Genomic DNA, 123,365 nt, shown 5'->3' on the forward strand with positions numbered 1-123,365 from the left:
ATCACATTTTCTTTATTGACCACAGTTTGCCATTCTGTGTATCAGTCAATGTACCCTTAGGCCACCTCCATCCACTACAAATTGTGAATACTGACACATAAACCCCACTGTACAAATGTCCATCTGTGTCCCTCTTTTCAGTTCTTTCAAGTATATACCCAGTAACTGAGTTGCAGGAACATATGGAAACCCCATACTTAGCTTACTATGGAACAACCAAGCTGCCCTCCAAATGAGCTTCACCATTCTACTTCCTTACCAACACTGATAATTTACATCCCTTCTACAAGTTCTCTAAAGCACTTGTATCCCTCAGTTTATTTTTTAGACAATTTTATTCACTCACCATACATTCCATCCTGAGTAAACGATCAATGAATGGTTCCCTGTACAATCACATAATTATGCATTCACCATCAATCTCCATATGAGGAAATTTCCTTTTCTTCAACAAAGAAAGAGGAAGAGGAGAAAAAAGAAAAAAAAATGAAAGGGAAAAAATGATAAATAAAAGCAACAAAAGAAAAAATAAAATTAAAATAATATGCAATTAAAAAGTCAGACAACAACATCAATGTCAAGTATCCATTCCCCACCCTTAAATCCCCCACTTATATACATTTAACTTTGGTATATTGCCTTTGTTAAAATTGATGGAAGCATATTAAAAAGTTACTGTTCACTACAGACCCTAGTGTGCAATGATTGCATTGTTCCCCAATACCACCCCAATTTTAACACCTTGCAAAGTTGACATTAGTTTGTTCTCCCTTATGTAAAAACATTCTTATATCTGTACATTTAATGACAATCATTGCCCACCCTACGTTTCACTAAATTATACAGTCCCAGTCTTTATCTTCTGTCTTTCTTTCTTGTGTCCTACATGCCCCTAACCTTCCACTTTCAACCATACCCACAGTCATTTTTGTTCAGTGTACTTACAATATTGTGCTACCATTACCCAGTATTATGCTTAACCTCTCTCATCTATCTTTTCCTCTCTGCCTGTAGTGCTCTCTTTAATATTTCCAATAGAGCAGGTATCTTGTTTACAAACTCTCACAGTTTCTGAGAATATTTTAAACTCTCCCTCATTTTTTAAGGGCATTTTTGCCAGATATAGTATTCTTGGTTGATAGTTTTTCTCTTCCAATTTCTTAAATGTATCATACCACTTCCTTTTTGCTCCATGGTTTCTACTTAGAAATACACACATGGTCTTATTGAGCTTCCCTTGTATATGATGTATCATTTTTTTCTTGATGCTTTCAGAATTCTCTCTTTGTCTTTGACATTTGATAAACTGATTTTTAAGTATTGTGGTGTAGGTCTACTCATATCTATTGTGTTTGGGGTATGCTGTGCTTCTTGAATCTATGATTTTATGTCTTTTTTAAAAAATGGGAAGTTTTCAGTGTTTACTTCCTCTGTTATTGTTTCTATACCTTTTCCCTTTTCTTCTCCTTCTGAGTAACCTATGACTTGTATATGCATTTGCTTCATGTTGTCAATCAATTCCCTGATATGCTTCTCATATTTTTCCATTCTTTTCCCTATCTGTTATTTTGTGTGTACGATTTCAGATATCCTGTACCCCGGTTCACGAATCCTTTATTCTGCCTCTTTAGATCTGATGATGTATTTCTCCACTGTGTTTTTATCTCTTGTATTGTGTCTTTCATTCTCATAAGTTCTGCCAATTATTTTTCAAACTCTCGTGTTATTCCATATGTTTGCCCAGTGTCTTCTTTATATTGTTCATCTTTTTTGCCATGTCTTCCCTCACTTCTTGATTTGATTTTTGAATTGATTTGAATTTTGAATTGATTTAGCATATTTGTTTGAAGATTGTTACTTAGTTGTTTCAACCCCTGTATATCATTTCAAGTATAAGTTTGATCCTTTGAAAAAGTTTCCCTGAGGGTGAGACACAGAAAGTTGTCAGACTATCCTGTGAGGCCTCTAAACTCAGTGCTTTTCCTGTTCTGTCCAGCGAGTGGTGTGTATCAGACCTCAGCTCCCCACTGGTGTAAAGACATGTGGTTCCTTTAATCTCAGTGGACCCTTTCCTGTCCAGGGGCTGAAGGTGTCAGAAGCCAAGCTTAAGTTGTTTCTGTTTTTTTTTTTTCCCCACCCCAGATTCTGTGGTCTTAATTCTCTGAAGGAGAGGAGCCACTTGAGCTGGACCAGCCCCACCCAGTTCTTAGGGAAGGAACACCCTTTAGGAATTATCTCCAAAACTTGAATTCCTCCTTTGTCTTTCTGACTTTCTTAACTCTTTCCTTGCCCGGATTAATTTTGACAATTGAAAATGTCTGCAGTTTTTTCAAATGAGCCATTTAGAATGGGAAGAGGTAAAAGGAAAAAGAAAGAAAACCTTTACAGAGCCAGTCCCAGCCACTCAGTTTTGCAGGTTGACCGGTGTTGGTACATGGTTCTCTGTGCCCATTTCCTGTGGACACAGCTGGGTCCAAGTATTCTCAGCTCAGCCATCTCCAAAAGTCTCATACTTTATTTATTTATTATTTGTTTTCAGTAAGCCCTGCCTGCTCTATGCCCAGAGAGACCTCAGGGTTCCTTTCTTGCTTGCTCCAGGTTTATCAGTGCTTGTAGTTTGTATCCAGTAGTCCACATTTATTAATTTATACTGCAGTTGGGTCTTCGTTGAGTTACTTTCCTTCTGTCCAAGAATCCTGCTACTTTTTTCCACAGGGAAATGTTAGAGCTTACACTGCCATGCTGGTGGGGGTGAGCTCCAGTTCCACAGTTTGGGAAATTTTACTTACAGTTCAATGCTGTAATCTCAGCCATTCCCCCATTCCAGGCTCTATATGCTGTGTGTCCAGTCATGGATGTCCCCTGACAGTTGTTCTAGACTATTTACTAGTTGTTCCTAGCTTTTTACTAGTTGCTCTACAGGACTAACTAAATTCCACACCTCTCTATGCTACCATTTTTTCCACCTCTAGAAGTACATTGCTAAACTGGCTGTTCATTTCTCCCTCCATTCTTTTCATTGAAAGCTCTGCTCAGAATCTGGGGAATTAGATTAGAATTAAGGATTATAGTTAGCTAGACAAAGAGGAAGAGACAGAAGCAGGTTGAAACTCTGATCAAAAGAGATTATAAGGTACTGAAAACAAAGAATGCTAATCTGATTTTAGTTCTAAGAGGTGAATTATGTGAAGATGGTAAGGATTGCTTCCAAATTTATTTGGAAGGGCAGGGTGCCCCGAATAGCCAAAAATATCTTGAGAAAGAAAAGTGAAGTGGGAGGCCTCATACTAACTGATTTTGAAATATATTACCAAGCTACAGTGTTCAAAACAGCATGGTACTGGCATAAGGCTATATATACTGACCAATGGAATCGAATTGAGTGTTTATTTGGTGTAGGATCTATATTTTCTAAACAATATAACTTCTATAGTCAGTTTGTTCACACACCACAATTACATGGAACTTTGAATAGGAAGTGAACTACGGTATATCTTTATAGGTTAGAGTGAAATAGCAACACATCCGAAAGTAATTTGGGTGGAGAATAAAAATATATAGTCAGGGCCTCCCTGAAGATCTGGGGGAGAATGTGGTGGTGTTATACTTCCTCACCTGGATTGTTGCTGATCTCACAAACATTAGGGACTGATGGCTTAATATGCTGAGCCCTCTGTCTTGGGGCTTGCCCCTATGAAGCTCATTAATGCATAGGAGAAGCTAAACAGACTTATAATTGTACCTGAGTTTCCCTGTAAGTGCCACTTGGTTGCTCAGATGTGGCCCTCTCTCTCTAAGCCACCTTGGTGGGTGATGTCACTGCACTTCCCCTTACATGAGACCTGACTCTCAGGGGTGTAAATCTCCCTGGTAATGCAGGGTATGACTCCCAGGGATGAATCTGGACCCAACATCATGGGATTGAAAACATCTTCTTGACCAAAAGGGGAATGTGAAGTGAAATGAAATAAAGCTTCATTGGCTGAGAGATTTCAAATGGAGTCGAGAGGTCACTCTGGTGGACATTCTTATGCACTAAAAAGATAACACTTTTTAGGTTTTAATATATTGGAAGAGCTAGAAGTAAATACCTGAAACTAATAAACTACAACCCAGTAGCCTTGACTCTTGCAGACATATATATAACAATGTAGCTTACAAAGGGTGATTGTGTGATTGTGGAAACCTTGTGGATCACACCCTCTTTATCCAGTGTATGGATGGATGAGTAGAAAAATGGGGACAAAAACTGAATGAAAAATAGGGTTGGATAGGGGGGATGATTTTGGTTTCTTTACTTTTAGTTTTTTATTTTTATTCTGTTCCTTTCTGGTGTAAGGAAAATGTTCAAAAATAGATTGGGGTGATGAATGCACAACTATATGATGGTACTGTGACTATTTGATTGTACACCATAGATGATTGCATGGAATGTGACTATATCTCAATAAAACTCAATTTATAAAATGAAAAAAAAGAACCTTGAAATGCCATGCAGCGTGTATAATGAACAACTGAGAATGGGCCATGGACCAAAATATTCCATCTGAATTTATAAATTTTAGAGTAAATCATAGGAAAAAAATCTTTGTGAGTTTGGTTAGGCAAAAATTCTCAGAACACCTAAAGCATGATGCATAAAAGAAAAATTATGTTAAAAAGGAACTTCACAATACTTAACAAAAATTTTCCTCTTTGCAAGTCACCATTAAGAGAATGAAAAGACAAGCAACAGGCTGGGTTTCAAATTTTTAAATGCCATAAATAACTTGTTTACAGAATATATAAGGACTCACAAATCTTAATAATATGAAGGAAACAACCCAACAGCAAAAGGCAAAATACTTGGACTCACCCTTCACTTAAGAAGATAACTGGTTGCTCCACAGACACATGAAAATATGCTCAACATCATTATTCATATGGGAAGTGCAGATAAAAATTGCTGCTATACACCTATGAGAATGATTAAAATTTTAAAACCTGAGCATACGCAGTAATGGAAAAGGCTGTGGAGCAATTGGAGCTTTGAAACACTTCTGTGGGAGTATATGGTCAACTATTTTGAAAAACAGTTTTGCAGGCCAAACTGGAACAATTTGAAAAATAAAATAAATAAGATAGTAAATATCCATGTGTCCACACTACTTTAAATAAATGGTTGAATATTTATTTACAATAGATAATAAATTGGGGAGAATTGATAAATAAATCAGGCAAAAGAATTCCAAATAACTTATGTAGATACCTCACCCTCAAGTAGAACAAGTACAATTCCTGACTTTTGGGCTGTGCATGTTCATACATTGTTTAATATTTACTTATTCAGTATATATTCCTTCCATAGAATGCAGTATAGAAAGGGGGAGAAAGAGTTCATTTACATTGGAAAACCTAAAAACCCTACCTCAGCCAGGTGATCAAAGTTAACATCAGCAGTGATAAGTTATGCTGATAGGATGTCTCACTGATATGCTGCAATGAAAAAGCAGCTTCTCTAGTTTGCTTCCCCCAAAATAAAATACAACCAGTCTATTAATGAGAAAAACATCAGATAAATCATGATATAGGGTCTTTCTGCAAAATACTTGACCAGTAAACTTAGAAACTCTCAAGCCCTTCAAATGAAGGGAAAATCTAAGAAACTGCACAGTCATGAAAAGCCTAAGGTCAATGACCAATAAATGTAATGTGACCTGATGGGATACTGGAACAGAATAAGGACATTAAGTAAAATCTAAGGAAATTGAATAATATTTGGACTTAATTTACTAATATTGTTTCAAAATTCATTCATTAATCAAGAAAAATTTACCATAGTAATGTAAGATGTTAATAAAAGGGGAAATGGTTATGGAATATTGTGGTGGCATGGAGCTATGTACCCCAGGAAAACATGTTTTTCATCTTAATCTCTTCCTGTGGATATGAACCCATTGTACACAGTACCTTTTGATGAGGTTACCTCAGTTAAGGTGTGGCCCAACTGAATCAAGATGGGTCTTAATCCTATTACTGGAGTCCTTTATAAGCAGACGGAAATTCAGACAGAGAGACTAGAAAGACTTGCAAAGGGGCTGGAAGTCAGTGGAACCCACAGAAGCCAGGAGAGGCAATCATATACATTGCCATGTGAAAGAACAGCCAAGGACCAAGGATTGCTGGCTTCCAACCTGAGTCAGAATGCCACAGTCTTCTGAGAGGAAGCATCACCTCAACGATACCTTGATTTTGAACTTCTGGCTTCGAATATGTGAGCTAGTAAATCCATTTAAGTTAATCCATTGCATGATATTTGTCTTGGCAATCAGGAAAATAAAGGAAGTATATGATACTCTGAATTATCCTTGCATGTGTTCTGCAAGTATAAAACTAAATCTAAAATAAAATACAAATTGCATTTTTAAAAAATGCTAAACATTTACCTGTGATATAATCCAAACATTGCACTCATAGGTAATTCACCCAAGATAAATGAAGGCTTATGTTCATACAAAAAAATTGTACATTTTGCAATTTTTTAATTGAAAAAATTGTAATTGTGATATTTATAATTTAGCAATTTGTAAATTGTCAAAAATATTTAGCAACTTTGTTTGAAATAGGCCCAAATTGAAAACTATGCAAACATCCATCAACAGGTGAATGGACAAATTGAGGTCTCTCCATACAATGCACTATGACTTAGCCACACAAGGAAATAAACTACGTGACAAATGAATGAAACAAATAATTCTATGAGTGAGAGAAATCCAACAATATGTATTACATACTGTGTGATTCTAATTTTGCAAAATTCTAGAAAACACAAACTTATCTGTAGTGAGAGAAAGCAGATAGGTATTTGGACCAACATGTTGATTAAAATGATATAAAAAGGAATGAATTTACCCAAACCTATTTTTGAAATAATTGACAGTAAGTATTTCCCATTCAACAAACATAATCGTATCTTTCCCAGGGAACTTCAGCCAAAGAATATTAATATTCATGGTCTATCTGAAATCATCACAGTATTTATTTCTCCTCCAAAGACCCTTTATCTTCCTATTACATTGGAAATAGATTATCTGGGAGGATGGGCACACTGATTCATTAGTCCCCATCAGAGATGTAGCCAATGAGCTTTTTTGTCTCATACTAACAAAAAAATTAGGCCCAGTAGATGGTTATCAGAGGGGACTGACAATCAGGACAAGAAACAATTGACTTGGAAAAATAAGCTTACCTGAAGCATCATGGTAAACTGCCAGATGGGAGGCATCTGAGAATCTGATCACTCAAGTCATGACAAAGGACAAGGAAGCAGCCATAATCCTAATTAAAATCTTCACAAACTAACTCTCATTGCCCTTGGTTTTTAAATCACTTTTGATGTTTGAAGATATTTAGAAAATCAGGCAATTCCTGTTTAATCCTTTAAAATTTATACAGTTTTTTAACTATAGAATTTTTCAGCATCTGAAAGCATAGTTATCCCTTCAAATCTGTAAAGCCTACAGTGGAAATTCTTTGTTGGTCCTCTTACCTATGAATGTAAATTTAATCCTTGCCAGGCTGTAGACCTGGACTGCTCTAGCATTTTACATTGTGAAGCTAACAAAATCCTCTCATGACATTTTGGATTTGAGGCCATGTCATCATTCATTCTTTCAATCCATTTATGGGATTCCTATTGTGCTCCAGGACCAGAGGATGGGTGGGGCAATGAATTTAAACCTCAACTAAAGATATCTTCTCAACCATTTTTTTTTTTTTTTTTAATTCGGGGATGTATAATTTAGGAGCTGAAATGAAATGTCAGAACTTGGCTCACAAAACAACATTAAAAATATAGTTGCATTGACATCTCATGTTGATATATTCTATTGCCTTTTATTGTATAAACCAATACAGTATTTGATAAACTAAAATATAGTCTGTGACAACAGGATTTGCAAGAATGGACAGAACCAGTGATGAATAAATCCTCTAACAATGGAAATGTGATTCCTAAAGGTAAAGATAATTAGATAATTGGACCTAGTTCCATTTGTTTCAGTCATCTTTCACTATTGCTACTGAATGGAGAATTCCCTTGCAAAGCTTACAATAGCTTGTGTGAAGTAATTGCTATACAATTAATGAATAGCATGGGACATTTACTGCCATTTATGGGTACATTTACAGTGAAATACAGAAAATGAGCAACCTGGGACATGGCGGATAATTCCATGGCATCTGTCTTGTTTCTGGGCCCCACAAGCTGCAAAAAAGGGTCCACCGTAGGAACACCGCCCAACTCACCATCACTCAATGCCCAACCCACTTGATGACCAGATGACATTGGCTACTTGTTTCTGTTCCTGCTTCACAACTTTGGGTGAAGGTCCATGGGAAGATGTGGCCCCATCAAAAGGACACATATCTTATTCCTAGCTTTGAAGTAGGTTCCCACTGCAGTGGCAGGAATGTGAGCTGCATACATTTATATATATTGAGATTCCTTCTTCAAAGCTTCGTGTAGGGTATGCACCTTCCCCTCTCACTTTTGCAAATAAGACCTTTCTCTTTTACCGTTTCTTTCTGCCTTCTTCTTATTAGGGAGAGGAAGAGGAGAGTATCCAGGCCAGAATTCTGGAGTCCAGGAGCTGGCTGGTCAGTTACTGCACACATAGGCACTTACCTTTGTCACTCACACCAATCTTCTCTGGGGCTGGAGGTGTTCAGGGGCTTTAAGGAGGCCATTGAACCAGAGACACATTTCCATTGAGCCAAGGGGTTGAGGAGTGTCCCCTGGAGCCTCCCTGCCTCCTCCATGCTGACACACCACAGGACTGGATATTTCTCTGTTCCCTCTTGTTCTGGGGCATATGAGGGTGGTGAAAAAGAACCTGATTGGAGAAGGAAGAAGATGGCAGCATAGGAAGGCATGCAAGGTAGTTAGTCCCCCTGGAACAACTAATAAACAACCAGGAACAACTAGTAACTAATCTGTAATAACTGCTGGGGGGAAACGTGACTGTCCACACATCATACGCCAACCTGGATTGGGAGGAATGCCCAAGATTGCAGCATAAAATCTGTAAATAAAATCTAAATGTGGTGGGAGTACAACACAACTATCTCCCACATCCCCACATCTGGTAGCTTTTGAGAAGCTAACGCAGCTCTCAGTAAAACTGTAAGATGTCCAATTTCATTCTGTAAGCCAAAAGTTCTGGGATCCTCTACATATGTACTCACAGAGCACTGTGAGAAGACAGCACACGACTGTTCAAAGAAGTACATCTATTAGGGAATGAAGAAGATCCATACCCATGATAAAATAAAAAGGCCATCTTTTTCAAAGGATTATGGGCCTTAGTGTTATTATATGATGTCTAAGTGTTCAGATTCTCAGGAGATTTTTCTCTTCGGAGGGGATGGAGTATGAATTTCATGCTGAGAAGAAAAACTACCCCCAAACAATGCCTGACCCTTCGGGAAAGTGGCCTGAGGTATCTGATTACCCAGATTCAAGCTTGGGAGGATCTTGGCTGTGAGCGTAAGCTGCTTGGGGGAGGGGCAGTAAGGGAATAAATCAGATTGCAATTTTTATAATCAATTGCAATTATTAATATTTTATCAATAATCATTAATGATACAAGTATACTCTCTATATATAATATTGGGATTGTAGCCCAAAATAAATAATAAACATTTTTTATTCCATAGTGGTATTAATACATTGTTAAATATTTAAATAAATACAAGAGAAAAAGCAAATTTTTCTTATAGAAAAAGCCAAATGGTTTACATAGATAACTCACCCTCCAGGAAATGAAGCTTAATTCCATCTCCTCCTTTGCTTAGTGCAAAGCTTAGTGACTTGCTTTTAACAAATGGCATGTAATAAAATAATACCTTTATAGTGGCAGAAACCGGCAAACCTTTCTTGGCCAGGGGAACGTGGCTAACCTCCTCACTGATAAATCTTATTGATGACGTGTACCCCTGACCTAATATTGTTAAAAGGGTATTGTACCTGTGTTATTTCCAAAAGGAATGCTTGAGACATTACATATAATTATATATAGGAGAACTTGGATGAAGTATATACGTAGGAACTCCATGAAGTTGAAAAGTATGTGTATTTTGCTGTTGATGGGCAGGGTGGTCTATAAATATTAGGCCAATTTAGTTGATAGTGTTCAGAGCTCTGTATCCTGATTGATTTTCTGTCTACTTACTATATGAAGTACTGAATGCTGATTGTTGATGTCTCAAATTATAACTACATGTGTTATGGTTCTCTTTTTGGTTCTATCAGACATACCTGATATAGTTTGAAGCTCTATTCATACACACATTAAACAATAAGAATGTTATGTCTCCTTGGTGAATTGGGAGATTTACCATCAACATCCCTCCTCATCTCTCATAATTCTTCTTGATATAAGCTTACATTGACTGATATAGCTCTCCAGCTTTCTTTTCATTATTTTTTTCAGCTTTTTTCTCTCGTTTTGCTTCTAGCTTATTCACCTTCATATTAAAATATGATTCTTGCAGAAATCAAAGAATCTTGCTTTTAAAGCCACCTGCAAATCACTGTCTTTTAATTAGGAAGCTGACTATTTACATGTAATGTAATTATTGATACATTTGAGTATAAACCATTATCTTGCTGTTTCCATTTATTCCATATTTGATGTTTTTCCCCATTTCCTCTTTTTCCATCTGAATTTAAATTAAATGCCTTTTTATGATTTGATTTTATTTCCATTTTAATCTTATCAGTGTAGCTCTTTGTGTTAATATTTCTGCTTGCTCTAAGTTTTACATATCACAGTTTATACCTACAAAAGTCATAGTTTCCTGTATTAAATGAATCTTATTACAGCGTAGTTCTGATACTCTCTTCCATATCTTTTGCTCTTGCTCCTATCTAATTGAATTTACATGTTAAATGTCAATAATTGTGATTATTTTTACCATAGACTGTCAGTTATCTTTAAGAGTGCTTGAAAATTAGAAAAAATGCCTTTTAATTTACTGATGTCTTTCTCATTTCTGGAACTATCCAATTCTTAGTGTAGATCCACATTCCTCTCTGGTAACATATTACTTGAAAATTTCTATGCCATTCCTTGTATTGCATGTCTGCAGGCAAATAATTTTCTAAGCTCTGTTTGTCTGAAAAAGTCTTTATGTTTTTATTGTGAAAGACATTAATGCTAGATACAAAGTTAATGCTTGCCAAATTTTTTCCCAATACTTCAGATCACTTAATTTTATTATGGTTTGCTTGCTTTCTCAGTCCTTACACATCATTCAGGTACTATCAGGAAACACACATCAAAACTATCTATTAGTTTTCCATCACTGCAGTAACAAATTAGAAAAATTTAGAGGCTTAAAACAACACCCATGCATTGGCTCACACTTTGGAAAGTCAGACATCTGGACAGGCTTGACTGGGTTCTTTGAGTTCTCACATGTCTAAAAAAAAAAAATCTTCTGTTTTTGTTATTTTGCATTTTCTGTATTAACTATACCTTATATCTGGCTGCCTTCAAAATTTTCCACTTATCTTTGCTTTTCAGCTGTCTGAATATCATGTCATGATGCTTATACATGTGTGGATGTGTGTCTGATATTTACCTTGCTTTGATTTCTCCACTTTTGGGATCTGTGGCGTGACTTCTTTCATTTTATTTGGTAGATTCTTGGCAATTATAAACTAAACACAACCTCTGCTCACTTTTCTCTCTTAATTTCCATTTCCACATATATTAGACCGTTTGACCACCTGATCCTCCATTCTTTTTTTTACTGTTCTTTACTCTTCTTATTTCAGGTTTGTAATTTGTATTGACCTTTTTTCAACTTATTCTTTCTTCAACCCTCAGCTCTGTTACTGTTTTTTTATTGGTAGTGTTTCCTTTTGACTCTCTTTTTTAGTTGTCTCCAGTTATTTTCTTCAATTCTGTTTTTGTTTAAGCTTGTTGACTGCACTTTCCAAAGAACTTTTAACATTTTACACATAGTTACTTAAAGTAAATGCTGGATCTGATATGTTGGTCATCTCTCAGTCTGTTTTTCTAGATAGGTTTATGTCTTGAAATTTTTATTTTTGTGTTTTGAGAACCTCAAAAATTTTAACACAATGCCAGACATCTAATGTATGACAGTAGATAATGAGGTGAATAGTGATTACATCTGAAAATGCACAGGCCTCTTTTCAGGCAGTTTCTGTGGGAGATTGAAAGTATCTCATCATCAGTCAACAGGATTTGTGTTGCTATGACTCCTTTCAATATACTAGTGGAAAATGCTCCCCAGTGTTCAAGTTTTATCCTAAGTTTTCAGCTGTTTCAGTAGGTGTGCACAACAGGATGAGCTCTCCCTGCATGCTCTTCCCCTTCCTGAATGGTGGCCTGCCTTTGCTGGTTACTTGGCATTTGCCAGGCTAGTGTTTGGGTGTGTGTCTTTGGGGATGTTCTCCATTCACATCCCACCATGTGATTATTGTTCTGAAATGAGGTTTCTTAAGTTATTTCCTTGTTTAGGCTGTCATTTTATGTTTCTGTTTAAATGACCTAGTATGTAAAACTTTTACTAAAGTCAATCCATCCTTGTATTCATTTCCCATAAAAAAAAAAAAAAAATGGGAATTCTGCCCTAGAACTCAAGCGCATGTCATAATGCATTAAAAAAAAAGTCTTCAGATGTTTGTAAGATTTTTTCTAATTCCTATAACCCCAGTTGTTATGCCAACTTGAATGTGACATTTGAACCATGCCATTTATTTTCCTGAATTCACATCATGTTTCAATCAATCTTAAATGCAACTTACTATTGCAGCTGAGTCTCTTCCACCAACTAGACCTGCTTCTCCAATCTATCAGTACTATTCTAAGAATTGTAGTCCTTCTTTCTCTCCCTGTCTTGCCTTAAGCTAACTTTCTAAGACCATTCCTTGTTTCTCAGGGTAAGCTACCTAAACTTATGAAGACTATTCCTCTTTAAGTTGCTAATAAATAAAATTATTTCTAACCACTATACAACTAAGGCAATTAGACTCTACATTTACTAATTTCTAGTATTTAATTCTTACATTATTACATTGCAGATGATTTGATTTCCTATCAATTCAATTTCTCAAGGTAAAAATTGAATTTCACCCAAGTGGGGGTTATACTCAGTCCTTACACATCATTCAGGTACTATCAGGAAACACACATCAATATAAGTACCTATTAGTTTTCCATCACTGCAGTAACAAATTAGAAAAATTTAGAGGCTTAAAACAACACCCATGCATTGGCTCACACCTTGGAAAGTCAGACATCTGGACAGGCTTGACTGGGTTCTTTGAGTTCTCACATGTCTAAAATTAAGCTGTGGTTTGGGCTTGGCTCTTAGCTGTGGGATCTGAGGAAGAATCCACTTCCATATCCATTGAGATTGTTTGCAGAAGCCAGTTCTTTGCTGTTTTTCATTCCTTAGGTTTGAGGGTCACTTTTCTGCGGTCGCAGTTGATTCTTCTGGGGGAGGGTGGCGGCCGGTTGCTAAATCCTAGGCTCCCAGGATTGCTCCGAGGGTACCGGCGGCGGGGGCTCTTTCCCGGAGGCGAGGGCGAGGCGGGGGACTTGGCCAGGTCCCCGGCGGGAGGTGTGCAAGTATGGAGGGCGGCGAGAAAGGAACAGGCGGGACACGTTTCTTTTTGGATGATGAAAACCAAGAGAGAGAGCTTTATTAGGGGAGAGTACAAGTTTATATCGGGCGGTTTAGAGGGCGGGGTAGCTGTAGGGGTTAAAGGCTTGGATTGGTTCTGAGAGGGCGCGGAGGTTGATTGAAAAGGGGCGAGAGTTGCTCCCGTAACGGTGTCCGGCAACAATGTATGCGCACCGGTGGTGATGGGAGTTGCGCTGGCAACGGGGAGTGTCCGGGCAAGATAAGGGGGTGGGGAAAAGGCGGTTCCCTCCGGCAAGCCTCTCCTAACATTTGGTATATTTTGGGTGAGGAAATGGGGCCTGCCTCCGGCCTCACTTTCCCAGGCCCGGGGGGCTGTAGAGGGTGCACTCACCCGTACCCACTACCCTCCCCAGGGGTGGATCCGGTCCCCCAGCCCAGGCCCGCCAAGTTAAGGCACGTAATCAGTGTCCCGCATTTCCCCCTTCTTTTCTAATTAAAGGAAGAAGCTTACCGGAGAGGTCCGCTAAGGGATGAGGGAAGGGGGGAGGTCGGGGAGGGGAAAAGGGGTTGACGGTGGCTCAGCGAGGCTGGAGCTCGGCGTTGGCGTGGCGCCCGGGCGCTCGACAGGGGCCTTGCTGCTTGCGGGATGGACGAGGGTGGGGGGTTTAAAGTTGGAGGTTCAGAGAAGTTGGAGCTCGAGGTTGGTGCGATGTTCAGGCGATCGAGAAGGGCCTCGTGGTCGGCGGGTTGACCAGTGGCGGTGAGGTCGCGGAGGGTTGGTTGTCATCTCTGAGTAGGGAGCGTCAGAGGTGGCGAGTCGTTGGTACTGGACTTGCATGAACGAGGAAAAAATAGCATCCGTTTGTTTCCTTACAAGTTGGACAATTCTGCGGATAATGTAGGGTCCTAAGGTGAGAGCTAGAATAATCATTAGTAGGGGGCCGAGGAGAGGGAGGAGGTATGGGAGGAGGGGGGTAAAGATGTGGGACCAATAGCTGGTGGCTTCACGGTCTTTTTTGCGTTGTTCCAGTCCCTCTCGGACCTTTTTTAGGCTGTCCTCGGCGAGACCTGTGGAATTGGCATATACACAGCACTCTTCTCCTAGGGCGGCGCAGAGGCCTCCTTCTTTGAGGAGGAGAAGGTCAAGACCTCGGCGGTTTTGGAGCACGACCTCAGAGAGGGAATTGACAGAATTTTTAAGATGAGAAATAGCGTCTTGTAGGTGACGAATGTCCTCGTCAACAGCCGCCCGGAGGTGAGTTAGGGCGGAGCCTTGACTGGCTAATGCAGCGATTCCGGTGCCAGCGCCTGCAAGACCTAGGAGGGAGGCAATCGTGAGGACGGTGATGGGCTCTCGCTTTTGCAGTGGGGCAGAAGCTGCAGTTGTTTCCAGGCGGAGGAAGAAGTCTTCCTCGCTGTGGTATAGGACCCTAGGGATGAGGACAACTAGGAGGCAAGTTTCATTAGTTGTATTGAGGGTTTGCACGTTAAGGCAGGGGGTAAGCCCTGTAGAGGAGCAGAGCCATTGGGAGGAGTTATGAGGAATGAGAAATTTGGTAGAGCTGCTGGGAGATGAGTAGCTGGCACAGGCAGTGAGGCTGGGAGAGTTACTTGAGCGAGGGCGGATGCACTTTCCTGTAAAGGAGACTGAATGAAAGGTTAGGGGGACGGCAGAGGTATTCCAATTGCATTCCGAGGGGCTGTCCTCTGTGTTTTCTGAAAAGGAGAGGTTGGAGGCAACTGGCTCATACAGGGGGGAGGAAATGGAGAGGCAAAGCCAACAAGAGGAGGTAAGATTGGGGTTGGAGGAATTCACTGAGGTGAAGGCTGCTTGGATAAGGCTGAGGAGGGGAGAGGAGTAACGGGCGGGGGGTGGACGAGGTTGGGGTGGTGGTGTTGGCAACGCGCCGTTTGCAGCTGAGGTGCGGCTGGTTGGAGCTGAGGTGCGGCTGGAGAGCTGTGGAAAAAGGGGGTTAATGACTTTATTGGGACCAATGGCAGAGGGGTTTTTTTATGAATAACAAACACTGGCGAATTATAGGGACTAGTAGAAGGCTCTATGTGGCCAGCGTCCAGTTGTTCTTGGACAAGGGCTTGGAGTGTTACTAATTTATGCGTGGGAAGGGGCCACTGCTCCACCCATATAGGTTCCTCAGTATCCCACTGCAGAGGAACGGGCGCTGGAGGTGTTAAACGAGCAGTGGCGCACATTATTGGGGGGGCTGCGTGGTAAGCACTGCCCCAGAGGCGGCGAGGATGTCACGGCCCCATAAAATTTGGTCTATGGTGTGTAGAAATAACGGGCGGAAGGTGCCTGAGTGGCCCTCTTCATCCTCCCACTTAATGGGCCTTATGGCCTGAAGAGAGGTGGAGGTACCAGTGGCTCCCACTACCGAGGGACCATCGAGAACCATACACATGGTGGCATACTGAGCGGGCATGCAAGAGACCTCTGCCCCTGAATCGAGCGTGCCCGTGTACCATTGCCCCTCTATTCTTAACTTACGAGTAGGCTTTTCTGGGGTGATAGGGACTGTCCAGAGAAGCGTTTTACTGCCGGTGAAGTGATTAGCTTTATTAGAACTGGCCGGCACGCTGCCTCTTAGGGGCGGGGCTGAGGCTTGCCCCGCTTGGAGTTTAAAGCTTGCTCAGTGCCCTGGCGCTGACTGCCGTCAGGGCACCAAGGATAGCAGAGGTTTTTTAAGCTATTCTTGCTAAGATCTCTGGGGCTGCTCTTGCAATCGCGCGCCCAGTGATAGCCACGCTGGCAGCGTGGGCAGGGAGTGGGAGGGGGGCGCCCATTGCGCTGCATGAAAGGCGGGCGGTTGATTTCTGCATTGGGGCACTCCCGTGCAAAATGACCGCTCTGCCCGCACTTAAAACAACCGGTGGTGGCGGCTAAGGCGGCAGTGACAGCGCCAGAGACAGCCTGGGCTAGGGACGCGGCAGCTGGGTCAAAGGCGCTGCAGGCGAGAACCCAGTCATCTAGACTTTTTTCCCTCAAGGGGAGAATGGCTTGCTTACAGGGGGGGTTAGCCCCTTCTAGAATGAGTTCTCGGGTGAGAGCTAGCTGGGCTTGGGGGTTGCTAACTTTTCTAGCGCAGGTTTCTTCGACTCTGGATACGAAGGTGGCGAAAGGTTCGTTTGGCTCCTGGAGGAGCTTGGTAAAGCTGTCAGGTCGACGGGCAGAGCAGTTGGCAAACGCGCGTAAGGCGATGCCTCTGAGGATAGTCCAGAAGGTGGCAGGGACATTAATATAAGCAGACGCATTTAGAAACGCTCCCGTGCCTAAATAGGCTTCGGGGGGATGATAGACTCCAGTGGCTGCGTCTTGCTCACTTTGCTTAGCTGCTTCCACCTGGAAGTGAGCACGCCAATCAATAAACTGGCCGGGGTTAAGAATGGAACGGGCAAGCGAGGCCCAGTCTTGGGGGATGCAAAAGTCCATGCCGAGATCCTGCAGTATTTGGGAAGCGTATGGGCTACCCAACCCGTCCTCCTTGACGGCCCTGCGAAGCTGCTTAATAGTATTAGAGTCAATGGGATACCAGTCATACGGTTTCTGTGGTGTGGGGGTAAGGTTAAGAGGAAAGCAGTGAAAGGCACGAGAGAAAGGAGGATGCGCTTGCAGAGGGCTTGGCGCGGGAGTGGGGGTAGGGGGAGCGTTGCCCCAAGGGTTGCCTTGAGGTGTAGAAGGCAGCCAGGGGTTGTTAGTCGGCAGGGTGGGAGGAGCGGCGGCAGCTGCCGGTAGCGGCTCCGAGGGGGAGCTCGCCGGAGGGGGAGGCGGAAGTGGGAGGCCCCAAGCGTCGCAAGACGGCGGTGCGGCGGGAGTGGCTAAGGCACAGGATGGTGGACTAGCTCCGCCCTGTGAAAGGGTGGGGCCTAAGGCATAAGATGGCGGACTAACTCCGCCCTGTGAAAGGGCGGGGTAAAGCGCATGCGGTTTCCGGCCCAGCTTAGGGCTGACGTCATCGCCGGAGCACTTCCTCCCCTCGATGGAAGAAGAAGGAGGAAGTTCGCCATCTTGGCGAGGCTTAGTATTGCTTTGTTTTTGGGGGGCGACTTCGAGCGCGTTGTTAATTTGCTCGACTAAGGATTCTGTGTCCGAATCGTGGTCTACATTAGTATCGCTGTCTGAATCTGTTGGCTGGGTTGATAGGGCCTCCTTGGATTTAATGGGGCCTCGATCAGGGGGAAGGGAGCCTTGAAGGCAGGAGCGGACGGTTATTAAGGTGGGGAGCAAGCCGGGAGGGAAGCGTTTGCTCTCTTGTTCCATGGCGTTGGTGACCCGATCAATAAGGCGATCATAAGTAACAGGGTCCCAAAGATGGCAAGTGGTGAGCCATGGGTTAAAGGGCAGCAGGAGGTCCCAGTATACCTGCAGCTGCCGGACAGACACTTTACAGCGATGTGTGTCTAGGAGACCCGCCAGAGCGCGAACTTGGGGTGCTTGGCGTGCAGATAGACGATTACCCATAGCGGAGTGAGAAAAGAGAAAAAAGGGGGGTTGATTATTGAGTAAAGAAAATGAGGTAAACTGTGGCAGCGAGGCCGAAGGAGATGGTGAGAATGGAAGGCAGGAGCCTCTAGTAGCGAGAGCAGTTTGGGGGGGGGGGCGGTTGCAAAGAGGCACACCGCGCGAAACAAAGAAACAAAGACACAGAGGACCACAGCAAAGTAATGGAGGGGAAGAGGGAAAGCTACTGGAGGAAGAGTGTTAGGAGGAATGTGGGGATATAGGAAGAGAAGACGAAAGGTAGTCGGGGGTAAGAGTTAGGTTAACGCGGGAAAGGAAGAGCGGCCCGGGCGCGGAGCGGCGTGGGAGGGGCGGCTCCGCGGGGCGGCGAGGGAGAGGCGGCCCTTACTTTGCAGGCGAGGAGAAGGGGAGCTGGAGAGGCGTCCGGGCGAGCGGGTGGTTTTACTGGACCGCTGCGTAGAGAGGACTTTTAATTCCAGGGGCCCCACGTTGGGCGCCAGTTGCGGTCGCAGTTGATTCTTCTGGGGGAGGGTGGCGGCCGGTTGCTAAATCCTAGGCTCCCAGGATTGCTCCGAGGGTACCGGCGGCGGGGGCTCTTTCCCGGAGGCGAGGGCGAGGCGGGGGACTTGGCCAGGTCCCCGGCGGGAGGCGTGCAAGTATGGAGGGCGGCGAGAAAGGAACAGGCGGGACACGTTTCTTTTTGGATGATGAAAACCAAGAGAGAGAGCTTTATTAGGGGAGAGTACAAGTTTATATCGGGCGGTTTAGAGGGCGGGGTAGCTGTAGGGGTTAAAGGCTTGGATTGGTTCTGAGAGGGCGCGGAGGTTGATTGAAAAGGGGCGAGAGTTGCTCCCGTAACGGTGTCCGGCAACAATGTATGCGCACCGGTGGTGATGGGAGTTGCGCTGGCAACGGGGAGTGTCCGGGCAAGATAAGGGGGTGGGGAAAAGGCGGTTCCCTCCGGCAAGCCTCTCCTAACATTTGGTATATTTTGGGTGAGGAAATGGGGCCTGCCTCCGGCCTCACTTTCCCAGGCCCGGGGGGCTGTAGAGGGCGCACTCACCCGTACCCACTACCCTCCCCAGGGGTGGATCCGGTCCCCCAGCCCAGGCCCGCCAAGTTAAGGCACGTAATCAGTGTCCCGCACTTTTCCTCACTGGCTGTCAGCCTGGAATCAGATCTCCAGTAAGTTGCCCATGTCCTTAAACATGTGGCCTCCCATCTTCAAACAGCAATGTCACATTGGTACCTTCTCACCCTTGCAGTCTCTCTGACTTCTTGTCTACTAACCGGTGGAGTCAATGCCCTGGTTTTAAAGGGTTCATGGAGTGTGAAATTTGGGACATTCTGGTACCTATTATTTTTGAGGATGTTGCCCTTTATTTCACAGAGCAGGAATGGCAGAATCTAGAGGCATGGCAGAAGAAGCTTTACCAGCATGTAATGAGAACCAATTATGAGACTCTTGTTTCTCTAGATGATAGAATTCCCAAACCGGAACTAATATCCTGGATTGAACAAGGGGGATGGCCCTTCAGAAATTGAGAAGAATCACAGACATCAGAAAACAAAATTTGTTCTTCTGCTAACTGGTCTTTGCATTTTGACCCAGTTATTGAGGGGCAGCTGTTTGAGAGAAGCCAAAAAGCTGTACATTCAGAAGAAATTAAATGCCATTTCCAATTAGTCCCTCAGCAGGATATCCATTTTGGACCGAGGCCCTTCCAATATACTGATGGTGAAAAGAGATTTCATCTGAAGAACAAGCCAAAAGCCTAACCACACAGATATATCAGAAAGGAGTGATTTTCTTGCAGTGAATGTGGCCAAGCCTTCATCTACCCTTGTGCTCTCCATGATCACATGAGAGTGCACAGAGGGGAGAAGCCCTTCCAGTGCCCCAAGTGTAACAAGTGCTTCAGCCTAAAGGGCACTCTGAAGAATCACCAGTACATCCACCACAAGGAGAAAGGGTTCTATTGTGAGGAGTGTGGCAAGCATTTCATTTTTAAGTGTCAACTTGATGACCACATCACAGTGCACAGAAAGTCCCCTAGTGTTCCAAATGAGCCTCATATTAAGAAAAGGCTTAGCCAACCATATGTAATGGTAGAGAATGATTGGAGTTGAGGTAGAGTACAACATCCAAAGATGGAATAGAACTTACATTGCCTGAGAATTCACAACAGTACCCAAACCCATGGCAGACAGATTTTAGAAACAGGGGCCGTTTTCAAGCAAGAATGAAAAACTAATTAGGAACATGAGAAACCACAAAGAATTTTCTCTTTTAAACAATGAATTATATTTCCTACCCATTGATAAAAAGAGATTTATGCTCTTTCTACCCTCTTAAGTGGTAATTTTCCCACAAATGCTAAGCCAGCTATGAAATTCCAGCTTGCATTAAGACAGAAGGAAATCCCTCCAGTACCACTGTCAAAATTGAGGAGATGAGTATGGCTGTTAAAGGTTGTTTCTACTTCCTCCCCTCCCCCCATACTGTGATGCTAAACTGTGGGTAAAAATCCATTCATTTTCATTGCAGGTGCTGATGTAATAGTGGCTGTGGTTTTGATTGGTTTGTTTTGAAAGTGATGGTAATAAAATAATTTTTCTGAAAAAAAAAGGTCTCATGGGATTAGATTTGTCCATCTAATAATGATGTCCCTTCTGTTTAACTCAAAGTTCATTGAGTAATTACCTTAATCACTTTGGCAAAAACATCTTTATTCTATGTAAAATTATAATGATGGGCATGATATCTCATTCAAGGTCCTGGAGATTATAGTATGTAATCTTTCTTTCATATTCAAAATTTCTTTCAACATAGATATCCTTGAACTACATTAATAGTTTCTACATAATGGTATTATTCAGTGAAAGCAAGAGCTCATATGCCATTGTTGCAAGCAGAAAATATTGATGTTTCTACATTAAGCCTGAACATTAGATAACAGTAAATATCCTGTTGGATATTAGGATGTGAAAAGGAATTCCATGAATTTGACTTCCATAATTGTGCTTTGAATCCTGGACCCACTTATTTTGCATTTCTTTAAAACATCCAAAATTACTAAAATGCAGTTATAGTCATGTTAAGAAGCACTTAATAAAGGCTTTGAATGGGGGAAAATATTTCAAGCCATGAATTATTCCATTGCCCATGAGCTGGAAAACTGGCAGTGTATAAACTGATAATGCCCTTGCTAATAAGGAAGTAACTAGACCCAGGAGCAGAAGGTTATCCACCCTCCTCCTCCAAAGAAAGGGGTGAAGGTGTTTAGAAAGGGTTATGGAAATATACACTTTGACCTGGTCATGATTTGTTAAATTTTTTTATTACTTATGTATTTTTGTGTTTTCTCATACTTCACATAATGTGATAATGTGAATCACAGGTATCTTGAAGTCTAAATGTCAGGATTAGCTGAAAATCCTGAAGAACATCTCCCAACAAGTCAGGAATAAATATCCCTGAAGCCCATTGTCCAACTGTCCTTTCATTAAAAAAAAAAAAAAAAAAAAGCCTAAAACAGCAATAATCCATTTGGAAACAAATTGAAAAATGAAAAATTTCATAGATATTATTTAAAAATGAGTAACCTTTCAAAACTTTGAAAAATTACTTCTAAATATGATTGTCAGTAGACACATTTGAAGGGAATGCCTGAAGTTCACCTCATTAGGCACTCACAAAGTAAAATTTTAGAATTATATAAGAAAATTCAAATTCTCTGTTCATTAACAAAATGGAAGTAGGAGAATTGTGACTAGGAGAGGGATGGAGTATTGGTTTCTTGTTTATTTCATTGTTTGAGTTAATTATTTGATGAATATCAAGTTACCAGAAAAGACAGCAGCTTTAAAGAAGAAACACATCTTTATTTTCTGGGAGATGGGAAGGTGGATTTTCTCAAGGCCTGCACCCCCCACAGCATTGAATGAACCAATTTAAAAATGTGCCTGAGGCTTCTGGACACAGCTTGCTGGGGGATACAGCAGGAGAATAAAACACGCATCTAGGCTTGTCTTCAAATTGTACCCACTTGTGTTTCCTTACAACCGCAACTCTGCTGGGACCACCCTGGGCCTCTTCTTGTCTCTTCATGGGTGAGGAGACAGGTTTCAGGGAGCCCAGGAGGTCTGCGTGTAGTTCCTCAAGATCTGGGGATACCCCAGGGACAGGGCCTCCTGCAGCTCATTTCTGGGGTCCTTGCTGCCCCTTCAGTTGCCTGTTTTTAAGGATCTACCTAAGGGCCCTCCTTAGGGCATTGCCTCCCTTGTTTTTTGAGGCAGGGGATGCTCTCTTCGAGGCCTGATGGGTTCATGAAACAAAGAGTGTCATGAAAATCTCTGGCCTGTGCAGGGTGCTCTTCCCTTGGTCTTGGGGGTCCCTCAGCCCTTTCTCTTCATGGACATGTTCTGAGGTGGAGTGAAGAGTGCCCTAGTCTTTCAGAAGTGTATAGAATGTGGTCTTATTAAGTGCTTCCTCATAGGGAGAATCTTAGGAAGCCCCAGCTGCTAAGGTCTGCTTCTAGCCTCCCTCTAATCTCCCACCTGCTGAGAGACTGCAAAGTCCCCACAGATCCCACTCTGGGCCTGGTTTCAGGGGTCCCTCCTGCCGTTTAATATTTCTACTTTTCCAGAGCCAATAAAGAGCCCACTTTAGTAGGTTAAGCCTCTTCTGTTTACAGAGGACCTGGGTTTTCTCCTTGAGGACTGGTGGGATCGTGGATCAGGGGTATTGGGAGAAAACCTAGCCTGGGAAGGGGGCTCCTCCCTTGGTCTTTAAGGCCCTCAGTCATCTTTCTCTGTGAATGTTTTCTGGATGGGATTCAAAGTGCCCTCCTCTTTGAGAGATTTATGGAACATGGTCTCCTTAGAGTGCTGCTACAAGAAGAAACTGAGTGAGTTCCTGCAGACACAGGCCACCCCTTCTGCCTTCCTTTAGGCCTCCACAAGCTGGGAAGCTGACAGGTCCCTCAGGACACATCTTGAGATTGGCAGTGAGAGGCCTCAGAGGTAAACCTACCTGCAGATGGAATAGCACAGGCCTGGGGCTGGAGCTCTGTGTCCATTTCTGTTGGAGCCTCATCAGAGGAGTCCAGCTGGTAGGGGTGGATTTTGCAGGCCATCTCATGGGGTGGGGATGGCTTGATTGCCACCTCAGTGGAGGGAGCAGCAGCTGCTGTTGATGGTCCAGGGGTGAGTGGTGGGAGAGGGTGGCAGCCAGGCACACCCCTGGGAATTTTGGCCTGGGCCATGATGACCTGACCCAGTATAGAGGCAAGATGAAGAGTGGGGTCCACAGAGAAGGGAAGATCAGAGAGGGGGAGGGGTCAATGATAAGTGATGGAAAGGTGGTGAGAGCAGGTTGTTGGGGTGGAGGAATGCCCCTTGCCCTTGACCTCCGTAGGTGCACTGAGGGCATAGAGGTGGGCAGAGGGGAGAGCAAAGGCAAGGAAGGAGAGGGGGTGGGCAGGTCCAGAGGCTCAGGTGATAAAGGGCAGGATAGAGTCAAGGGTGAGAAAAGAGGAAAAAGGAGGGATTCCGGGTAGAATGGGACAATATTCATCTGTAGCAGAGATGGTAGAGCCATTGGCATGGGGAATTGGAAGAGAAGGCGAACACACTGAGGGACACACTGAGGCAGAGGTCTGAAGGCTGTCAGGGAGAGGTGGAAAAACTGGGATGGGAAGTTGAGAGCTAAGTTGGAATGTGACTCAGGAATCAGGGATAAGGCCAGTGGTGGAGGTGGCAGCAGTGACAGGGAGGGATAAGAGGGGAAGGAGTAAAAGGGAGGAAAGGAGGGAGGATGGGACAGAAACAGGATGGTGCCCACTAGGGGATGATGGGCTTCCCCAGGCATGATGTAGTGGGAAGTTATTAACTGCAGCAGTGCTCCAGGGGCCTCCCAGGGAGGGGCAGGTAGTTCGGCCCCTGGAGGGAAGAGTGAGCCGGCAGAGAAAAGAAGCAGAGACTCAGCCCCAGATGTTGCCAGCTGGTCTCTGTGAGAGTTTGGAGGAAACCGGGAGGCCAGATACCGATATGCTGAAGGGGCCACCGAAGGAGCAGCATCCTCCACATGGGACCCCTCTAGCAGATGGTCATCCCAGGTAGATGGGAAGACCCAGGGATGACAGATGACTTCATGGTATCTGGCTGTTCCAGGCTGCTTGCACAGGGGACTGTGGGAGACAGAAGCTAGGAGCTTCAGTCAGAGAAGGAAGGAGAACAGGATGCCCTGGCAGGCCTGGCTGGGGGAAGGTCTCTGAATGCTTCACATCCCATCTGATTCCCTTCAACCCTGACTTTCCAGTAGACATTTCCCCCAACCCCATGGCTTCATCATTGTTTTCCTACATGGTCCCCTCTCTCACCCACCCTAGACAGCTCTGGAAACTTGGAACAGCATGGCCCATGTTCAGAAAGGTGAGCAGGAAAGGAGATGAGAAAAGTCACCTTTTCTGAGGAGGACTCATGTCCAGTGTCCCCATGGTGCCTCCCTGGCAAGCCCTCCAAGCTGGGAAATCAGGAGACTGGGTTACATGTGGTGAAGGCAGGAGTGAAACACATTCTATAGGGCTGCATGTCACAACCCTTCAAGGGAGACTCATGGAGGAATAGACTCTAAGAGCTCCAAGTACAAGGACATAGTGTCAAATGGACAAGGGAAGCAATGGAGAGCCTCACACATGTTTAATGTTTAATTGTTTATGAATGCCTTTCACAGTAATCTCCCTTAATTCCACAATACCATGTGAGGTAAGCTGAACACATTTCTTTTCACAAGAGGAATGTCAGCTTTAGGCCCCAGTAGGCCCCAGTAGGCCCCAGAATTCCTGTCTCCCAAAGCAACCAAGTCCATGCCACCATTTTTAACCTGCTCCTCTCCCCAACTCCTTCCTTCTTGCATTCCAAGTACTGATGGAGCAGGGATGTGATAGTGTCCCAAGTTTGCCAGCCTTTCTTTGAGTTTCTGCTCCCTATAGTCTTTGCTATCTGAAGGAAATTACTCAAACATTGGGCATCCTCAGAGACTGTTCATGTGGTGTGGGTTTTTAGGGATCATGAGATGTAAGTTCACCTTGGAGCAAGCATGTTGGGAGTGCAGAACCTTACCTGTCAATGCACTCATCTTCACTCACTTCTTGTCTCTGCACAGGCACTGAAAAACAAGAAAATAAGGAAGATGTGGGACCTAATTCTTGAAATCCCATTTCATAGCAACCTGCAGAACTGCATTTTTGTGACTAATCCACTGTTGTTTGCCTGTTATTCACATTTAAATGGGTAGTCATTTCTAATTTTTCTTTGAATAAGGCAAAATGTGGGTTCTGGAGGGGTTCCCCAATTACCTTTTTTTGAAATTATATGGCTGTAACATGTAAGTAGCATAAAATTTGCCTGTAAATCATTTTTAAGTGTTCATTACAATTATATTTTTGATTCCAACACCAACATCTATAACAAAACTTTTCTTGTCATCCCAATTTCATTTAATATTTAATCAGCAGGTGCCTTTTGAATAGAGCACAATGTCACCTTCCTACAGGGACATGTATGATTCTTCCTGTAGGATGTTGCTCCCTGAGGCCAGAGCTTGGAAAAAAACATCCTTAGTATCTTTTAGCGGCTGCTATTGTTCTGCATAATAGCACTAACAGAAGAAAATGCTTCCCCAGGGACACCTGATATGGGATGGACCTAGTGGACTAGTGTTGAGGGACTCTCTTCTCTGGGTGTCTTGAATTTTCTCAGTATTATTCCTAGCCAATAAATTGCTCTGTTTAGGAATTTAGTTTTTAGCCCTCTGCCACCACAGATGGATGCTCTTGAGCTGGGGTCTCATCTCATCATATTTGACCTGCCCAAACTGTCTCTCTGATTACCGTCTTTTATTTCCTACACTAAGTTGTCCCTCTGGACCCTTTTAATGGGTTTTGAAAGGTGGGAAATGGAACAGAACAAAGCAGTGATCTCTACTGTGGGGTGGTCCCAGGGAACATTACCTCACTGAAGTCCAGATGTTTCTTGACTCTCTGAAATATACATTTCCTCTGCCTGTAGTGGAGGAAGATGATGACTAGCCCCACTACAGACAAGAGAAAGAAGAACACAATCCAGTCCCACATGGGTGAGTTTGGGCTCAGCCATGGGGTACTGAAGCAACTTAGGTTGAAGAGAAGGATCTCCATCAACCACAGCCAAGTGCTGCCTCAGGCAACAAGTTCTGAAAAAGCACAGGCCAACCCAGGGTTCCGGTGTGACATCACAGGGCTTAGAACAGTCACAAATGGTTAGTGGGTGGGGGTGGGATGCCCAGAGGAAGGCATCTACACGGCCCCTCCCCCATTCACCTCTTCTGTCAGATTCCCCAACTGAAACTGGTCCCTTCAGCCTCTTATGCTCTCCCCATATTTCTGCACCTACCTATTTTCTGTACCCATCCTTTATTTATATCATAGATGTAATTTCAGTGTAATTTTCTGCTTATTTAACTGTAGTGCAGAAATACCTGGTAACCAGCTCACTGCTAAATCAATACACAGTCCTCAAAAATGTGCATTTCTCCTGGGAATTTTTGCTAAAATGATTGATTTATACTTGGAATCTCCTCTACTCAGCTTTAACTTCCATAGATAAGGTTTTTGTGCTGTTTAGTTTGTGTTTTGAAATACCTCAACTTAGTAAAGAGGTTCTCAGTACTGTCGGTATTGAGAGTTTGTTTTGGATATTTCTTTTTTGTGCAGGGCTGTTTTGTGGAATGTATGTTTAGCATCATCTCTGTTCTTTAACCATTAGAGTATCCAGACACTGTAAAATGTTATCTGGCCAACAAAGCCATGATGTTTGAGCACCACTGACCTCTACAAACACATATGGACATTGACTACAGGGGTTAAGACTCCTTATTCCTTGAGCTCTCATGAGGCCAAGATTTGTTGCAAAGATCTTGGTGGTTCAATCTGGAGGAGAAGTGCAACTGTGTACCTTAAGGACCCTGGTAATGTTTCACCTGGTTGGCTACCGTGTTCTCAATGTCCTTAGTGTCTTGCTTTTGCTGTACCTTTTAGGCTAGATAAAGTCTTGGGAGTCCTTTCAAATATCCCAACTTGAGAAATCTTTGCATTTGATTCTTTGGGGTTAAATTTGCTCCCCCTCTTCTCTTTTCATTTCTCATTATCTTCATATTTTTAGCTTCTTAAATAATTGTTTTTCTTCTTTCTTGTGTCAGCCTTCAAACTATGAATTCCCTTCTTAGTTTTAAGGGTGTCTCACAAATTTTGATACATGTGGTTTTATGATCACCATGTCAAAATATTTTTTTCAGTTTTCCTAGTTATGTCCTCTTTCATCTGTGAGTTTTGTTAATGTATATTCATTTATATTCAATATTGGTGGATTATTTTAGAAATGATTTTATAATTTATCATTCATTTGTAATTTGAGTCTGTTGTAAACAAAGATATTCTCTCTGGGGTTTCACTTCTTTGAAATTTGTTGATATTTGTGTTAGGCCTTGCAATTGGCATATATCTTTGTAAATATTCCATGTGTTCTTGCAAAGTATGCATGTCCTGCATTTGTTGTATATATTATTATAGATAGAGAAAATTTGTTGATAACTTTCAAACCTTCTGTTTCCATTTTTCTTTCCATGTACTTTGATTTTTAGTACAGTTTTGGGTTTATAGAGAAACTGAGTAGTAATAATGGGGAATTCCCATATAGTTCCTCTCATCTTTCTTCTATCTTAGCACCAAATGGTTTCCCTTGTTATTTCCCTCTTGTCTTAGTTTGGTACATTTCTTAAAATTGATATAATGAACCAGTATTGATATTTTATTATTATCTAAAGTCCATATCTTACACTAGGGTTTATCCTTCATGTTATACAGTTATATGTGTTTTATCAAAGGTGTACTTTCATATATCTGCCATTACAGTATCATACACAATATTTTCAGTATCCAAATCCCATTGCTCTACTTCTTCATCCCATCCCTCCCATCCCTGAGTCCTTAACAAATACTGATTTTCATTGTCTCTATAGTTTTGCCTTTTCAAGAATGTCATGTATTTGGAATCATAATATGTAGACTATTCAGAATAGATTGATTTCACATAGCAATAGTCATTTGTTTCCTCCTTTTCTTTTCATGGTTTGATAGCTTATTTTTCTATCTGTGCATAATATTCTATTGCATGATTTTGCCACAGTTTATTCATTCTTATATTGGAGGGCATCATGATTGTTTCCAAATTTTAGCAATTACATTGTTTTTCAATTCATATTTAATGCCGTTTTCATAAGGTTGGGTTTAAACATGCTTTCTTGTTAATTGTTTTCTACTTTTCTACTGTTCTTTACCCTTCAGTCTTCCTTGTCTACTATTAAATTAGAAATATTAAAATTTTCCAATTTCACTTTTGACTTTCATAGTTTTACAATTTTTAAACTACCTGCTGTCATTTTATGATGACTATTCTTGGAGGATGCCTTTATCCGATATTTCTAAAAAAAACTAAATGAAAAGTAGGATGGGAGGAGGGGATGATTTAGGTATTCCTTTTCACTTTAATTTTTTATTCTTAATTTCACTTTTTCTGGTACAGGAAAACATTCCAAAAATAGATTCTGGTGATAAATGCACAACTATTTGATGGTACTGTGAACAATTGATTGTGTACTTTGGATGATTATATGGTATGTGAATATATTTCAATAAAATTGAATTCTAAAAATGCATATATTTCTGAGAATTCTATGTGCTGATTTGAGATCAAGAGCTATAAACTTCTTTTTAGGATACCCAGGACCTTGAGTTCCTGAGAAAAGATATTGATTTTACTTGTCCTTGTGCTCAAAGTTCCAGTTAACCAATTTGTGTCATGTCCCTTAAACACAATTATCTTCCTGAGTCATCAAATGTCATTACATATACTTTGAATCTTTTTTAAACAGGATTTTTGAAATAGCAGAATTAAGTAGTCATATGCATTGAGATATAATATCTGATAAATGTATAATGGCAAATATCAGAAATTTCCAGATATCCAACAATACAGCAATATGTAGTTAAGAAATTCTACCCAATGCAAAAATTGTTAAAATTAATGACCCTTAAAAATAAAAGTGAACATGTCAAAGATTTTATTCCACTCATTAATTAATAAGGGAAATAGTATAATGTTAAAAATAGATTCAAATGTAAATCAGGGGAATAGACAGGCAATCACAAATGCTGAATTTGTGAAGAGGTACTAATGAGGCTTCTATGATCTGGGGGATGCAGGGGAATCAATTGTACATGAGAAAAAATGTGCAAATCTATGGTTAGAATAATTTCATTATTATCAGTATTCTACAGCTGACAGAGTTGTAAAATAACTTAAAAACAGTGGAAGGCTCAGACGAATATGGAATCATATATCTTGAAGGGGTTCTCTAGAGAATGCTAGCATTTTGTAGGATTTGCAGTCATCTAATGTGCATTACATTCCAGTCTTTCATAATATTTCCTGAAAATTGTAAATTATTTTTCTGAACACTGTATTTGAAAAGAAAAAAAAACCTTGAAATGTCATGATAAATGACATACAAGATTCAAAATTGTATACTATATATGTACATGGATACTTGGATAATGATTGCATTCGTGTGACAGGAATAAAAAAATTAAATAAGCAGAGGAAATTAGGCAAAATACTGAATTATGTCAGTTTGAAAACTATGTATGAATTTTTGTCAATGTTACAAAGTATCTGTCTTGTAGTTAAATTGTTTCTGTAATCGAGATACTTATTATGATCTGGTTAAATCATTAAATTATGTTAAATTGTTCTACTCTCTTCAGTTTATCCAAACATTGTAACTGCATGGTATAACCATTTTAATAAACCTTATCCTCTCAATATTTTGTAGTCTTAGAGTGAGAAGAACTCAGTCGAAATAAAAGTTCCAAATTAGAAGTATATGTTTATTTTTAATTCATACTTATTCACATATAGTCACATACTCTACAGTCATCCACAGTGTACATTCAACTGTTCACAGTACCATTATTTAGTTGTGCTTTCATCACCACAATCTATTTTTGAACATTTTCATTACCAAACACAAAAAAGAATAAGAATAAATGTTAAAGTATAAAAGAACACCCCAAACAGCCCATACCCCCATCCCTTCCTATCATTCATTTACTTTTTTTAATTAAATTCAGTTTTATTGAAATGTATTCACATACCATACAATAATCCATGGTGTACGATCAACTGTTTACAATACTATCATATATGCATGCATTCATCACCCCAATCTATTTTTGAACTTTACTTCAGAAAGAATCAGGATAAGAAAAAAAAATAAAAGTAAAAAGAACACCCAAATCATCCCCCCATCCCACCTTATTTTTTTTTTTTCATTTTTATTGAGATTGTTCAGATACCATACAATTATCCAAAGATCCAAAGTGTACAATCACTTGCCCCTGGGTACGCTCATACAGCTGTGCATCCATCACACTTAATTTTTGTTCAATTTTTAGAAACTTTTCATTACTCCAGACAAGAAATAAAGTGAAAGATGAAAAAAGAAAAAAAGAAAAGGAAACTCTAAACCTCCCCTATCCCTAACCAACCCCCTCAATTGTTGACTCCTAGTATTGATTTAGTACATTTGTTACTGTTTATGAAAAAATGTTGAAATACTACTAACTGTAGTATATAGTTTGTAATAGGTATATAGTTCTTCCCTATATGCCCCTCTATTATTAACTTCTAATTGTATTGTCATACATTTGTTCTGGTTCATGAAGTGATTTCTAGTATTTGTACAGATGATCATGGACATTGCCCACCATAGGATTCAGTTTTATACATTCCCATCTTTTGACCTCCAACTTCCTTCTGGTGACATATATGACTCTGAGCTTCCCATTTCCACCTCATTCACACACCATTCGGTGCTGTTAGTTATTCTCACATCTTGCTACCAACACCCCTGTTCATTTCCAAACATTTAAGTTCATCCTAATTGAACATTCTGCTCATACTAAGCAAGAGCATCTACATTTCTTCCACAAGGCAGGAGGGAGAGTCGAAGGTAGAGAGGCAAAAGAAAGAGGAAACAAAAAAAATGACAGCTAGGAAGCAGCAAAAGGAAAAATAACCTTAAATCAAAGTAGAATAAAGAATCAGACAATACCACCAATGTCAAGTGTCTAACATGCCTCCCCTATCCCCCCCTCTTATCTGCATTCACCTTGGTATATCACCTTTGTTACATTAAAGGAAGCATAATACAATGATTCTATTAGTTACAGTCTCTAGTTTATGCTGATTGCATCCCTCCCCCAATGCCTCCCCATTTTTAACACCTTGCAGTTTGACATTTGCTTGTTCTCCCTCGTAAAAGAACATATTTGTACATTTTATCACAATTGTTGAATACTCTAGATTTCACCAAGTTACACAGTCCCAGTCTTTATCTTTCCTCCTTTCTTGTGGTGTCTCACATGCTCCCCATCTTTCTCTCTCAACCATATTCATAGTTACCTTTGTTCAGTGTACTTACATTGTTGTGCTACCATCTCCCAAAATTGTGTTCCAAACCACACACTCCTGTCTTCTATCACTCTGTAGTGCTCCCTTTAGTATTTCCTGTAGGGCAGGTGTCTTGTTCACAAAGTCTCTCATTGTCTGTTTGTCAGAAAATATTTTGAGCTCTCCCTCATATTTGAAGGACAGCTTTGCTGGATACAGGATTCTTGGTTGGTGGTTTTTCTCTTTCAGTATCTTAAATATATCACACCACTTCCTTCTTGCCTCCATGGTTTCTGCTGAGAGATCTGCACATAGTCTTATTAAGCTTCCTTTGTATGTAATGGATTGCTTTTCTCTTGCTGCTTTCAGGATTCTCTCTTTGTCTTTGACATTTGATAATCTGATTATTAAGTGTCTTGGCGTAGGCCTATTCATATCTCTTCTATTTGGCGTACGCTGTGCTTCTTGGATCTGTAATTTTATGTCTTTCATAAGAGATGGGAAATTTTCATTAATTATTTCCTCTATTATTGCTTCTGCCCCCTTTCCCTTCTCTTCTCCTTCTGGGACACCAATGATACGTACATTATTGTACTTTGTTTCATCCTTGAGTTCCTGGAGACATTGCTCATATTTTTTCATTCTTTTCTCCATCTGCTCCTTTGCGTGTAGGCTTTCGGGTGTTTTGTTCTCCAGTTCCTGACTGTTTTCTTCTGCCTCTTGAGATCTGCTGTTGTACGTTTCCATTGTGTCTTTCATCTCTTGTGTTGTGCCTTTCATTTCCATAGATTCTACTAGTAGGTTTTTTGAACTTTTGATTTCTGCCGTATACATGTCCAGTTCTTCCTTTACAGCCTCTATCTCTTTTGCAATATCTTCTCTAAACTTTTTGAATTGATTTAGCATTAGTTGTTTAAATTCCTGTATCTCAGTTGAAGTGTACGTTTGTTCCTTTGACTGGGCCATAGCTTTGTTTTTCTTCATGTAGGTTGTAATTTTCTGTTGTCTAGGCATGGTTTCCTTGGTTATCCAAATCGGGTTTTCTCAGACCAGAACAGGCTCAGGTCCCAGAGGGAAGAAATATTCAGTATCTGGTTTCCCTGCAGGTGTGTCTTAGAAAATTGCTCCACCCTTTGATGCCTTGGGTCACTGTGCTTTTCTGCCCAGCAGGTGACGCCTGTTAGCCTGTAATTCTTGACTGGTGTGAGGAGGTATGGCCGAGTCCCCCAGGCTCTGGGGTCTGGTTGTGAATGGAAAGGGCCCCACCCCTTTCCTCCTAGAGAAGACAGAGCCCCCAGGTGGAGATCATTAGCATTTCAATGGTCTCACTCTCTGCTTGTGCTGTCTCCACCCTTCTCCGTTTCACAGCCCTGGAAACTGAAAATGACTGGGGCTTTCTCCACTGAGCCGAAAAAGAATCAGATAGTCCCCTTCAGACCCAGTCCAAGGCTCTCCAAGGTCAGTCCTCACCCAAAGCCTCTGTCTGTTTTTGGGGGCTGCGTACCTGTAGTGAGCAGTTCACACTCGCTACTTAAAACCCAGCTGGAGCTCAGCTGAGCTGTATTCGCTTGCTGGGAGAGAGCTTCTCTCTGGCACCACGAGGCTTTGCAGCTCCGGCTATGGGGGAGGGGGTCTCCCGTCCTGGTTCCGCAGGTTTTACTTACAGATTTTATGCTGTGTTCTCAGGCATTCCTCCCAATTCAGGTTGGTGTATGATGAATGGATGGTCTCGTTTGTCTCCCCGCAGTTATTCTGGATTATTTACTAGTTGTTTCTGGTTTTTTTTAGTTGTTCCGGGGGACTACTTAGCTTCCACTCCTCTCTATTCCGCCATCTTGCCTGACTCCCCACCTTATTTTACACTCAGTTTTTGTCCCCATTTTTCTACTCATCCATCTATATGCTAGATAAAGGGAGTACGATCCAGAAGGTTTTCACAATTACACTGTCACCCCTTTAAGCTACATTGTTATACAGTCGTCTTCAAGAGTCCAGACTACTGGGTTGGAGTTTTATAGTTTCAGGAATTTACTTCTAGCTATTCCAATACCTTAAAAACTAAAAAAGGAAATCTATGTAGTGCGCAAGAAGGTCCACCACAGTGACCTCTCAACTCCATGTGAAATCTCTCAGCCACTGAAACTTCATTTTGTTTCATTTTGCATCCCCTTTTTGGTCAAGAAGATATTCTCAACCCCACGATGCCAGGTCCAGATTCATCCCTGGGAGTCATATCCTGCATTGTCAGGTAGATTTACACCCTTGGGAGTCAGGTCCCATGTGGGGGGAGAGCAGTGAGTTCACCTGCTGAGGTGGCTTAGCTAGAGAGAGAGGCCACATCTGAGCAACAAAGAGGTACTCAGGAGAAGACTCTTAGGCACAATTATCAGCAGGTTTAGCCTTTCCTTTGCAGCAATGAGCTTCATAAGGGCAAGTCCCATGATAGATAACCATCAAACCCTCAGTCCTCAATGTTTGTGAGAACATCAGCAACAATCCAGGTGAGGAAGTCCAACACATCCACATTTTCTCCCAGTTCCTCAGGGGGACCTGCAAATATATTTTTATTCTCTGCCCAAATTACTTTGGGATGTGTGACTGTTTCACTCTAACCAATAGCAACCTACCATATCTCACTTCCTATTCAAAATTCCATGTAATTGTGGTGTTTGAACAAAATGTACAATTATACTGTTTAGAAAATATAGATCCTGCACCAAATAGACTTCTCTTCCCTTGGTCTCACAGGGAAGTTGAAATTTTCAAACACAGTCAGTTTTGACCTTTACCTTTTGGCCTGGTTTGCCCTAGTCTTAACCAGATCTGCTTCATTCATATCACTAATTGAAATCTGGGATCTTTTTCAGCTTTTTTTTTTTTAACAGTTACTATATGCACTAATACTGACATTCATATCTGCCAAGCTTTAGCTACAAGTTTCAGGTGTCAGGGAGATACCCAGTGTTCCAGACACCAATCAGGTTTTATACTAAGGGTTCAGCAACTCAAAGTTTGGAGATAGCCATTGCAATTCAGGAATAGATTTGACTGCTATAAGAGCTTAAAATCTAGGGACCATTGCAATAATTGTTCCCATCTTAGGCTGTATTCTAAGATTCAGTTCTGAGTTTACACATTGCAGTTAGTCCATAATGGTGAGGCATTCTAGTGTTTGCCTTTATTTCTGACATACTTCACTCAAAATGCTGTGCACAGGATCCATTCACCTCACTGAGTGTCTCACAGCTTCACTCCTCATAGTTGCTCAATGTTCCATTGTATGCATATACCACAGTCCACCATTCTGTTCCTCAGTCTGTGTACCCTTAGGCCACCTCCACCCACTGCAAATCATGAATATTGCCTCCATGAACACCAGTATGCAAATGTCCATTCATGTCTCTGCTCTCAGATCTTCCCACTGCATATCCCATAATGAGGTTGCAGGACCTTATGGCCCCCACATGCATAGCTTTTTGTGGAACCACCACATTGACCTCCAGAAAGGCTACAACATTCTGCCTGCTCATCAACAGTAGATAGGTACATCCCTCTCTCAATGTTTTCTCCAACACTTTTACTCCCATTTATATTTTTCCTAAAATTTTATAGTTATATTCATATACAATATATTTATCCACAGTGTACAGTGAGTTGCTGACAGTATCATTATAAAGTTGTACATATTTCACCACAATCAGCATTTGAACATATTGATTACTACAAAAAGTGTTTTGTTTTGTTTTGTTAGCAAATAATAAAAAAGATGATAAAAAGAAAACATGTCATACAATACAATAATAAGGCCAGAAAACAGCACCACTACCAAGAATCTCATATCCCTTCCTTATATCCCCTGCTCATACACATGTAGCTTTGGTATATTGCCTTTGTTACATTTAATGGCAGCATATTACAATGTATCTGTTGACTGTAGACTCCATGTTGCTTTGATTATGTTTTTTGCCAAATACCATCCCTTTTTCAACACTCTGCATGATTGACATTCATTTGTTCTACCACATGTAAATACATTTTTACATTTGTATATTTGGTAACATTCTTTGGCCACTCCAGTTTTTGCCAAGTTATACAGTCCCAGTCTTTATCATCTACCTTTACCTCTGTTGTCATGCATTCTCCTATCCCACCTCTTTCAGCTTTACTCATAGACATCTTTGTTCAGTGTACTTACAATATTGTGCTACCATCACACATTATTATGCTGTCTATTTCTGGATCTATACAATCAATCCTGCTAAACATTCTGTAGTCCTTCAACATCAAATGCCTGATCTCTACCTTCTTTCTATCTCCTGATAGCTTGTGTTCTCAGCTTTTAACTCTCAAAGTTTGTTCATTACTGTTTGTTCATATTAGTGGCACCATGCAGTATCTGTCCTTTTGTTCCTGGCTAACTTCACCAACATAATGCCGTCAAGGTTCATCCACCTTATTATATGTTCCATGTTTTTGTTCTGTATTCCAGCTGCATAATATTCCATCATGTGTATATACCACAGTTGTTTATCTAGCCCTCCGCTATGGAAATTTGGGCTGTTTCCATCTCTTGGCAATCATGAATAATGCTGCAATAACCATTGATTTACAAATGTCCATTTGTTTCTTAAGTTTCAGTTCCTCTGAGTATATACCTAGTAATGGAATGGCTGGGTCACATGGCAAATCTATACTTAGCTTCCTGAGGAACCTCCACACTGTGTTCCAGACTGATTGCACCATTCTGCATTCCTACCAACAGTGAATAAGTGTGCCTCTTTATCCACATCCTCCCCAGCACTTGTAATTTTCTGGTTTTTTTTTTGGATAGTGGCCATTCTGGTAGCTGTGAGAGGATATCTCATTGTGGTTTTGATTTGCATTTCCCTAATAGCCAGTGAAGTTGAGCATTTTGTCATATGTTTTTGAGCCATTTGTATTTCCTCTCCAGAAAAGTGTCTGTTCATGTCTTTGCCCATTTTTTTTTTTTTTGGACTGATTGTCTTTCTGTTGTTGAATTGTATGATTGCTTTATATATTTGGGATATTAAACCCTTACCTGATATGTGGTTTCCAAATATTGTCTCACATTGCAAAGGTTGCCTTTTTACATTTCTGACAGTCCTTTGATGTACAAAAGTGTTTAATTTTGAGGAGATCCCATTTATATATTTGTTCTTTGTTTGCTCATGCCTTGGATGTGAGGTCTAGGAAAACACCCCCTATTGCAAGATCTTTAAGATATTACCCAAAATTTTGTTCTTAGAGTCTTATGTTCTTGGTGCTCATGTTTAGGTCTTTGATCCATTTCGAGTTAATTTTGTATAAGTGTGAGATAGGATTCCTCTTTCATTCTTTTGGAAATGAATATTCAGTTCTCCAAACACCATTTATTGAAGAGGCTGCTCTGTCCCCGTTGCTTTGGCTTGACTGTCTTATCAAAGATCAATTGTCCATAGATGCAAGAGTCTACTTCTGAACACTCAATTCAATTCCTTTGATTGGTATATGTATCCTTATGCCAGTACCATGCTGTTTTGACCACTGTAGCTTTATGGTATGTTTCAAAGTCAGGTAGTGTGAGACCTTCTACTTCGTTCCTCTTTCTCAATATACTTTTCAGTATTCGGGGTAATTTGCCCTTCCAAATAAATTTGTTTATTGGTTTTTCTATTTCTTTAAAATAAGTTGTTGGGATTTTAATTGGTGTTGTATTGAATCTATAAATCAGTTTAGATAAACTTGCCATCTTATCTATATTTAGTCTTCCTATCCATGAACATGGTATGTTCTTCCATTTTTTAAAAGTCCTGTTCAATTTCTTTTAGCAGTTTCTTATACTTTTCTGTGTAAAGTTCTTTTGTGTCCTTGATTAAGTTCATTCCTAAATTCTTGATTCTTTTGTTTGCTATTGTAAATATAATTTTTTTTCTTGATTTCCTCCTGTTGTTGCACATTCCTTGTGTATAGAGCCACTACAGATTTTTGTGTGTTCATCTTGTAGCCTGCCACTTTGCTGCATTCATTGACTAGTTCTAGTAGCTTTGCTGTAGATTTTTCTGGGTTTTCTACATATAGAATCACGTAATCTGCAAATAGTGAAAGTTTTACTTCTTCCTCTCCAATTTGGATGCCTTTTATTTCTTTTTCTTGCCTAATTGCTCTACCTAGCACTTCCAGCACAGTGCTGAATAACAGTGGTTACAGCAGGCATCTTGTCTTATTTCTGATCTTAGAGGGAAAGCTTTCAGTCTCTCCCCATTGAGTATGATGTTAGCTGTGAGTTTTTCATATATTGTTTTTATCATATTGAAAAAGTTCCCTTATATTCCTATCATTTGAAGTGTTTTCACCAGGAAAGGATGTTGAATTTTGTCAAATGCCTTTTCTGCATTGATTGAGGTGATAATCTAGTTCTTCTGCTTTCATTTATTGATGTGGTGTATTACAATCATTGATTTTCTTGTGTTGAATCAGCCTTGCATACCTGGAATAAATCCCACCTGGTCATGGTGCATAATTCTTTTAATGTGCTGTTTGATTTGATTTGCAAGTTTTTTGTTGAGGATTTTTGCATCCATGTACATTAAAGAGATTGGTCTATAAATTTCTTTTTTGTAGAACCTTCATCTGATTTTGGTATTAGGGTGATATTGGCTTCATAGAATGAGTTAGGTAGCTTTCCTTCTTCAATTTTTTTTTTTTGAAGAGTTTGAGCAAGTTTGGTACTAATTCTTTCTTGAATGCTTGGTAGAATTCACATGTGTATCCATCTGGTTCTGGGCTTTTCCTTTTTGGGAGCTTTTTGATGACTGACTCAATCTCTTTACTTGTGATTGGTTTGGTGAGGTCATCTATTTCTTCTTGAGTCAATGTTGGTTGTTTATGCTTTTCTAGGAAGTTGTCCATTTGGTCTAAGTTGTCCAGTTTATAAGCATATAGTTTCTCTTAGTATCTTCTCATTATGCCCTTAATTTCTGCAGGGTCATTATTATGTTTCCTTTCCCATTTCTGATTGCATTTATTTGCATCTGCTCTCTCTCTCTCTCTCTCTTTTTTTTCTTTTGTTAGCCTAGCTAGGGGTCCATCAATTTTGTTGATTTTCTCATAGAACCAGCTTCTGGTTTTGTTGATTCACTCTATTGTTTTCCTTCTCTCAGTTGCATTTATTTCTGCTCTGATCTTTGTTATTACTTTCCTTCTCTTTGCTTTCAGGTTTATTTATTGTTCTTTCTCTAGTTCCTCCAGGTGGACAATTAATTCCTCAATTTTTGCTCCTTCTTCTCTTTCAATATAGGCATTTAAGGCAATAAATTTCTCTCTCAGCACTGCCTTTACTCATCCCATAAGTTTTGTTATGTTGTGTTTTCATTGACATTTACCTCGAGGTATTTACTAATTTCTCTTGTAATTTCTCCCTTTACCCACTTGTTTTCTAAGAATGTGTTGTTTACTCTCCATATATTTGTGCATTTTACAATCTTATACCTGTTATTTATTTCCAACTTCATTTCATTATGATCTGGGTAGTTTTTTATATCAATATTTTTTAATTTGTTGAGGCTTGCTTTGTGACCCAGCATGTGGTCTATCCTAGAAAATGTACCATGAGCACTCAAAAAGAATGTGTATCCTGCTGCTGAGGGTTTAGTGTTCCATAAACATCTGTCAAGTCTAGTTCATTTTTCATACAATTCAACATCTCCAGTTCCTTGTTGATACTCTGTCTAGATGTTCTATCCATTGATGAGAGCAGTGTATTGAAGTCTCCAAGTATTGTGGAGTTATCTACTTCTCCTTTCAGTGTTCTCAGTGTCTGCCTCATGAATTTTGGGGCACTCTGGCTTGGTACATAAGTATTTATGATTGTTTTGTTTTCTTGATGAATTGACCCTTTTATTAGTATATAATGTCCTTCTTTGTCTCTTTTAATTGTTTTACTTTTGAAGTCTACTTTGTCTGATATTAATGTAGCTACTCACACTTTTTTTCTGTTTGCTGTTTGCATGAAATATCTTTTTCCAATCTTTCATTTTCAGCCTGTTTTTTCCTTGTATCTAAGGTGAGTTTCTTGTAGACAGTGTAGAGATGGAACCTGCTTTTTAATCCATTCTGCCAGTCTGTGTCTTTTTATTGGGAATTTAATCTATTAACCTTTAGTGTTATTACTGTAAGAGCAATATTTTCTTCTATCATTTTGTCTCTTGGATTTCATATGTCAGGTCTTATTTTTTCCTTTCTCTCTTTTTACCCTTCCTGATAATCTTCATTTCTACACTCTTCTCCAAATCTCTTTCTCCTGGCTTTTCCTGTCAGCCTGTAGCACTCCCTTTAGTATTTCCTGTAGTGCTAGTCTTGTATTCATGAACTCTCTCAGTGTCTGTTTGTCTGAAAATATTTTTATCTCTCCATCATTTTTGAAGGACAGTTTTGCTGGATAGAGAATTCTCTGTTGGCAGTTCTTCTCTTTCAGTTTGTTAAATATATCATACCACTGTCTTCTTGCCTCCATGCTTTCTGCAGAGAAATCTGTACATAGTCTTATTGAGCTTCCCTTATATGTGAGGAATTGCTTTTCTCTTGCTGCTTTCAGAATTGTCTCTTTGTCTTTGACATTGAACAATCTGATCAGTAAGTGTCTTGGAGTAAGTCTAATGGGGTCTACTCTGTTTGGGGTGTTCTGTACTTCTTGAATCTCTAATTTTCTGTCTTTCATAAGAGTTGGGAAATTTTCAGTGATTATTTCTTCTATTATTCTTTCTCTCCCTTTTCCCCTCTCTTCTCCCTCTGGGACACCCATAACATGTATGTTTGTGCATTTTGTGTTGTCACTCAGCTCCCTAAGACCCTGCTCATATTTTTCCATTATTTTCACCATCTGTTCTTTCATGTCTGTGATTCATATGTCTGGTCTTCCAATTGATGGATCTTTTCTTCTGCCTGTTCAAATCTACTGCTGTATCTCTCCATTGTCTTTTTTCATCTCCTCTGTTATGCCCTTCATTCCCACAAGTTCTGTCATTTGCTTTTTCAAGTTTATGAATTCTTCCTTTTGGTCATCCAGTGTCCTTCTTATATCCTTCATCTCTTTTGCTATGTCTTCCCTCAGTTCATTGACTTGATTTTTGAATTGATTTAGATTTGTTTGAACATCTCCAATTACTTCTTCCTTCAGCTTATTGAATTGACTTAGCAATAATTGCTTCTACTCCTGTATCTCAGTTGAACTGTTAGTTTGTTCCTTTGGCTGGTCCATATTTTCATGATTCCAAGTACAGCTCACTATCTTAAGCTATCTAGGCATTTGACTTCCTTGATTAGTTTATTCTAGAGCTTGTTTTCACTCTTTTACCTGGGATTTTCTTGTTGACTGGCTTTGTTCTCTAACCTTTGGTGCTTAGTTCAGTTTATTCTAGATCTTTAACTTAGATTCTGTTTAGTTGATCAGAGTTTTTCACCTCTTGTTTTTCTGTTTCTTGCCCTGCCTCTATATAGCCTTTTTGTGTGGTGATCTCCTCAGACATGGTCAGCCTGAGTCAGGTTTTCCTAGTCCAGAAAGGCCCAGATCTGGGGAAGAGAGTATGGAGTTTCCTTGAAAATAAGATAGTCCTGTGAGTCCTTTAGACTCTGTGCTTCTCCTATGCTGTCCAGCAAGTGACACTTTCCAGCCCGCAGTTCCCCCACCAGGGTAAGGAGATGGGAAACCTTTAGTTGTCCAGGTGACCTTGACCCTGTCAGGGGTGTTGCTTACTGAAGCTAGTTAATGAATTCCAACCCCTGGGATCTGAATTCCCAAAAGGTCTGTGAAGCTGTGGTGTTTAGAAAATTTTATCTGCCACTAGACTTATTGCTTTGTCCTCAGAGCTATCTTAGTTCTGCTCTTGCCTGGGTCCAAATTGCAAATCCTTGAGGCTTTCTGTAGTTGGCTTCTTGGAATAATTGTTATAGAAAGAGAGGAAAAAAAAAATAAAAAAAAAAGGAAAGGCCCAGTGTGGACTATTTACAGTCTTTGCAGATATAATGGGCTACTGAAATGCTAAAAGACCAGGAGTTGAGGGCAATTAAGGAGCAATCAAGAAAGCAGAGAAGCTGGCCTTTAAGACAAGGGCTCTCCCTCACCAGATTTGCATATGTGTCTGATTCTGTTTGAGCCCTGCCCTTCTCTGTGTTATGTTCACCTGACTCCAAAAAGTATCTGTTTTTATTTTGTCTTCTATTTTTTTGCTGTTTTGCTAGCCCTATCTCCTCTCTGCTGGTCTGACTGCTCCCAGATTTTCCAGTGTCTGTTCTCAGTTTATCTACAGTTGCAGCTTTCATTCTTCCTCCTGGTTCCCAGCACCAATGGCCCCTTTTCCCTTGGGATTGTACCTGGGAGGGAGTATCAAGGGCTTCCTGGCCATAAGAACTTACAGATTTTGCTGATCCCAGCTGTTCCACATGTTCATGAGTGTTGTATGAAGTTTGTCGCATCTCAAATTCCTCTGCGGTGTCCTTTCCATGCAGTTCCCAGCTTTCCAATAAACTGCCCAAGAGGAGTAACTACAACCTAGACCTCACCACCCCACCATCTTACCCTGCCTCTTCTGAAGGTTTTTTAAATGCATTATATGGATATTCCTTTGTAGTTTTAGTGTATTGAGTAGCTAGAAGGAAATACCTGAAGCTGTTGAACTGTAATCCAGTAGCCCTGATTCTTGAAGATGATTGTATAATTATATGGCCCTTAAGATGTGGCTGTGTAATTGTGAAATCCTTGTGACTGACATTACCTTTATCCAATGTATGGGCATGAATAAGAAAACAAAGAAAAATATAAATAACTATGGGGGGGATAAGGGATATGGGATGTTTGGGGTGTTCTTTTTTAATTTTATTTTTATTCTTATTTTTTTATTTAGAGTAATGAAAATGTTCAAAAATGGATTGTGGTAATGAATGCACAACTATATGATGATACTGTGAACCACTGATTGTACACTTTGGATGATTATCTTGTATGTGAATATATCTCAATAAAATTGCATTTAAAAAATGAACAAACAAACAAACACCTCCCAAGGAAGCAAACCCAGGACTAGATGCCTTCAGAAGTGAATTCTATCAATCATTCCAAGATGAATTAATACCAATCCTGCTCAAATGCTTCCAAAAAACTGAAGAGGAGGTACACTACCTAACTCTTTCTATGAAGCCAACATCCCGCTAATACCAAAGCCAGGTAAAAATACTACAAGGAAAAAAAAAGGGGGACAGACCAATTTCTCTTATGAATATAGACACAAAATTGTCAACAAAATATTTAAAAATCAAATCCAACAGCACATTAAAAGAATTATAAACCATGATAGAGTGGGTTTTATCCCAGGTAAGCAAGGGTGGTTCAACACAAGAAATTAATTTACATAATACATCACTTTAACAAAACAAAGGGGGAAAGCTACATGATCATCTCAATTGACACAGAACAGGCATTTGACAAAATCCAGCATCCTTCCTTGATAAAAGTAATTTGAAAAATAATAGAAGAAAATTTCCTCAATATGATTAAGGGCATATATGAAAAATCAACAGCTAACATTATGCTCAATGTGAAAGACTAAAAACTTTCTCTTGAAATATCTGAAACAAAGCAATGATTCCTGCTGTCACCACTGTTATTCAACATTGTGCTAGAAGTTCTAGCCAGAGTAGTTAGGCAAGAAAAAGAAACAAAGGCATCCAAGTTGAAATGAAGTAATAAAATGTTCAGTATTTGCAGATGACATGATCTTATATATATAGAAAATCCCAAGAAATCTACAACAAAGTTATTAGAGCTAATAAACAAGTTAAGCAATGTGGTGGGATGCAAGAACAATATGCAAAATCAGTGGTATTTCTATACACGAGTAATGAGCAATCTGAGGATGAAATATCAAGCAAAATACTCCATTTCCAAAAGTAACTAAAAGAATCAAATATCTAGGAATAAATTTAACCAAGGATGTAAAAGATTTATACACAGGAAACTATAAAACATTGCTAAAACAAATCAAAGAAAACCTAAATAAATGGGAGATTGTTCTGTGTTCATAGATTGGAAGACTAAATACCACTAAGATCTCAATTCTACCCTAACTGATTTACAGATTCAACACTATCTCAATAAAAATTGCAACAGCTTTATTTGAAGAAATGGAAAAGCCAATTATGAAATTTATCTGGAAAGGTAAGGGACCCTGAATAGCCAATACCATCTTGAAAAAGGTATGACAAATTTGGAAGACTGATGCTTCCTCACCCTAAAGCATATTACAAAGCTATAGTGATAAAACAAAACAAAACAAAAAACACCATAGTACTGGCATAAAGGTAGATATATTGACCAATGGAATCAAATTGAGAATTGAGAAATAGACCCTCACATCTATGGCCAATTAATATTTGGCAAGACCACCATGTCCACGCAACTGGGACAAAACAGCATCTTCAACAAATGGTGCTAAGAGAACTGGATGTCCATATGCAAAATAATGAAGGAAGATCCTTATCTCACATAATATACAATATTAAGTCAGAATGGATTAAAGACCTAAATATAAGAACCAGGACTATGAGACTCCTAGGAGAAATTGTAGGAAAGCATCTTAAAGATCTTGTGGTAGGAAAGGATTTCTCAGACTTTACACCCAAAGCACACACAACAAAAGAAATAATACATGGGACCTCCTCAAAATTATAAACTTTTGTGCATCAAAGGACTTTGTCAAGGAAGTGAAAAGACAACCTACTCAATGGGAGAAAATATTTGGAAACCACATATCAGATAAGGGTTTAATATCCACTATATATGAAGAAATCCTACAACTCAACAATAAAAAGGCATACAACCCAATTTAAAAATGGGCAAAACACCTGACAAGACATTTTTTCCTAAGAGGGAACACAAATAGCTATAAAGCAAGTGAAAAGATGCTTAACATCACTAGCTTCAGGAAAATGTGAATCCAAACCACAATGAGATACCATTTCACACCTACTAGAATGGCCACTATTGAAAACGCAGACAGCGACAAGTGTTGGAGAGGATGTGAAGAAATAGGAACATTCATTCATTGCTGGTGGAATGTAAAATGGTGCAGCCTCTGTGAAAGACAGTCTGGCAGTTCCTCAGGAAGCTTAGTACAGATTTACCATATGATTTGGCAATCTTGCTAGTTATATATCTGGAAGAGCTGAAAGCAGGGACTCAAGCAGATACTTGCACACCAGTGTTCATAGCTGCATTATTCACAATTGCCAAAAAATGGAAGCAACCCATGTCTGTCAACTGATGAATGGATAAATAAAAGGTAGTATATACATACAATGGAGTATAATTCAGTCATAAAAAGTAATGAAGCCCTGATGCATGTGACAGCACAGATGAACCTTGAGAATATTTTGCTGATTGAAATAAGCCAGACACAGTGGGACAAATATTGCATGATCCCACTTTATGAACTAATTATAATAAGCAAACTTATAGAGTTAGAATCTAGAATATAGGCTACCAGAAGAGAGACTGGAATTAGAGAATGTGGAGTTGATGCTTAATTTGTGCAGAATTTCTGTTTAGTCTGACAGTAAAGGTTTGGAAATGGATGGTGGTGATGCTGACACATTATTGTGAAAGTAATCAACAGCACTGAAATATACAGGTGAATATGGTTAAAAGGGGAAACTTTAGGTTGTATACATTACTAGAATAAAAATTAAAAGATAAAACATGGACTGTACAAAACAGGGAATCCTATTGTAGACAATAACTATATTTAATAGTACAAGTGTAAGAATGTACTTTCACGAATTATATCAAATGTGTGATACTAATACAAGGTGGTAATAATAGGGTGGTATATGGGAAAAATACACCTAATGTAAATAATGGATGATACAGAGAACTATTTTAATATTTTTTCATCAATTGTATTTTTTAAATACTGTTAAAAAATAGAACAATTATAAAAAAGTACTATCATCAAATGTAAGAAATATTCCACACCAATGCAAGGTGTTAGTGGTGGAGTGGTATATGGGAATCCTATATTTTATGCATGATTGTTCTGTAAACTCACAACTTCCATAATAAAAAAAGAAAAAATGTAGAAAAAAATGTAAAAAGAAAAGAAAAGAAAGCCAGGGTGACTCTAGCTGGTTTGGGATGTGGACAGTGGGGGACACAGCAGAGGATCAGCAGAGAACACTACATTCTTACTTAGTCCTTTTATCAATACTATGCATTTTCATGTTAAAAGAATTCTTCTGGACAGAAATTGAACTTGGGTGAACTCTGTTTGACAATTGCCACTAAGACTTTGCTTCCCAGCACAGATAGAACTACTTGTTCCTATTTTGATGTATTATATATTGCCTATATAATCTGCCTTATGGTCTGACTTTTAGGTTTCTGAGTTTGTGGTGTGGATGGGATAAAGTTAACATCTTGTTATTCAGTTTCCCTAGGCCTAGATACAATGTAAAGAAGTGCAGACCTAGGCACAAATGAGCTTTAGGCAATATTCTGTAAGGGAGGCTCCTTACTTGGCTTTCTCACTCTAGTTATCAGGATCTTAACCACTAAAGTTAAGGAAGGTAGGTGCACATAGATATCTACACACAATTGCATTTCTTAACTAGGGGATGAGCACATAAAAATCATCTATAGAGTTTCTGTTACAGAATTGACATACTCAAGACCAATCTTACATCTGCTGAATTAGAATCTCCAGGGTCAGGGTTCATGCATGTATAATTTGAAAAAAAGGGGCCCACTGATTTTGATATGCCCTCCTAATTGAGAACCAATGATCTATAGCAATACTTGAAGGACAGGGAGGGAGGGGGGTGTTTGTTTTTTTGTAAATTTAAAGGAGATAGTGAAAGGATTAGCTGAGAAAAACCAACCTACACATCAAAGCAAGAAATATAAATATGGTTTTAGATATAATATGTTCAATAAACTGAAAATGTTATTTAACCAGCTATTTAAAATAGAAATCTATCAAGTTTCAATTCCTTCTCATGAGATAAATTCATCTTAATAATCTTTGCTTTGTTCTAGGCTGCATTTCTTTTTTATGTCTTGGCTATCCTTTTTTTTCACATTTCCTATGTTCTTTCACATGGGGACATTGTTTTTTTATCAAGCACTTTAGTGTTTCCATGTGCATTTGTTCATAACATGTTAATATAATCTTTATCAGTCATATTGCTGTGAAAGACATTCTTCCCTTTAATTGTGTTGCAAACATAATTGTAAACCACCTATTACAAAAGAAATTGTTACAAAGTTAAAGTCACTCACTTTCACTGTGGAGAGAATACCATTTCAAATTATTCATTTAATGCCCCAACTAGAAGCTTATATATCTAAGCAGTGTGTCATATTTTTGGTCAGAATAGGTGAAAGATATGCTTTATATTTGAAGTGGGATAAAAGTAATTGAGAAAGAGGATATGTGAGTTAAGAACCATTTGAAGCTTCAACCACAGGTCTGTTCTTAGTGTTGGGAAAATGAACATATATAAGTTGAGGATCTGAAAATTGAAACTATTCATTCGGTTTACCTCTTGGAAAGTCTTCACATATTCCCACATGTGTACAAAACCCACACTGAATGCATCAAAATTCATATTAAATTAACATTTATTACAATAATCATCTCCCTGTTAGGCTGTGCTCTAAGATTCAATTCTGAGTTTAGTGATGCATTTTATACTAGATTTCAGAAGTGTAATCCTCAACTTGGGCCAAGTCCCCTTGACCTAAATACATTAGAAATTCATTCATGTAATAATAGGACTGATGCAGTATCTTCACAGTGCCACTATATTAAACATTTTGTTTGCCAACTTGAGCTGCAGCAAATATTAAAATGAAGCAAAAATATTTAAATAGTTTATAAGCAAATAAACCATTTTTTTCTTGGGTTAGTGGTTCAATATGGTGATTCTGAAAATAAACCTCCTTCTTCCCTTGCCACAACCTGGAGTAAACTGTGGAAGCTGTGGGAATGGCCTGAATATTTTCTAACTAGTTATTTATCAAGTAGCCTACAATATAGTTTTACAAAGAATCATTTAGGTTACACTTGTACTTTCTCTGCCTAACAGTCCTCTCCAGTTCTTCCCAGTTACTGGCCAAGCAATCCCCTCTGGGTTCTGATGCTGCATAAAGATTGCAGATGGTTTCTGCCTCTTAGCAACCAGGAACAGAGAAAGCAGCTCTGGCCACTTCTTTAGGCTGTGGGAGAGGAAATGAGGCAGATATATAAGAGAAGCACCACTATGTAGAAGATCTCAACCTGTTAGTGTGAATATCTGGTTATAGATTACATTTCTATCTCAGAAGGTTTTATTGATCTAAGAACATCTCATGTTATCCAAATCTGTGTCATGGGAGCACACTCCAGAAGACTGTCAAAGTAAGTTTCCCATGTGGAATGTCACTTGAATAGCTGGGGAAAGAGGCAAGGCAATTTTCACTGATTCAAATCATATTCAAGGATAAGGATATTCAAATTATTTATCCATTTAACAATATTTGTTCTAATAATTAAGTATTTCAAGAAATATTTTATAAGTGTTTCCGTTTTTTTTTTTTTTTCCAATTTGAATTCAGTCCCAGCTTTACCACAGTGAAACCTAGATAATTCACTTTCCTCTTGTGCCTCATTTGTTTCACCAGTGGTTTAAATGAGTGGAATAAAATCAAGTGTCTCTAAGATCTTTTTTTTAGCTATATAGATATAGGATTTTATATAAGGTATGGTATAGTATAAGGGAAATATGAGAAGTTCCTTTAAAGGTATCATTCTAACATGAATGGCTTTTGCCAGAATTGGATTTTATTCATCTATTTATATTCACAACACAATGCCAGACACAGAGCTTATGCTCAATAAACATTAAATGAAAGGATAAATAAATATCAGTGCTGTGAAATATAGAAGATAAGATAGTCTCCACATTGTTTTAAATTAACTCATTTGCAGATTTTTTTCAAGACTTTAACTTGCTCAGATTGTTATTCCTTTTCTTTCAGACCCACAAATGATTAGTAATTTGCTTCCTCAATTGTTGACAATTAGAGAAACAGGATGGATTGGCAGTTTATATCTTTCTATGGGTAAAAGTTTAAAGGACTGCTAACAAAATGATATCAACTGACTAGAGATACGAAAACATGTACACGTCGTAATGTCTCTATGAGGGATTTTGAAGTTAACTATTGCATAAAGGGTTTGCCATAGGATGGAGCTCATGTTAGGACAGAGATGCAGATTTTTTGCTCTCTGCTTTTTGCAAATCACTTATAGGAGAAACTAAAACTAAATCTTTTTTCCAGAGGGTTTCAGGAGCTGCATCCTTTGCTATTTGTTCCATCAGAAGTAATTTAGGTGGGTTCATGGAGTTAAAGAAGTGACCTTGCTTCTTTAACAGCACAGATTCTGTTAAAACTGGTATGTATTATTTGGCATCATGCTAGAGAGACTAAATTTGATCTAAGAATCTGGACAAATTAATGGAAATAAACCCAGTTCCATAGAGGCTCTGGTCCACAGAGTTCAGATGTCTGCTACTGATGCTCCTGAAAGTCCATTGCTAAAATGATCAGAATTTAGCTTGTTTAATTCTTTTACATCCATTACCAAATTTTACTCTGACCATGGTGTCAATATTATCTTTCTTATAGGGGAATACTCTGAGAAGCTTAGAAGTTAGGAAACTCAAGCCCAGTTCTATCTTGCTTTTTCTATCTATGCTTTTCTTCCCACTGAAGAAAGTAAAAAGATCGTGGATCTAAGACTTCTATTAATTTTAGGAGCTCCTGAGGAGGATCCCCAATAAAGGAAAGTTGTCACCACTGAGGAAGAATAGAGTAGCTGTTTGATCTTATTTGAGTATCCTTGCTTGAAAGTAGGTGATAATATGGACTATATTCTGTTACTGCTCCAGAGTAATATATTAGAAAGAGCAGGTGTCAGCAGTAGATGCACTTCCTGAGATTTCATTAAGAATGCAAATACATTTAAAAGGGCACTAGGAGATCAGCATGTTAAGATTAGTGTCCAGAGATCTGTCCTATCAAGCTTCTGTCCTTCCTTCTAGTCAGCATGTTCTCTAAGATGACTAATGATAATTATAAATACATTTAATGTGAGTCTTGTACAAAGGTGCTTTGTATGTAAACATATTTAATCCTTGTAATACCTTATGAGGTAGGTACTGTTCTTGTTAACATTTTACAGTTGAGAGAACTGAGTCACAGGAAAGTTATGTAATTCTCCTAAAGTCATACTGTTAATAAGTGGTAGAGCTGGAATTTGAACCTAGGCAAGTTGTCTTCCAGGCTTTGTCTTAACAACTACTCTCCATCACCTCCTGTTCCAGCTGCACTTCTGCTGCAGGAGTGAATTTTGTTCAGGGTCCCACACATCATTCAGGATAAATCCTAACTCCTCAGCTTAACACACAAGACTTTATGATTGGAACTGTCTTGTTTGCCAGTCTCATCTCTTTGCACTCACATATGTGGATTCTGTGCTTAATCCTACCAAACTTGTTGGCCTTTACCGTTGAGGAAAGCATACTGATTTACAACTTTTAACCTTCATATATGCTATCCATTCAGCCTGGCAAGTCCTTTCTGCCCTTACCCCATGATTTTTTTCCTTATCAAGTTAACTCTGATTCAACTTTCAAATTGTTACTCAGTGCTGAGCTTCCCTGGAAAGGCTTCCTTAGCCCTTATCAGAGAGAACTATGATTGTTTGTTTACATGTGGACCTCCTGCATTCGTTGTTAATGTGTCAATTGAAATAATGTCTGGGTTAATGATCAGCATCACATCACTCATTACTGCATTCCATTGTAAGTTTAATTTGAACAAAGTAGGGCACAGACTGTATATTATGGTCTTGCGATTGCAATTGCAGTCTTTGTAAATACTGGATATGCTTTAAAATAAAATTTTAAAAAACCTTTTCTTCATGATTAGCAGAAAAGGTGCCTTTTGACATTGCAGAAGGTTTATGACTTTCAAATGAGAAAGACAAACTGGTTACTGATGTCATCAGCCCTAGCAGCTGTTAGGAAAATAAACTTGGAAGCCCCTTTGCCTAGATTCAAATGCCAGTTCTGCCACTCACTATAACCTTGGGCAAGTTATTTACTCTTTGTGTTTCAGTTTCCTCCTTTCTGATGTGAGGATGATAATGAAGATCTGATAATAGCCTATTTCATAAGATTGTTGTTAGAATTAAATGAATTAGTATATGTAAAACACATAGAATATCTGGCACAAAGGAAGGATAATATAAGCATTTTCTATTATCATCTAAACTTTTTTTCAACCCTTATGCTTTTGCCAATTGGTGATGACAGGGCAGAATTTGGCTTTGCTAGTATATTGTCATAGAATATTCAAAGATTTTAGGAATATGGAGCATATCTTCCAATCACAGGACTATGTACCATAAGAGAGCAATTGATTTTTAAAATGCAGTTCTTTTTTATGAGAAGTTTGTTTATCATCTAACTCTAGCTATCATCTATCTATCTATCTATCTATCTATCTATCTATCTTATCATCTATCATCATTTTATTTTAAGGGGATGTATTGGTATGGTAATGTGGGTTCTGGAATCAGAATACCACAATTCAAATTCTAGTTATCTCTTTACTGACTGTGTTATACTGGGCAATTTACCTAACCTCTTAAAACATTGGTGTTCTGCTCTGTAAAACAGAGATAATAAAACTTATGATATTGCCGTGACAATATAATGCAGTAACACTTGTAAAGAGTTTATCACACAGTCCTGCACATAGTAAAATGTTTTATAAATGTTAATGACTATTAATGGTATCGCTACAATGGAACTGGGAAGATATCTCAGGAATAAAATGATATATGAATGTTAATATTCCTATTAGTTGCATTATGTAACTTTTACACAATAGCTGAATAGATCAAATTACAAATCCTACTTACTAGAGAGATCACACTTCACCGATTCAAATTATAAAGTAAAGCACTTTATAAATACAAAAAGTCATAAATTCAGCTCACTTTGGTCCTCAAGGTTAAGTGCCAAATGTAGTGTTAAAACCTCAAAAGATCATTTAAAGTTCAGCATATGTATCTTGGAATATGTATCTTGGTTACTGTTAACTTTTCCTTTTGCACCTCCATTCCCAGTCGCTGTGCACATACTGTGGTTCTGTTACCGCAAACTGATTTTCATTGCTCAGTGTTCCCACAATGCACCAAACTGAGTGTATAAGTGCTTTGTACTCTAAATATTTTGCCATCACTCTCTCACTGCTAAGTGGAAACAGATACACATAGATAGATGATCTTATTCTTAGCTATTACACTTGATCATGAGAACTTAAAGAGGTATATAGGAAAATTTTTAGAGATGGTACTTCTGGCATACGGCTATTTAGGTCCCTTCTTCTCATTGAAAAAACTCCCATAGTCTTTAAGTTGTTCTTTCTTCTTCCTCACAAGGGAAAGTTTCTTCCTACATGTCTCCAGTGATTGATTATATAGCTGTCATCTTTTCTTAGAAAAGATTTGATTTTAAAGAGGAAAGGACAATTCATAGTTAGCTATATGTTCATGAGTCACAGCCATATATTTATTTCACAAACCTACTTGTCATTTTTCCTAGTTGCTCTCCCCAAGGCGTCCTATCCTTACAGAAGGTAAAAGTAGAGGCTGGCCTGAGGGACTGGCCTGACCATAGGACTCCTTGGGATGAGAAGTCACCTTTTCAAAAAAAAAGAAAAAAAAAAATACAGGGAACAAATATCTTGAAATGTTGACCAAGGATAAATAGAGAGTAAGAGTCTTCTCCAGTATATGTTCCATTTCAGATTAGACTTTTCATCTTAGATTAGACTTAGGTGGTGTTTGAATCCTTCCTGCTAAATTAAAAATTGGAGACTTCCCAAAGTCTCATCTTGCTTCATCCAGACATGTCCCCTGATGAAACTTGGCAGTCACTGCAAAATTAATTGTTCAAAGGAGGGTTTGTTTCTCTGTAAAGGTACTGAGAATTCATACTCATGAGACAGATGCTGAAAAGTAAGGACACCCTGATTTCTTTGTGCTATTCCAGGTATAGCTCTCAGGAATACTAGAGAAATGACATTGTGCCCTCCCATCCTTTCTTTCTAGAAATATATTCCTAGTCTTTTGTTGCAGTTGTTCTTGGTATCAATAAAAAACTGGAAGGACAAAATCCAAAAAGCTTCAATTCCTAGACAAAACTGTGGCTTTTGTCATTAATTAAGGTAAGTACTGAGGAACCCATTTTCTAAAATATTGATGTCTCCAGCTTTTTCACATTTCTAAGTAAGTGACGGTAAGTGTTCTTTTGAAATAAGAACAGAGTTCAGTTATGATCAGTAACCCATAGAAGCCCAAGTTAGTTAAGGTCAAAGATTTGTTTCCCTGGGTCCGCTTTAGGGGCTCTTTCTTCAAGTACCTACAGTCTGGCAAAGAGATACAGAACTGCAGAAAAAAGCTAACTATAGTTTCCATCCACTAGAAAGTTCTCCTAAGTTAAGGGATGAGGAAAAGCAAATTCACTTTCTGGTGTCCATAATGTATTTTAAAACTTAAGGAATGTTATCTTTGTTTTGTCTTATTTTTTCAATTACATGATATAAAATTGTCTAACTGGAGGGTGGCCAAAGCTGGGGAAATCACAATGATGGTTTTACGTGGTAAAAATAGGCTCCATCATTTCACTGCAAGCTGGGAGAAGCAGACCTAGGCAGAAAATTTGGCCAAAGCTAGTAATGACCGGTAGGGAGAAGTTCAGAGTTCTTCTGAAAGAAGGGTCTGGCATAAATAAATATACTTAATACCAATACCCAAATGTTCCTTCACAAAATGAACTATTTCCTTACCTTAAGTGAGAAAACCAAATTAAACCATTTTAGATCTTTCTTTTCCCTGTGTTGCAACACATTTTCTTCCTTAGATTGAGCATCAGAGAACAGATCATTAAATGCTTTGGAAAATCATCAACATGATATAAACCAGAATATCAATTCTTTTCAAATACGAAGTCAATCTGTCTCACTGGCTGCTTTCTCCAATTATAGTTTCTCTATAGTTTTTAAGAGATTTATAGAGTCTTTTTCAAATAATAATACCTTCAGAGAAAATGGAATTAAAATAGCAATTGCCTGAAGGGACCACAAGAACAGAGTTAAGCAGAGCTTCTCAAAGGAAACCTTTTAGGTCCAAAAGTGCTGAAACTATTGAATAAATCAGTGCTGAGGAAAAGAAAAATAAAATTCATCTATTGATGAAGGTAACATGACAGTGGTTTCAGGGCACAAGCTTATGAATCAAACAGACTTGAGTTCCAATCCCAGATTTACCTCTTGAACACTGTCACTTGAGCAAAGTATTTAACCTCTCTCAGTTTTAATTTGCTCATTTGTAAACAGAGGGAAGGGGAAAAAAATCCTGTCTTGGATATCTTATGAAAATTAAATAAGATTATGCATACAGAGCACACATTAAGTTTCAGTTTTTTGCTTGTTTGTTTGTTTTTTAAAAAAAACCACCTTCCCACGCTAGGACCTAGGTCATTTATTTCCACATAGCTCCTGAGTCTGGCGTCAAGAGTGTGGACCCAGTTGATGATTAGAGTAGCAAGCTGCACAGGACACTAAGCAACTCATAGAAAACAATTTAAGCAGCCTCTTGCTATTCTTCCCAAACTATCCTGCCATTATTCTCATGAATCTTATTGAGGTTGTTTCCTTTTTCTCTGTGGTCAGTTGAGAGAATGAAAGGACCTCAGTAGGACCCATGGGGACCAATCCTTCAGGACCAGAGCATGTTCATTTTTAAGATAGGCTGACTTAGCCTTGAGATTTCCTGTAGAGTAATCAACCATCCCAGTTTCCACAGGCCTGAGGGATATCCTGGGACATAAGACTTGCAGTACTAAAATTGGGACAGTCCCAGGAAAACAGGTAGATTTGTTTTCTCTAATCCCATACCACCCAGGTTTCCTCTTTTTGGCACACATTTTCTCTCATCTGCCTTCACCACTTCTCAGCCTCAAGGTCCAATTGAATGGCTCTTTCCTCATATACGGGAAATGATCGAGGCTTCTTGGTAGAAAGATAAATGAATTAAGATTTAATTGGTGGCAGAAATATTAAGCTTTATTCATATAACACAGAATTATAAAATACATATTGCCTACAATATAATGCATTAGATATTGAAAAAGAATCAATGATTAATACTTGGCCCCTGTTCTCAGAAGTTTATAGTCTAGTAAGTAAATTAAGGTATGCAAAGAAATATCCATGATACACAGTACAAAGCAGTACATTGCCTGGTTCATAAAAATCCTGTAGCTTTTAGAATGTTATTTCTCATTTCTTCTAGCTTACAAATAATGATTCATTTGGTTAACATTAATTCAACAAATATGTTGTCACACCTTATACTGTGCAAGGCACTTGTAATAAAGAGATGAAAAAGACAACCACTGCCTTCAAGAAGCTTACAGACTGCTGAAGACATATAAGAGTGACCAATTACAATAAAGTATTACAAATTTAGGCACACATACATTGGATGCTATGGAAGCACATAGAATTACAGGATTGTGGAATCCAGCAATACTTACTTCTGGGACGAAGCAACTGGGGAACAGTGTTGTAAACAGCAAGTACAAGTTACACAGGCAAAGAAGAAAGTAAATAAATGTATAACTAAAGAGGGGGTGATGAAAGGGAGGGATCAAAAGAGAGGAAGAGATGGAGAGAGAGACAGAGAAACAGAGAAAGAACAAAGAAGCAATGGGAGATTTAGTTAGAAAGAAAAGCATGTCATTTGGGGAAAGTGCAATTATTCTTTTATTACCAGTACAGAGAGTTCAAGGGGCCACAGGGAAAGAGATGAGGCTAAAGAAGTACATTAAAGGAGGGCCTTGTATGTTATGCTCACTTGTTTGGATTTGGCTTCATGATAATAATGTCTCATTGCTGCACAGCTGACAGACTAAATGAACATCTCTGCATCAAGATTCCATGCAGAGTCAGTAAATGAATTTATCCTTCTGGGCTTTCCCTCCAGCCAGGAGATTCAGGTCATCCTATTTATGCTTTTCTCTGGCATCTACCTCCTTATCTGATGGGAAATGGAGCCATTATCTGTGCTGTGTGTTGGGACCAGCATCTCCACACCCCCATGTGTATCCTACTAGGGAATTTTGCATTCCTAGAAATCTGCTATGTCAACTTCACTGTCACAAACACACTGATCAACTTCCTCTCAAAGACTAGGGCCATCTCTTTCACTTGTTCCTTTCTCCAGTTACGTTTTTTTTCTTTTCCATGAGCTCCACTGAATGCTTCTTTCTCTCAGCAGTGGCCTTTGATCGATATCTTGCCATCTGTCATCCTCTGCATTATACTGCCACTATGACTGGACAAAACTGTTTCACCTTGGTGATTTCCTGTTGGATGTGTGGCTTTCTCTGTTATCTGGTGCCTGTTATTCTCATTTCCCAACTGCCTTTCTGTGGCCCCAATGTAATTGACCATTTTGTATATGACTCAGGCCTGTTGATGACCCTTCCATGTGCCCCCGCCCCCATATCCAACCTCACCAGCTATAGCCTAAGCTCTCTCATTATCCTCCTTAGCTTCCTTTTCATCCTCATCTCCTATGCTCTTGTTCTGCTTGCTGTGGTTCAGTTGCCCTCAGCATCCAGTCAGCGTAAGGCCTTTTCAACCTGTGTAGCTGTCTGTGTTTTCAATAGTGGCCATTCTACTAGGTGTAAAATGGTATCTCATTGTGGTTTTGATTCACATTTCCCTGATAGCTAGTGATGTTAAGCATCTTTTCACATGCTTTATAGCCATTTGTGTTTCCTCTTAGGAAAAAACATCTTTTCAGGTGTTTTGCCCATTTTTAAATTGGGTTATTTGTCTTTTTATTGTTGAGTTGTAGGATTTCTTCATATATTCTGGATATTAAACCCTTATCTGATATGTGGTTTCCAAATATTTTCTCCCATTGAGTAGGTTGTCTTTTCACTTCCTTGACAAAGTCCTTTGATGCACAAAAGTTTATAATTTTGAGGAGGTCCCACGTATTATTTCTTTTGTTGTGTGTGCTTTGGGTGTAAAGCCTGAGAAACCCTTTCCTACCACAAGATCTTTAAGATGCTTTCCTGAAATTTCTCCTAGGAGTCTTACAGTCCTGGTTCTTATATTTTGGTCTTTAACCCATTTTGAGGTAATATTGTATATGATGTGAGAAAAGGATCTTCCTTCATTATTTGGCATATGGATATCCAGTTCTCTTAGCACCATTTGTTGAAGATGCTGTTCTGTCCCAGTTGAGTGGACATGGTGGTCTTGTCAAATATCAATTGGCCATAGATGTGAGAGTCTATTTCTCAATTCTCAATTTGATTCCATTGGTCAATATTATCTATCTTTATGCCAGTACTATGGTGTTTTTGTTTTGTTTTGTGTTCTTTTGTTTTATCACTATAGCTTTGTAATATGCTTTAGGGTCAGGAAGCATTAGTCTTCCAACTTTGTCATTCCTTTTCAAGATGGTATTGACTATTCAGTGTCCCTTACCCTTCCAGATAAATTTCATAATTGGCTTTTCCATTTCTTTAAATCAAGCTGTTGCAATTTTTATTGAGGTAGTGTTGAATCTGTAAATCAGTTAGGGTAGGATTGAGATCTTAATGGTATTTACTCTTCCAGTCTATGAACACAGAATGATCTTCCATTTATTTATGTCTTCTTTGATTTGTTTTGGCAATGTTTTATAGTTTCCTGTGTAAGTCTTTTACATCCTTGGTTAAATTTATTCCTAGATATTTGGTTCTTGTAGTTGCTATTGGATTGGAATTTTTTGCTTGATATTTCATCCTCAGATAGCTCATTACTAGTGTATAGAAACACACTGATTTTGCATATTGATCTTGTATCCCACCACATTGCTTAACTTGTTTATTAGATCTAACAAGTTTGTTGTAGATTTCTTGGGACTTTCTATATATATATAAGATCATGTCATCTGCAAATACTGAACATTTTATTACTTCATTCCAATTTGGATGCCTTTTGTGTCTTTTTATTGCCTAATTACTCTGGCTAGAACTTCTAGCACAATATTGAATAACAGTGGTGACAGCAGGAATCATTGCTTTGTTTCAGATATTTAGAGGGAAAGTTTTTAGTCTTTCACATTGAGCATAATGTTAGCTGTTGATTTTTCATATATGCCCTTAATCATATTGAGGAAATTTCCTTCTATTATTTTTCAAATTATTTTTATCAAAGAAGGATACTGGATTTTATCAAATGCCTGTTCTGTGTCAAATTGAGATGATCATGTAGCTTTTCCCCTTTGTTTTGTCAAAGTGGTGTATTACATAAATTAATTTCTTGTGTTGAACCACCTTTGCATACCCAGGATAAAACCCACTCTATCATGGCTTATAATTCTTTTAATGTGCTGTTGGATTTGATTTGTAAATATTTTGTTGAGGATTTTGTGTCTATATTCATAAGGGAAATTGGTCTGCCCCCCACCCTTTTTTTTCTTATAGTATCTTTATCTGGCTTTGGTATTAGTAGAGTGTTGACTTCATAGAAAGTTAGATAGTGTTCCTCCTCTTCAATTTTTGGAAGTGTTTGAGCAGGATTGTTATTAATTCATCTTGGAATGCTTGATAGAATTCACTTCTGAAGGCCTCTAGTCCTGGGCTTCCTTCCTTGGGAGGTGTTGTGTTTGTTTGTTTGTTCAGTGCAATTTTATTAAGATATATTCACATATAATCATCCAAAGTGTACAATCAGTGGTTCACAGTATCATCATATAATTGTGCATTCATCACCACAATCAATTTTTGAACATTTTCATGACTCCAAAAATAAAAAAGAATAAGAATAAAAGTAAAATTAAAAAAGAACACCCCAATAAAAACTAAAGGACAAATGGGGTGGGATGGGGGGGATGGTTTGGGTGTTCTTTTTTCACTTTTATTTTTTATTCTTGTTCTCATTCTTTCTGATGTAAGGAAAATGTTCAGAGATGGATTGTGGTGATGAATGCATAACTATGTGATCATACTGTGGACAGTTGATTGTATACCATGGATGATTGTATGGTGTGTGAATGTATTTCAATAAAACTGAATTCAAAAAAAAAAAAAAAAAAACACCCCATACCCCTTATCCCCTCCATCAGTTATTTATTTTTTGTTTGTGTTTTCTTATTCATCTGCCCATACATTGGATAAAGGGAATGTCAGTCACAAGGTTTTCACAATTACACAGTCACATCTCAAGAGCTATATAATTATACAATCATCTTCAAAAATCAAGACAACTGGATTACAGTTCAACAGTTTCAGGTATTTTCTTCTATCTATTCAATACACTAAACTACAAAGGGATATCTATATAATGCATTTTAAAAACCTCCAGAATAATCTCTTAACTCTACTTGAAATCTTTTAGCCATTGAAACTCTATTTTGTTTCATTTCTCTTCCACTTTTTCGTCCAAGAAAGTATTCTCAATCCCATGATGACAGGGCAAGGCTCATCCTTGGAAGTCATGTACCATGTGGCCAGGGAAACTTGCAACCCTGGGAGTCATGAACCACAGAGGGGGAGGGGCAAAGAGTTTACCTGCAGAGCTGGCTTAGAGACAGAGGCCATGTATGAGCAACAAAAGAGGTTCTCTGGAGGTGTCTCTTAGGATAAATTATAAATAGGTTTAGCTTATCATTTACAGGAATATGTTTGATAAGGGCAAGTCCCAGTACTGAGGGCTTGGCCTATTAAATTTGTAGTTCCAAATGCTTGTGAGAATATCAGGAATTCCCTGGTGGGGAAGTTTAATATTTCTACATTTTTCCCCAGTACCTCGAGGTGAATTTGCAAACATTTATTTATTGTCTGCCCAAATTACTCTGGGATGAGTCGGAGCATCACAGTAACATGTGCAAACCAACACGATCTCACTCCCTGTTCAAGGTTCTATGTGATTATATGTAACTATAGTGTTCAAATAAACTGACCATACAAGCTAAATTAGATCATGTGCTACAAAAGATACACATTTTGCACCAAATAAACATCTCTTCCTTTGTTCTCACACAGAAGTTGAAGTTTTAAAACACCATCAATATTGTCCTTTATCCTTTAGTCTGATTTGCCTTACTCCTAATCAGATCAATTTCATTCATATTTTTAATTGAAGTCTGATCTCTTTTTCAGCTTTTTTTAAACAGTGGCTATATGGGGTAATACTGATTTCATAGCTGCAGAACTCTAGCTCAGATTCTCAAGTATCACACAGATACCCCAAAGTTCCAGGGGTCAACAAGGTTGTACACAAAGAGCTCAGCCTCTCAGAATTTAGAAATAACTGTAACAACTCAGGAATACATGTTACTGCTGTAAGAGCTTATAATCTAGGAACCTTAACAATCAGCTTTTCCCTGACAATCTATGCTCTCAAATGTGATTCTAAGTGTTGCACATTATATTTAGTGCATATTAGGCATTATAGTATTAGTCTTTTTATTTCTGGCTTATTTCACTCAACATATTGTCCCCAAGTTTTATTCATCTAGTTGCATGCCTCACAACTTCTTTCCTTCTTGCATCCACTCAATATTCCATTGTATGCATACACCACAGTTTGCCCTTCTGTTCATCAGTCAATGTACCCTTAGGCCACCTCCATCCGTTGCAAATCATTAATATTGCCACCATAAATACCAGTGTTCAAATGTCCATTTTTGTCCCTGTTTTCAGTTCTTCCAAGTATATACCTAATAATGGACTTGCAGGTTCATATGGTTTGCCAGTTTGGATGTATTATGTCCCCGAAAACTCCATGTTCTTTTTTGATGCAGTCTTGTGGGGACAGATGTATTAGTGTTGATTAGGTTGGAACCTATTGGTTCAGTGTTTCCATGGAGATGTGACTCAACTGTGGGTGAGATCTTTCATTGTATTATTTCTATGGAGTTCTGCCCCACCCATTCATGGTGGGTCTTTATTGAATCACTGGAGTACTTTAAAAAGAGCCACACAGGCCCAGATGCAGAGCAGCTGTGAGTGACATTTTGGAGAGCTGCAACCTAGAGACACATTTTGAAGATGGCTGTTGAAAGCAGACTTTTGCTCTGGAGAAATTAAGAGAGGACAAAATGCCCCAAGAGGACATATTGAAGAATGCACAGGAGCTGAGAGAGAAGCTGGAACACAGTCTGGAATCAGCAGATGCCAGCCACATGACTTTGGAGCTTACAGAGGTTTTTGGGTGTCAATAGGTTTTCTCTAGTGAAGGCACCCTATCATTGATGACTTACCTTGGATTTTTTATGGCCTTAAGACTGTAACTCTGTAACCAAATAAACCCCCCTTATAAAAGCCAATCCATTTCTGGTATTTTTCATAATGACAGCATTAGCAAACCAGGACATATGGCAACCCTGTACTTGGCCTCCTGTGGAACCACCACAGTGCCCTCCAGAGGGACTGAGCCATTCTACTTCTCTACCAAATGTGAATAGGTATATCTCCCTCTCCACATCTTCTCCAGTACTTGTACCTTTCTGTTTATTTTTTAAAGTTTTATTTACAAACTATACAAGCTATTTTAAGTAAACAATCAATGGTTCCTGGTATAACCACATAGTTATGCATATACCACCACAATCTATATGAAGACATTTCCATTTCTTCTGCAAGGAAAGAAGATGAGAAAAAATGAATAATAAAAAATTAAAAAATAAAAAAGGTGGACTGAAGAGTCTGTGCCTGAAGCAGATACCACCCCCCCACTCCTTTTCCTTCTGCTTATCCTTCCTTCCCAATGCCTTTCCTGTTGACTGTGCTGAGAAGTCCACTTCACCTAGCCCAGTCACTGGCATTGAGGAATCTCAACCCAGTCTCAGAGATTCAGCCAGGGGGAGAGAAAGGGGTGTACCCACCTTTTCTGACCCATGAGAACTCAGATCACCCAGGAAACATCTTGGGTTCAGTTTCCCAGACCCTGGTGTTGCTTCCACAGTGAGAATCAAACTTTGTCCCCACAGGGTCCTGCATGGTGGTGCCTGTGGCTCTGGGATACCTCAGCACTCCTCGTGCTTATCTGGTTGTGAGTGAAAACCCAGAGGAAGACAGTTGTGAGCTGAGCTATTGACAATACAACCACTGGAGTTAGAGAACTTGAAAGGTGTAGTTATAGACTTCATCCAGGTAGAGTGGTCCCTGCTGGATACATTCCAGAGAAAGCTGTTCAGAGATGTGATGCTGGAGAATATCAGTCATCTGTTCTCAGTGGGACATCCAATCTTCAAATCAGATGTACTTTCCCACTTGGAGCAACAAAAGGAACTGTGGAGAGAAGGAATTTGATCATTCCTATCCCAGGAATCAGGCAGGGAAAGTGGTATTAAAAAAAAAGAAAGAAATGCTATTCATACAACATAACTTTAGGAAAGATACATCTACCATTATGTAATTGAGACAGAATTCTCACATTAAAAAGAATGACATTTCAGGTGTCTCAGAGATATGCATTGTTCCAGAGACCAATCAGGTATACGTTAGGGGATCAGCATCTCAAAGTTTAGAGACAGGCCTTACAATTCAGGGACAGAGTTAACTGCTGTAAGACCTTACAATCTAGGGACTATTACAATTATTGTGTCCACGTTAGGCTATGTTCTAAGATTCAATTCTGAGTTTATACATCGTAGTTAGTCCATATTGGTGAGGCATCATCCCTCTCACCATGTTTTCTCCAACACTTTTACTCCTATATATATATTTTCCTACAATTTTATAGAGTTATATTCACATACCATACATTTATCCACAGTGTACAATCAGTTGTTCATGGTATCATCATAAAGTTGTACATTTATCACCACAATCAGCACTTGAACATACTGATTACTACAAGAAAAAAAATTTTTTTTTTTTTTTTAGCAATAAGAAGAAATGATAAAAAGAAAAATAACATGTCATACAATACAATATACTACTAAGGACAGCAAATAACACCACTACCAAGAATCCCATATTACTCCCCTATATCCCCCTCTCATATACATTTAGCATTGCTATATTGCCTTTGTTACATTTAATAGAGGTATATTACAATGTTACTGTTGACCACAGACTCCAGTTTGCTTTGATTATGTTTTTTCCTGAATACCCGGCAGATATGAATGTCAGTATTAGTGCATACAGCCACTGTCAAAAAAAAAAAAAAGCTGAAAAAGAGCCCAGACTTCAATTAGTGATATGAATGAAGCAGGTCTGGTTAAGACCAGTGCAAGCCAGGCAAAAGGATAAAGGTTGAAACTGATTGTGTTTTAAAACTTCAACTTTCATATGAGACCAAGGGAATAGATATCTATTTGGTACAGGATCTAAATTTTCTAAACGGTACAACTCTACAGTCGATTTGTTCAAACACCACAATCTCATGGAACTTTGAATAGGAAGTGAGATACAGTAGGTTAGTATAGACTGGAGTGAAATAATGACATATCCTAGAGTAATTTGGGCAGATAATAAAAAATATATTTACAGCCTCCCCCTCCCCAGTCCCAAGGATCTGGGGGAAGGTGCAGATGTGTTGGACATCCTCACCAGGACTGTTGTTGATGTTGTCACAAACATTGGGACTGGCGGTTTGATGTGCTGAGCCCTCAAGCATGGGACTTGCCCTTATGAAGCTCGTTACCACAAAGGAGAGTCTAAACTTGTATGTAATGGTGCCTAAGAGTCTCCCCCTGAGTACCTCTTTGTTGCTCAGATGTGGCCCTCTCTCTCTCTGAGTCATCTCGACAGGTGAACTCGCTGCCCTCCCCACTACGTGGGACCCGACTCCCAGGGGTGTAAATCTCCCTGGCAACGCAGAGTATGACTCCCGGGGATGAATGTGGACCCGGCATCATGGGACTGAGAGTATCTTCTTGACCAAAAGGGGGATGCAAAATGAGACAAGATAGTTTCAGTGGCTGAGAGATTCCAAATGGAGTCGAGAGGTCACTCTGGTGGACATTCTTATGCACTATATAGATAACCCCTCTTAGGCTTTAATGTATTGGAATAGCTAGAAGTAAATACCTGAAACTATCAAACTCCAACCCAGCAGTCTGGACTCCTGAAGACAATTATATAATACTGTAGATTACAAGGGGTGACAGTGTGATTGTGAAGACCTTGTGGATCACACCCCCTTTATCTAGTGTATGGATAAGTGGAGGAATGGGGATAAAAACTAAAGGACAAATGGGGTGGGATGGGGGGGGATGGTTTGGGTGTTCTTTTTTCACTTTTATTTTTTATTCTTGTTCTGGTTCTTTCTGATGTAAGGAAAATGTTCAGAGATGGATTGTGGTGATGAACACATAACTATGTTATCATACTGTGGACAGTGGATTGTATATCATGGATGATTGTATGGTGTGTGAATGTATTTAAATAAAACTGAATTTAATAATAAAAAAAAAGAATCAAAAAAGAAAAAAACAAAAAAGAGTGACATTATATGTAATGAATTGCCGGAAGATTTTACTGATAGATCCAGAGTGATTCAACAGGTGTTAACTCACAATGGAAAGAAATCCTACCTCAACAATTTTGTTGAAAAAGCCTTCAATTACCAGTTATCTGTTCATAAACAAAAGAAAATATACACTAAAAATATATCTCATAACTGTCATCTAACTGGTAAGTCCTTTATTGAAAGCTCTGGCCTTACACATTACAATGGAACTCACACTAGAGAGAAACCATGTGAATGCCACCTATGTGGGAAAGCTTTCATTCTGTATTCTGCCAAGAGACACATTAGAGAACTCACATTGGAGAGAGACAATATGAATGCTACCTATGTGGGAAACCATTCATATGTTATTCTATGCTTAGGCAACATGAGATGAGTCACACTGGAGAGAAACCCTATGAATGTCATTTATGTGGGAAAGCCTTTGCTCAGGCTTCTAACCTGAGACAAGATGAGAGAGTTCACACTGGAGAGAAACTACATGAATGCCATCTATGTGGGAATGCCTTCAGTCTTTGTTCTTGTCTTAGACAACATGAGAGAACTCACACTGCAGAGAAGCCATATGAATGCCATGTATATTGGAAAGCCTTCACTCATTTTTCTTCCCTGAGAAAACAGAAGAAAACTCACACTGGGGAGAATCCATAGGAATGCCATTTGTGTGGGAAAACCTTTAATCAATGTTTTGCCCTGCGACAACATGAGAGAATTCACAGTGGAGTCTGACCCCATGATTGTCACCTTTGTGAGACAACCTTCACTTATCACCTGCTTTTAGAAAACATGAGAAAATTCAATCCACAGAAATAAAATAAGAATATCATCTATGTGGATAAAGCTTAGTTTATTTCTATAAACTTAGACAGCATGATAGAAACCAAACCGGAGAGAATCCCTATTAATGCGGTATAGGTGAAAGGCTTCAGTCAATATTCTGACCTTCAATGACATGAGAGAACTCATACTAAAAAGATTTTTATATGGATGAGATTTCAGCCCTTGAGTAAACCTTTATAAATGGTAGAAAACTCAAACACTGAAAAAAAGAAAAAAACACTAATCAATCTTGTAGAGCTTTTAGTCATCCTGACTGTGTCAATCTAAGCCAAATTAAACTGGAAAGTATCAGTTTAAATGCAGCCATATATAAAAGCATTTAGTATATGGTCATACAACATGGGAGAAATCATAATATACATGTAATGAAAGTTGAAGAGTCTAAATCCACTGCTCTATCTGATGAAGCCCTTTAAGAGAGTGCCAGATAATGACAGCTGGAGATGTTATTCATGAAAAATCACAGAAAATCATTTATTCATACAGCAACACTTGTAGGGCAATGGTGAATTCACATGGTATAAACTCATTTTTATCATTCATTCCTTATCATCAATATTCTTATGCTGAGGAATCAATAATCCAAAAGTCAATTTAGGAAAATCATCAGTTAGATGTCACATCAGAAAATTCATAATGCAATATAAAATCTTTTATATGAACCCTTTAGCACTCAATTCAGCAAAGAGTCAAGACTTTTTAACAAAACTTACTTCTGAAATTATGTATGATGATGACAATGCAGAATTGTGAAGTGTCATTGGTATTATACTGAATGATAAATTTTGTAAGAAGTAAAATTAAGTGAGAAAATTCCATAGATTAGTACTTGCATATTTGTAAGGAAGAAATAATGTTGCTGAAGATGCAATATTTTGGCCATGTTTTGTTTTTCTTTTTATGCAGGTCTAAACAAAAATATTTGAATCAAATGGAAAATAACATTGAACATTAACTCAAACACTTAAAATATAAAGCTTTTATTCTTAGCTAGCTATTAGCTTAGAATTATATATGATCATGGAAAGGATGAAAACACACTTGGATAAATAAACATACTTTAGAAGTAGAGTCTTATGGTATACAAATACTCTTTTAAAATGCCATTTGATATTGCCATCAAAATTTAGAAATGAATTGAAAATGAAACTATTTTAAATAAAATAAAACACATCATCCATGGAAAAAAAATAAAAATAAATAAGATTAAAAATAAAATAAAATAAAAAGGAGTAACACCACCAAGAATCACATACTCTTCCCTTATGTTCCCTTCTTATTGACATTTAAATTTTTTATTTTTTTGTTTTATTTTTTCTTCCTTTTTCTTTTCTTTTTTGTTTTCTTTTGACAGTTAGCTTTTGTATATTGCCTTTGTTACATTTCATGGAAGTCTTCTTTATATCCTTCATCACTTTTGCCATATCTTTCTTCAACTCATTGATTTGATTTTTGAATTGATTTAGCATGTTTGCGTGAATATCTTTAATTAGTTGTTTCCACTCTTGTATATCATTTGAAGTATTGGTTTGTTCCTTTGACTGCACCATATCTTCATTTTTCCTAATGTGACTCATAATTTTTTGTTGGTGTCTAGGCATCTTTTTTTTATTATTATTAGTAGTAGTTTATTCTAGAGGTTGTTTTCATTCTTTTACCTTGGGTTTTCTGGTTAATTGGCTTTGTTCTTTATCTGTTCTTTGGTGTTCAGTTCAACTTATTCTAGGCCTCTAGCATAGCTTTTGTTTAACTGATCAGAATCTTTCAGCTCTGGTTATTCTGGTTCTTGACTTGCCTATATGGAACTTTTTTGAGAGGTGGGGGAGGGTCTACCAGATATGATTGATTCCAAAGATTTTCCCAAACCAGACAGGTCTATTTCTCAGGAAGGGGATGTAATCAGTATCAAGTGTCCCTGAGGATGAGATGCAGCAGGCTGTCAGACTTTCTTTTGAGGCCTCTAGATTCTGTGTTTTTCCTATACTGCCCAGCAGGTGGCACTTTTCAGCCCATAGCTCCCCACTGGCATAATGAGGTGCAGGGCCTTTATTTCTCAACAGACCCTGTCCCTGCCAGAAGTGTAGTTAAGAATGAGGGTGAATCAGAAAACAAGATTAAGCTGTTTCTGTATTATCTTTTCCAGCCCCTGAGGTCTGAATTCTCTGAAGGAGGGCCACCACTTGAGGTGTGAACCCCCCCTTTTCTTGGGGAGGATACACCCTTTAGGGAATTATCTCCTTCACTTGACTTCTTCCTTTGTCTTTTAGACCTATCTTAACTCCACCCTTGCCTGGGTCAACACTGACAACTGAAAATCCCTGAGGCTTTCTCTAAAGAGTTATGTAGAATAGTTTAGAAAAAGACAGCAAAAAAATCCCCTTTCAGAACCAGTTCCCAGACATCCAGTTTTGCCAGTCAAGAGCTGGAGTTCGTACCCAGCTCTGCATGCCTCTTTTCTTGGGGCACAGCAGTTTTTCAGTATTCTGAGCTCAGCTGATTCCAAAATCCTGTTTGTTTGTTTATCCATTGGCTCTGCCTCCTCTCTGCTGAGAGAGACCTAAGGGTTCCTTTCCTCCTTGCTTCAGGATTATCTGTGCTCATAGCTTGTATTCAGTAGTTGAAATTTGTTAATTAAAAGTGCAATTAGATCCTGGCTAAGCTACCTTTCATTGCTCACAACAGACCACCTCTTTTTTCCAGAGGGAAGTGTTCCAACTCAGCTTGCTGTGTCAGTGGGGAAAGGGCAATGCCTAACAGTTTAGAGGGCTTTACTTACAGTTCTATGCTGTGATCTCAGCCCTTTCACCCATTTCAAACTGGTGTACAATGTGTGTCCAGTCATGGATGTCCCCCAAACAGTTATTCCAGACTATTTACTAGTTGTTCCTGGCTGTTTACTAACTGATCTAGAGAATTAACTAAATTCCACACCTCCCTATGCTGCCATCTTGCCCCACCTACCTATGTTGGGAGACTTCTGACAGTCATCAAATCACAAGTCTTCAATCTCTTGACTTGTACTTGGTTTGCTGAGGTCATTTATTTATTCCAGAGTCAGTGTAGGTTGTTCATGAGTTTCTAGGAATTTGTCAATTTCATCAAAGTTGTCTAATTTGTTGGCATACAGTTGTTCATAGTATCCTTTTATGATCCTTTTTATTTCCCTGAGGTCAGTAGTAATGTCCCCATTCTTATTTCTAGTTTTATTTATTTGCATCTTCTCTTTTTTTCTTTGTGAGTCTACCTAAGGGTCTTTTGCATTTATAGACCTTCTCAAAGAAACAACTTTTCATTTTGTTAATTGTCTCTATTGTTTTCATGTTCTCAATTTTATTATTTCTGCTCTAATCTTTGGTACTTCTTTCTTTTTGCTTGCTTTGGGATTAGTTTACTGTTCTGTGTCTAGTTTCTCCAGGTGTGCAAATAGGTATTTGATTTTAGCTCCTTCTTTTTTAATGTTAGCATTTAGGGCTAAAATTTCCCTCTCAGCACTGCCTTCACTGTGTCCCATAAGTTTTGACATATTGTGATCTTGTTTTCATGTGTTTTGGGATATTTACTGATTTTGCTTGCAATTTCTTCTTTGACCCACTGATTCTTTAAGAGTGTGTTGTTTATGTGATTGGTAAAGCCATGTGGATTGCACTCCCCTTTGTCCAGTGTATGGATGGATGAGTAGAAAAACGGGGGAAAAAAAAACACCCAGTGTTCTTCTTTTACTTTAATTGTTCTTTTTCAGTTTAATTTTTATTCTTATGATTTTTGTGTGTGTGGTAACGAAAATGTTCAAAAATTAATTTTGGTGATGGATGCACAACTATATGTTGGTACTGTGAACAATTGATTGTATGCTTTGTATGACTGCCTGGTATGTGAATGTATCTTAATAAAATTGAATTTAAAAAAAGAGTGTGTTGTTTAACTTCCATGTATTTGTGAATTTTCCATTTCTCTACCTGTTATTATTCCTTTATGATCAGAGAAAGTACTTTACATAATTTCAAAAAATTTATTACAGCTTGTTTTGTGACCTGGCATATATGATCTATCATGGAGAATGAATGAATCATATGCCCTAGAGAAGATGTATACCCTACTGTTTTGTGCTGCAGAGTTCTGTATGTGTCTGTTAGGTCTAGTTCATTTATCAAAGTATTCAAGTTCTCTGTTTCTTTTTTGATCCTCTGTATAGATGTACTATCTGTTGATGAGACTAGTGTATTGAAGTCTCCAACAATTATTGTAGAGATGTCTATTTCTCCCTTCAGAGTTGCTGGTGTTTACCTCATGTATTTTGGAGCTCCATGCTTAGGTGCATAAATATTTATGATTGTTGTTTGTTCTTAATGGATTCCCCCTCTATTAGTTATGGTTCTCTAGGGAAACAGAACAAGCAAGAGATATCTTCAAATACAAGATTTTATAAAAGAGTCTCATGCAACTGTGGGGATGCATGGGTCCAAATTCCATACGACAGGCCATGAACTGGCAACTCCAATGAATATGTCTGACGAACTCCTCAGGAAACACTTCACTGGTGGTCCAGTTTACTAATGCTGCTGTTATGTGAAATACCAGAAATGGATTGGCTTTTATGAAGGGGATTTATTTGGTTACACAGTTACAGTCTGAAGGCCATAAAGTGACCAACATAAGGCACCAATTGGGTGCCTCCACTGAAAGATGGTCATTGGCATCCAGAAAACCTCTGTTAGCTGGGAAGGCACGTGGCTGGTGTCACTCCAGAGTTCTGGTTTCAAAATGGCTTTCTCCAAAATGTCAGTCTTAGCTTCCAATGGCCATCTTCAATATGTGTCTCTCAGCTGCTTTGAGGTCCCTCTATTTGTGAGTTCTTTTTTATAGGACTCCAGTGAACTAATCAAGACCCACCCTGAATGGGTGGGGCCACATTTCCATGGAAACATTCAATCAAGAGGTCACACCCTATTCAAAGGTGCTACTCACATTTGGGTGGGTCACTTCTCCATGGAAACACTCAATCAGAAAGCTCTAACCTAATCAACACTAATACATCTGCCCCCACAAAATTGCATCAAAGATAATGGCATTTTGGGAGACATAATACATCCAAACTGGCACAACTGGCTAGCAAAAGAAGTGAAGGTTCTCTCTCTTCTCTTTTAAAAGTCTTCAACTGACTGGATTAAATCCAGCAGATTGAATTCTCTTGTTCTAGTTTGCTAATGCTGCTGGAATGCAAAACATCAGAAATAGATTGGCTTTTATAAAAGGGGGTTTATTTGGTTACAAGGTTACAGTCTTAAGGCCATACAGTGTCCATCAACAAAGGGTACCTTCACTGGAGAAAGGCCATTGGTATCCATAAAACCTCTGTTAGCTGGGAAGGCTTGCTTCCAGGTTGCACCTCAAAATGGCATTCTCCAAAATGTCTGTATCAGCTTCCAATGGCTGTCTTCAAAATGTCTGTCTCAGCTCCAGCTAGCTTTGAACTCCTACTGTCTGAGCTTATATAGTGCTCCAGTAAACCAAACAAGGCCCATGCTGAATGGATGGGGCCATGCCTCCATGGAAACTATCCAATCAGAGTTATCACCTACAGTTGGGTGGGTCACATCTCCATGGACACTGAACCAAAAGGTTCCAACCCAATCCACACTAATATGTCTGCCCCCATAAGAATGCATTAAAGAATATGGCTTTTTCTGGGGGACATAATATATACAAACTGGCACATCTCTCATTGAGGAAGACACACCCTTCACTGATGTAATTGGTCACAGGTGCAGTTAATTGACTGATTTAATTAACCAGCCTTCTGGTTTCTTGTTAATAAACAAGCCACAAATGCCCTTGCAGTAATGTTTATGCCAACTGGACACCACCACCTGGCCAAGTTGGCACATGAACCAAATCGTCACATCCCCTTTTATTAGTAAATAATGTCCTTTTTGTCTCTTGGAACAGTTTTACACTTAAAGTCTATTTCTCTGAAATTAGTATAGCTGCCCTAGCTCTTTTTTTTTTTTTTTTTTTTTTTTTTTTTTTTTTTTTGGTTACTATTTGCATGGAATATCTTCATCCAGTCTTTCACTTCGTGTCTTTGGGTCTAAGATTGGTCTTTTGTAAATAGCATACAGTTAGATCATGCTTTTTTATCTGTTCTGTCAACCTATCTCTTTTGATTGGGGAGTTTATTACTGTAGACGCAGTACTTACTTCAACCATTTTCTCTTTTTTCATATGTCATATCAATTTTTGTCTCCCTTTTTACCCTTTTAGTTACCCTTACTGATTTTCTTCATTTCTTCACACTACTCCATGCCACTCTCTCTTATCTGATCCTTTCAGCCTGAATAACTCCTTTTAGTATTTTTTGTAGGGCAGATCTCTTGTTGTCAACTCATCCAGTTTCTGTTTATCTGTGCAAATTTTAAACTCTCCCTTATTTTTAAGGACAGTTTTGCTGGTTAAAGAATTTGGGGCTGGCAATTTTTCTCTTAACTACCTTTAATATATGATACTACTGCCTTCTCACCTTCATTGTTTCTGATGAGAAATCAACACAGTCTTATTTGCAGAGATGTATGTAATGAATCACTTTTCTCTTTCTGCTTTCAGATTACTCTATCTTTGCCCTTTGACATTCTGATTTGTGTCTCAGACCAGGTCTCTTAGGATTTATTCTGTTTGGAGTATGTTGCACTTCTTGTATGTGTATATTTATGTCTTTCATGAGTTGGGAAATTTTCAGCCACTATTTCCTCAACTGCTCCTTTTACCTTCCTTCTCCTTCTAGGGCACCCGAAATGCATATGTTTGTGCATTTTGTGCTGTCAGTCAAATCATTGAGACACTGTTCAATTTTATCCATTATTTTTCCTATTTGTATTTCTGTCTGAAAGATTTCAATTGCCTTGGCTTCTAGTTTTCTAATGCTTTTTTTCCAACTGTGCAAATCTCCTATTTTATGCCTGTAGTATATTCTAATATCTTCGATTATACCTTTCATCCCCATAATTTGTTGTTTCTTTTTATACTTTCAAATTCTTCTTCATGCTGGCAGATTGTCTTCTTAATATCCTTTATCTCTTTAGTCATATTTTTCTTCATCTCCCTAAATTGATTTAGGAGATTTGTTTGAACATTTTTGATTAGCTGTTTCAAATTCTATGTCTGCTCTGAAGATTTAATTTGTTCCCTTGACTGGGTCATATAGTCTTGTTTCTTACTATAGATTGTAAGTTTCTGCTGATGTCTAAGCAATTGGTTATCTTGATGAATTTACTCTAAAAGTCTGTTTCTCTCTCTTTCCTAGGTTTTATTTCCATTTGGATTTGTGTTAAGGCTCTTCTTGATGTGTGGTTTAACTTATTCTAGACCTTTAGAATACGCTGTGTTTAACTGATCAGATTTTTTCAGCTCTTCATCTGCTTCTTGCTCTGGATATGAAGTGAAATATTTAAGACATCATTTTTGTGCAATTGTTTCACCTCTGGGAGAAAGCTTCCTTTCCTCTGTTCCTTCTCCAGGAATCTTGATCTTTTCTGTTTGTTTTTGTTTTGCTTTTATAGTTTAGTTTAGTTTAATTTAGTTTTTAACTCTTTTCATTGTCTCTAGCTACTGCTGCCTAGAAGGCAAATTCTGGGAGGAGGATCACCCCAGAGAGGACTTTCCCAAGTCAGTATTTCCCAGCCATAACAGGGTCAAAGTCCCATGAAGGGGATGGAGACCAGCTCCAAAGTGCCTGGGGAGGGGATCAGAAAGATGTGAAAAGCCTCTTTGATGGCTTCAAAAACAGTGCTTTTCTTGCCTGCCCAGAAAATGCAGTCCTTCAGCTAATTGTTGCCCACAGTTCTGAGTGAAGCACTGCTTCTTTAAATCTCTACCTCCTCCACCCGTTTGGGGCAGGGTTGAAACAATGGCTGTCACTGCCTTTATCTGGGGTGGGTTGAAATAGTAGCTCAGAGCAGGGACCCAGAAATCTGACTTTACTAATCAAAAGCCTTTATCAGTGATCAGTTATGACCATGCCTGTTCTTGGGAAAGAGGATTTTTATGTCATTTTGTGTCTCCAGTGAGCTAACTGGGGATCCACTGTGAGAGTGGGGGATAGGCACTGGCAACTGCCACATGGAGAGAGTAACTCACTTTTCTCGACCATTGCTCATCAGCCTCTTCCTCCTGCCTTCCCTAGATGCTGAACAGTGTTCTTCTGGCCTCAGAACTCCAGAATAGTTGTCTTAGACAGTTCCTGCCTGTTCAGCCACCATTTTGGTGAAAGGACTGAGTCCCAGAGCTCCCTATTCCATCATCTTCCCTGAAAAATCTCCCCCTCTGGCTCCAATTAAATGCATCAATTAAAGAGAAATCACAATCATTCCATTTATAAGGACTCCCATGTGAAATTTTCTGAAAAGGATCATAATCAACTGCATTTCTATGATCCTATTTGCTGTTGTTCTTAAAGTGCTACTAAAATCCATGAAAAAGGTGCATTCAAAGATTTGCTGTCTCTTTAAAGGTTCTGAAAAAATATACTAGTTAGTCTCTCTCTCTCTGTCTCTCTCTTTATCGTGCTCCATATGTTCTGCTTCTCAGTGATAACAGATCTCTCTGGTTTTGATAGGATGATAATTTGCCTTCATTTATGTCAGAAAGTTCCTGAAAATAGCCTCTCCACTGGACACAGTTCACTCTCTCCTGGCTATGGCAAGTCAGAGTTCTATCTAATAATATCATCCCCTTACATATCAAAATGAACTGTCAGTATTTGTTATTTGTGAATCAGAATTGTTTCCACTACTAAATCTGATAAGGATCATTTTGAGCAGAGGAAATATGTACCCTGGTCCTAGAATCCCCACAACCTTCAGGAAGTGGATGTCATTCAGTACTCTGACCTCTCTATGCCTAAATCCCTTCAAACAGTCTGTCTCTTGCAGTGCCACACAAAGACAAAACTCATCCCCACCCATGGCACCTGTGTACTTTCATGAACTATGTTTTACAACTGTGAAAGTCTCTCTACAGTTTTTAAGGTTTTCCTTTTATACTACTATGTCCACAGTTAGGATAGCATTCATTGAATGATGAATGATCTTTGCTGAACCATCTTTATCAAATAAGAAAGAATGCATAATCCAATAACAAGTTCTTAAGGATAGATATAAACTTCTAGATAATCCCATCCAGCTATACATCTAATGTTTTACCCCCAATCAGTTGCCTAACCCACTGAATTGAATTCCTCCAGTAATAGAAAACTCACTCTCTTCAGAGTTCACCTATTGCATCTATTGAAAACTCTATATGAATTCTACTCAAATAAGATATTTTTATACAAGATTTTCTTTCATTCATTAAACAAATTTTATAGAGTTTACCATGTTTCAATTGTTCTGCTAGATCCTGTGGATACATATCTGAATAAGATACAAAAATGGTCCACAGAAGAAATAGACAAAACAATTATACAATTATTTTAAGGGGTAGAGACTACTCAGTCTCCTCCCCATATGCATTCACCTTCCTCCCAACTCTCCTAGCTCCTTTCCCAGAGAGAAGGAGTTACTCATCTGATAGGAATTCTGGGCCCTCTTTTCCTCTTGGTGTTATAGTTCCTGTTTCCATAAAGTAGGAAGTTCTGTCATTACACGCTTGCTAAGAGAAGGAACATCAGCTTTTCTAGTTCACTTTCTCTCTTTCATGCAAAAGCAGCCTTTAAAGGAAATGAAACTGTCAGCAGCTAATCTTCTCTTTTTCATTTCCTATCTCCACCTTAACAGGACCTCTCCTCTCAAACAATCTTGTTTCTTTTTTCTAGCTTCTCTGGATCTGCATCTGAGGGGATTTGTAATCAGATCTGAATCACAGACCAACCCATCTTAATTCAAGAGAAAAGAAAACAGTATTTTCTTGTCCTAAACTTTAACCAATTTATACAATGAGTATAATTTTTTGTGTCCTCAGTGATTTTTAAAATGTCACTTCATTTCCCATTTGTATGCTATTCTTGTGTGTTTAATTCCATCAGTATGGAATCTCTAAGGAAGGGTGAGTGTGGGATGGCTAAAATCTTACTCATGTATTCAATCAATATTGATTGAGCCTTTAGTAGGTGCCAGGCACTGAACTCTGTGGTATACTTAGACTGTCTTCTCATAGAGTTGACAAACAAGTGCATGACACAGAGAAACAGGAAGGTAATTGTTGTGTAGTGCCAAAAATACTAATGATAAGGAAGTACAAATACTATGGGGATACATAGCATTGGTGCATAGGCCACTTACTCTGGGTTTCAGGGTTAGTGGCATTAAGCTAAATCTAGAAGGATGAGAAGGAAGATGGTAGCTAGATAAAGAATGCAGGGAAGACAGTTCCAGTCCATTATATGAAATGCTCAAACACCTGGAGGTGAGACAGAGCACAGAACATTCAGGAAACCAAAAGACCTTCAAGGTATTGGGAGCACACAAGGTAATAGAGAGAAGGTTTGCACTTCAGGGGTTGGAGAGTAGCATAGGAATGTACCACAGGTTAGAGGGGTCAGGGATGGTGTCCTCATAGGAAGTTATACCCCTTGGACCTTCTTCCCCTGGTGATAGTTTAAACATCTGTGGTCATACATAAAAGTTGAATTCTTCTTTCACTTCCCAATCCTTAAAATACTCTAAACTGAATGTCTTTTTAACCTCAAGGTGTTACTTCTGAAAGCTAAAAATTTCTAGGTTTTATGTAGAAAATTTTCCTCTTATAACAAGAACATATTTCAAGTTGTCTCTTAATCTGGTAAATTTCCTCTGATTTTTCTAGAGCTTGATTATGTTTCTTCTAAACCAAGATTCCAAAACTGACTAGTGCACAGTAAAGCAAGGTTTAGTATTTCCTTTCATCGAGCTAGTAAACTAGCACAAGCTAAAAATCCCACTTATTTTATGGCAGCTAAAATGAATATGCCATCAATTAAAATCAGTGTCTTCTTGTGCATATTGCTTAATAAAATTTTCCCCTCCTGGGACTTTGTACAGATATTCTTATCATTTAGCATAATTGTAGGACCTCATATTTATTCTCTTCAAATTCATTGTTATGCATTTCCCATTCTTCCAGGCTTCTAACGAATTGTGGATGCTATTCCATCAGCAATTCATTCAGTTTTTCTCCCAGTTTCACTATGAGAGAAATGTTGGACACTTCCAAATTTTATAAGCAATTTTACAATATATCCATATCTATATCTATATCTAAAGATATAGATATATCTGAATCTCTATATCTATCTATTGGATGTAAAATATATACATATTGTTCTCCTTCCTGTATAGTCAACTAAGTTCCTAATACATCAACCTTCCCAGAGATAACAGCTATAATTTTGGGACAAGGTACAAATATATATATATATATAAAAGTCTCCAAAGAATGAACCAAGGATTATGAAGAAGAATTAACAATTAGAAGAAAGGACAGGCCTGGGGTGAGTCTCACATTTTTATGACTTTGGCCTGAGGGCAGTCTAGAGCCACAGCGCAGGATGGTGTAATAAAGTTTGATTAGAAAATTTTCCCTAGGAAGTTAGACCCTAGAGCAACCACAGCCTCCAGGGTATGAAGGGGAATACCAGAAAAGTGGAAGCCAGAGAAGGAGAGTCCCAAGTTCCACCTGAGAACTCTGTCCAACTCTCTGGCTGACCCCTGAACCACACATGCAGACTCAAAGCAGCTTGAAGCAAAAGTTAAAAGAACTGAACGAAGGTTTGAGCTGATCCCCACCACAGGCAAGACTCAGCCTGTAGTTTGAGTCTACCAGGTTAAATGCCTGCTAAAACAAAAACTTTATCACTATTCAGAGAAATGAAACAACCCTCTCCACAGCATAACATTTATAATATCCAAGATAAAATCTGAAATTTCTCAACATATGAGGAACCAGGCAAGTATCATCTATTTACAAGGCAAAGTCAATCAACAAGAGGGCAATACTTAGATGGCCCAGATGTTGGAATTATAACTATGCTCAAAAAATTAAAAAGAAAATGTGCTTATAATGGGTGAAAAGATAGAAATCTCATCAGACAAATAGAAAATATAAAAAAGGACCAATATACATCTAGAACTGAAAAATATCTAAAATTTAAAAAATTCACTCTATGGACTTAAATGACAGGATGGAGATAATAGAGAAAAGAATCAGTGAACTTAAAAATAGATCAACATAAATTATCCAATTTGAAGACAAAAGAGAAAAAATCTCAATAAAAAAATAAACAGAAGACAGAAAAAAGCTGAGAGCTCAGCGAGAAACACACGGAGAACTTGAAGAGAAAAACCCCAGAGATGCTAAGAGAAGACCCACAGAAGCTCAGAGGAGAGGACACTGGAACCTGAAGCTGAAAGCAATGAGACCTGGGAGTGAAGGAGCAGCAGACGCCGGCCGTGTGCCTTACTATCTGACAGAGGATCCCCGGATGCCAGCAGCCTATCTGCAGAGTCCAGGCTACAGGTTCTGCCACTCAGATGATGAGGGACAAGCAAGACTGGGCTATGACCAAAAGTAAATGGAGCAGCCAGCAGTGTGTATGGAAGGAAGTTCTGTTTCATGGCTGTACACAGAGAAGCTTGGAGATTTCTGACCAAGATTCGTTGCAGGGCCAGGCTCTCTGATTACAGAAGCCCAGGTCAAGATGGCGGTGCTGGAGCTCCCGGCCTGCTCTGTCTCCGGATCCTCAGGCTGGCGTGAGTGCTGCATCTGTGACTCCTGACCTCCTGTCGGGAGGTCTCATGCGAGGGGTCTCATGGAAGCTCAGAGCTCCGATGGCCCTTCACCGGCGTCCAGCCCAACGCGCTGGGCCCAGAGTGGGCGAGGCACTTGTTGAAGGTCACACTGCAAGTTAGGGAACGGCTTGTGCAGACCGAAGATGGAGCCCCCGGCCACCCAGCTCAGCACCCACAGAACTCACTTTTTACCTGTCGAGGGAAAGGATTTGTACGCACTCATCCAGACTCCTGACCTCCTTGGGATTCTGTCAGGGCAGGAGGCAGGCCCTTGCCACTGTCCTCGTGGGACCAGGGACACGATGGGAAGGAGCAGAGAGAGTTCTCTTGAGAGAAGGGCATCTGGAAGCCGACAAGGGAGGGGATGGATGTGGACAGATTTTGGTTTTATGTTTTTTTTTTTTAAATGCAATTTTATTGAGATATAGTCACACACCAGATAGTCCACGCAAAGTATGCAGTCAGTGGCTCACAGTATCATCATATAGTTGTGCATTCATCACCAAAATCAATTTTAGAACATTTTCATTAGTCCAAAATAAAGAAAAAAATAAAAATGAAAAGAACACCCAAACATCTGCTACCCCTTATTGCCCCATATTATTTATGTATATTTTATCTTTATTTTATTACTCATCTGCCCATACACTGGATCCAGGGAGTGTCAGTCACAAGGTTTTCACAACCACATGGTTGCACCACATAAACTATATAGTTATACAACTGTCTTCAAGAATCAAGGCTACTGAGTTGCAGTTCAGCATTTTCAGGTATTTCCTTCTAGCTATCCTAATACCCTAGAAACTAAAAAGGAATATCTGTATAATGCATAAGAATAACTTCCAGCCTTTGAAATCTCTTAGCCACTGAAACTTTATTTTGTTTCATTTCTTTTCTCCCTTTTGGTCAAGAAGATATTCTCAATCCCACGATGCAGGGCCAGGCTCATCCTTGGAAGTCATGTCCCACGTTGCCAGGGAGACTTACACCCCTGGGAGTCATGCCCCATGTGGGGGGGAGGGCTGCGAGTTCACCTGCAGAGGTGGCTTAGAGGGAGAGGCCACATCTGAGTAACAAGAGAGGTTCTCTGGGGTGACTCTCAGGCACAATTATGAGTAGGCTCAGCCTCTTTGCAGTAACAGGCTTCATTAGGGCAAGACCCAAGATCGAGGGCTTGGCTTACTAAACTGGTAGTCCTCAATTTTGTGAGAATATCAGGAATTCCCCAGGTGAGGAAGCTTAGTATTTCCACATTTCTCTCTGGTCCCTCAAGGGGACTTGGCAGATAACTTTTTTATTTTCTGCCCAAAATACTCCAGAGTGTATCAGGGTATTACATTATCCTATACAGAGTTACAAGACCTCATTCCCTATTCTAGGGTCCACATAATTATGTTGTTTAAATAAATTGACCATACAGGTTAAATTGGAAAATGTGCTACAGAGAATATAAATTTTGTACCAAATAAACAGCTCTTTAGTAATAGTGAAAACTCAGGAATAGACGACTGCTGTAAGAGCTTACAATCTATTTTTTTTTATTCTTTATCCTTTTTTCTTTTTTTTTCTCCTTATTGATGAAAGAAATGGAAATGCTCCATATAGATTGGGATGATGAAGTCATAACTATGTGATTATACTAGGAGCTATTGATTGTTCACTTAGAATGGATTGTAGGTGTGCAAATAAAACTTTAAAAATAAACAGAAAGATGCAAGTGTTGGAGAAGAGGAGAGGAAGATGCACCTATTCACTCTTCTTGGGGAAGTAGAATGGTGCAGCCCCTCTGGAGGGCAGCATGTTGGGGTTCTTTTTTTTGATAAGGCTTTTTTCCTAGTTATAAAATACATGTGCACTGTAAAACAAACAATAAAAATTGGCAAAATCAATACAAAAAAAAAAAAACACAGTACATTTTATTGTAATGTGTATTTTATTAAAAATACAATCAACCCATATTTCTTCTCTATTAACTTTAGACTGAAATTAACAAATATATAAAAGGTGTAAAATCCTTTTGAAAATGTGATTTTGAATATTGCACATTGCTTTGGCTGATCAACTTTAGGAGATTATAAATTCCACAAAAAAGAAAAAATAACTTTGAGGGTTACATTGTATCTACAGATTTATTTGGGTGAAAATTGAAAAGTTTGCAATATTGATTTTTACATATGGAAATCAAAAGTTTTCTTCATTAAAAAATTGTAGCTTTCTTCATAGGTTGTAAAATGGCTGATTAATTTCTGGTAATTCACTTTTTTGTTTCCATTGCAAATGGATTCAGTTTTTTCATTACATTTTCTAATTGGTTGTTTCTGATTACCAGGAAAGCTAATATTTTTGTGTGTATGTTGTTTTATATGTATTTAACTGAATTCCCTCATTGCTTGCAAAAATTTTATAGTTGGAGTCCCTTTAAATAGATGTTTTATTTTGAAATATTTCAATATACAAAAAGTGAATAGAAAATAACATAAAAAATGCTTTTCAATCAGCTTCATGATATTTTAACCTCTTATCTTTTTGCTTCAGATTTTTTTTAAAGGCAATACTGTTGAAACCCCATTTCTTAATTCCATCTAAGGGTTCCTTGTCAAAAGTATCTGCTACCTAGAATTTGGGGGTATAATTTCTACATATTTTATACATTTACAAAAATAAATATGTATAATTGTATATATCATGACATTTTAAACAAATGGCATAACTGCATAAATTATGAATCGCTTATTTTTACTGCAAATTATTCTATGACACGTAATCATGTGATATGTTTAGTAATTCTTTATTCAAGTTGGTGCTATTGAAATATACCGAGAATGTATTTATCCAGTCTACTCTTGAGGGACCAAGAGATTGGTACTACACATAAAGCGGTAATCGATATCCCTGTATAGAAGTCTCCTTTTATATCTTTGGCCACATTTTCAATTTCTTCTGAGTTCTGTTCATTTTTTCTATTCCTTCTCACGTACATTGAGGTAACTTACATTTTCCATGAAAATTAACATTATCTTTTCGTCCAGATTTTGAAATTTTTAGTTTAGAATTATAAATACTATTGTAAGAATTTTAATCTCCTCTGTATCTGAAATTATATCGCTTTCATCCTGTTTAATAATACTTATTTTGAATTCTGTTAATATCACTGTTTTCCTTGGATTTTTCAGCCTTTAATTTGTATTTCTTTGAACTTACCTTTATTTTTAAAATTCCATTGCCATGTTTGAGGTATGCCTTTTGTAATAGTATACAGATAAAGTTAGGAATTCCACTTGTTTGTTTGCTTGTTTGTAAGTTTTGCTTAGTTCAGAATCTCTATCTTTGTTAGGCTGAACTCATATACGTTCATTGTCATTCTGACATGTCTTGGACTTTGTATTAGTGAGGAATTACATGTGACTGCTAGGAAGTCATATTAAACAAGTGGACCAAGCAAATTAGGTTTTTTAAAAAATATTTTTCTCACATAAGAATTCTGGAGTTAGGATAGTTTTAGGTGAAAATCTCAAGTCTCCCCCAATTTATTATGTTTTGGTTTTGATTGGCTATTATAATGTGAAGATTCAATGTGGTGTTATGTTTCTTCAGCTCTTACCAATTGTTTTCCATTAAAAATAATTTTCTCTGCAAAAAATAAATAAATAAATAAATAAATAAATAAATAAACAGAGGCTCAAGGACATGTGGATCAACAAAATATACATGCTTATAAAAATATATTAACAGGTCAAGAGTGAGGACAAACTCACTGAACATAATCCTGACCTGAATATAATTCCTTCACCTGTGAACAATGGACAATTGGAATGAAATTAGTCTAAATCATCGTTGTCTCTGTTGCATTGATCCTGACTCTTCTGATAATTACTGCAGAATAAATACCCAGATGACAATATGGGAAGATAACCCCATGGGTTTAAACAGATTTATTCAAGACAGAACATATTTGAGGATAAAGACAAAGGATTAAAAGTAGTAGCTATAGGCAGAGTGCATATTAATAATAAAACTAGTCTTATATCTCATATGTGCATTAGGAACTCAAAACAGATGCAGGATTCCAGGCCTTGGGGATGGATCTTGAGAAAGGAAAAGTTTTCATTGACTTTACTCTTGGGAATCAACTGTTGATTAGGTGGGCTTGAACCTGTCTCTTCTCCACTTATTAGTTGGTTTGACCACGGCAGTCTCTTTACCCTAAGGCTTTCTTCTCATCCACTCTCATCTGTCCCTGCCCTCTTACCCTATCAGCCTCAAAGATGTAAATACAGGCTAACCACCCTTCCTACCCAGGTTTCACCCACAAAGTTTCTCCTACTTAGAACACCCCCCTCTTTCAATAAAATTCTACCTGTTCTTTAAATCACTGCTTCTGAAATTATCTAAGGTGAATGGCCAGCTGTTTTTTATTTCCTAATTCATTGGAGACTGGTAGTTTTGTAAAATAAAAAAGAATAACTAGAAATTGAAATACAAAAATTAAAGTCCACATTTTTATTTCTACATGCAACACATATAAAATTAATCTGCTATAAGTTTCTTAATACTTACTCTTAATTTCTGTACTTACCATGGATGGTAACAGTTTATAGATGGCGCTGGTCAACTGATCACTTCAGGTAGCACTTCCCTAGGTCACATTCCAGCCATCTCTTCAATGAGCTTTTTAAGAAGTCTCTCATAGCCCATACCACTTTTAACCCATCTAATTTTCTCCCTTCCTCTGAATTTCTTTAGCATCTGTAAACATAGTGTCATGTTTTCATGCTCTTTGGAGCTGTCTTTTTTTCACTTGGGTGAACCAAGAGTGGATTTTACAAATAATAAAACTGATACAATAAAAAAAGAAGACTGCTGTTTATTCAACAAATATTTTATGTAAACCAATAAATGCAATGTATTTCTATCTCCTTTTTTAATAAAGATGAATAATACCCATTCTCTGCCTTCAAAGAACTTATAATCTTGGAATTAGGAAAGACAAGTACACAAATAAGCATAATATAAAGTATTTTGCAATAAGTATCATGAGAAAGATACAAAGAAGTTTAAATGAAAAGTCAGAAATGGAAAGTGGGCTTTTGGTTAGGGGATTAAGGGGAAGCATCATAGAAAAAAATGGCATTTGGACTGGATCTTAAAGGATAGGTGGGGATTTTGCAGGTGTAGATGGCAATAAAGAGAGTTCCATATAGAGAAAATGACTACAAAGAAATGAATATTAGAAATTTAAAGCTATTCAGAAAATGAAATGCTATTCAATTTATCTGTAAATAGGAGTAGGAGAAGATAAGACAGGAAAAGTAATTTGAAGTCAATTTACAGAGAATTTGGGGTCTTATTTTATGAATAATGAAAACCATTGATGTTTTTTGGTGAGGACAAATAAGATCAAAGCTATGCTTTAGGAGTTTCTAAGGACCAAAGTAGTCAAGATAAGAGGTAGTAAAGAATAATCTGAATAATCTTTTTCCTTTTTAAGTCTATTAATGCCAAGAGTTTGCGTTTTGATTTCCTCAGTCTGTATTCCACGGACCAGTGTTCCTAGAGCATAAGATACTTGATCTCTTCAATTATTTTACACTGCATGGTATGAACATCCATTCTCATCTGGACATTTTAGTCATGCTATGTAGACTCTAATGCCAAATATAAAGCACCCTAATCAGTGAAAATAAATATGTGTTTCCTATTAATTGGGAAGTCACATGTTCCTCTGAACTATTCTGGTCAATTGACTTAAATATTCTTACTTTTTGATCTTTTCCCTCACCCATTAAAAATTCTTCCATACTGTCCTTCTTAAAGTCATTTCTAAATACTCAAATTTTATTGTCAATATTGTATGGTGTTCTATACTTCAACATTTTCCTCACTGGGCTCTCCACATACCTCGAACCCTACCTCCAACCCATATACAGTAACATTTGAAACGTTTCTGAGTTTCAGTATCAGAACTTTTGGTGGCACACTGTGTCTTACTGTCCTACAAACTGTGTCTTCTGAAAACTCTTTGGAATCTGTATTCCAGATGGGTAAACTATTTGTAAATAATGGTGCCTCAGAGAAGTTGTCACTGCTGTTTACTGATTCCTCAGAGAATGTGTAATCATTAACTTTTTAAAAATACATTGGCTTGGACAAAAACTTTCCTGATGCTATAGAGGCCAACTCCCAGGAGAACATGTGATTTAAAACATGCATTCTTAATTTTTGCGCAGCATTAAAACTTTCTCCATTTAGCCAAAGGCAGAAGCATGTGATTTACCAAGTGGGTCCTTTAGAGATCTGAACCAAATCAAAACCATGATAGCTTCATTTTTTGAGCATTGCTGTGTCAATCTCCATTCAGTCCATACTTTCTTATTGCTCCTGGTTTAAGGTATTTTAAAAGGAGTGCATATTAATGAAAGAACCACAAACATAGTTTTCACCTAATCATTCTAAAGGACACTCCAGAGTGGTGTGAGATAGGTTGGTGGAGGACTCCTTTTGAAAATTTTGTGTTTGTGCTCAGAATGTAAGACCTCATGACTTCTGGGGTCATATCCTACATATGGCCACAAAAAAAGCTTCATAGAACTCAGATACCTGGCATCTTTTCCATGAGAATATGGAATGAAGGAGTTCATTTTTGACAAAGGGAAGTTTTTGACTACTGTCATCTAGCTTCTCTAGTGGATCATTTTTCTTAGTTTTTATACAAGCCCATGAGGAAAACCAATCCAGAAATTTCATTTTAAAAATCTTCAAAACTAAAGTCCTGTACCTGGTTTTCCTTTTGCAAATTTCTGTACAGTTGAGATGTTAAGGAAAAACATAAAGCCACTGTTATTTACAGGGATGTTGCAGCACCACAACATTAAAAGTTGATGCTGCAGATCACCACTGATGAGGGAGGCATGTGGGAGGCTGAGTAATGGCCCCCAAAGAAGTCCACATCCTAACCCCTAAAATTTGTGAATATGTTAGCTTACATGGCAAAAGGCACTTGACAGATGTGATTAAATTAAGGATCCCAAGATGGGGCAAATATCCAGGATGATCTGGGTAGGCCCAATGTCACCACAAGGGTTCTTATAAGGGGAAGGCAGGAGGGTCAGAGCCAGTAATAGGAGATGGGGTAATGGAAGCAAACTTCAAAATGATGCAAGGCAGGGACCCCAAACCAAGGGATGCAGCCAGCCCCTAAAAATGGATCCTTCCTTGAAGCCTCCAGAAGAAATGCAGCCCTGCCAACCCCTTGAATTTAGACTTCTGACCTCCCAAACTGTAAGAGAATAAATTTGTGGGTTTTCTTGTTAAAAAAAAAAAAAAAAGTCGATGCTGGTAAGTAACATTATGGGCTTTCATTTTTATGAAACTTAAGGAACAACAAAAAAAATCAGAATAATTGGTTTTAAAGGTATAACCAACAATTTACTGTAAAATATGTCCTTGAATATTTAAATATGTTACATAGTGTCTTTTACTGAGATGTATATAGTCAAATTATTGTTAAAATTTTCTTTCTTGAGTCTTTTGCACTATTGGAGAATTTAAGATAAGAAACTAACGTTTATCAAGGGCTAATTCTGTGTTACATGCTAAACAGAAACTATGTGCATCCCTGCCCACCCAAAAAGACAAAAACAAACAAACAAACAAAAAAGATAACAATGAGTTTAACTTTATTGAGTTCTTTCATGGTATCATAGTAAGGGGGAGATTTAAAACAAGCAAAAGTTTGTTTCTGTGCTGGCAGTTACTTGCTATGCCCTAAGCTCATAGTATATGGCCAAGAAAAGGTAGACTGCATTCTCTTCATAACTGATGATTCTTTAGGAAAATGTCTCCATGCCCAATACCTTTTCTTCATTCTTAAAAAGGAACACATTTTAAACTAGTCCTAACTGATAACAATATATCTCTTGACCTTGCAGATTACTGAGCCAATGAATGTCTCCGAGCCAGCTGCCAGCTTTGCTTCTGTAAGAGAATTTATGCTCCTAGGTTTCTCTTGTGAGTGGCAGATTCAGGTCCTCCTCTCCTCACTCTTCACTACAACATATGTTCTGACCATAACAGGGAATGGGGCCATTGTCTGTGCACTGTGGTGTGACCAGCGACTCCACACCCCTATGTACACATTCCTGGGGAATTTCTCCTTTCTAGAGATCTGGTATGTTTCTTCTACAGTGACCAAAATGTTGGTCAACTTCCTCTCAGAGACGAGCACCATCTCCTTTACTGGCTGTTTCCTACAATTCTATTTATTTTTCTCCTTGGTCACATCTGAATGCTTCCTTCTGGCTGTCATGGCCTTTGATCGGTACTTAGCCATCTGCCATCCCTTGCACTACCCTAATATCGTGACAGGACATCTCTGTGCCAAACTAGTCATTACCTGTTGGTTTTGTGGCTTCCTGTGGTTCCTGATCCCCATTGCTCTCATATCTGAGTTGCCCTTCTGTGTTCCAAACATTATTGACCATGTTGTATGTGACCCAGGGCCATTATTTGCATTGGCATGTGCCTCTGCCCCAATAACCCACCTGCTTTGTTACACTCTAAGTTCATTAGTTATCTTTGGTAACTTCCTATTCATCTTTGGGTCTTATACTCTTGTCTTATTAGCTGTGTTGTGTGTGCCTTCAGCCACGGGAAGACATAAGGCCTTCTCCACCTGAAGATCTCATTTGGCTGTGGTATCCCTGTTCTATGGCTCCCTGATGGTCAAGTATGTAAGCTCAGGACTCGGACATTTTGCTGGAATGCAGAAAATCGCAACCTTGTTCAATGCAATGGTGACCCCACTCTTCAACCCCCTCATCTACAGCCTCCAGAATAAGGAGATAAAAGCAGCCTTGAGGAAAGTTCTGTGGAGTTCTAGCATAATCTGACACATACTAGATGAGTCTTCCATGATCAGGTCAGTCTAGTCTAACAATCAGAACTATGTAATTATCTAAATCTTCAAATATGCCTCTAGTGATATTGACTACATCAAGTTATAAAATTAAGCATCTATAGGACCACTTACAATGGCTAGAATATATAGCTAAATGGAACTGTTGGGTTCCTCTTTAGCACTTGAACTATGTATTAACTAAGGAATGCCCACATTTGAGTGTTTTTTGGATAGTTTTAATATGGTTAATCTGTGATAAAAATTCCTTTATTCTATTTGAGGATTTAAATTGGTAGTTCTGGAAGCAATAAAATGATAACTATGTTTGTTTTGGTTCACTGGTTGTAAATAAAAGTAGGAAAATTTCTATGCATTTTCTGTTTGTGGGTCATTCCTGATAAACAAACCCTTGAAATGAGAGTATTCTAGCATAATGATATCAACCCTATATTATTTTCTTTTCATATTACCTTATTCTAATCACCTGAGGGGAAGATTCTAATTTAATGTATAATATGCTTGGAAATGTGATATTCTGGTCACCTAATATTTTACCTAAATGATATGTTACCAAGAACTTAATGTATCAGTTAATTGCATTTATATAACAGAGTAACTCCTCTTAAAAAATTGAAGAGGAAAATGGTTGGGGATAAATTACTTGAGTTCAAAAAATAAATGATAGTTCATTGCTACTTGTTGCTGAAATATGTTATAATACCATTAATTAAAAATGTTAAAGGAAAAAAGCATCCAGAATTCAATCAGTCTAACACAACTATTTGAATTTTATGTTTCCATTTTATTTAATATAGCATCAAATGAGTTTCAGTGTTACAGCAGGTTTTTATAGCTATCATTTTTTAGAAACCATGACATTCCATTGAACTAATATGGTATGAATTAAGAATTTTTATGTGGTGAGATGAACATTTTCCTAGAAGGAAGGTAAGTATTCCTTTCAAGTAGCTTGGAGCTGGATTGTGAAAGATACAAGAAGGAATTTTCAGGAGGAGGCTTAGAAGGAAAATGAATGCCAACACTGTACATAGTGACAGTTGCAGAATTAATATTTGGGCAATCAGGGGTAAGGATGCTGAATACTCCCACACTTACCTTCCATACACCACCAATTCTTTTGTTGGACATAAAATTGTTTCCAAACTTTTGCTATAAAAAATCTCAATAAAATCTTAAGGATTTGCCATGATGGTATTTTACAAAATTAAATTAGTGTTAACTAATCAAAAATAGATCTGTCTCAGAAAATCCACAGTGTAACCCTAGCACATGCATATAATTTTCCTTTTAGGGTTTTTGTCTTAGAGCAGCTTCCTGGGAAATAGATGGATTATTTGGTTCAAAATGACATCCTGGGTAGAAAAACTATGTTCTCCTTTGATTGTGAGAACTTGTCAAGCTCCTTAGTCAATCTTACTTCTCAGGCCTCTGCCACATATCTCTCCCTTATTTTGTCTATTGAGTATGTGTTCCAACCTTATGCCCTTTTCCAGGTTATATGACTTTTTAAGTTTCTTGAGATGAGATCAGCAAAGAACTCAAGAGCAAGTAATCAAGGCAGGCAATATTTCTACTATTATCTCAGAGCTCCTTCCTTTGCTTTACTAATTAGTACATTTGTGCAGTCAGTTTTAAGTTGTTTCTTCTTATCACCCCAAACACTATGACCAGTTCACCACCCCTTCCATGGTATTAAATTATTTGATCTAACACTATAATTTATAAATGGCATTTCATCAAAGCCCAACTGCATTCCCAAACAGAGATAGAATAGGAGAGAGACACTTAGGAATAGCCTAGTGTTCTTTATTTTCTGAGAATTTAAATTTTCAATAGAACAGAGCAGGGTTAGTGGTTAGGGGTTTCCTTAGGGGAAATGAAAATGGAAACTCAGTATTTTCTACTTTCAAATACAAGTTATAGTGTTTATTAACTGCCTTTAAGTCTGTGTTAAGCTGACCAGACATTAAATTTCCTTCAATTGTAACTAATTTTCTCACAAAGTAAAATTTATTTATACAACCAAACTGCTGGGGATTGAATCATGTCCCCCACAAAATGCATGTTTAGGTTCCAACCCCTGGTCCCATGGGTGTGGACCCATTTGTAAATAGGATCTTTGAAGATGTTATTAGTGAAGGAGTGTCCAAACTGAGTGAGAGTGGGCCTTAATCCTATAGGGCTAAAGCCCTTAAAAGCAAAGGACAAGGAAGAGAAAGGAAAAGATTCTGCCATATAGATATAGATGATATAATTATAGATATAGATATAGATACAGACATAGATATAGATATAGATTCTTATGCTCACTTCATAGATGATACCCAATGAAACCAAGTGTGTTTCCCAAGGTCACACAAATGGTGAGTAAAGGAATCGGTTTTGTAATCTTCAAAGTTAGTAAGCTTTCTGCTGCACCGTGCTTGCTTGCCTGGGCACTATAGCTGTGTTGCATGTAGCTGCCTTTAGAAGAACCCCATCGCTCTGCAGACTAAAGAGCCATATTCCAGAAAGGAATAGAGAGGAGAAGTGAATGTAGGAGACACGCTTAAAAGGACTTTTTGTCTATTATCTTAAGGTAATAACTATACACATTACATGAAGATTAATTACAAGAAATATTTTATATGTAAAATGTTTATTCTTATTAAGTGAACAGACAAGGAAACATGATTATAATATAATCTTTATTTAAATATAATGCAATGCTATTATGGGTGACAAGTTCCTTTTTTCCTCTTTTGTGTTACTGTTAGCCTAACTTTTCCATAATAAACATCTGTACTTTAACTTAAAAAAAGGACAATAAAAAATTAGTATTTGGAAAGGGATACACAATTTAGAGCAAAACTTTTAGACACACTGCTTAACTGTATTTTCCTCTCCCTTGTGTAAAAGGAAAAGATAGTGCTACTGTCTTACAACTTGTGGCTTTCCATAGCTTCTCAAAGACTTTTCAAAATTGAATAACCTTATGAAGAAGAGTAAATTTGGCTCTCTAGTGCTTCTATTTCATTCAGAATCCAGCTCTCTCTCTAAAAGAGAGAGAGGTCTTGGTAGCAAACTCTGGCTTTGCAGTTCTCATTCTAGATGATTGGAACAGAAAGTAAAGAAAAGAAATGCAGGGACAAAACATACAACTGATTGAATACCTAATGAATCTTCCTAAACAGGAAAGTTCACCTTAGGGAACCTCCCATTTACCTCTCACCAGAACCCCTTCCTTACCACTAGCACAAGAGCCAATTTTCATTAAAAGAGTTTGAATTATTAGGTTTTGGTTACCTATTTCTTCATCACTGCTTTTTAAAAATATATTTCAAAGGTTCATCCCTTTTAAGAAATGTAAGCCATTTATCTTTCAGGAAATCTATTTTAAATCATCCTAATTAAAAACAGAACCATTTTCTAATGGGCATTCAGCTGTTTCTTCAAAGGTGCAAAGAATCCAGAGCTTAAACTTTGGAAGAAATAATAATTATTTTCATTAAATAATCTACTGTCTCCCATTTTATCCATTTGAACAATGGAGGCAAAGAGGAAATTCAAGATCTATCCAGGGACCCAGAAATGTTGTATATATTGGACTCAGATTCAGCTGAATATAATAAAATATCCAAGTAACAGCATATTATGCAAAATAAATGTTTAGTTTTTTTTCCCTCACATAAAAGCTTTAGAGGTAGACAGTCCACAGCACTCCCAAGTAGACAGTTTTAAGATTTCATCAGGGACTCATTCTCCCCTGACTTTTTAAAACTATACCTCTTAGTACATCTTTCCATCTTCAAGGTCACCTTATTAACTGAGGATGGCTGCTGAAGCTTCAAACAGCATGAAAGAGGCCAACCTGTATTCCATGGACATTATTCTTTGATCAGAAGGGTGTCACAAAATGATCCCTATTGTTCCGGTTTGCTAATGCTGCCATTTGCAAAACACCGGAGATGGATTGCTTTTATAAAGGGGGTTTATTTGGTTACAAAGTTACCATCTTAAGGCCATAAAGTTGTCCAAGGTAAGGCCTCAACACAGCGTACTTTCACTGAAGAATGGCCATTGGCATCAGGAAAACCTCGTTTAGCTGGGAAGGCACGTGACTGACAGCTGCTTGCTCCCAGGTTGCATTTCAAAATGGCATTGCTCTTGGGGCATTTTGTCCTCTCTTAACTGCAGCTGCTCTTCAAAATGTCATTCTCAGTTGCTCTCCAAAATGTCACTCTTAGCTGCTTTGAGGTCCTCTCCCTGTGAACTCCTTTATACAAATCCAGTGATCCAATTAACACCCACCCTGAATGGGTGGGGTAAGACCTCCATGGAAATTATCCAATCAAATGTTTCACTCACATTTGATTGAGTCGCATCTCCATGGAAACACTCAATCAAAGAATTCCAATCTAATCAACACTAATATGTCTGCCTCCAGAAGACTGCATCGAAGGTAATGGGGTTTGGGGGGCCATAATATATCCAAACTGGCACACCTATCTACAAGGTAATCTATAACATTTTATTTTTTTAAGCTTGGGCACATTACCACAAAATTAGATTTGTGGTTGTATTAAACAGGAAGATTAGGGAACTGAGCATTCATATGCAGCTAACACACTCTGCCACCAATGTACTGGGCAATCAAATAAGGAAGTAATTGTAATGATGGAAATTTATAAGTAGCCCCTTCTCTCAGTGCTCCTACTTTAGGAGGTTGATACTTCTCTTAGCAAATCTTTATATTGGAAGAAACAGCAAGAGAGACAGATTTAGTGGGTAAGAGAGCTTTACAAGACAAAAAATATTAATAAGCAAACAATAGAGATACCACTAAGACTAATCTTTTACTCAAAACTCAAGAGTGTGTAGAAAGAGTAAACATAAATTTGTTTTTCCCCAATCCTCAAATAGAAAAAAAAGCAATTCACCTGTAACTTGAAAAATGAACACTTTGGATAAGAGATGAGAGAACAATTTCAATGTCTCCATAATCAAACAATTGTTATTCTAAGAACAGCAGTAGGAAAACAAGGCATTCAAAAAGGGTTTCAGTCAAGTCAAGCCTATAGGAGTCAGAATGAGGACCCTCCTCTCTTTGGGATACTATATTATTATATTACCCAGTCCTACAGTTCTAATTTCAAGGCTACCTTCCCAGAAGCTTCTTGATGGCTAAATCCTCTGGAAAAGAAGATCCTATCATTCAAGTAGAGTCTATCTTTCCCTTTCTTCTTACTTCTACTTTGCATTTACAACCCTAGTTTGAAGGTTGAGTTCCCCACAGTAAGATTGTGGGTCTCGCTTCAATCTTCCAGCTACAGAGGAGCTTAATATTAAGATTGCTAGGAGGACTGGGCAGGGAAAAGGGTAGAATTTGGTGAAGATATTATTGCAAAGAAGAAAACTCTTCCAGATAAGTGGAGATGGTACTTATGCTTTAAGACCTTAGAAGGATGTGATACAAAAGTAAAGAGAACTGAAATCCTCAGGTCACACTGGAAAAGAGGAAACCGTGAATAGAAAAAAGTTCTGTTGGGAGGGAAAAGAGAGAGAGGAAGATACAGTTTTAGGAGAACTTGAGAAGTTTGCAAAGCAATAGCCTCTTTGCTGTAGCGATTTCAACCTTTGATCTAGTAACAGCGGTGATGCACCTATGTGTGAGTGAGGTCAAAGGAAGCAGAAGAAAAGACTTTTACATCTTTGCTGCAGGAGAAGGTAAGAGAGAACCCATCCTGAAAAATTTCAACTCTGTCTCCACTGATCTCCATTTCCTCTGCTCATACACAGATAGACTGCTGTCCCAGTGCCAGGTAAGCTTTGTGGACAAGGTGGGAGAAGAAGTAGTGGAGATCAACAGGGAGGAGAGAAAACAGGTAGAATCTCCCCTGCATAGAGATTCTTTCTAGAGGAGGCCAAGTGCCAGGAAGTAGGCAGGGGTTAGGCAAGAATTATGGAAAGCATTGGAGTTAAAGCTTGCCATAATTTAGCCAGCCAAATGATTCCCTATCATTTATGGACAATCTAAGCAATGTCTCCATGTAACGCCATCAAAACTGAATTCCTGAGGACACAAGACCATCCCTGGGCCTTGATCCTACTCCACAGCCCAGAACTGTTCTGTATTCCTAGGTTCTCTGCCCCAAGGAGATTGAGTTTCCTTGGTCTGAGATCTTGTAACTATTCCAGCCCCTGAAATCTCACTAGATTATAGAATGGAGAGGGAAGTTCAAGGATAACAGGTGTTAGAAACAGAACTGTACCTGGAAGAAAACAAAGAGTCACCCAATTGTGGAATAGAAAAGAAATTTATTTTCATTCTTACAAGAGTGGGCACACAACCAAAAGAAAATGGGATGGTTGATGCACTGAACAAAGGAAAAGCAGCACAATTTATTTCCTAAGCCTAACATGCAGGTCCCTCCCCTGTTTCCCCATTGGCTGGGTACTCCAGAGGTTACAGTTTATCTGAGGGAGCTGACTAACCTGCCTTTGATTACACCTCATATTCCTTCGCATTTCAGTGACCTTGGTTGTTACTTGTTTTTACCCAGAAAAGGAGCTGACATTAACTCTAGGCTTACATCAGCGGCCCTTTCTTTTCCTCTAATTGCAGTCAGTTTGTGCTAGTTGTGTTTAGTTTCTATTTCCCTTATTCCATGTCACCTTTATGTGAAAGCTAAACTTAACCCTTTTCTTACAGATTTCCCTCCTCTTTCTTTTAAACTTCTTTTAGTTTTCACATTTTAGTTTTTCAAATTTGTTAAGAGCTTTTTCACATTCTTTATCATAGGGGTCTTCCTCTTTGAGGGGGTATAGGTTGCTTATACTGCATGGGCATTTGTTTGGTTAGGACAGTTTCAATGAGTTTTTGAGCTAATCTTCCAGCACGTGGGATGATGCAGCATCCAGCTGCTGTGAGTACCCCAGCTGAAATGACAAAGGAAGTTAAGATGGATAGTCTGACTCCTTCCAAGTATTTTTTTTTTTTAATTTTTATTGGGATTGTTCAGATACCATACAGTTATCCAAAGATCCAAAGTGTACAATCAGTTGCCCCTGGTACCCTCATACAGCAGTGCATCCATAGCAACACTTAATTTTTGTTCAATTTTTAGAAGCTTTTCATTACTCCAGACAAGAAATAAAGTAAAAGATGAAAAAAGAAAAAAAGGAAACTCGAATCCTCCCATATCCCTAACCAACCCCCCACAATTGTTGACTCGTAGTGTTGGTATAGAACATTTGTTACTGTTTCCGAAAAAATGTTGAAATACTACTAACTGTAGTATATAGTTTGCAACAGGTATATATTTCTTCCCTATATGCTCCTCTATTATTAACTTCTAATTGTATTGTCATACATTTGTTCTGGTTCATGGAAGAGATTTCTAATATTTGTACAGTTAATCATGGATATTGCCCACCATAGGATTCAGTTTTATACATTCCCATCTTTTGATCTCCAACTTTCCTTCTGGTGACATATATTACTGAGCTTCTCCTTTCCATCTCATTTGCGCACCATTAGGCACTGTTAGTTATTCTCACATCTTGCGTCCTATATCTTGGTACCTTATATTTTCATGTCTATGAGTTTACATATTATAATTAGTTCCTATCAGTGAGACCCTGCAATATTTGTCCTTATGTGTCTGGCTTATTTCACTCAGTATATTGCCCTTGAGGTTTTGTCATCAACCCATTTTTTTTTAATATGGTTTTGTTCACACACTGTACATTCCATCCTAAGTAAATAATCGATGGTTCCTTGTATGGTCATATATTTATGTGTTCACTACCTTCACCACTATCTATATAAGGGCATCTACATTTCTTCCACAAGGCAGGAGGGAGAGTCAAAGAAGGTAGGCAAAAGAAAGAAGAAGAAAAATGACAGCTAGGAAGCAGCAAAAGGAAAAATAACCTTAAATCAAAGCAGAGTAAAGAGTCAGACAACACTGCCAATGTCAATTGTCTAACATGCCTCCCCTATCCCCCCGTCTTATCTGCATTTACCTTGGTATATTGCCTTTGTTACATTAAAGGAAGCATAATACAATGATTCTGTTAGTTACAGTCTCTAGTTTACGTTGATTGCATCCCTCCCCCAATGCCTCCTCATTTCTAACACCTTGCAAAGTTGACATTTGCTTGTTCTCCCTCGTAAAAGAACATATTTGTACATTTTATCACAATTGTTGAATACTCTAAATTTCACCAAGTTACGCAGTCCCAGTCTTTATCTTTCCTCCTTTCTTGTGGTGTCTCACATGCTCCCCACCTTCCTCTCTCAACCATACTCATAGTTATCTTTGTTCAGTGTACTTACATTGTTGTGCTACCATCTCCCAAAATTGTGTTCCAAACCACACACTCCTGTCTTCTATCACCCTGTAGTGCTCCCTTTAGTATTTCCTGTAGGGCAGGTGTCTTGTTCACAAAGTCTCTCATTGTCTGTTTGTCAGAAAATGTTTTGAGCTCTCCCTCATATTTGAAGGACAGCTTTGCTGGATACAGGATTCTTGGCTGGTGGTTTTTCTCTTTCAGTATCTTAAATATATCACACCACTTCCTTCTTGCCTCCATGGTTTCTGCTGAGAGATCCGCATATAGTCTTATTAAGCTTCCTTTGTATGTGATGGATTGCTTTTCTCTTTCTGCTTTCAGGATTCTCTCTTTGTCTTTGACATTTGATAATCTGATTATTAAGTGTCTTGGTGTAGGTCTATTCAGATCTCTTCTGTTTGGAGTACGCTGTGCTTCTTGGATCTGTAATTTTATGTCTTTCGTAAGAGATGGGAAATTTTCATTATTTCCTCTATTATTGCTTCTGCCCCTTTTCCCTTCTCTTCTCCTTCTGGGACACCAATGATATGTACATTCTTGTACTTTGTTTCATCTTTAAGTTCCCGGAGACGTTGCTCATTTTTTTTCATTCTTTTCTCCATCTGCTCCTTTGTGTGTAGGCCTTCAGATGTTTTGTTCTCCAGTTCCTGAGTGTTTTCTTCTGCCCCTTGAGATCTGCTGTTGTATGTTTCCATTGTGTCTTCCTTCTCTTGTGTTGTGCCTTTCATTTCCATATATTCTACTAGTTGTTTTTTTGAACTTTTGATTTCTGCCTTATGTACGCCCAGTGTTTTCTTTACAGCCTCTATCTCTTTTGCGATATCTTCTCTAAACTTTTTGAATTGATTTAGCATTAGTTGTTTAAATTCCTGTATCTCAGTTGAAGTGTACATTTTTTCCTTTGACTGGGCCATAACTTTGTTTTTCTTAATGTAGATTATAATTTTCTGTTGTCTAGGCATGTTTTCCTTGGTTACCCCAATCAGGTTTTCCCAGACCAGAACAGGCTCAGGTCCCAGAGTGAAGAAATATTCAGTATCTAGTTTACCTGAGGGTGTCCCTTAGAAAATTAGTTCCTGTGATGCCTCAGGTCACTGTGCTTTTCTGCCCAGCAGGTGGTGCCTGTTGGCCTATAATTCTTGACTGGTGTGAGGAGGTATGGCTGTGTTCCCCCAGACTCTGGGGTCTGGTTCTGAATGCAAAAGGGCCCCACACCTTTCCTCTTAGAGAAGATAGACCCCCTAGGGGGAGGTCATTAGCATTTCAGTGGTCTCTCTCTCTGCTTGTGCTATCTCCACCTTTCTTTGAGTCACAGCACTGGGAACTGTAATGACTGGGGCTTTCTCCACTGAGCTGAAAAAGAAACAGATAGTCCCCTTCAGACCTAGTCCAAGGCGACCCTCCAGCTCTCCAAGGTCAGTCGTCACCCAAAGCCTCCATCTGTTTTTTGGGGATTGGTACCTGTAGTGAGCAGTTCACACTCGCTACTTAAAACCCCAGTTGAAGCTCAGCTGAGCTATATTTGCTTGCTGGGAGAGAGCTTCTCTCTGGCACCACGAGGCTTTGCAGCTCAGGCTATGAGGGAGGGGGCCTCATGACTTGGATCCACAGGTTTTACTTACAGATTTTATGCTGTGTTCTTGGGCATTCCTCCCAATTCAGGTTGGTGTATGATGAGTGGACGGTCTCGTTTGGCCCCCGCAGTTATTCTTGATTATTTACTAGTTGTTTCTGGTTTTTTTTAGTTGTTCCAGGGGGACTACTTAGCTTCCACGCCTCTCTATGCCACCATCTTCCCCGTCTCCTCCTTCCAATTATTTTGAACCAGTTTTTCAACCATCCCATGAGTAGGTTGTTAATGCCAGAATTTCCTGCTAATTCCTCAGATAGGCTGTTAAACCCTGTAAAGCCTTAGTGATAGTTTCATTTGGTGCCATGTTATTGGTTACAAATGTACAACAACTACCCCCAATCATAACACAGACACCTCCTTTTTTAGCTGGTATTATGTCTAGGGCTATTTTATTTTCCCATGTTATTCGGCTAGTTGCATCTAACTGTCCCACTATTCCCTTAACTGCATCTCGGGTGTAATTGATAAATCTTTGCTGATTATAATATATATAATTAATCTAATCCACATTTTTAATAGTGACCCACCAGAATAAAAATGATTTAAATCCTGCAGCTACTTGATTTTTGGCCTTAAATTCATTTGGGATTCCCCAGGGAACGTCTGTATTATTTAGGTAAATTCATTCATCAAAGGAGCCAGGTGTATTTCTTTTCTTTCTCCCTTGCTGTGTTTGCATTGTCTTTTTCTTTTTAAATGCCATGGTGAATGGGATAGCCAATTGAACCAGAGCACAGTTCCCTGCCAACTTTTCAGGTAAGGTTGGCCTGAGGATGCCTTTTCTGCAGTGCCACCAGAGGTCTGAACAGGGTATGGTTAAACTGGAGAAATTGCCAGCACTGTCCTTACGTTTCACACTCATGTACACAAGGCCATGGTATCAAGATCCTAGAGCCCTTCTTACCATCTAGAGAGACAGGCAGAGTAGTTTCCTGGACCAAGTTGAGAAGCTGGTACAGCCTTGATATTTTCTTTCTGGACTGGAGGGAAAAGAGAGGACAACATGCTACAATTTTTACCATGAGTAGCATTTTGAAAAAGGAGTACTATACACTTAAACTCCTTTTCATGCTTTTCCATACCTAATGGAAAGGGCACAACTTGGGCAGTGGGTTGGCCTGTTGATCAAGCATAACAATCACTTTTGTTTAGACTCTGGACTGTATATTTGACCCATTTTACCCAGGCATTTGTGTTTTTATAACCTGTTTTTATTTCTATGGTTTACTTCAGTCTTCTGCTTTGAATACTTTGATTACCTTGGGATCACTTTTTACTGTGGAGCTGATCTCCAGCCAAGTTTTCCCTGATGCTGCTGACTGACTCAAGAAGATATTTTTGGTAGTGCATTTGTTGGGGCAGGGGGGAGGACCTGTATACAGAACATTCCCAGAGGGTCCTCACCAGTGACATCTGCTCCCATTCTACATACTCTGTTAATTAGGCTATCTGCTTTTTTGACAGTTAATACTACTGGGTTGCACTGAAGTTTTGTGCAGTCCAGTGGGGCAATAACTTGGTAAAAAGTTATTTTATTATTATTATTATTATTATTTAGTAAGCTTCACTTTCCCCATGCCTCTGCAGTCCGCCCTTTATACTAGGTGGTCCACCATACATTTTTTTTTTAATCTGGGGCAAAAGAAAATGACATTGTACTTTTTTTATTTCTACCCCTGGACAAAGTTACTTATTTTCCCCCACTTAGCTCACACTGATGTTTTAAATTCCTGCAGGTATTACCTGGCAAGCATCAAACTGCACGGTTTGGGACTCTAGGCCCTTGGTTACTATTATTACTAAGTTGTTTTTGGCAAGGCTTATTGTTGGAAACACCATAATTAATATAATTATTTTCATTTTTAGGCTGAGCCTGAAACCCCTCATCTGTTAGCTTTTGGTAGTATTAGTAAAATACAGGGTTTGACCCACTCCTTCTCCTTTTCCCAATATACCCTCCCAGTTACTGTCTTTCTAGAGTGATACTCAAGGGATCTGAGACTGAAGTTATTTTCCAGGATTTGGGCTGAGTTGCTGGGTAATTATTGTCCAGCTCAGGTACTGGTCCCTTTACTCAGGTATAGTGAGTCCAGCCTTTTTTTTTGATGTTCAGACTGCCATTTTAGTTGTCAGCAGGACTTGATAGGGTCCTTCCTAGGCTGGTTGAAGTTTGGATCCCTTCCATAACTTGATCAGGACCCAGCTGCTGGGTTGGTGTTGATGTATGGCAAGTTTAAGTGGTGGGGTCTGGGCCAGCAAACCACAATGCCTGAGGGATGATAAAGTAGAAGACAAAGCCAGTATATAATTCTTAAGGAAGAGATCTTTTGAATCTAGGGAAGGGAGTTTTCCAGTCTTCCTGGGAAAAGGCAAACCAAAAAGCATTTCATAAGGGGAAATTCCCAGTTCTTTTCTAGGGGCAGTTCTAATCCTTAATAGGGCTATGGATAAGCACTTGGTCCAGGGTAACTTTGTCTCCAAGACTGTTTTAGAAAGATGTGGGGGTTTTTGTTTGTTTGTTTTTTAAGGTTTGATTCATTCTCTCCACCCTCCCTGAGGATGGTGGATGCCAGGATGTGTGGAAATCCCGTGCAATATTTAAGCTTTGCATAATATTTTGTAATACACAGGAGGTGAAGTGGCTACCATTATTTGAGTTTATATTTTTCACTAACCCATAGCAGGGAACGATTTGTTCTAGGATGATTTTGGAAGTTCTTGATGTTGTGGCTGAGGTGAGAGGATACATCTCCACACATCCTGGCAGATGGTCTACAAGAACCAGGATATATTTTAGCCAACCCACTGGGGGCATTTTAGTATAATCAACCTGAATACTCTGAAATGGTTTGAGGCCTGGTTCTCTTCACCCATGTACTTGTTTCCTTAGGAATTTTTATTAACCCTTTGGCAAATTATGCATCATTCACATATTTGTTTAGCTACAATATAAAGGCCCACACATTTAAAATGCTTAAGAACCAGATCATACATGGTCTATACTCCCCAATGACTCCCCCAGTGTAAAACTGCTAATATCTCCCTCATTATTTGTTTATTTAACATTTGTTTGCCATCTGGGAGGAGCTGTTTCCCTTCATTATTTAAGGTTGCTTCTAACTGCTCCAGCTCCTTCATTTTTTTTTTTTTTTTTTTTTGCTGAGAATGTAGAGACCCAAACTTTTTGGGAATAGAGGGTATTAGAACCGTAAGCTTTAAGGCGGGGCAGAGAGAGGCCTTCTTAGCTTTTTCATTTGCCAATCTATTGCCTTTTGCCTCACAAGTATCATCTTGCTGGTGTCTGTTTATATGCACCACCGATATTTTTCTAGGTAAGAGTAGATTAGCTAACACTTGTTTCACCAATTCCTCGTGGACTTTTTTTTCTTCCATTAGGATCACCCCACACTTTGAGATTTGGGAATTAGCCAGCTATTTCCCTGCCCCTTGAGATGAGGGGTGCTGACCACCAATGCTTCTTTACAGGTTAATCTCCCACTTTCCTCCACCAGGAGAGTGGCTGCCACAGCAGCCCAGACACATCCAGGTTACCCTCCAGAGACAGGGTCCAAATTTTCAGAAAGGAAGGCTACAGGTCTTTTCTGGCCTCCCCAGGTTTGGGTCAGTACCCCTAAGGCTGTTCTTTTATCCACTGTAACAAACAGACAGAAAGTCCCCTTGAGGGAGGGGAGGTCCAGAACAGGAGCCTGCAACAGTGCTCATCTTAGCTTCCCCCTCAAGGCCTCCATCTCCCCTCCCTCCACTCTGATCCACCAGGCTCCTCTTCCAACAGTCCCCAGCACAGCCCCCTAGCTCCAGATGCACGAGTCCACCCACAATCCACAGCACCCCACCAATCCCAGAAATCTCCCCAACCCCCTCTTCCTTCTTTAGACTTGGGCACTCCTTTTTGAAATAACCAGGTTTCCCACAGTGATAGCACCCTGCAAAGTTTTGTGTTCTCCCTTCTTTCCAACTGGCTCCAACTACTTCTTTATCTTGCCTCTATTGCCTCCTCCCTGCTTTGTTCCTGATTTTTCCTTGACCATGTGGTCAACCATGCTCATCATGACCTTGGCTTTCTGCTTCTGCTTTTTCTCCCCCCTTCTTACAAGTACTTTCTAAGGCTCTTTTAATAACTCATCCAATGGCTTATTTAGCCATCCATTCATTTTCTGGATCTTTTTCTGAATATCAGGCCAAGACCCCTTCACATAGCTGATCTTTAACATTCCCTGGGCACAGGGTCATCAGGGTTCATTTCTGAGTACTTCCTCTTAAAGGGTATAGGGGCTTAGTGGGATTCCATCCCCTTACCTTTCTCTTTTTAGGAGTTTTTAGAAACGGAAAATTTTGTATATGTGTGTGTGTGTGTGTGTGTGTGTATGTTTTATGTTGTGCCAATTCCTTCCTTAACAGTTGGTGGTTGTCTCTGGTGGAGCAGTTGGCACTGATTGGCCTTCTGGCTCCCCAGGGACTTGGGAATGTTCTATTGTGCCCTCAGAGCCTGGCAATTCCTGCCCTGTGAGAGGAGGCGAAACACAGGGAGGTGGAAGGCTTAATAAGTGGTCTCAGGGTTTAGATTTTACAGACTTAGATTTTGGGTCCGGAGTTTTATCTTTCATGAGGTAAAGGGAGGTTCTTGTTCTTTAGCCAGCACATGGCATAGTTAGACTCCTCCTTGGAAAAAGGTTTCTTTTCATTAGCTTAAAGTATGAGGTCGGCACAGAGTCAATCATCTGCCCCATATTTTGGCCAGAAAACATTGGGCGGCAAAATGCGTCCCCACCCCCCCAAATGTAACAACAATATTTGATCATTTTCCTTTTATCCTTTCCCTTGGTCCGATCATTATCAGTTCAATGTTTTAACATCCTCCCCAATGGACTATTCAGAGACTATCCCCGAGGTACTCCCTTCCTTTTTCCCTGGCCAGCCAACTGCTTCTTTTCCCTATTCTGAGTCTTGTCTGGGCATCTTTCCCTTAGGACAGCCTCAGACTCATCAGAATGTCCTGACCATCAAGGCAATACTTAATAGTCCTTTTTTTTCTTACCTTGGTCTATGCACAGAGTTACCTGATCACTGCAAGGCACATTTTTTCCTTCCCCTTTTCTTGTCCATAATTGGCAGACCTAAGTGTCTGATCACGGGTGTCACCAGCAGTCATAGATGGGCCCCCAGTGACAGAATTTAAGACCACTCAAACAGTGGGGTGTGCCTTCCCTTTTTCCATCCTGGGGCTCCCCCTCAATGCTTCAGATCCCGCACAAGCCCCCAAGTTGTTAAAAACAGAACTGTACCTAGAAGAAAACAAAGGCTCACCTGATTGTGGAGTAGAAAAGAAATTTATTGTCGTTCTTGCAAGAGTGGGTGCATGACCAAAAGAAAATGGAATGGTCAGTGGGCTGAACAAAGGAAAAGCAGCACAATTTATTTTCCAAGCCTAACACACAGGTCCCTCCCCTGTTTCCCTGTTGGCTGGGTACTCCAGAGGTTACAGTTTATCTGAGAAAGCTGACTAACCTGCCTTTGGTTGCATCTCATATTCCTTCACATTTCAGTGGCCTTGGTTGTTACTTGTTTTTACCCAGATAAGGAGCTGACAACTCTAGGCTTACATCAGAGGCCGTTTCTTTCCCTCTAATCACAGAGTCAGTTTGTGCTAGTTGTGTTTAGTTTCTATTTCCCCTATTCCACATCACCTTTATGGGAAAGCTAAACTTAACCCTTTTCTTACACAGGACACATTGTTGGATACTGTCAGGAACTGCAGTGTCAGCTCAAGAAACAGCCCTTCAAAAATGCAAGTGAATAGTCATGGAAATATAATTATGTAGTATCAGGTGGATTGAGCATGTTCAATAAATGAAGTTCATAATTTTGCCAGGTTGAGTTATCTAGAGATAAGGAATCCCCAGGCTTTCTCCTCAGGCTTTTGGTCAACTGAACTTTTGCATAAAGTCTGAGGTGTATATGGTCTGTGAAGCTATGGCACATTGAGAAAAAGGCAGCTTCAGTGCTCCTAGGGCTTGCTTTATTGTAATCACCCAGGTGTGTTATCCTCATGGCAACGTCAAGGGGAAAACAGAGAAGACCATGGTTTTAATGCCTAACCTTCCTTTTTCCAAAGGTATGAGTTACTAAATTGCACCAAGCACTCTCAGGAGAGAATTGTCTGTCACTTGTGGTTAATTGACACCTATCTCTCCTGGAGTGCCAATCTGGCCTACTGCCTCTTTCCATGTTTTCAGGACCTAGATGGGGGACATTTGATTACTGCCCATTTCATAATGGGGAATTGGAAGCCTCACAATGGGAGAGGATCAAATGCACCCTCCTATCTCCAGCCCTGTGTTCCGACCACAAAAGTAGCAGGACTTCATGTTTCCTTTATCACTTTTTCAACTTCTTCATTCCCCTGCTTACTTTCTCTACTATATACCTTCTTTATATTTTTCCTGAACTAACATTTAAGACTGTCTTTATTTTCCATAGCTCAATGTAGAATTCACTTGAAATATTTCCCTAGCTCTGTCTGAAGACTACTGTAGTGGAAAGAACATGAAACTTTGAGGCTGAAAAATTTGGACTGTTGTCCTAACTTTGCAACTTTCTACTTCTGTATACTTGGGCAAGTCACTCAAGTTCTCTGACAGCTGCCTCATCAGTAAAATAAGGATAATAAAATTGATTACATATAGATAACATGTTTAAGTATCAAATGAGAGTGTATATTAAGGTCTTTTTATGTGTGCATCATCACCATTTTTTCCCTCCAATCCACTCTGTAGTAAGACAGGTTTATTTTCTGCTTAGTCTTCAGACTAATTCACTCATAAGCTGAGGACTCCATCCCAAAGACCTCAGAAACTTGAGCTAACCATCCCAAGCAGGAGAATTGGGAAGTGTTACCATATTTTCTGCTGGGATCCATCATAAGTTTCCGGCTCTTCTTGTGACCTTTTCTCTTCAGGTCTCCACTGGCTCCTAACTGGCAGGGAGCACACCTGAGTATGCTCAACTTGAGTCTCCTAATTGATCAAGTATCCTAATCACAGAACTGATTCTCCAATAGGTTCCAAAACCCCTAACGGTGTTATATGGATCAGAAATTCCTGGGCTGGAGTCATTAGCTTTTGTAGGGTTTGACATTCCTCTTCATTTCTACTCCTTTCCTAGGAACAGTGCCAAGGATGAAAGGATCTCTGTTCACCTCCATGTTCCTCTCTCTCTTTCTGCTGACCTTGATGAGCCTAAGCTTTGGCTGGGCATGGACTGCTCCTGATTGCATCATAGCAGACAGCTCCCTGTTGCCTAACATCTTCTATTACATCCCAGTCTGTTCCTTGGCCCCAGGACTTCATCTTTTTGCATCATGCTCCAATGTGAATGACCTGGCTGGGACCCTCACTGCAGTGCCTCAGAGTATAGAGGGGTTATGCCTCCAGGGCACCATTTCCATCCTTCCAGCTGATGCCTTTCAACACTTCCCCAAACTTCAGCTTCTGAGGCTGCAGCTGGGCACCATCAGGATTTCACCTGGGGCATTTCAAGGATTGAACCAGCTGCAGCACCTTTCCTTTGAGCATCCGGCTCCTTGTTGCGTGAGTCTATTCCTCCCTCCAGATGCCCTGGAGCCCCTTAGATTCCTCAGTAGCCTTTCCTTCCAAGGCTACTGCCTGAATAATAGCCAGAGCATCTGGTTGCCTATCAGCCTTAGTCATCTGACCCTAAGGCACAGCTGTCTCACAGAACTGCAGGAACTGCAAGGGCTTTTCCCAAGCCTTGTGTCTGGTTCCTCTCCTACAGCCAGCTCTAGCCCATGGCCACCCTTCCTGGAGGTGCTGGATCTGTCTGCCAACCTGCAGCTGAGTCGGGTGGGTGTCAAAGCCTTGCATGGCCTCCAGATCCATTCCTTGAGACTAGATGGCACCCCACTGAGTGAATTAGAGCTCCTGGACTCAGGACTGCTCCATCTTGATTCCCTCTCCCTTGTAGCTACAGATGCAAAAATACTGCCTGGGAATGTGACAGCCTATTTTGAGCTTCGTGCACTCGACCTTGGGAGAAACCGAATCCAAAACATAGGGGATGGGGAACTCCCAAACTGCCACTCCCTGGAACTCCTCAGCCTTCATGCCAATGGCCTGCAGTCACTTCCCACCAGATTCCTGAGTGCCCTGTCTCAACTTCAGAGGCTCAACCTATCAATGAATAAGTTGGGCCCAAATTTGTTGCTCCCAGAGGGGCTGGTCAGCTCAAACCTGAGAGTGCTAGATCTGTCCCACAATGGGCTCAGTTCTCTGCCCTCTGGAGCCTTTTCCTCTCTTCCTCAACTCCAGGAGCTCTGGCTGAGTGGTAACAACATCTCCAACATATCCAGTGAGAGCCTGGGAGGACTCAGGTGGCTAAAGACCCTAGACCTGAGTTGGAACCAAATTAAGGCGCTGATGCCAGGCTGGCTCTCCTATCTTCCTGCTCTCACCTCACTGAACCTCCTGGGCACAAATATGGAGCATCTCTCAGGCTCACAGCTCCAAGGTCCACAGAAACTGAGCCATCTACAGCTTGGTTCTCCTGAGGTGCTGGAGATTTACCCTCCATGGCCTCTGACACTGCTCAGCTTGGAGGCACAGGCAAACACATACATCCAGTTTCGTATTCCCAGTGGAGAACCCTTCTTGTTCTTAGAGAACCTTACCTTACAAACTACCTATGTGCTCCTGCATCCAGACAACACCACAGTCCATTTCCCTTCCCTTCGTCACCTCACCCTGCAAGGCTGCAACTCCAACATTTTCTCTAGCCGTCAACCCCAGAGATTCTTTTCACAACTTCCTCTCCTAGAGCATTTGCACTTCTGGTCTAATCATGATTCTTCAGAAGTCCTGCAACTATTTGGGATGCCCAGGCTGAGAGTGCTAGAGCTGGGGGACCTGGACTGCTTCTATCATCAGTCAAGCCCAGTGAAGCTAGAGGTGCTATTGAAGGAGCTGCCTCAGTTAGAGGTACTGGCGTTAAGTAACATGAACCTTGGGAACCTCTCCATCTCCAGCTTCAGGGGCTTGAGCCTCCTCCGGCTGCTAATGCTGAACTCTGAATGGGCCCTGGGGCTGGACAGCAGCCTCCAAGAGCTAATCCCCCAGATGCCTGAATATGTTTATTTTTCAGATATCACCTTCACCTGCCAATGTGAAAGCTCTTGGGTAGGACCTTGGGCAACACATGCCCCAAAGTCCTTTGTGTATGGACTGGAGAAATCAATCTGTATGGCCAATGCTTCTGACCACTCAAAAACTCTACTGCTCTCCTTCCTTTCTGGCCACTGCCCTCATGATCCTGAACTTCAGTGCTTTCTAACCAGCTTCACTCTTGTGCTTCTGCTGATCATAGTTGCACTGCTGGGCTGTCCTAAGTGGCCCTGGCTCCGCTACCTCTGGGCCCTGTTTCATGCCTGGTGGTGGAAGTTGGGTGGCCGGCACCCCAGAAGCCAGTACCACTATGATGTCTTCATATCCTATTGTGGGCAGGACCGAGCCTGGGTGCTGGAAGAACTGGTTCCTGCCCTGGAGAAGCCTCTTCCAACTGGAGAAGGCTTGAGGCTATGCCTGCCTGAGAGGGACTTTGGATTTGGGCAGGACAGGATGGACACTATTGCCACCAGCATGGAGAGCAGCAGATCTATCATCTGTGTGCTCAGCCACCAGGCCCTAGACAGTCCCTGGTGCAATCTGGAGTTAAGACTCGCCACCTACCACTTGGTGGCCAGGCCTGTGACTGCTCGCCTCCTGCTGCTCTTCCTGGAACCTATTGATAGGCGACAGCTGCACAGCTACCACCGCCTTGCCCGGTGGCTCCAGAAGGAGGACTATTTGGATTTGCCCCAAGGGAGGGCTGAGTGGGAGGCCTTCTGGGAGCAACTTCGGAGAAGACTAAGAAAAGCTGGGCAAGAGAAAGAAGATTAGGGGCCATAAAAAAGATATTAAGCCATGCAGGAATAACTCCCAGTTGGTCCCTGGATTGCCTTCCCATAGATGGAGGGCAATCTCGCAAAAGGGATCTATAAGCAACGCATAGTTCAAATCCAGTTCTCCGCTAAAAATAACTCAGATGAAGAAATCAAATCCCAGTGGGATAAGATATTTGAAAACACTTGAAGACAAAGCATTCATTCATAAAACAATTCTGACACCAGCTAATCCTCTCACACACAAGGCATCCTCTCAGAAAACATAAAATCACAGCTGCATTTTCATTTTGCCTCTGTTGAAAGAAATGCATTTGCTTGAGTTTAGTAAATAATCTACTTTATTTCAGGGGAAAGGGGAAAGAATCAATGAACTATTTGTCAGTGCCCTAAAGCTAAACTGAAACCAAGTTTGCAATTCATCATATATCCGACAAATTTGAAGAACTTCCCTAAGTCATGAGGTTCTCACAGTAACACTATTACATAAGTGGAAATGATACTTTTGATCTATAATAGCCAGTTCCTGAGTCAAAATCCAGTACTCTGTGCTCTCTACTGTCTTCCAGTTACCTCTAACCAATGACAACTTACCATGCTACAAAATTGAAACAGGCAAACATACAAATGTCAAACACGCACATGCACATGTGATTCATTTCTAAGAATTTTCTCTAAAGGAAAAAAACCACAGACTCTCAGAAAATTTATATAAAATTATGTTTTAAGTGCCCCCCAAAAATAATGGTTAAACTAGAATACATTCATAAAAATAAAATATCATGCAGCCATTAAGAATCATGTTTCAAGGGATATTTGGTGTCATGGGAAAAGACTCATGATTTAATATTAAACAAAAATATTTACAAACTATATGTATTATGATTCCAATTTTGAAAATTTTCATATCTATCTAATATATGAAATATGTAAAGAGAAAGAAGATTAGAAATGTAAACAAAAAAAATAGCCTTAGAAATGAGGTAAGGATGATTTAGATTTCTTCTTACACATTTATTTGTTATTTAATTTTTCTAAAATAAATATGTTTTCTCATGATAAAAATAAAATTAATTTCTTTCAAAAATAAACTAATCCAACTAGTTCTCTGCTTCTTGATGATGCAGCAGCAATGGAAGCTTGGGAGAAAGTATGGATGCTGAAATCTAGAAAAAAATGCAGGGAAAAGGAAAAAGCCACCACAAAATAATTCTATCCATTTCAGAAACCATCCTAAGGAGCCATTCAATTTTGGCTCTGAACATGGAAGGTTTCCACACTCTTCTTAATAAAATATTAATTTCTTCAAATAATAGAGTTGGATAATTTATAGATCCATGGCTGGCACATGTGGGCTCAGCTGCAGTCCAACTTTTCCTTTCCTTTTTCCCTCTGTCCTCCTCTCAACTAGTAGCCCTTGGAAAATGCTACTCATTTGTACCAATGTTAGTGAAAAAACTAATTAACCTGTATATTTTCTGTAACATTTTGGATCATTGAAGTTACTTAGATAGATTTTCTTTTTCTCTTGAAACTTCTTCAATGCGTATCACATGATTTCAGGGTTGAAAGAAATTTGCATCTGATGTTTGAATCCCCTCTACCCCTTCCCCAGCCTATATCTGACGAAATGCATGATGGGCAGTAGCCTCCATCCAAGTTATCTCATTCCATCACTGGATAGGTTTCTCTGTCAGAGATTTATTTTCTATTCTGAGCTACAATGTGTCTCCTCATAACTTTCACTCATTACTCCTAATACTGTACTTAAGTGGTTAAATGGGACAAATTCAATCCCTCTATTAAGTGATCACCCTTCATTTGTTCCAGAACAGTCTTGTACTGCAATTTAAATACATGCCTGTTCCTTCTACTGTTACTCATTTTCCATACTTCCAAGTTCCCTCTAAGTTTTTTCCTACAAATTCACTGCAGTTTGCTAATATACTTCTTAAATTATAAGACCCAGGGCTTAACGTAAAGCTCTATACTGACCTATGAAAAGCCAACGGGAGTATCCCCTCCCTGTTTCAGACGTTGCTCCCATTTATAATTTCTAAAAACCACATTATTAGTTGTGGCAATCATACAGTCGATTTAAATGTTTAATATACTTTTCTCTCACTGAAGTGAAATTAAAAGTACAAATTCACAAAGCAAGTAGGACAAGAGTACCTCAGCATTACCACAGCATATGAGGGGCTGGTATATGTGTAGGAATGTGGAGAGAAAAAAATAGATGGAGAAAGCCTCTGAAGGATTTTGTAAATTCTTTGCAATAACTAAACTCTGTTTTTACAGCCTTTGGCTTTTACATTTTCATTCCTAAACCAAATCTCATCTCTTTCATGGGAAAATGTAGCTGTATTGCTATCAAAATATAGATATTTCTTCTTATATTGATAATTCTGATCCAAGGCTTAAGGTGAACTTATTCTTTGGCTCAGACCCAGGCTGCATCATCCTTCATTTTTCCTCTAGGGGCAGGACCAACGTGGGTCCCAGTTAAGGAAATACTTTCTGAGATCTGGCCAAAATCTTCTCACTATTATCACTAGATGAGGCCACTGGGAGAAGCTGGGTAATCAGGAGGGTCACAAGCAAACTTTGGCACATTTGTTTAGAAGTTTAGAGGGGGACCAGAGCTCAGCTTCGGGGCCTGAGTGCACCCACAGTGTGTTCTGGGTCATCGCCCCCCAGGATGGGCTGCCGAGGAAAGAGAAGCCAGGGCTCAGACTATGTTTGCTACATACTCTCCTTTAAAGGCAGGGGTGTGATTGTTCCTTCCTAAATCAGGAGACCACAGTGGTCTTTATATATGCATGTAACTGCCCTTTCAGGCCATGTAAAGCAACACAGTCACTCTGTGGGTTTCAATTAACTGCTGTACATGATAATGTTACCTTCAAACACACACCCTCTTTTAGAAGCCTCCTCTGATGCTTGGATGTGAGCATTGCCATGTTTGGCTTTGCTGCACATTTTCTCCTGCTGAAATGGAGACCAAGGCTGACTCACATACTCCAGGAGACAGCAACTCCATTTGGAAATCTACCCTCTCCTTCTGTAATTCCCACCCAACAGCTTCAGGTAAGATATAGCTCAGACATCCTGTTGTTCACTTTCTTGTAACCCTGCATTTTATTTTCTCCATCTGAAAATGGAAATTAGAATAGCTTCCTCGTGATGACAGTTGGATGGATTCTCAACTATGGAACATTGCCTTCAGCATCAGAGCCAGTCCAGATAAGTTTTAAATTAAATGTTTTATTTATAAACCAATAAGTAAAAATATCTAATAAAAATAAAAATAAAAATATTCAACTTAAATTGAAATGCTAGCTGAACTAAAAATTACAGGGGCCAGGAATAAATTTTGGAATGACAATATTATTCTATATCTTATTACTTAGTTATTCAAGTCACATACACCAGATTTCCTGGCCCTGAATATCAGGCAAAAGAGATGAAATTATATAATTATTAAAACACATTGACTAACTGGGGGGAAAAAAATCAACTGTAGACCACAAACACATTTTCAATAAGAGGGATAAAGCTAGAACAGTTCAATTATCTATTTAAAATAAGAGCAAAAGATTTTTTTAAAAAAAAACAATTCAATTTAAAAAAAGATATGGAAAAATAGATACAGAAAGAGACCTGTAGAGAGGACAGCAACAACAACAAGAAGCAAAAAACTACACACACACATCCACACACAGCACCTTGACAGAATGATGACTCAGAGTCAATGACAAGGCACAGAGGGACACAGTGAACAAAGAGAACATAAAAGAAGATGAAGTGATTTAGAGAGACACGGCTTTGCAGGGGTTGTTTAGAATATGATCCTATCGTGGACAGTCTGTTGTTTACTTGGAGTGAGGACATATCCCCATAACAAGTAAAGTCCTGGCTGTTTTGCTTTTGTTTTTAACAAACTGGAGATGCAAGTGTTTGCATTTTTTGACTTTTTGTTCTTAATACAAGCAATTATTTTCCTAATTGGTTACTATTAAGGCTCATTCATTGATTGAGACAATGTCTATTTAATGAGCACCTATATTGTACCAGATATGCCTGATTCTGGGAATTCATAGGTGAGCAAGACAAAGTCCTCATCTTATATCCAAGTAAATGAGACAGAAGATACATACTAAGTATATAATACAATGCCAGGTAGTAATATGTGCTTTGAAGAAAAATTGCTCTTATAGGTTGTAGTAAAGAGTTTGGCTTTTATTTTAAGTGTGTTTTAAGAACTAAAATCAAGTGGTTGACGTGACCAGAGTTTTTCAACACTATCACTATAGCTGCTATGTGACTAATAGTCTTGTAAAAATGGAAGCAGACAGGCAATTTCGGAGGCTCTTGTAAGAGTCCAGGTGAGAACTTCATGGTACTGTGGACAACAATGATAAATGATGGGGACGGTCAAAATTGGTTAGATTCTGAATATGCTTGAACATGCAAATTTGTTGATCATTTGGTTATGTGATATTGAGAGAGATAGCATGAATGTGACTAAAGATTGTGACTTGAACAATTGATTAAATAGATACATTTATTGAGATGGAGAAGAAATATGGAGCAGCAAGTTTGGGGTGAGAACAATCAAGAACTCAGTCTTTGTGTTGAAGTTGCCAATTTGATATCAAATAGAAATGTCCGGTAAGAAGTCAGGTAGACAAATCCAGGTTCCAGATGTCAAGGATAGGGATAGAAAATTTGGCTTCATCTCACAAGGATAGTATGAAAGTCAAGGGCTAGATGACAGGTCTCCTACAGAGAAAGTGTAGCTGGGGGAGAGAAAAGATCCAAGAACTGGGTCCTGAATAAACGTTAAGTCAGATCAACCAGGAGAAGCTGGAGCAAGGAGCTTCAGACAACGCAGCAACAGAGTAATGAGAATGAATAGTTAATGCAAAAATCTTCAACTGAAGTAATTCAAATTTCAAAGAGCTCTCAATGATACAGACATGTGTGCATGTGTTTTTCTTTGCAGCAAAATATATCAAATACCGTCATAAGTTACTTATCCAGAACCCAATAAATTTCAAGTGAAGACTGAATCCTGAACACTCTAATCAGGGTATATTTCAGTTAAAAGAGAATCACGTTAGTTTGTATTCTGTAACTCATTCATTCATGCCAACTTCATTTAAAAATGTTTATTCCAGATGATACTGCATGAAGCTTATTCCTCTTCAACAATAAAATTTTGAAATAAAAAGAGGAGTAAGTTAAAAATGAGATATTTGGAGAATCGTGCATACATTATTAACTACTAGGAGAAATTAAGAGTGGTAATTGTGGAATTTCTTTTGCTGAGATTTTTGAAGAAAGACACACAAATGTCTGAACTGGCCCTACTGTACACAACCCTTGATTAAAAGTCATTTTCCTTATCTCTTTTCCAACTTTCCCAGTACTACATGGAAAGGAACTCTATCTGAAACTATGCATGTGATAGTATTTAAAATTCTAATAGCAGAGGAACCCTTGCTTGGTGCCTATGTATTTTTGCAATATTTTCTTCTATTTACTCATAGATCAAATTGTACAATTTTTAAACCTCAATATATCTTTATAAAAGTTTCTAAACTAGATCGTAAGATCCTGAATAGCAGGAGAGCGTATATCTTGTTTTTGTAGTGCTGAAGACACTACAGGCAGGTTTAATGCATCCCAATGGTGATAGTGGTCATGATAATGATTTATATTATGATAATGATACTGTAGTAAGCACACACACCCACAGGTTCCTCATTTCCTCCCAATATCACACTGGGGAAATGAATGCAGAAAATTTCTGTATGACCTAAAACTATGTCACTAATTGAGTTGTAAAGAAATTCAGAGAACAACTTAAGAAAACTTCTGTAGCATCTTCTGTAACAGAGCAATGTCTGGTTGTTGCAGTTTTGGGGAAAAAAATGAAAAATTCAGGAGGGAATAATCTCTCTGACACTGTGAGTGAATTTATTCTCCTTGGATTCCCTTGTGCCTGGGAGATTCAGATTCTCCTCTTTTCACTCTTCTCTGGGACCTATGCCCTGACTCACTGGAAACCTGTGCATTATCTGTGCTGTGGGATGGGACCACCATCTCCACACCCCCATGTACATCCTGCTGGCCAATTTTTCCTTCCTGGAGATCTGGTATGTCACCTCCACTGTCCCCAACATGCTAGGCAACATTCTCTCTCAGACCAACACCATCTCCTTTTCTGGATGCTTCCTCCAGTTCTATTTCTTCTTCTCCATGGGCACCACTGAGACATTATTGTTGTCTGCCATGGCCTTTGACAGGTACCTAGCGATCTGCAGGCCCCTGCACTACCCCACCATCATGACAGCTCAACGCTGCATCAGAATGGGAGCCTGCTGCTGGATGTATGGCTTCTCCTGTTTCCTCCTCCCAGTTTACCTTGTCTCCCAGCTTCCTTTTTGTGGCCCCAATACTATTGATCACTTTCTCTGTGACCCAGGACCCCTTTTGAAGTTGTTCTGTGTGCCAGCTCCAGCCACTGAGTTCATCTGTGCCATCTTTAACTCAGTCCTCATTTTCTCCACCTTCCTCTTCATCACTGGCTCTTACACTCTGGTGATCAGAGCTGTGCTGAGGGTCCCCTCCGCAGAAGGCCGGCGAAAGGCCTCCACTTGTGGTTCTCATCTGGCCATGGTGTCCTTGTTCTATGTCTCCATCATGGTGATGTACGTGAGCCCAACATCAGACAATCCAGCAAGGATACAGAAAATTGTGACTTTATTTTACTCTGTGTTGACTCCACTTTTCAACCCCTTGATCTACAGTCTCCAGAATAAGAAGATGAAGGAGGCCCTGAAAAAGCTGTTTAGGACGTTTAGATTTGGTCAAGGAGAACTTCTCAAGAACTGGAGTTCATAATGCATGTATGTGTAACACATATGGTGGTATTAAAATATAGGAGGTTAATGGTCGTAAGTAAATTTGAGAGAATTTTTTAGGCAACCATTTAAATGAATTACATAGCAAATAAGTGCTTACAAATACTTACATAAATCACCTGTCTTAGGCTTTATTGTATTAACATTCCTGTGTGTTTGGCATGGAAACAAGAATATGCCAGGCATTCTCGGCAGATTTTTAAGACAAAACTATGTATAAGCCACATACCAAATGGTCATATTCTAACCTTTGCAGAATTAGGTAAATTTGCCTCTAACCCATAATTTCATAGTTATTAGAAGCCTAAAGTACCCCCAATATACTATCTCCCTATGTATACAAACACACATATACACATACACACTTGCTCACACAATTTATAAAAACATGTGCATGTGTGCTTCTCTCTTCCCACTCTTGAATCTCCCTGCTATCTCCTTTGATAGACAATCTGGATGTGAGAACTGGCCCCCTCAGCATTTTATCCAAAACAGCTGTCACTTCTAGCTTTGTGTGGGTACATTAACCTGGCTGCAGATTGGAGTCGGGGAGAGTCAGAGGAAGGGCCACAATGCTGAAAACCCAGTCTCTCTCATTGCACCTGGTCAGCCTCTCACTTCACAGACCCCTCCCACCACACAGGAGTAACCAAAAAATCTTCTCAATTTGTATTCAGAATAATGCTGTCCACATGGAGGACCTTGAGTATATGAGATTCTTCCTCAATGCAGACTTGATATCGTCCTTCTTTGTCTTAGTACCACACAGGAACACTTGATGCAAAAGAATAAATACAGTGAGAAAGAGTAGCAGTGAGACCTGGAGATGGGATTACCTGGAGCAAAATAGCAAGGAAAAAGAGAAGTAGAAGGCAGGGAGGGAACAAACTTAGGTAAATAGTAATGATTCATATTTTAAGTGTTTTATGATTTAAAAAGTGCTTTTCTCCAAACATGGATTAAAATGAACACTAGCCATGCAGAGAAGACAGAGGGATCATGTCAGAGGATTGACATAGAACAGTATGGCCAATGTCTGAAATGAGGTATGTTACTCTCCAGGCAGTTTTCACAGTAACTTGGAATCAGCAGATTGCCCTTTAGTATATAATTCTTACTCTGAGAGGGCACAATCTTACCTACTAGTAAAATTGCACCCTATTCCATAGGAGCAGAAAAAGGCCGAATTCACTGAGGTGTCTTCATTTTAGATATGCAAGGGAGATGCACACTCTGTGGGGTGATAGCATGGCTTAATTTAATACTTGCATGGAGGTCCAAGGCTAGCCTGTAAAATCACATAATTAGAAATCAGCTCCTCACCTGAAAGGTTTGACCAGAAGTGCCTTTGTCCAAATTTTAGAAAGCACATTGTAGAATGTTGAATTGTGCCCCAAAAAGATATGTTCAAATCCTAACTCCTAGTACTTGGGAATGTGTCCTTATTTAGAAATAAAGTCTTTGCAGATGTGATTAGTTAAGGCTCTCAGGATGTAATCATCCTGAATTAGCATGGGGCCTAAATCAGTGACTGATGCCTCATAAGAAGAGGAGGGAACCCTAACAGGGAAGCAAGAGAGAAGACCACATGATGATGGAGGCAGAGATCAGAATGATGTGTCTACAAGCCAAGAAACATCAACCACCAGAAGCCAGGAAAGAGGTGTGGAAATCTTTTCCACTCAGATACTCCAGAAGAAACCACCCTGTCAACACCTTCTGGTCTCCAGGGTTGTGAGAGAAACCACACAGTCTGTGATAACTGATTACAGAAGCACTAAGGAACTAACACACACACCACAGGGAGGTCCATACATACATCAGAGTGCACATTGTGGCTTCTGGGGTGTTTCAGTTTGTCTTTAGCTGCCTAAATGCAACACACTAGAAATGGGCTGGCTTTTAACAATAGGAATTTATTAGGTTACAAGTTACAATTCTAAGACCATGAAAAATGTCCAAATTAAGGCATGAACAAGAAGACACCTTCTCTGAAGAAAGGCTGCTGGCATCCAGGGTTCCTCTCTCACGTTGGAAGGAACATGGCGATGTCTACTGGTTCTTCTCTCCTCGGTTCTGGTTTCAATGGCTCTCTCTCTCTCTCTCTCAGCTCCTGTATATCCTTCTTTCTTCTCTGGGCATTTCTCTCTCTGCTGTCTCTTTCTGTGTTTCTGCCTTTTATCTTTTCATAAAGGGGTCTGGTAAGGATTAAGACCCACCTTGAATTGGTTGGGTCACATCTCAATTGAAATAACCAAAGTTCCCACCCACAATAGGTCTGAACCCACAAGAATGGATTAATGAATATGACCTTTTCTGTGGTACATAACAGCTCCAAACTACCACACAGGGCAAAGGCTGGGGACAGTCAGCCTCTCACTTTGGGCCAGGGTCCCTTAAACCAAAACAATTTGCAGAGCTGATACAGAGACCATCAGTAGACGAGGAAAGATGTGAGCTGCAGATAGACTTCATTACATTTTCTCATCAGAAATACTGAGTGAGAAGGGAAGGCAGTTGTTTGATCCTCCAACCCTTCTAAAGAAGGAGGTAGAAGAAGGAGGGATCAAAACAGCACATCAATGTCCATCAATTATCTCTTGAATTGAAGCTCAGAATTTTATTCTCGCCCTAATATTTAGTTTTCTGCCTATTTTTCTTTACAAAGATTTGTAGCTATTCAATGTAAATTATCATCAATTAGACACTTTAGAATGGTAGCCAGGTGCAAAATAAATATACAAAAGGTAATGAACAGGAAGAAAATTACAATGGAAGGAAAATGCTTTTCATAATAGCAACAAAAATGGTAATATATCTTGAAATAAACTCTCCAAAAGGAGTAAATCTCTATGAAGAAAACTGTAAATATTTACTTTGAAACATTTTTAAATGACATGAATAAATGAAGACATATACCATATTTCTGGATGTGATGAAAAAATCAGTAAATTTGCCATGCCATCCCAAATAAATTTGTAAATTTAATTAAACCAATAAAATAAAGATACTAACCTCAGAATTATACCAATTCAAATGTTGAGTAATTGGAGATAATGTCAATTGTAGTAAATCCATAGTATAGAATATCATACAGCCATTAAAAATCATGTTTTGAAATGTATTTTATGACTTCAGAAAATGCTAACAATATAATGCTAACTTTAATTTTTTTTTTTCCGAAATATAAAAGACATATAAAATTGTTTCCAAATTAATTTGATAATTAGGAAATTACAGGAAACAAGTACCTCAAAACTTCACAGCTGCAATCTCTGGGCAGTGAAATTAGGTGATTTTGCTCTGCTTTTATATGTATTTTGTAAATTTATGGTGATAAGCATGTTATTTTTTTCTTCTCAGAATAAAAATATTTCTAAAATTGTAACTCAAAATTCTCAACTTGACAGTGTTAAGGAAGGCTTGCTCTTTATTTCTAATTCTGCCCTGTGAGTGAAGTGAGAAGGGGTCATGCTTCAGGAACTGAGTGTGTCAGCATAAAGGGACTTTGGTCTGGAGTCCAGTGCTGCTCCTGAAGCAGCCACTGAGGAGCCTTCAGCAGCAAAATATGTAAAGAATCTAGGTGAGAGACCCTATCCCCAAAACTAAAATTGCTTCAAAACCCATATGCTAGATGCATGCCTCACCCTTCAAGGAAAAATTAAAAACATACATACATACATACTTATATACATGCATACATGTACAGATTTACGGTATCTTAAATTCCCTATAAATGGTCTAGGGAAATTTTCTTGCAGCCTAGAGCTCATTTAGGGTCAAGGGTCTGTGTCAGAGCAGCATGTGTTGTTTTGGGGCCTCAGTGTCTTCCCAGCAATACCAGTGGTATAAGCTCATCACGTAAGGAAACAAAGTATTACAGGGGCTCTAGCTTCTGGGTTTTGTACTCTCTCCACATATCTGTTCTCCTTTATAACATCTGCATTTCCCCTTATCCATGTCAATTCTTCAAACTTCCTCATTAAAAATTAGCCCTTGAGAAAGATAGAAAATGGTAACTAAATAAACCATCCACCAATAGATAAAGTGTTAGAACACAGTGGCATGTGAACAAGATAGAATACTTTACCAGTACTTTAAAAAGTAGTTTAAAGATTGTCCTGAAATGTGGGTAAAGTCTTCAGATATACTATTAGGTGAGAAAAATAGTATTCAAAATTATAGTTATCTTATGATTACAAATAGCTCAGGAATGGGAAAAATGGAAAAGAATGCAGCAAGGTATTAATAATGATTTGATTTAGATGGACTGGTAGTGCCAATATTTTTCTATATTTTTCATATTAGTAAAATTTTTCTCAGTTTTGGTTTCTAAAATAATGTTTATATTGAGTATAAATAATGTACTCTAGTGTTTTACAACTTAAAATGATTAAAAACTTCACATAAGTGCAAAAAGTGTTAATGTTCAATAGCCTCAGGAACAAGGAGATGACATCAAACTCCATTTCTCAGGTGTAAATTATCTTAATGAGATATGAGTGATTATTATTGTTGCTGTTACAACAGGACCTACTATCATCATAAACACCACTCCCCATAAGATGCAGTAGTCTTATTTAATAAGAACATATTTTAACAGGTGAAATTAATATCAAAAATGACCTTTCATGTATCTTAAGAAACTCAGTCTCAGTAGATAAAATGTATTTTGGAAACAAAACAGTGGAAGTCTGCTTTGTATTACTGAGCTATACAGAGTTATACACACGTACTAGAGATCATAGACACATGGGGGATTAACATTGCAAGCCAATAATTGTCCACAGGGAGATTTTGACTGAAAAAGATTGTCGTTCGAAGGAAGTTCACATTGCCAAAGTGTTCCTTATCTTGCCACCTCTAAGGAAGTACAAGTGGGCTTTAAGGATCTTCAAGGAACAAACTAATAGGCTTAACTGGCTAGTAAGCAATTTTTCAAAGAATGCATGAGATGAGGATAGGATTTTAAAGTGAGTTAGTTGCCTAGTTAAAGTAAAGAAGAGAGTTAAATATAAAGAGCCAGCATTAGTCAGGGAAAACTTTGCTTTGCTGAAAATCCAGTTTAAGCAACAGCTTCTGGTACAATATTGGGTTTAGCATTAGTACTGTGTGATTTATTTAATAATGTCATAATCATTCTTAAAATTCTTTCTATGAAATATTTAATTCATGTCATTGCTTTCATTTTGACTTTATTTTGTTCTGTGGCCATTTATTTAAACATATCTATCCAAACCATAATGATGGGACAAAAGAACCTAAGACTTGGTTCACAGATGTGTTGTCTGAATATATTGGTACAGGGCAAAATAGGCTGTTATTGCACAACCAACCCTCTAAGTGAGGCTGTAGAGTGTAGTTGTGGAGGAAATTCTCACAAAGGGATGATCTAGGAGCAATCCACTTTGTGTCCACTTTTTATTGTGGAAGAAATGGCCCACTATACAAGATAAGAATACACACAGAAGAAAGGGTATTGCAAAAGGCTTCAAGATTGGCCAGGGGAACAAAAGGAACCAGATAGGAAGATCAGAGACATGGGAATCGGGAGAGAAGACATGTGGATGGACCCCTGAGAGTGAGCACAAAGTATGCAGATCATTGTGGTTCAAATCAGTGCCCTTCAGAAACTATGTCCTACAGTGGAGGCACTCAGTAGTTAGGCAGAAAGGATGAGTTATCCAGTAGATGTCAGACAGCTCTGTCCTCATTCACCTCGGAGCTTCCACAAAGTGCCCACAAGGAGAGTGGCAGAGCTAGAGGCAATCAATCAGCCACAAAATACGGACATTCTCTTAGCATGGGTGATATAGCCACTGTCACTCTCTTTTCATCCTACCAGCAGCAGAGACCAATGCTAAGCATTCAGATCAACACCATTTTTTAAGGAAAACAGCCAGTAACTGGTGGCAAACTGATTACATCAAAACCCTTTCATTCTAGATGGTGCCAAGATTTGTCCTTTCTGAGGTGCTTTTTTCTTGGATATCAGTTTGGCTTCATTTGGCAGCACCTCTGATTGTACCACTATCCTCGTGATTACAGAATGCCTGAGTTACTAATATGGGTTCTTCACATAGCATTACAAGCCAAAGGAAATGAAACAATGGGCACGTGATCAAAGCTTTCACTCAGAAACAGTCTATTTAATAGAACATTGGAAGGTACTCTTAAGGGCTAACCAAGGTTTCTCAACCTCGGCATTATTGCTATTTTGGGATGGACAATATTTTACTGTGGGGAGATGTCCTGTTCATTGTATACTGTTTAGTAGCATCTTTGGCCTCTATCCACTAATACCAAAGAAGCTCCTCAAGGTGTGACAATGACAAATGAGTCAAGATATTGTTCATGGGTGTGGGATAGGGGAAAGTTGCCAAGAACCAACTCAGGTAAGCGATGACATCAACTTGGGGATGTGACCCTGTAAATTCTGGGCTTTGTTCACCACAATATCTGAATAAGTTATGTACATATCTAATCAATGGCCAATAAAGGGGGGTGAAACTCTAATAACTAAAATACAATGGCAACCAAATGAGTGGAAGTAAATTTGAATCCTCTTCCCATGAATCCCAGTGATCTACTTGCAGGATTTGCTTTTACTGCTTATGCGACAATAAGATCTCCTGGATAAACCATGGTTACTAAGATGGGAGGCGGAAAGCTTCTACCAAGGGACCCAGAATGGGTTCTACTGAACTTGAAGCTATAGCTGCTTCTGTTTGGAATTCTCTTGCTGGCAGAACAATAGACAAAAAACTCACTATGTCGGTCAGTATGATCTATTCTAATTATCAATGGTTGCTGCTACACAATAGGGACAAGGAGGAGATTAGCTGGAACTCAGAGGGCTCAGAAGAGTTTCTTTCAGTGCTTTTCATGTCCAGTAATTCCATGAATGATTTAAGCAGTATGTACAACCTGACAAGGGCAAAGCAACCCCAGGCTCAGACTCTTCAGAGATGAAGGTCTAGGTGCCCCAGTTGGCAGGTTCCTTATGCCATCTGAATTGCTGATAGAAGATGAGATACATCTATAAGGAGTGGTGGAGAGAGTTGCTGAATACCTGTGATGGCCATTTATTAAATTATTTTTAATGATTCATGAGGACTCAAACAGAGAGGACATTACAGGGAAAAAGTGGAGCTGAATACTGCAAATAGGGGACTATAGCAAAAGCTTTTAGTGTCTTACATTTTATCCATTCAGCTTACTTCTACTGTTAGTTGCAGCTTCTTGGACAGTGGCAAGTCTGGACTCATTGTGATAGTGTTCAACCTCTAGAGCAAGGTATGCCTTTTCACTTTCTGTCTTGGATTCTGTTGGCTAGACGAATGCAGCCATGGTATAAGGGGACCAATGTTCCAAAGACAAACATCAACTAGTGGTGGAGGTAGCCATTGGATAAACATTCCTACTTCTCTAACTCCTGGCCAAATCAAGCCCCAACTGCCTTCCCCAGAGACTTGAATAATACAAACTGACACGGCAGTCCCTGATTCCAAGTCTCACTCACCCTGCTCTCTATTCCTCTTTCCTAGGGAACTCCAAATAAACTATGCACTCAAAAACTCATCGCTGGTTATAATTTGGAAAACCTAAACTAAAACAACTTTTAACTGTGATCTGCCTCAATTATGCCTTTCACAATCACAACACATGAATGTTCCCACCCCAATACACACATTTACTTCCTGTTTTAAACTTTCCAGCTTAGAAAATTTGTAGTTCCTCATCCTTTTCATGGCCAACCTCTCCACTATTGCCTTGAGCCCATCCTCTCAAACATATTCTGAGACTTCACACCAAAACTTACTTTTTCTTTCTCCAGAAACTTGAACTTTAGTCTTTTAACTCTCCAAAGACTTTACCCAGAGAAAAGATGTAGAATGGACTGAAAGGAGGAGATTAAGAAAGAAAACATCTCCCTGGAATGTGCTCACTTTTAGAGTCCCACATTTTTCCTCCTTATCTCGATGACATGAAAGAAGAAAGTCAACCTCTACTTCATCTCTCATGCATGCCTCAGTCCAGTATTTCCCAGTTTCCATCATCTTCTGCTCTGCTGAAACTGCTTTTCTGAGGCTACCAGTGATCTTCATGTTTCTGTAGTGGGGTAACATTAATATTCACACAGAAATTTTCTCTTTGATATAAGAATAATTCTAGATCAGATCGGCTATCACTTTCATTGGTAATCATTTTCTTCACCAGAATACATATGGACAACTGTACATTCTTGTAAATGGGATTTGAAAGCTAGTGTGACAGCCTGGACTTATGTTTTCTTACCATCAGTTGCAGCCCCTTATAAAAGACTGAAGGTGAAAAGTGAAAAATGTGTGTTCCTCTACAATTACACCCCAAAATTTAGAGAATTCATGATTTTTGATGTTTGATGTGGAATAGATGGAAATCTAGCATCCCCCACAGTTTAATATGCATATAAATCACCTGTGGATCTTTTTAAGGAACAAATTCTGAGTCGATAGGTATACCTGGGGCCTGAGATTCTGCAGTTCTAATATGATCCTAGGTGACACTAGGCTGAAACACTTTAAGTAGCAAGGTCTATTCATAGCTTATTGACAATATCAAGGGAGACAAGCTCCTAAATATGAAAGCTTTAGAAGTGTCTCTAACTGAACCACATGATAATAGGTAAGGGTCAGAGTTGGGAGAGAATATTTTGAATTACCTTTGTCAATGTTTCTTTTTCACAGTAAGGTTAAGATATAGACTTTTCCCTGATTTCTGATAAACGCTAATAAAATTATTCCAGTTAAATAATATCTTTACTAAGTTACCTCCTGAAGTGCCATGATTACAGAGGTTGAAATGGTTGGCCATAAAATTTCCATTGTAGTACAAGATAAAGTATAGCACTGTTATGGATTGAATCATATCACCAGCAAAGGTATGTTCAAGCCCTAACCCCTAATCCAATGGATGGGAACTCATTTATAAATAGGACCTTCAAAGGTCAAATTAAATCAGAGTTGGCTTAATCAAAGATGGATGAAGTCCTTATAAGCAGAGGAAATGTGCATGCCGTCACTTAGGAGAAGCCAGATAAGGAAACAGATTGCCATGTGACAGAGGCACAGATGCATCTACAAGCCAAGGAACCCCAAGAATTGCCAGCAAGCCAGCAACCAAATGCACAGGCTCCTGGAGAAAGCATTAACTGGCAATACTATGGTAGTGGACTTCTAGCATTTAAAACTGTGGGATAATAAATATATCTTGCTCAAACTAAAGAGTTTGTGGTATTTGTCATAGCACCCTGGCAAACTAGGACTGACATCATTATATTTTTAAAAGCAGACAAAACAAAACTTTCAATTGCAAATTCCTATGTGCATTGTGTAGTAATATTACAACACATGTATATGAAAAATATCTATTATACACTTGTACTTTCTTGACAATATATTTTTGAAATTAGCTGTGCTTATACATGTAGTTCTTATTCATCTAATTACTGTATTTTTGTTGCATAAATATACAACTTATTCATCCATTTTTCAGTTGTTGAATATTCAGATCATTTCTAGTTGCTCTTGTTGTTGATTGTTGTTGTTACTAAGTTCTTAGTTTTGTGGGTTTTTTTTCATGCTGCTACACACAATACC

At 39.0% G+C, this 123,365-nt stretch overlaps 3 protein-coding genes and 1 pseudogene across 3 annotated transcripts; all 4 read left to right on the forward strand.

The window, feature by feature from the left end:
• The first annotated feature begins 55,768 nt into the window (after positions 1-55,768).
• LOC119532920 lies at positions 55,769-78,170 on the forward strand (annotated as a pseudogene).
• A 7,891-nt stretch (positions 78,171-86,061) lies between these two features.
• On the forward strand, positions 86,062-86,610 carry LOC119533470 (olfactory receptor 11H12-like). The gene has a single exon (XM_037835506.1). It carries the CDS (start codon positions 86,062-86,064, stop codon positions 86,608-86,610), a length of 549 nt encoding a protein of 182 aa, XP_037691434.1.
• A 12,655-nt stretch (positions 86,611-99,265) lies between these two features.
• Positions 99,266-107,752, forward strand: LOC119532921 (toll-like receptor 11). Its single transcript, XM_037835153.1, has 2 exons — positions 99,266-99,287; positions 104,005-107,752. Exons 1-2 carry the CDS (start codon positions 99,266-99,268, stop codon positions 106,788-106,790), a joined length of 2,808 nt encoding a protein of 935 aa, XP_037691081.1. The 3' UTR covers positions 106,791-107,752.
• A 4,979-nt stretch (positions 107,753-112,731) lies between these two features.
• LOC119532922 (olfactory receptor 11H6-like) lies at positions 112,732-113,704 on the forward strand. The gene is given in 2 exon segments (XM_037835155.1): positions 112,732-112,856; positions 112,858-113,704. Coding segments are annotated over 2 exon segments (972 nt in total).
• Positions 113,705-123,365: the final 9,661 nt, after the last annotated feature.

Source organism: Choloepus didactylus, chromosome 4 (assembly GCF_015220235.1).
Source record: "Choloepus didactylus isolate mChoDid1 chromosome 4, mChoDid1.pri, whole genome shotgun sequence".
Lineage (NCBI taxonomy): Eukaryota > Metazoa > Chordata > Mammalia > Pilosa > Megalonychidae > Choloepus > Choloepus didactylus.

Coding starts and splice junctions, on each gene's coding strand:
- LOC119533470 (XM_037835506.1), top strand. CDS start 86,062: ATGTACACATTCCTGGGGAATTTCTCCTTTCTAGAGATCTGGTATGTT.
- LOC119532921 (XM_037835153.1), top strand. CDS start 99,266: ATGGATAAGCACTTGGTCCAGG. Junction 99,288..104,004: donor GGATAAGCACTTGGTCCAGG/GTAACTTTGTCT, acceptor CTCCTTTCCTAG/GAACAGTGCCAAGGATGAAA.